The sequence below is a fragment of the Rhinolophus hipposideros genome (assembly GCF_964194185.1).
Source record: "Rhinolophus hipposideros genome assembly, chromosome: 15".
NCBI lineage: Eukaryota > Metazoa > Chordata > Mammalia > Chiroptera > Rhinolophidae > Rhinolophus > Rhinolophus hipposideros.
Window position 1 is genome coordinate 62,842,263 of NC_138061.1, and position 121,896 is coordinate 62,964,158.

Below are 121,896 nucleotides of genomic sequence, written 5' to 3' on the forward strand. Positions count from 1 at the left end.
CACCACATGGAACTGGCCCTTGCCTCTTACCCTTACTCTTATTTCAGGTCACTGGCCCCAGGTCCACATGCCCCCACTAGGACAAGTGACCAGTAGCTCAGCAAAGTGCTCTGCCTCTGTGCTTTCCTGCATCCACCCGGCAGACAGACCACCCCACATGCCACATGGTTCCACTGCCTGCTCACAAACCTTGAGAAACGCCAGACGTGTCCCAGTGGCAGTCAAAGCCTTGGGTGCTAAGACCAACCTGAGGACAGGCTTACTACACACGCTCACACATCCGCCCTCCGAGCCGATCACAGCACCACGACACTGTCCTGCAAACACCTTTCACCCCCAGCCTCACAGCTCACCGGCACAGAGGCACCCCGCTTCACATCCTCACACACAGCCCTTGCCCCTTATGCCCATGGACAGACTCGCACCCCGTTTCTCTTCCCCACACCTCTGCCACATGTACCCACCCACTAGTCTCTTCACAAAAGACCCCCACCTGGAAGCGCCCACTCCCCTGACACACTATCATGCCCAGTGTGGTCCCTGAACTCAGGGCTCTGCGGGGAAAGGAGCTCACAGGCCCCAGTGACCATTTTCCCAGGAGGAGCCTTTGAAAGGCATTGAATTCACAGGGAGCTCTGGTCCTCCAGGAGGGCAACGGCAGGCTGCCAGGGCCACACTCCTGGGGGCAAGACAGGGCAGCCAGCAGGACCATTATTCACGCCTCCCAGCTGGAGCCAGGCAGGCCCTACTCCAGAGCCCCATCTCCATTTGAGGAGGCAGCGGGAAAACAAGGCCCAATGGCCCATTTGAGTAGCTCCCCTCAAGCAGAAGTTTCCCACATCATCTTCCAGCCAGGGGCACTGCACCCATGCTTTCTGCCTCCACAGCAACGGCAGCCTTGCTTGGCACTGTGTCTGGGCCCAGAGCACAGGGGAAGGCCAGAAGGGGAGGGGAGGGAGGCGAGAGGCAGTGCAGGCTGGCCAGAATCCTGGCTGATGGTGGCCTTTTCTGTGAGGATCTTTCCAGCCCTCAGACCATCTTTTTTCACCACCTTGAGACACCACGGCCTACTTGGGGCTTAGGGGCCCATCAAGGTAAGTTGCCATTACTGGGCCCCCTCCAAGTAGCTATGTGAGCCCAGGCCAGTGACCTTTTCCTTTTCCTGCCTTGTTTCCTCACTAAAATAAGCTTGGAGGGCCCACTTGGAGATTACGAGAGAAAATGTATGTATACTGTCCCAAGCGCAGTCCCTGGTACTGGTGAGGCCCTTCCAACATATTCTCCTGCACTGCCTTCCACAAAGAGTCTGTTTGCCCCCAATTTAAGCTTCCGCAGGACTCAGAGACTCCCCCAAAAAGAGTGAGCTGATCTCTCCCCTCCCATGGAAGCCCCATTTTGGCTGTTGGGCACAGTGGGGTGTATTCTCCGCTCAGCCTAATGCCCACTTTCTTCTTGGCCTGAAGGGCCGGGTGCTGGTACTGCATCTCCTGAAACCAGTGTCCCCAGCCTCTGGATCCCACATCTCTGTTCCACTCCCGCCTCCTTCCAGGCCACCCAGGCCACCCAGCCCTCTCTGTTCCTCTCACAAATTCTGCTGAGAGTCCCAGGGTGTCACGTCCTCACGCCCAGCCCTTTGGCAGGACCAAGGTGCCTCAGCAGGGCCCTGGTGGAGGGCAGAAGGGGGTGCTGAACGTGCAGTGTTCTCAGTGATGTTCTTCGGGGGAGCACACAGAGACTTCGCTGGCAGTCTGGCTTCTTGCCCTGCAGCCCCTTTGGAGACACCCCATATCCAGCTGTCTGTGACTTCCCCGTGCCTGCTCCTTACTCAGGTTATAACCGGGCCACCTCACTGGCTCCTCGTGCTCCCTGAGCCTGTGGTCAGAAGAGTACCCTGCCACTTGCAGATCATGCCTGTAGTGGTCCTTGGAGCCTCCGAACAGGTGCCAAGAACTTGGTGTCTCCTGCTGAAGTCCCATGTAAAGGGGGCCCTCCTGTCAGTCCTGGACATGCATGTGGATCTGCATGTGCATACATTGGGGCAAAGCCATTTCCAAGGACCTCTGAGCCCACGCACGCCCACTGACCAATGAAAGTGGGGCCCGTCAGTCAATCATCAGTCCCCTCCTCGCTCTGGGCCCACTCTGCTAAGAACTATCTCCATTTCTTTGAACTTTGATTCTTCTTCCTTCCTCAAGCCAGCTCCCCCACTATATTCAGTCCTGGGATTTGGAGATATGGTCTTGACCTTCAACTCAGCCCAGTACTGTGCCTTGGACTTGGCCCTTTGCCCTCTTCTGCCCAGTATATGCTCAAGTGGGCTGCCCAGACTCAATCCGAGCCCCTCAGGACCCATTTCCTTTGGTGGTCAATGCTCTGGACAGTGAAACATTCTAGAGGAGAAGGGGAGGACCTGGGCTGGATTATGGCCTCATGTAGCCCCTCAGGGCTCCCAGTTCCCATCCCCCACAGTTGCAGGGAGATCCTGTGGACAGAGCTAGAGCTCCCATCCCCCACACGGTCACAGTGCATGTTCTCTGAAGGATCCAGCCTGTGTTATTCTCAGCCATCCTGGAAGCTTATCACTGGGAGGACCCACCGTCCTCCTGATAAGTAGAAGGTAATGCAACAGACTGCTGGGGAGGGTAGAGGAAGGGGCAGAAAAGCCCTGGGCAGAAACGTGGGGATGGGAAGCTACTTTAATAGACACAGAAAAGCATCACTGGGAATAAGAGGAAAAAGAGGGCAAGCATGACATGAAGGATTGACTGGGTTCTCAAAAGAGTACTGTACCATGCTGTGGCCGTGTCTAGTGGCTGCTTCTCCCAGAAAGTGGAGCAAAAATCCACAGGCCAGCATAACCAGAGTGATCAAGCAGGACCTGGAAAGGCAGCGAGAAGTGGCTCCCAGCACCATGCAATGGGGTTCCTGTTGTCTTAGGGATGCTCTGGGACTTCCTAGGGAAGGCTGGGCAGCTGAACCCAGGAGCATGTTCCTTGTGAAGGGCAAGGCTTCCTGCCTGAGGGGAGACATGACTAGTCAGTGCTGGGGTGCTGAGAATGCGGTGTGAAGCCCCTGTGCCACTTACAGCCACTCTACCTCACCAGTCAGTCCACGTTACCCCTCATCCTCCCAATCGCCCAAACCTCCTCACTCAGCATCCCCACGCTCCTTCTGTGGACCCGCAGTGCGCCTGTGAAGCCCCTGCAGGGGTCTGAGCGCCTTCAAAACTGTGGGGCCAAAAAGCATTTACCACGCCCACGCCCCCTTTGGACCATTTTTCCACAGGCACATTGCTCTGTAGCTCAGTGAGGAGCTCAGGTGAGGAGGGGTGCTGGCGGCCCCCATGGTTCTGCTTAGCCCTGTTCATTGGATGGCCCCTCCTGGATCTGCAGCGTTTGTTTGCACCCACGATGTGGGGTTCAAGGCCCTGACAGCCCTCTCCTTTCTGAACACAGCTAGAGGGAGCTCATCTGGAGACACGTTTTCATCAGAGGGAATGCTTGGGGCAGCTACTGCTACTGGGGTGTCCAGGGCTCCCCCAGGATTGTGAGAAGTACAGACTTGGGCCTGGGGTTCTGCCCTCTGCAGCAGGACCCCCAGAATCCACACCCATCACTGCCCAGCACCTCAGGCTGCTCTGTCTCCTTCACCTTCTGGGTTTGCTCTCCTCCAGGCAGGCTGTGAGCTCAGAGCCTCACTCCCACTGAGCCCCATGGTCAGGTCAAGGGGCAAAAGCCAGGTCTGCCAGTGACCACTGAATGGGAAGCAGCCTGCTGGAGGCTAGCGGCCCCACCCACCCCAGACTCACCTCTTCCATACGTAACACAGGAAACCCCAGACAGTGGAAATGGAGCCTGCAATATCTATTCCAGTTTTCTCAGGAATATAAAAAGTATTGAACATGACAGTTCAATTTTTAACAACCAAGGTGGGGCATTTCTCTGATACCAAACATCTGAGTCCAAAAATAAAAATGCCTCCAGTTGTTTGGACGGTCCCTAATATCCAGATGTTGGTCACTAGGGAACTCAAACTTTCACATGAGGACTTTAGATTCTGAAATGAGAAGCGTACTCGAGGTCATCAGAGTGATGACCACCATTGACAGGCGAGTGTGTACATGGGGACCCATTTCCATGATGTAGGATTGACCGGGCAGAATCAGGGAGGCCTAGGAGGGACTGAGAACCTGGAAGCCTGCTGTGCTCCTCCAGGGTCTCCTGTCATCACAAAACATGCCACCTGTGAGTGCCCAGCAGACAAGGGTGCTCAGAAAATTCTGGAAAATGTCCACTGACTTGAGGTCAAATAGGGGAGTGCAGCCTCCTTGGCAGGCTAGACTCCCATCAGCACTTCGCCCACATGTGCGCCTGCCTCATCTGAGCCGAGGGAATTGCAGCAGGACAACTGGAAGCTTCTCCCAGGTCCTCTGCCAAGTGGGCCTGATGCCAGAGCTGTGATCCAGGGCATCCCTGCCAAGTTTCCAGGCTCTTGTCAGGCTTCGCTCCTACCCAGGGGGAAAACCCCTGCACTTCCTCACTTCTTTTGAGACAGATCAAATCGAAGAGAGTTGGCTTGCATCTAAGACTAGGCCTATTTTCTCTACAAACATTTTTTGGGAGAGAGAACAAATTGTTTTCCTCCTTTTTCTTGCTGCTGGGGATGGGCTTTGGGGGAAACTGCTCAAAGGCACCTGTTGCAAACTCCCAGGGCTGTGCGGAGACAGTGCAAACTGCCCACTGCCGCCAGCTTTGGGATTAAAAAGAGAAAACGCCACTTGGGTTCTTTAAAGTCCAGTGACAGTGTCTTCTAGGAAATACTGTGGCATCAATAGTGCCTTGAATTTCACAGGAAGTGAAGGGCACAGTGCATGTGGCCGTGACAAGGCAGGAAGGGCTGATCTCAACCCCGCAAGGAGGACGCCTCTCTCCAAAGGTCCCACAGTCCTGCATTCCTGGGAATTCAAGGCAAGGAGGAGAGGGCAGTCCCCACTGGGCAGACGCACAGTGGCTGAGCCTCTGAGAACAGCCTGGCCTGGCTGCCAGTGTCAGGGAGAGGGCAAAGCTGAACTGTGGTCCCCTGGCAAGCCTGTTTCCACAGCCTGAAGGATTGGTGCTCATTTAGGTGAATCACTTGTTCACAGGCTCAGCAAGCATCCTCCAAAGACCTCGGTGGGGAAAATGCCACCATGCAAGGTGTCTTTCAGGGGAAAATCACACAAACGCCACCCTGAGGGTCTCCTTCATGCACTGGAGAGCAAAGCAAGGATCACACCTGGGCCTGCTCTCAATGGGCTTCGTGTCCATGCCACCCCTGGGGGAGCCCTGGACCCAGACTGAAACAGGCAGAGCCCCCAGGAAGAGGCTGCTCCTCCGCAGAGGCTCACGGGGTGAATGCAAGCAGGGCAGGACCATTCCTTTCACACAGAGTTCTCCCTGGAGGGGGCGTAGAACAATTGTGGGGTAAAGGACAGATGTGTGAGCTTCTATTATTTTTCAATCTAAAAAGAAAAAGAAAAGTATACAAGGATACGGCTGAGCTTTACAGGATCAGGCTGGCAGAGGCTGAGTGAATGTGTGCACCCTGCTGCCATTTCTAGGAACACTCTCATCCCTCCCCTCCCTCAGGTCTGAGGCCCACCCCCTCCACACACACTCTTCACTCCCCTCCCCTGCTCCACCATTTCCTCCTTGGTCCTCTCACCGCCAACAGCCTGTATTTGACTTCTTTGTGCGGCTTATTGTTGGTCCTCCCCCACCCCTTCGCACTGGCTACACACTGCTTCTTTGGGTTCAGGCTCTGCTCCGTGCTTCCCACATATCAATTCATTTGGTTCATTCAGCATGTCCTGTGAGGCAGATCCCCATTGTACAGATGGGGAAACATAGTCCCAGAGATGCCAAGCAGCTTGCTGTAAGGGATCAGTTGGTAGACGGTGGAGCAAAGAGTCGATCTGGCTCTGTCTGGCCCCAGGGTCTGTGGGGTTGACCCCTGGGCCATAGTGTCTCCAAAATGTAAGTTATCTGAGGGCTGGGGCTCTTGTCTGTTGTCTATGCAGCTGTACTCCCAGACCTAAGACAGCATATGGGCTTTATAAATATTTGTCAAATGAATGAAATGCATTACCTCCTGGTCCCGACATTGGTTTTACAACCCCCCCACACACACACACACACACCCAGGAAGCACTGAACACATGCTGGGGTCCACCTGTGGGGTTGCTTCAGAAGGCCCTGGGGCCTCTAAAAGCTGAGCACCCCCACCCCAGAGTGAGGGTCGGGCTGCGAAAGCAGGAGGCGGTGTCCACGTTGGGAGCAAGGCCTTTGGGCCGAGCAGCAAGGTGGAGAGACAGGCTGGAGGCACTTTGCCGCTCCTTCCAACCTCTTCCACTTCCTTGCACACCCTAGAGGTCTCAGGCCTCACTGAGAAGACAATAGCTTGTTACTGGAAACTTCAGGGCGGTGGAGGAAGTAAAAATAGTTAGAACTGAGGTGGGATCCCACTTCCTCACTTAGAAGCTGTGTGATCTTGGGCGAATGTCCCAAACTCTGAGCTGGATATCTCTGGATATAGAGTGTCAGGCTCCTGACCTGTCTGCTGTTCAAGGTTTCTGCCTGGGAAGTGACTTTCTAACCATGGCAGGTATATAGGCCATCTTAGTTTCTGGGCCTGTGGTCTGGCCAGTTTGGGCCCGAGTCTCCCTGTGCGATCCCTACATCCAAAGCTCCCTTGCCACCGTCCTGCAGTGCTTGTCTGCCCTTCCCAACAGGCCTCAGTGCTCTTTTAGTCAAGCCCAAGGCTGCTACTGAGAGTCTTTGTAGAGTCTGACTTTCTAAAATCTTACTAGACTTCTTAAAGTAAGGGACATTCGACATCTTTATCAGTAGTTTCCTTAAATCAAGCTGTTGCGTAGATAGCTCCAAATCTGAGGATGTTTTTCAACATAAAAATTCATTTCAATTTTGAAAAGGCTGTTCTGTTGTGAATCCCTTTTGAAAATTCACCAGCCCAGAAGACTTTTGGATTTGACCAGCAGGGAGGAATTTCCTCTTGATAAAGGATTTCAGGGCTAGATGTTGTTTCACTGGAAAAACAGAATTTCTTCCAACATTGGTTTTATAAGGAAGGTGGTGCCTGGGACATGATGTGTACTTCACTTCAGGAAACCAAAGTGTCTTGATAAGTGGAAATATTTTTCAGTACTTAACCTGCTATTGCAAATCTACTTTTTAAGAAATAAACACAGTGCCATCATCTGTTTCAATTTCTGTGGTAAATTTATGCGAAAATAACTTAAAATCATGTGTCATCTGGGTAGCAGAGAACTCAACACAAACGAGTATTGGTTTCACAAGTAAGCTCAGATTTTTAAATATACTTTTAACTTGTTTGTTAACAAGAAGTAAGCTAACATCTTAAAAGCCAAACAAAATGCAAAATGTAAGATGTAGGAAAGATTGGCATAAATAACAATTTCTGTGCATGGGAAGTCTACAGCTATTGACAAGGTGGGTCTGTCATCTTGTGGAAACCACCTGACAACCTTCGTTTCTTGCTCTGCAAGGTGGGAATGACAACATCTACCTCTAACTGTTGTTTGTTTGTTTATTCAATAAACATTTATCAGGGTCTCTATACTCTGGATGAGCCCCCCGACAGCAAGTACCCAGGTCCCCAGGTCAGGATGTCAACCCAGGTCTGTGAGCCTTACTTCACACTCTAAATGACAACTTGTTGGCTCTCCACTTTTGAGGACATTATTTCCTCCTCCCATCACTCAACAACTGTGTTGAGCACCTAGTGTGCATTCGGCTAGAACACTACTCTAAGATCTGGTGATGTCGCAGGAAGAAGAATCCCTGTTCTTACAGGCTTATGATCTGAAGTGAGAAGAAAAATATTAAATAAATAAATAAATAAATAAATAAATAAATAAATAAATAAAAAGTTTAATGAAGAAATAAAAGCAGGGTCAGGTAATAGAGAGTTGAGTCTTAAGTCTTTTCTGTCTTTCATCTTAAAAGAATGCCCTCTGTTCTGTGCATGATTCTCTCCTTTTCCCCTAGCCCCACTGAGTCCCAGTAATGGGGCTGACCACACCCACTTGCCTTCCTCCCTTCCCATCAACCGAGGCAGGACACTCAGAAATCCCACAGAAGGGCTGACCCAGCAGGCCTCCAGCCTCACAGACTCAGCCGAGGGAGTTCTCTGGACCCAGGGAGAGAGGTCATGGTCCTTGTCCAGTGTCCAAGCAGGCCAAGTGGGCTCATGTGAGGAGCACTGTCCCCTGGGGAGGGCAGAGTGGCAGGAAAGGGTGGGTAGAGGGCGGGTTAGGATGTTTCCATCCATGCTTCTCTGTGGGTGGAGGCAGGTGCCCAGTGTGCCTATTGGACAGAACTGAGGGCATGGACCCAGCTTCAAGGAAGAGCGTGTGGCAGTCTCAAATGGCCTAAGAAAGGCTCATGTTGCAGGCAACAGGCAGTGTGACCACTCCAGTGACATATCACATGCCCGGTCAAGGAGATTGGGTCTATGGGGGACTGAGACAGGGCAATGTTCGGGAGCAGCAAAGCAAACAGGAACCATGAGGACCCAAGGTTGGTCCAGCCAGTCGGGTCCATCAACTAAGGTGAACCCAGCTAATCAAAGTGGTCCTTAAGTGCGTTTTTAGAACCAGATTACCTAGGTCCACATCCCACTGTGCCCCATCAGCTGTGTGACCTTTGGCATATTTTTTACAGGCCTAAGAGAAGGCTTCCTAATCTGTCACATGGAAGCAGTGACAGGTGCCTTACAAAACTGTCTTAAGAGTTAATGAAATTGTGAAATTTCAACATCTAACCCTAGCAAGTGGTCATACTACTAGCAGGGGCTGGTGCCCAGCTGGGTCCTCCCAGCCCCCACCCAGAAGGCATAGGTGAAGCCCTGTGCTGGGCAGCACACTCTCATCCTGCCCACCTACCACGGACTGTTTATGTTAATGTCACAGCTCTAAAATATTACCACTGGAGGCCATGAGAGTTAAAATGAGCTTCCTTTCCAGAGCCACGTTCCTCTGCCTATAATTAGCACAAGTTTCCAAGAGTGTCACACAGACGTGGGAGGAGCTGCCTGGTGGGCTAGGTTTGTTAGTGTAAGGCATTCCTGGGGCTTCTGTGCAGCCCTGATGCTGCTCCTCCACCCTTTGGTTCCCTGGCCCCTGCCCTCAGCAGCCACCAGGCCCTCATTAAGGGATTAGAAATGTCGGCTGTGCAAGGTCTCGACCATGTATGCAGAACTGCTGGGCTCTCTGTGTTGCTCCCTCTGCCCCTTATCAGTGGTGCTCAACTGATGTTTGTGCTGGGAAAATCAAAGCAGGGCTCAGGCGGAAATTATGGACCACTGGTATCATGCACTAATTAAAGACTCAGGGGTCAAACATCAGGGAGGGGACCAGACTTCCTCCATTCTCAGTTCCTCTGCTAATGGAATGTCAGAAAGCACTGCCTGGGCTGCAGTCTGAGGAAGCTCACGTTGCCAAGGCCCATGAGAGCATGATAAAAGAGTGACATAGTCTGTTATGCCTCAGGGAAGATGACAGGTCTTACTTAATCAAGTGCAGAGGGGGGCGCTCTTATGGGGGCCTAGTGCCCAGGTCCCAGAAGGTGTGGCTGCCAGAGCCTGGCCACATGCTGTGAACACCCCAGCAGTCATCCATCTTTAATGGTCATCTACTTTCAGTGCAGGAGGGAAGGAAGGGGCCTGGGGGGTGTTCTCATGTTGATCACAGCACATTTATAATCTAGTAGGATGTTTAGGACAGTTCGGAGCATCTATATTGGTGTCATTAAAAAAACAGATTAAAATTCAAGGACAATTCTGAATAATGAAAAACAGCCAAACATACAAAGTCCGACAACTAAGTTCGTGAACTTATTGCAATGATGTTGTTAACCTTTTTCCGATATCAGAGGGATTATTCATTATGAATTTGTACCAACTGGACAAACAGTTAACCAAGTTTACTGTTTGGAAGTGCTGAAAAGGCTGCATAAAAAAGTTAGACGACCTGAACTTTTTACCAACAATTCATGGCTCTTACATCACAACAATGCACCAGCTCACACAGCACCGTCTGTGAGGGAGTTTCTAGCCAGTAAACAAATAACTGTACAGGAACACTCTCTCTATTCACTTGATCTGGCCCCAAATGATTTCTTTCTTTACCTGAAGATAAAGAAATATTGAAAAGAAGACATTTTGATGACATTCAGGACATCAAGGATAATATGATGACAGTTTTGATGGCCATTCCAGAAAAAGAGTTCCAAAGTTGCTTTCAAGGGTGAACTAGATGCTGGTGTCAGCACGTAACTTTCCAAGAGGAGGACTGCGAAGATGACTGTAGTTATATTCAGCAATGAGATATGTAGCACTTTTTCTAGGATGAGTTCACGAACTTGATTGTTTGACATCATATGTTTTGCGGTGCAACCCAATTATTTTGTGGGAAGAACTTCTGAGCCCCTCTCTTCCTTTTGCCTGTTCTTAAGTCTCAATTTTGTTGAACATGCTCCTCAATTCAGCTTCCTCTGACAGAAAGGGCCTCAGTTTTATTCAGCACATACTATTTTCTAGGACATGCTTTGCCAACTAAGGCTTGCAGGCCAAATCCAGCCAGCTCTCTATTTGCAACAGTTTTATTGAAACACAACCGTGTCCATCCGTTTATGTATTATCTATGGCTGCTTGCAGGCTACAACAGCAGAGTTGAGCACTTGCAAAAGAGACCTTATGACCCATAGAGCCTAAAATATTTATTATGTGGTCCTTTACAGAGAAATTCCACCAACTCTTATTCCAGGAGGTTTGCAAAAATTGTTCTGTTGTATCCTCATAATGTTCCTGGGCAATATTCCCTGGTTTCCATTTGAAGAGAAACCACTGAGGCTGAGCAAAGTCAAACAGAACCCACAGCTGGAAATGGGGAGAGGTGAACCTTGCACCCACATCTATCTGGCTCTGAAGATCATACTCTTAGCACTTGTTTTTTTCACATCTTTGGTAGAACAAGCTGAGGGTGAACCTTGATCATGTTGCTAGGGCATCTAGAACTATGGGTCCTGAATCAGCAGAGTCCAACTTCTAGTAACAGAGTCCAACTTCTCTTTGTGTAAATTCTTGTTCAATTGAAAGGTCAATGACCTTCTCCTTATTATCTCCCAAGATCCCCAACATTAATCACACAAGCAACTAACTCCCTTGAGTTATCACATATAAGGCAATCAATCAGCCTTTTTCTCCTCCCTCTGATCCAGGCATTAAGCATTTGGCATGCAAGCCATGTGTGAGGCTAGAGCACATGCCCACAGGGTCTTTTATGGGACCATAAGAAACCTCCTCACTGGGCAGTAAGATTCAGAATGAGGAAGTTGATTGTGGTAACGGAGAAGCTGCTGGAGGCAGTGTCGTGTCCAGTGCAACACAGGCAGTGAGAGAACGAGAAGGGGTGGTGAAGGGTTAAGAAAGAAACAGGAGTCAAGAGATTTATGCACTAGGGGGCAAGGGTCTCACAGCCTCAAAGGACTGAGAGCCCCAAATCGGGTCACCTTGTGGCTTTTATTGATGTACATACAAGGAAGTAACATTGTTTTCTCTATGGTCTGTGAATTTCATACATTATACTAGGAAACTGATTCAAACTAACCATCCTTGCCTGAAAGCAGTGGAACCATAAGTCTCAGGATATACCTCCTCAAGGGACAAAAGTTTTATGCTGAAACTTACTGATATGAATAGATGGAGAACTGATATTATCACATTATTGAATTGCTTCCCAAGCTGGTTGTGGGAAGGAATATAGCCACAGAGGCAGAAGCTCTCCTTAGCCAGGGGAAGGTGGGGGTCTATGCCCACCTCTACCCCATGGGTTCTCCAGATGGTCCCCACACAGCTGTGCCTGGCTTAGGTTGTTCCCCCCGTGGGGAATTTTACCCATCATTGGCTAACCAGCCATCCTTTGGAGCCAAACAGGGAAACATAAGGTGTAAGCACAAAGGTGAAGCAAAGTCCCTGAAAGGATTAGTCTCACAGAGTCTCCTTTCTTTAGGGGCAGGTACAAGGAGACAAACAGGTAGGCTGCTGCATGACAACAAGGCAGGACCTGTGATTTCTCAGCTGCTGGCCTTCTGGGAGTCAAGAACTCAACAAACCTGATCATTAATCCCTAGGATTCCCCTGAAAGCAAATGTATCGGCATTGGGATGCTTCTGTCATCTGTGTTGACTGGTAGGCCTCTGAATGTGCATCTATACTTAGAGAACTGGCCTCAAGGTGAATCTTGGGGGACCCAGGTCCCAGTCCCCAGTCTAGGAACTGAGCAGGGTAGGTGAGGCTCATTCATCTCCTGCCAACCGCTCCCACTTGGCCATGTCCCCTAAACTCTTTCATCCAGCAATGAGTTCCACCAGCATTCAAGGGCAAAGGAGGCAGCCCAGAGCAGTGGTGCCAGAGTGGCAGCAGCAGTGGCTTGGGCCCCATCCTCCCAGCTGACCTCGCCTGCCCTGATTTCTGCCTGTTCTCTAAGCATGTGCACCAGTCTTCTTTGTCAGTAGCCTGATCTCTTCCAATAAGTTCTATTTCTACTGATGCTGACCCAGATCTGTGCAGAAACGGAGCTTGGAGATATTAGGTGGCTCATGCAAAGTGACATAAATGGGCAATTTCCAGTCAAGATGGTGGAGTAGGTAAATGCTGTGCTTACCTTCTCTCATGACCACATCAAAACTACAACTAAACTAAAGAACAACCATTATTGAGAATCTTCTGAAGTCTAGCTGCACCAAAGGCCTATCACTAAGGAAGAATCAACCTTAAGACTAGTAGGCATGGCAGAGACATGGAACAGGCTGGACCTACACTCATGAGTAGCCATTAAAAACCAGGAGGGATATCTCAGCTATGGAGTTCCCCCCAGAGGAGCAAGGGGTTCCAGCCCAGGGTTCCAGTGCCAGGGAGAGAAGTCTCCATAACTTTTGACTGTGAAAACCAATGGTGATTGTGACTGTGTGAGATCAGGGAGGCTGCAGTCCCAGGCGCTCTTCTTAAAGGACCCACACTTGAACTTATTCACTGATGAACTCACTGTCTCTGAGCTCCAGTACTTGGGCAGAGGCTCAAACAGTTCCAGGGATGCACAGGAAGGAACTGAATTGTCTGGCTTCAGGACAAAGGGTGGATGGACAGCTTTCTCAGATAGGGAGGAGCTAGTGGAAGCCATTGTTTTTTGTTGTAGTTGTTGAGCCCTCCCCACTCCTGGCATGCAGACACAGGTGGCCACTATATCTGAGTTTCCACCAACCTAGATAATATTGTTTGGTTTCCCCACCCTGGTGATTCCCTGAGAACCTACCCCACCCAACTTTGGGGCACAGCTAAGTTGCTTCCAATGGCTTTTCCATACAAATGGCCAGTCTTGGCTCATGCTGCAGATTTTCCTAAAAATTTCTCAAAGGCTCCCAAAACCCAAACAAGCAGTATCTGGCTTCAGCATGTCCCATACCACTTGCTGAGCAGCCCTAAGCCCAGCACTAGCAACAGCCAGCTTCAGTTTACAGCTTGGCCTCTTGAGGCACCTTCAAGCCAAGCATGAGCAGTGCCAATCTTCAGATTGGTTTGTGGCTCCTGCCAGGTGTTCCCTGGAAGGGCAAAGCTGCAGGTAAACTTTACCTGCAGCTAGTCCTCACCCAGGAGGTCCCAGGACTGGAATGCCCTGCAGCCAGCTTTGGACCCAGAGCATCACCCAGCCACCTCCACGGATGACACAACCAAAGGGTACACTGGGCAGGCACCAGAGACATACTATGTAGGATTAGCCCCTACAAAGCAGCTCCTCCACTGTAGTCATGGCCAGTCCTCACAATCAATAAGCCTGAGGGTAAATCCCTCTCATTGATGTGCAAACAGCCACCAAGGCTCAACTACAACAGAAAGGCACACACAACCCACACAAGGGACACACCTGGAGCACCCAGCTCTGGTGACCAAGGAGACTGTGCCACTGGGGTCCACAGCACACCTACTGCATAAGGCCTCTCTACTAAACCAGGAGATATAGCAGCCCTAACTAATACATAGAAACAAATATAGAAAGACAACCAAAATGAGGAGACAAAGAATCATGTCTCAAATAAAAGAACAGAATAAAGCTCCAGAAAAAGAACTAAACAAAATGGAGACAAGCAATCGACCAGACACAGAATTCAAAACACTGGTTATAAGGATGTTCAGTGATCTCAGGGAAAACTTCAACAAAGAGGTAAGAAACATAAACATGGAGATAGAAAACATAAAAAAGAACCAGTCAGAAATAAAGAATACAATAACTGAAATGAGAATCCATTAGAGAAAATTAATAGTAGATTAGATGAAGCAGGGTTTCGAATCCGTGATTTGGAAGATAAGGTAGCAGAAAACATTGCGTCAGAACAGCAATAAGGGGAATGTATATATATACAAGAAAGGAGGGTTTTTTAAGGGACCTCCAGGACATCAAGTGTACCAACATTCACATTACAAGGGTACCAGAAGGAGAAGAGAGAACAAGGAATTGAAAACTTATTATAAGAAATAATGATGGAAAAGTTCTTTAACCTGAAGAAGGATATAGACATACAAGCTTAGGATGTACAGGAAGACCCAAACAAGATGAACCCAACAGGCCCACCCCAAGACACACGGTAATTAAAATGGCAAAGCTTAAAGACAAAGAAAGTACCTCAAAAGCAGCAAGACAAAAGCAGTTAGTTACCTACAAGGGAGCTCCTGTAAGACTATCAGCTGATTTCTCAACAGAAACTGCAGGCCAGAAGGGATTGGCAGGAAATATTCAAAGTGACAAAAAGAAAGTATCTACAACCAAGATTATTCTACCCAGCAAAGCTATCTTTCAGAATCAAAGGACAGGTAAAAAGCTTCCCAGACAAGAACAAGCTAACGGGGTTTATCACTACCAAACAAGGAACCTTAGAGGGACTTCTTTAAGATTGAAAAAAATATATATATATCAAGAGTATGAATAATAAAATGGCAATAACCACATATCTATCAATAATTACTTTAAATGTAAGTGGACTATGCTCCAATCAAAACATAGGATGGCTGAATGGATAAGAAAGCAAGACCCTCATATACAAGGTCAGACAACTAAGTTTGTGAACTCATCCTAGAAAAAGTGCTACATACCTCACTGCTAAATATCACTACAGTCACTTTCGAAGTACACCCCTTGGGAAGCTATGCACTAATGCCAGCATCTAGTCCACCCTTCAATGCAATTTTGGAACTCTTTTTCTGGAATGGCCATCAGAGCTATCATCATATTACTCTTGGTGTCTTGAATGTCATCAAAATGTCTTCCTTTCAATATTTCCTTTATCTTCAGGTAAAGAAAGAAGTCACTGGGGGCCAGATCAGGTGAGTAGAGAGGGTGTTCCAATAAAGTTATTTGTTTACTGGCCAAAAATTCCCTCATAGACAGTGCTGTGTGAGCTGGTGCATTGTCATGATGCAAGAGCCACGAATTGTCCGTGAAAAGTTCAGGTCATCTAACTTTTTACGCAGCCTTTCCAGCACTTCCAAATAGGAAACTTGGTTAACTGTTTGTCCATTGGTGCAAAGTTATAATGAACAATCCCTCTGCTATATATATATATATATATATATATATATATATATATATATATATATATATATATATAAAAAGGCTAGCAACATCATTGCAACGAGTTCGTGAACTTAGTTGTCAGACCTCGTATGCTGCCTACAAGAGACCCACTTCAGGTCAAAAGACACACAGAGACTGAAAGTAAAGAAACAGGAAGAAGATATTTCATGAAAATGGAAACGAAAACATAAAAAGCTTGGGTAGTAATAATACTTATACCAGACAAAATAGACTTTAAAACAAAGCCTATAAGAAGAGACAAGGAAGGATCCAGTAACCTCACTTCAGGGGATTTATCTGAAGAAACCCAAAACGCTCCTTTAAGGGGACATGTATATCCATGTGTTCCTTGCAGCATTGTTTACAGTGGCCAAGATGTAGAAGCTGCCTGGGTTTCCACTGATGGATGAATGGATAAAGAGAATTGGTACATATATACAATGGAATATAGGTTCTTGCCATCTGCAAGGGCATGGATGGACGGGCAGGGTATTGTGCTGAGTGGAGAATGTCAGACAACGAAAGACAGATGCAATATAATTTCACTTATCTGTGGAATCTAAAGCACAAAATAAACAAACAAAACAGGAAAAAACATATATACAGAGAAAATTTTGATGATTGCCAGATGGGAGGGGTGTTGGAGGGATGGATGAAAAAAGGGGAAGGGATTAAGAAGTATAAATTGGTTGTTACACAGTAATCATGGGGATGTAAGATACAGCATAAAGAATATAGTCAATAATATTGTAATAACTATGTATGGTGTCAGAGGAATACTAGATTTCTCGGGGTGTTAGATATCTGAGGGGGGCATGGGGGACAGGGTACAAAAGGTGAAGGGATTAAGAAGCACAAATTGTAACAAAATAGTCATGGGGATATAAAGTAGAGCATAGGGAATATAGTCAGGAACATGGTAATAAATATGTATAGGCCAAGTGGGTACTAGACTAGTCAGAGGGTTACTTCTTTAGTTATATAAATGTCTAACCACTATGCTGTACACGTGAAACTAATACAAAATAATCTTGAATGTCAACTGTAATTGAAAAATTAAAAAGGGGAGAAAAGGTGAAGGGGAATAGGTTCAAATGTTCAGATATAAAACAAATAAGTCATGGGGATGTAATGTGCAGCATAGGGAATACAGTCAATAATATTGTGATAGCGTGGTACAGTGTCAGACGGTTACTGGACTTGTCATGGTGATCACTTCTTTAGGTATATAAAAGTTGAATAACTATGGTGTATACTTGAAACTAATATGATATTGTATAATAGCTATATTTTAATAAAGATCTTAAAAAAATGACACAAATAATATAAGGCAAGTCTGAAACTCCATCCAGCTCCTCTGGACCTAGTGGGCACATGCCTTTCCCACTCATCCACACTGCCTCTCAAGGATTGATACCACTTGTTCTAGAACCTCAGAAATTGGCCACCACACAGATGCACCATCAAACTGTCCTGACTCTCACTCTCACTCAGCTCCCCAGCGAGGGCTCCTCTAATGAATTTTCTCAGGACCCAGGACAGCCTCTTGAACTAACTCCTGCCTTTTTCAGAAACGCATTCAAACCCCTGAAATATTAAGTAGGTTCCAGAAATGAAAGTTGAATTTTTTATCATGGTGGAACAGTAAGGAAGGAAGAGGTGTGCTTGGAAGGTGCCAGTCAGTTTGTACATGAGCAGCCTTACCCACAGACATCAATTGGGAGAATGCAGAGGGCCCCAGGCACTGGAGGACCTGCGGCCAGGTCAAGGAATGGAGAAAGTGAGCCTGTGGTGACTTATCTTTGTCCCAGAGCAGGACGAGCAGGGTGTGGCCACCAGATTGGGGTCATGCAAATGGAGGGCTGAGAGCAGCCTAGGCAGCGGGATGCTGTGCGGGGCAGTGCCCAGAGCAGGCACTCCAGCAGGGCTCCGGCACCCCTTCTTGTCTGACAGGGGTCTTGGGGTCTGAGAGATTTTTTTTTTTTTTTAATGCCTGAAGCATAACTCTAGAGCCTAAGGATACATGGGCAAGACAAATCTGGATCTTATTCCCTCCTCTTATTCCTGTGTCACCTCCTCCAGACATGGGCTGGATGATGGGCTGGGCACTAGTGGAGAAGGTTGGGTCCCTCAACTCGGGACCCATGGGTCAAGGACAGGCGTCCATGTATGTCCCTTAGCTTTTGTCTATGTTCATTCTGGGTGCTCCCACAGGAGGTGAGCTGCTCTCACCTGCTCCGTGGAAGAATTGGGCATAGGGACGAGATCTGCTTCTGAGGTGTTCACGCCTGCACCACAAAGCCCATGCTGAGCACTTCACTTCTTAAAGTGACAAGGACTTCAGACCATCTCATTTTCAGTCACAAAAGTAAAAATAAATAGCTTTAAAAAGAATAAATTTTACTTTTTTTGAAGAGAAACTTAAGAAATTAAGTCACACACTTTCTCAGGCCTCAAAGTTGCCTTCGAATTCCTGTTGAAAACTTGGACAGGGACTTGTAACATCCTTGTGGACCGTCCTTATTAACTCAACATTTTATTTAAATTGCACTTAGCACCTGCCTCCAATTACTCAGCTCTGGCAGAGAGCTGAGTCTTGATTCAATGCTCGGCTCCACTTTCGCACAGCGTTACCTCAGGCGAAGGCCCAACTCAAGCAGGCCATCATCTGTCTTCATCAAGGCCATCCTCCAGTGGCCTGACAGCAGCTGCTCAGGAGGTAATAGGACAGCGAGGGCCCAGCGGCTGAGATGCTAACGACAGCCGCTGCGGCGCCCGGGGAGTGATTTGTATTCATTACTGTTCTCCCCAATCATTGTCCCAGGTTATATGGGCTGCTGGCAGGCAGGCATGGACAGCCTGGTCAGGCTGTAAAACCAAGGAGGCAGGTAGGTTAATGACAGCGATGATGCCGATGACAGTGACGATGAGATAAGGTGGCGGCTGCCGCTGCTGATGCTAATGAACCCTGCCACTTTGGGAGCACCCTCCATGGCCGGTAAATCTTCCCCTTGTCACCCCCCCAACAGCAACTCTATGAGATTGGCATTCTCAGGTTCTTCTTCCATTTTGTAACTGAGGAAATTGAGATTGCCCCCGATCACCCAGAAAAACTCAACCAGGTCCTTTTGCCTTAAAGCCCACTTACAGTCTACTCAAATGCTTGGGGAAACGACCCACCCTTCACCTTTCACTGCCAGGAGATACTCCCTGGCCCAGCGGGGCTGGCTTCCTGTGGCCACAGGGAGGGCAGGTCTGAGCTGGGTGACTATCATCATGAGCTACCACCTCAACCCAGTTTATCACTGATGAGTCTCTTGATTAAAACAGAATTGATTATTAAATGTAGCCGTGTGTATGTGTGTGTGTGTGTGTGTGTGTGTGTGTGTGTGTGTGTAGCTGAATGTTAGAACTGAACATGGGAAGGACTGTGGAATAGTGGGTAACATCACGATTCATGGGGTCAGCAAGAGCTAGGCTGGAGTCACAGCTCCACTCTCAACATCGTGATCCTGGGCAAGTCATTCATTGATTAAAGCCAGCCTCAGAGCCACAACCTTGGGATGGAGCCCCAGGGCTCCCCTTTTACCACTGAGGAAATGAATCCCCCTCATCTTCCAGGCGAGTTCATTCATATGAGGAGGCACTTTCCCCATTCAGCTCCAGAGTTCTGCTGGTCCTCCCTCCTAACTATCTCTCTGGCTGTGCTTTTCTCTCCCAACCCACTCCCACTGGCCTAGGTATACCCACTCACACATTATTCAGGCTACTGCTACGGGAATAGTCTTGCTAAATGCACATAACACCACTCCCCTGAACAAAGTTGTTTAAGGACTCTTGTCTCCTTCCTGGTAGAGTGAAGCCCCTCAGAGCTCCATGCAGGTCCCCTTGGTTTGGCCCTTGCATAGCTGCAGCTTTGTCTCCCACCACTGGGGGCCTCCCCTTTGCTAGTCCAGTCACAATGAACCACCGGAAATCCTTGAGCCTGCCCAAGGGCCCTGCCTTCTCCACTTCTTAACATCATCTCCTCCCCAGCCTGCAAGGGTCTTCTCTCCTCTCTATACCCATCAATTATCAGAGAGCTGTCCTGAGCCCTGCACCTACTTTCTATGCCCACCTAAACCTGTCCACCATACCAACCCCAATACCATGCTTTCTACCTGCAGCTGAAAGTGTCCACTTGTCCCTCATCACCACCAGACTACAGGTGCCAAGTCAGGAACTGTAACACATGCATGTCTATGTGTTTGTACAGCACCTGTCCTTGCAGGTCCTTGAGATGCATTTGGCTTTTCCTGGGCCTCCCTTGGCACATTTACTTCAAAGTTGTATGAGTGACTTTGGCATTGTCTGTGCCCACCCCTCTTCATCCTCAAAATAGTCATAGGATATTCGGCCTCCGAGCTTGTGATTTCCTTTTAATAAGACCCCCTCCCAAGAAGCAGAACCATAACAAAAGGCAAATGAATGAAAGGAAAATTGAATCAAGTCTGAAACCTCCACCACCCACTGCCTAGGGAAAGCTGTCTCAAGGTGCTCTCTCAGTGACGTGACATCTGGTAAGGACAGGCCATGACCATCCACCTTGCTGACTAATACCCAGTAGAGTCGTCTGGAGAATGAGTCACAGAATCACCCCATCACAGTGCTAAGGGACTTTCGAGCTCCACCGGACCCAGGTCCAGTGGGAGGAGCCACTTCTGTACTATCCCAAAGTGGAATCCCCCAAGACACCCTCCCGGTGGGGGGGGGCCTTCTGGGATAAGTAACAGCTCTGAAGTTAGAAAGCCCCTTCTAAGTCTTGGCAAACACCTCCTCTGTCTCTGTCAGAGAGCTACAGAGCCACCAAGATGAAGTGCCGCTGGGAAACAATTTGCCTGCTCCCTTTACCTTCCTCTGCAGGCAGAACGGTTCTTTCAGCCACTACCACTGGCTGTGGTCCAGGCCCCTCTCTTTCCCTCTCAGACTCTTCTAGAGACACTACCTTCATGGGGTCTGAGCAGCCTTGAGGAGACCTCATGCCCTCATTCAGGAGGGTCCACCTCTACCGATAAAAGGAGCATGGCAGTGAGCTCTGGCAGCCATGCCTCCAGCCCTGACTCACACTGAGCCACTGCCTTCCCCTCATCCCCACCCAACTGGAGTAACAGAACTTTGCTCCCCCACCTCAGCACGCTATGTCCCTGATTCTTTTACATCATTGTACCTAAGCCAGAGTTGATTCAGTGAAACGCAGTGATCTCAGGAGCTGTGCTTATATAAGGCCCAGCAGAAGCCTCCAGTCTGCCTCTCCTGATGCTCCCTGGGGAGCCCTTCCCACCTCCCTCTGCATCTCTAGCCCCATCTCCTCTGGCACCAGACCTGTATTTCAGTCTGAAAGTTCTACGGGCAACTCAAACTCACCATGTCCCAAACTGAACTCATTAATGATTCCTCCAAATTCACTGCTCCTATTCCCTGCTCCAAAGAATGACATCACCACACCCCAATCCCCATGCCAGAAACCTGGGAGTCATTGACATGTCTACCACACCAATTAGTTAGCATTATGGTCTGCATTTGCCTAGTATGGCTCAAATCCAGCCACCCCCTGCCTTTCCACCATCCTTTCCCTAATTCAGACTCTCATTATCTTTTGTCTGGACTATTATTGCAGTGGGCACCTAACTGATCCTTCTAATTCTGACCTCGATCCCTTCTAATCCACCCTCAACACGGTTCTCATGTCGCTCCTTCTAAATGTCCAACATGATTCTGGCTTTAAATACATCAGGGATTCCCCTCCCCATAAGCTTCAAGGAAAACGAACTTCCTAACGTGGCTCACGTCTGCTTCTCATGTCCTTGCCTTTCCCTGCTGTACTCACAACACTCTTCTGATGTCCATGTGATCTCTTCTATGGGGGCTCCTTTGTCCTCCATCCACCACTGTGAGCGTACTGTTAGGTAGTGGCATCTTAACTTGAGGTACAACAGAATTGCCTCTAGGAACTTGTCAAAGCACAGAATAAATACTGAGGGCTTCACCCCGAGAGTTGGGGTGGGGGCCGAGAACTTGCATTTCCAACTTCCGGTTCTCAGCGATGCTGATGCTGCTGGTCTGCGGCCACACTTTGAGAGCCGCAGCTACAGGGCTTCAGGAAGCACTCAGAAAGGACTCAGTAAATGTCAGCTGAATGAATGAATGAATGAATGAATGAGTGGCACACAGACTGACCAACCAAAATTTTGCAGCCACTCATGAGGACGCTCTTGACTCATATGTGTAAATAATCTTGGGCGAAATTTTTGAATAAGTGAAAAGAAACAAAGCTATAATGTGTCTTTATTATGGTCCAATTACACATCTGAGTTTCACTCCATGATGGAGGTCTCACTACCTGCTTGGAAGAATTAGGATCTTGTTCAGGTGCAGAGGTGATAATTGGACGGCCTGGACCTGGGATCTCAGACTGCATTCCTGTTACATCATTTGGATTTCTTTATAGACTGGAGAGCTTAAAACATCACCAAAAGACATATTTCTGTGATTTTCCAATAGCTCTGATTCCTGTTACCATGTCCTGTTCCCAGGCCACTGCCAAGCTCAGTGGACAAAATCCAGCAAGCATGGGAGCTCTGAAATGCACACTCTGAAATGCACATATCCTTTCTCAGGGAGGGAGTGTAGAGAATGGAAAACAGGATGTGAAAGACCCAGAAAACACTAGAGAAGGTGTTACCCCGGGGCCAGCTCATACTGGCCATAATTGTGGAGACTCCACACGTTCCACAGTCGTGGTCAGGATAAAGAAGACCCCAGTGCCTGGCCCAGCCGTGCTGGCCACCATTGTCCCCTGCTTCAGCCATCATAAGGCCTGAGCCCAGGCTGGTCTCCTCGGGTCTTTGAAATAGAACTAACTGGAGTGGCATCCATTCTCCTATTCCTTAGTTTATTTTAACTATAGCCCCTCCGTGGTGATCAGGACCTCACCCAGGGGACAGCCGGTAGTTGCCTTCTTTCAGAGTCATCAGGCCGAGAGGAGGAATTCCAGCCCTTCTTTAAAGAGAGAATGCTTCCCGAATCCCTGAGATCCATTTCTCTTGGGATGCTGTTACACGCTGAAATTGTATCATCCCCCAAATTCATATGTTGGCGTTCTAAATCCCAGTATTTCAGAATGTGACCATACTTAGAAATAAGATCTTTAAAGAGGTAACTACATTAAAACAAGGTTTTTAGGGTATGCCCTAATCCAATATGACTGATGTCCTTATGATAAGAGGAAATTTGGGCACAGACATGTGAATGCATGAAGGGAAGACCACGTGGGAGAAGACAAGCCAAGGAGAGAGGCCTCAGAAGAAACCAACCCTGCCAGCACCTTCATCTTGGTCTTCCAGTACCAGACTGTGGACAAGTAAGTGTCTGTTGTTGAAGTCTCCCAGTCAGGGGTACTTTGTTAGGGTAGCTCTAGGGAATGAATGCAGGTGCTCAGGAGCTTACCAATGGGTAAAGAGTTCAGGTGAGGATGCTCTGGGCAAGAAGTCCAGGGGCGTCGGGTCCCTGAGGCCTGTGCCAATGCCTGCATAGTTCTCCCACTGGGGAGGACCTCCCAACTCTGGTCCCTCTGGGCATCTCCAAACATCATTCAGCCCAGCCTGGTTCCCCAGAGCTGGTGAGCTTTTTGAAATATTGTTCATTAACACAATTAAAAACAGTTGAGTTTGAGCCAGATCTTCTGGGCAACACTCTTGTACTGAGTCCCAGATGTTCGTGTTTCAGCCCTATCCCCCCATCCCAGGCACTGCCAGCTCTCCTGGGACTTCACAGAAGATGTGTGAGAAATGGCTGCTGTACCCACAGCTACAGGAACCCTGGGGCACTACTCGAAATCACTGAGAGCTCTTCTCTTGGTGGGCACTAGTGCCAAACCCTCAGGCAAGGCAAGCTCCCCCAAGGGGACTGTGTGAGGCCACCCTGCCCCTCCGTGATTCTGAGCCCCTCACAGCCCTCAGACTCCCAGAGGGATGTGCTGCCCTCACGCTTCTTGCCCCTTGTGTAGGGTTCAGGAGTTCACCTTGCCTAAGGCTGGCATCTGTGGGATCACATAGCAGTGTGTCTGGAACATGGTCGTGGAAGGAAGACTGTAGGAGGTGAGGTTGGAGAAGGAGGCTGCAGGCTTATGCTGTTCCAACACTGCTCCCCAAGGCCACCTCGTGTCCTATACTTCAATTCGATCCTGATACTAACTGCCCAGAGTTAGAGCAGAATCCACAGGTTAAGGGCCTGGTCCCCCAGGACGGCTTCCATTTCAGACTCTGGCCTCAAGTCTCAGCCAGGTGTCCTCAGGCCACCCACACCTCTGTTCAGCTGACTACTCACTCGGGGTTCCCACCAACCACCCCCCGCCCCCAAGGTTTGACAATTTGCTGGAACAGCTCAGAACTCAGGAAAGACTACACTTACTAATTCAGTTTATTATAAAGGACACAAAGGAACAACCAGAGGATGAGGGGAATGCGTGACAAGGTCTGGGAGTGGGTGCAGAGCTCCCATGGCCCCCATGCAACACATTCATGTGTTCACCGACCCAGAAACTCCTCAAGCTGCCATGTGTCAGGGTTTTTCTTGGGGTCTCATTGCATAGGTACTATTGATTAAATCACTGGCCACATGATTGAACTCAGTTTCCAGCCCCCTTCCTATCCCAGAGTTCAGGAATGGGTGGGGCTGGAAGTTCCAACCTTCTAATCTCCAGCTTGGCCTCTCTGGTGACCACCCCTCCCTTGAACCTCTCTGAAGGTGCACCGTGGTAGACATGTGTTTTGAGACAACTCTGAACATCATTCAGTCCAGCCCTGATTCCATTTGGGGCTCAGGGCAAGTATAAACTCAGGTATGGTCAAAGGGGCTCCATATGAATAACAAAAGACACTCCTATGGCTCAGGAAATTCCACGGGTTTTAGGAGCTTTGTGCTAAGCACCAAATATATGTTTTATTTTATGCCAAAGCCCCCAAGGAAAATGTGGGGGCCTTCCTTCCTTTCCAATGAGACCTTCCAGGACTCCGGGGGAGAGTCTTACCCTCAGCCCACAGGTTCCCACCTCTCTTTCCCTGCCAAGAACTGTGGATACACGGAGCGAGGATGTGGGGTAGGGGGGTGGGGGGGCCTTCACTGTCCTGCCTGCTCAGACACAGGCAGCCTGGAATGCTGGGCTGGGGGTGGGCTATAGAGGCAGGCCAAAGGGCCAGGACTTTGGGGCCAGGTGAGTCCTGCTAAGGTGCCGCCACTCTTCTAAGTGGTAGGAGCCCTGGAAACAGGGATGGCACCAGTGGAGAAAGGCCATTTTGCTGTCCATGTGGGAATTCCAGTGCACATCTTTGGGAAAGTTTCTCACTAAATATTTCTGGAGTGGCATTGAGCTGTTGGAACCTGAGGCAGGTGACCCTGGAGGCAGGAGACTGTGGGGGAAACTTCACCCAGTTCAAGCAGAGCAATGGGGAGGGGAGGGGGTCCCCATGTTTCAAACATAAACCAAGCATAGCTGTGTGATCAGCTCGCTGGGGTGGGTGGAGGAGGGCACTCCACGCATCCTGTCTGGGATTGTGTGCAGCCTTCGGAATGCGGAGGGCAATAGAGAGGGTGGCAGTGGCAACTGCATTGCGGACAGGCTGAGTATGAAGAGATGGGAGACCGACTAGATTTGTCAGGGGCAGGCCTGGATGGTGGACCCTCCCACAGACCCCTGAGCCATTGCCCTGCTCTCTTTTCCTGTGCCTGGGCACGACACCTCAGCTGGGAGCTCTGTCACATGCCAGCCCAATGGGCCTGGATGGCACCTTCCCTGCTCTGCCTGGGCTGTTCTTCCTTAGGGCAAAGATGGCTCCATCAGAAGGTTTCTCAAAGGATTTAGCCAGGCCATCTGCCTGAAGCACCTGGCTCAGAGGTAGGTGTTCCCTTCCCTCCCAGTCCCGTGCCTCCCTCTGGCTGTCACCAGGCCACCTTTGCTTACCTCAGGGAACACAAAGAGAGCTAGATTTCCTGACTGGGGGAATCTGGGGGTAGCCAGTGTGGGAGAACCAGGAAGTTGTGGGATCAGGCTTGGGAGCCCCAGACAAGCCCCATGAGTGCTTGTAGCCACAGATCCCTTTTTCTTAAAGAAAGAGGTGGCTACTGCTCACCTCCATGGGTTGGGTGACAATTACAGGAGATGGGGTTTTGTTTGCCTGGTGCCTAGCCCCACGTCTGACGTGATTCTGGTGATAAAGGCCACAAAGGCCCTAAAAGCAGAAGTAGGTCTGAGGGCCTGGAGCAAGCAGCCACCAGCCTTCCCAGCAGACAGGGAAGGAGCAAAGCGCCTCCCCCCCATACACCATGGCAGAAGCCCCCCCAGCAGCACAAGAAGAGAGTGGGCTCTCGGGGCAGGCCTGGCTTCCTCCACCTTCAGGCTTTGTGACCCTGAGCAGTTGCTAAATCCCTCTGAACCTCTGTTTCCTCACTGAACAGGTGTTTGTGAAGCTCCAAAGCAGTAAAGTGTGTAAAGTGCTCTGCATGGGGCAAAGGAAGACTCCCCTTCCTCCCTGAAATGAAGAAATGCAGCACTGCGAAGTGTAATATGAAGCCCATGATCAAATGGGATTCAGGTTTGATGGCAGTGGTTTCCAGCTGAGGCTCATCTGTTGGCCCATCTGTTGGCTTCTGACCCAGACAGAGCAGGGGACACAGTTTCAGCAGTTGACAGTGGGTCAGTGTGAGTCCCAGGACCCTCTCCATGATACTAATGAGACACCTGCACGGGCAGGCACTGCCACCTAGTGGATGCGGTTAGCACCGTAAATCAGGAGGCCCGCTGATGAATGGGGTGGGGGTCCTCTTTCGCGCTCTCTCTCTCTCTCTCACACACACACACACACACACACACACACACACACACACACACACACACATCACCATGAACGTATACCACAGGCCTCTACCCAGACCTGCACCCACACACAAACATTTCCCAGCTTCCTCCCCTCTGGGTCTCCTCTTGGAGCTGGACATCAGCAGCCATAAAGCAATGTTTCCTTTCTTTTTCCAAAAACTAATGTGGTGACTGTATGAGGACAGCCAAATTGTCTGAAAAGAAATGGGGTGAGGTCACATTTGCCAAGGGCCTAGTATATGCCAGGCTTCAGTCATGAGGTAGGTGTCACCGGCACACACGAAGGTTAACTTACCCTAGCCCACCCAGCCAGCATGCGACTCTAAACCCCAGGCTGCACAGCTGAAGCCTTCATTCCTCCGAGCTCCAGAAATTATGCAATTTTTTTAAATGGTTGCTATGGATCCTGTAACTTCCTTCTGGAACTAGGACTTAATTTGAAACACAATCAACTTGGCCCATAATTCTATGTTTGTTCTTAAGATGATTTTCTAAGTGACACCAGGACACAACTTCCCAATAGTCATTGTTGTACCTACCCTGTCCTCAGCCTCCACCCAGCCATGGAGTGTGTGTGTGCATATGTGTCTGAGTGTGTGGTTTATATGTCTGTATGTGTGCATGTGTGTGGTGTTGTGATAGGAGTATAAGTGTGCATGTCTGTGGTGGGTGGGGTTTGTGGCATAAATGTTTCAGTCAGAGTGAGATGGGGTCAAATCCCAGTTCTGGCAACCGATATCCTGGGTGTGCCCCCTCTTCCCAGTTTTCACACTCTTGTGTAATCCCACATCTTGAATATGGACTGCCCCTAGCAACTTCTAATGAACAAAACGTGGCAAAAGTATGTGATGTCACTTCCAAAGTTAGGTGACAAGAAAAGACTCTGGGTTCTGTCCCATGTGCCTTCTCTTGCTTTCTCACTCACTTGTTTTGATGGAAGCCCGCTGCCGTGCTGTGAGCTGCCCTGTGGAGAGGCCCATGTGGTGAGGAACCTCATGAGACAGGCTTCAGTCAACATGTGCCCTGTTTCCCCAAAAGTAAGAACAACCTGGACAATCAGCCCTGATGCATCTTTTGGAGCAAAAATTAATATAAGACCCAGTATTATATTATTATATTATATTATATTATATTATATTATATTATATTATATTATATTATATTATATTATATTATATTATATTATATTATATTATTACATTACATTATATTATACTTGGTCTTATATTAATTTTTGCTCCAAAAGACGCAGTTGAGCTGATTGTCCAGTTAGGTCTTATTTTCGGGGAAACAGTAGCAAGTAACAGAATGGCACCAACTATCACTGTGCCGGGAAGCACCCCGTCTTCATTTGGGCTTGGGGATGAGACTGCAGCCCTAGCCAAACCTGGAAGCGGCCTGTGAGCGACCCTGAGCCAGGGGGCCCAGCTAAGACGGGCCTGGATTCCTGACCCACAGAAACTGTAAGGTGACAAATGTATTCAGACAGTAAATTTGGAGTAATTTGTTTCACAGCCCTAGTAACTAATACACTGGGCCTTTTCTTTGCTCTCTGAGCCCCAGTTTCCCTGCTATAAAATAGGGATTGGATCATATCACATGCTTAACACAGCACCTGGCCCAAAGAGAAAGCCAGTGGAAGTTTCCTTTCTCATTGCCACATTGCAATGTACTGGCATGTTGCTCTCCCAAACAGCAAGGTGTGATGGGAAACCCTAAGCCAGGCTCTGTTTTTGAGGCTGAAGGAAGGCCCACCCCTTCCCAGCCTGTGACTGGAGCACAGCCTTCTGCCTCTGAGAATCAGAACTCAGCAGCTGCCTGGAGAACAGATCCGGCAATGTCAGCTTGGGCCACATTCCATTGTGGGGGACGAGGAGTAGGGTGGTGGTGGGTGTTACCCCCAGCCAGATGCTGCTTGACCTCTACCTTTATCGAAGGGCACAGGACCCTCTCCAGGACCAGAATGGGCCAGCACTCCAGCACTTGGAGTCTGTTGGGTGCTCGGGACCAGGTGCTGACAGCCTCAAGGGCATTCTTAGCCTGTCTTTGTCACGATGAGCCCAGCTGCCACCCGCAGCTCTGGGGAAGTGCACCTGCCCAACTCCTGTTGCACCAGCCACACCCAGGCACCACGATGCCCTTCTGTCTGTCTCCCTGTAAGAGCAGGGCCTCCCTCCCTGCTGCCACCCAGGCCAGCCCACCTGCCTGCCAATCTAGTCTCAGAGGGAAGATCCCTGGACCTGACTCTCCAAGGTGAGCCCTGGGAGCAGCATTCAAGGTGGGCTGTTGGGTCTCCCCCTGGGTGAGGCTGGCTGATCCCCTCTTCTTCTGCTGTCCCTCAGATCATGTGCACTGATCCCCACCCCTGCAAAGTGCAAAGAACTCACTCTGAGACCTATGTGTGGTTCAGGCTCCGAGACTGGGTTTCTACCTGCTTTATGCCCCCTCAAAGCAACTGGGGAGAAAAGTATTATGTGTCCTACTTTCTAGATGAGGAAAGTAAAACCCCAGGGATTAGAGTCTTTGGTAAGTTCACAGGGCAAAGTGGCAGCTCTTAAACATTCTTTGATCCCAATTCTCTGACCATCTTTCCACTGAGAGGTGGGATTTATGCCCTCTCTCTTTGAATCTAGGCCTGGGGCTGCTTGGCTAAGAAAACACAACTGAAGTGATGCTGTGCATTTGGGGCAGGCTGTAGGAAACAGGCAGTTTCTGTGTCCTGTCTCTGGGGACAGAAAGCTGCTCTTGGATCTCCACCACCATCCTATCAGGAAGCGCACAGAGGGGCTCATGTGGGGAGGAGCCAAGACCCTGGCTCTGGCCAAGCTCCATGCCCTCAGCCAGCACAGCTCACCTGCCAAGAGGTGAGACACTCAGAGTGGACCCTCAGCCCCCGTCGGGCTGTCCCTGCTGGCCAGGTGGAGCAGATGAGCCTGCCCTGCCGAGTCCTACCCCAGTCCACATTGCAGTTTCCTGAGCTAAGTAAGTGTTGTTTATTAAGTCAGTAGGTGTGGGGTGACTTTAAGAAATTAACACAGCAGGAAGTGGTGAGCACGGTTCAGTGACATCAAAGTCCGGGCTCTTCTTGATTCCTAGCATGGAGGCTTCCTGATTCTATCATTGCTGTGAGCTCACAGGTGCCAGCCTTGAAGACACCCTCAAACCTAACCCTCCATGTCACCAGGGCCAGGAAATTCTTTCCAGGTACTTCCTTATTGCATTCCACCTTCTGCCCCTGTGGTGGGGGAGAATGCCGAGACGACCCCTCATGACCCTTTCCCTTATACGATTACCTTCCCTTGAGTGTGGGGGAGACTTGAATATCATAAGCTTCACTCCCATGATGAGGCCATTTATATGGCAAAGGGACTGGGCAGGTGGCATTAAGTCTACTAATCCAACCAGGTGACATTCAGATAGGGAGATTTTCTGGTGGGCCTGACCTAATCACATGAGATCTTCAAAACGCAGATGTTTTCTCCGGCTGGTGGGGGATAAAGTAGTCAGAGAGATTTGAAGTGTGAGGGGTTTCAGGCAGGAGGGAGGGTCTCCTTTGCTGAGATGGAGCAGGGGGCCAGGACCTGAGGCTGGTCGCTAGGAGCTAAGAGCTGTTCCCAGATATCAGCCACCAAGAAAACGGAGACCGCAGTCCCGAACCACAGGGCCCTGAATTCTGCCAACAACTTGAGGGAGCTTGGTAGCAGATTTTCCCCAGAGCCCCTAGCTAAGATCCCAGCCCAGTGATTTCAATCTTGTGGGACCCTGGGCAGATGACACAGTGGAGCCCACCTAGACCTTTAACCTACAGAATGATGATATGATAATTGGGTGGTGTTTTTACCCACTAAGTTTGTAACTTGTTACAAAGCAATGAAAAACAAATACGACTCAATTTATTTTGCTTTCAGATACTTCCTTTCTTGGAAGTATCCTTCCTGTTTTCGTTGCAAATGGGGTGACATATCAGCTTTCCAGCCATGGCTGGGATGAGTCTACAGCTGGGGCTGGGGCCCCTGTGGCCTGGCAGAGCCATCAAGGGCAGGCTGAGCCTCCAGGGCTCAGGGTCCAGGAGATGGTAGCATGAAGCCTGCTGCATCCCGTTGTCAGACTCCCAGACTTGCCAGTGAGGTACCTAAGTCCAGCCTTAGTTAGCTAGACTCTGATGCCCGGGACACTCCCAGTCCCTTCATTTCCAGGAGAATACTAGCTCCCTGTTCAGACCAGACTTTCTTCCCAAAGGTTCAGTCCCAAACTCTTTATACAGCTGACTTAATCTGCTCCTTGTCTAAGCCCAGCCTCCACATGTCTCTTACCTTCTCTAAACCTAGCTGCACTCTGGTCTGAATTCACAAGGACACTGTCGGCATAGCAAACCCTCCTGCTGATGTATAGGTGATGTTTAATGTGCTCAGAGCCCCTTTACCTCCTCCCCTTTCCACACCTGGCCACTCTCCTGGGAAGCAGACAACACAGCACCTCCCATGCCCGTTTTCCAGATGGTCATCCTGAGGCTTAGTACAGCAAATGCAGAATACAGCCCTGAGGACACCACCTCACAGACCTTTCTAGTCACTTTATATCATTGCAACTACTTGTTAGGTTTCCAAGGACAATCGTTTTTGTCTTATACTATTACCACTGAAGCTATCTGCATCTGAAAGAAGTCTCAGCCTGGACGTGCAGTACGTTAGTAAGAACACTGCTCTGATGATTGCAAAAGTCTATTAACTTATCCGATCAAGCAGGGGATAGTTTGGATTCTCCATTTCTTTACTTATTGTCTTGTTTCTGTGTGTTTTCAGTTTATATAGAAGTAAATTAAAATCTAACATCATGATTACAGTTTTCAGTTTCTTGTAATTCTGTCCAGTTTTGCTTTACACACGTTGAGGCAATATATTCCAGGGCCACGATGTTAAGTGCACACAGCTCCTAACAACAGATTGCCCTTTTTAGAATAATGTATCATCCTCCATTATTTCCAAAATGTCATTTGTCTTAAATTCTATTCTATCTGTTATTCATATTGCTTCACCATCGTTATTTAGCTTTGTGTATGCCCGGTATATGTAGCTTTGCTATCCCTTGATTTTTCTGCATCATTTTTATTTAGTTGTGTCACTCGTAAGCAACACATGCATGGATTTTTTTTAATTTTTAATATGATGATATCTATCTTTTCATAAGTTAATCTGTTTACTTTTTGTGATTATTGATATATTGGGACTCACCTCAGCTATTTTATTTTATAATTTCTGTTTTCCATTGCTTCTCTTTTTATTTTCATTTTTCCTGCACAGTCAGTTTTTGCTTCTTTTATGGTTTTGAAGTAATTATTACTTTTCTGTTCTTGTAGTTGTTACCCTTACCTTTGCGACCTACACACAGAACTTGACTGTTTTCTCTGAGCTAATCCACATTATGCATTATCTCTGTCCCTCCTCCTAATCACGACACGCCCTCACCAGACTTCCCTGCCCACCCATTGAGCCCTTGTCCTCAGCTTGTCATTTCCATCTGAAATCAGTCTTGCCTCTATTCTTTATACATAAAATATTACTTTTCATTTTTATAATCAAATGTTAATCATACTTTCTGGCATGTTACCGATTCCATGCTCACCTGAATTTCCTGCATTTCAGAGTCCCTCTCAGGTCAGCTTTGTTCTGTGAATTTGCAGGCAACCCTCACCTTGCACAGTTCTGATATGCATGAGTTTTTGTTACCCTGCTATCCAGATTTTTCCTTTGTCTTTAGTTTTCAGATTTTTTACTATGATGTATCTTTCTGTGGATTTCTTGGGAGTGAAATAACGTCAATGTCCCAACAACATGGTTCAAACTTAATTACATAATAGTAGTAATTAGCTTAGTAATTGGTAATATTAATTAACATTAATCCTATTAATCACTGTGAGTAATTGCAAATATACATATACATATATGCAAATATATATGTGTATATATGTGTATATATATATATATATATATATATATATATATACACACACAAACTTTGCTGCCCACACTTTAGTCCACAAATCATGATCAGTGACCAACTACGTGACATTTCAAGGTCTGTCACAAATGGTCACTGCGCTTCCATTATTCAGTTCACACCCAGACAACAAAACATACAGTGGTACAGTCTCCTTTTCTCCCAGTGACATTTTATAAAAATGAATTTAAGAAAAGGAATTAAAGTAACTGATTATAAAAATAACTGATCTGATAATGACAAGGCTGTACATTGGCCAAAAAAAAAAAAAAAATCCACAAAAAAAAACCTGAAAATGAAACAAAAGAACAAAAGGTGATATGCAATAAACAGACTTTGAACAGGCAAGCACTGTTCAAACTACTCTTTATACATGTAAGTTTCCTACAAGGAAATAAAACCACGTGAATCCCCCATGTTTCTAACATTTTAAATTACAGTATACTAAATATGTATTAGTTCTACCATAATCCTCATTTTCCTATATATTTATGACATGCAGTAAGAGAGTATTACTTAATGGCTTGACAAAAGTTTTTAAAGGTCACTGAAAACTTACAGTTTGTTCCGTTGATCCGTAAGCAGTTGTCATGATTTCAGCTTGCAGGGTTATCTTTCTAGTCCCACACAACTGAGAGTCTGATGGATGTAACTTCTTGGTATATCTTTGTATGCTTACTTCATATTTCAGTTTAGCATGACATGAAAATCAAGTAATAATTATTTTCCAGCAGGATTTTAAAATTGTTACTCCATTTGATCCTGGCATCTCTTGCTGCCAGTGGGAAGTTTATTTTCACGCTGTCATTCCTTTAAAGGTCATCTTTTCTCTCTTGTACTTTTCTCTTATTTGATTGAGGGACTGAGTGATTTTGCTTTTTATTTTGAAATAGCTATACATTTGCAGACAGTTGCAAATAGTGTAATGAGGTACTATATCGCCTTCTCCTGGTCTCTCAGTGGTTTCACCATACCTAATGCTAGTACAATATCAAAATTAGGAATTTGGTATTGAGACGATGAGTGTGCAATGGCTGTGTGCCATGTAACACGTGTAGGTTTGCATACTCACCACAGGACCCCAGATACAGAGCTGGTCCACCGCCACAAAGATACCCCTCACTACATCATTTTATAGTCACACCAGCACACTCCATCACTAACTCCCAGCAACCATGAATCTGTTCTCTAAAATATAATCAGTTAAAGACTGCTTTATGAATGTTTTTTTAAATTATGACTGTTTTTTAAATTAAAATTATTGGAGTGACATTGGTTAATAAAATTATGCAGATTTCAAGTCTACAATTCTGCAATACATCATCTATATAGTGCATTGTGTGTTCACCACCCAAAGTCAGATCTCCTGTCACCATATATTTGATCCCTTTTTCCTCTTCACCCACTCCCCTCCCCCTTTCCTCTCTAGTAACCACTAAACTGTTGTCTAGGTCTATGAGTTTTGTTTGTTTGTATTGTTCATTTGTTTCTTTCAATTTTATATGTCACATATGAGTGAAGTCATATGGTTCTCAACTTTTTCTGCCTGACTTATTTTACTTAGCATGATAACCTCAAATTCCATCCATGTCGCAAATGGCAGTATTTCATCTTTTCTTATGGCTGAGTAGTATTCCACTCTATGTATATATATACATATACATATATATACACAAAGACACATTTTCTTTATCTAATCAGCTATCAAAGGACACTTCATTGTTTCCATGTCTTGGCCACCATGAATAATTCTGCAATGAACATAAGGGTGTATATATATATATATATATATATATATATATATATATACATATATATATATATATATACATATATAATCTTTACAGATAAACATTTTCAAATTTGGGGAGGCAGATATCCAGAAGAGGGATTGCTGGATCATAAGGTAATTCTATTCATAGTTTTTTGAGGAACCTCCATACAGTTTTCCATAGTGGCTGTACCAATCTACATTCCCACCAACAGTCTATGAGGGTTGCTTTTTCTTCGCAGCCTCTCCAACACTTGTTCTTACTTTTCTTGTTGATGATAGCCATTCTAACAGGTGAGAGGTGGTATCTCATTGTGGTTTGGATTTGCATTTCCCTAATAGCTAATGAAGTTGAGCATATTTTTTGTATGTCTGTTGGCTGTTTGTCTTCTTGGGAGAAGAAGACGTACAAGGTTCTTTGCCCATTTTTTAATTGGATTGTTTGCTTTTTGGTGTTGACTTGTATGAGTTCTTTATATATTTTGGATATTAGCCCCTTATCAGAGTCATGGTTTGCAAAAATCTTCTCCCATTCAGTTGGTTGCCTCTTTGTTTTGTTGATAGTTTCTTTTGATGTGCAGAAGCTTTTTAGTTTGATATATTCCCATTCATTTATTTTTGCTTTTACTTCCCTTGCCTTTGAGATCAAATTCATAAAATCCTCGCTAAGCTCAAGGTCCATAAGTTTAGTACCTATCTATGTTTTATTCTAAGCAGTTTATTATTTCAGTTCTTATGTCTAGCTGTAGATCCATTTTGAGTTAATGTTGGTATGTGGTGACAGACAGCAGTCTAGTTTCATTCTTTTGCACGTGGCTTTCCAATTTTCCCAGCACCATTTATTGAACAGGGTTTCTTTTCTCCATTGTATGTTTGTGGCTCCCTTGTCAAAAATTATTTGACCGTATGTATGTGGGTTTATTTCTGGGTTCTCAATTGGAGATCAACTGCAAAAATAAAGCAGTAAAAGCCACAAATACGTGGAGATTAAACAACATGCTACTAAAGAATGACTGTGTCAAAGAAGAAATAAAAGGAGAGATCAAAAGATACACAGAAATAAATGAGAATGAAAATAAACATATCAAAACTTTTGGGATGCAGCCAAAGCAGTAATAGGAAGATAGTTTATATCATTACAGGTGTCATGCAGGGCGGCCTGCGGGGCCTCTGGTCCCGCTCCCCACATAATAACGCAGGATATGGCTAGGCCAAAAAGGAACACCCACGGAGCCATAGATAGGGGAGTCATACCACTGTATTCTCTCTGGCGACTGGGCAAGACACACACAGTAGTAGTCACACGATCCACAGTCCGCCATTCACTTCTCTGTCTGCCAACCAACCAACCAATCAACGCAGCCCCGCAGTTACATCAGTAGCCAATTGGCTAACCAGTTACAGCTGATGGCCAAACAGTCACAGTAGATGGTCATTCACGACCCAAGCCAAAACCTCCCCACGCAAGGTCAAGAGCCTGGAAACTGCTCTCTGGGACTCTGTCTCCACAACAGGTCTATCTCAAGAAACAAGAAAAATCCTAAATAAACAACCTAACATGGTTGAAGTGGTGACTTCAATATCCACTCTGAATTCTCAACACCTTTTTCCCATCATATTGGAACTTAACATTCTCAAATCCCACCATCTTTCATTTACCCATCTCAAGAACACCGTTCTTAAAGAACTGGAAAAAGAAGAACAAATGAAGCCCAAAGGCAGCAGAAGGAAGGACATAATAAAAATCAGAGCAGAATTAAATGGACTAGAGAACAAAAAGACAATATAAAAAACTAATGCAACAAAGAGCTGGTTCTTTGAAAAGATTAATAAAATTGACAAACCTCTGGTAAGACTCACTAAGGGAAAAAAGAGAAAAGACACAAATAAACAAAATCAGAAATAAAGAGGAGACCATTACAATGGATACCACAGAAATACAGAGGATCATGTAAGAACCATGAAAGAGTATATGTCACTAAATTCAATAACCTGGGAGAAATGGACAAATTTTTAGAAATATATAACCTTCCTAGACTGAATCACGAAGAACTGCAAAATTTAAATAGACAGATCAACAGTAAGGAAATTAAAACAATCATCAAAAACCTCCCCAAAAGCAAAAGTCCAGGATCAGATGGCTTCACTAGTAAATTCTACCAAACATTCAATTATTTAATATCTGTTCTTCTCAAACTCTTCCAAAAAATTGTAGAACAGGCAATGTTTCCTAATTCATTTTATGAGGCTAACATTACCCTGATACCAAAATTTGGTAAGGACAACACAAAAAAAGAAAACTGCAGACCTATATCTCTGATGAATACAGATGCAAAAATCCTAAGCAAAATACTAGCAAATCAAATACAATAATGCATTTAAGAGATTATACATCACAATAAAGTGGGATTCATTCCAGGGGTGCAAGGAGGGTTCAACACATGCAAATTGATCAATGTGATACATCACAGAAACAAAATAAAGAATAAAAATCATATGATCATATCAGTAGATGTAACCTTTTGATATTTGTTTTTTGCACTCATTGTAATACTTACTGGGGTCTTAATTTGTCCTTCTTTAGTGGCTGGTGATGTTGAACATCTTTTCAGTGCTTATTTGCCATGCATATATCCTCTTCAGTGAAATATCTCTTCATGTCTTTTGCCCATTTTCTGACTAGTGTATTTTTACAGTGGATTTTGAAAGTTCTTTGTATATTCTAGATAAATGAGTCCTCAGTCAGAAATGTGATTTGCAAATTTTGATTTTCCCTTCATTTCTGAAGGATACTTTCAGTGGACATAGGATTCTGGGTTCTTTTCTTTCAGCACTTAAAATGCATTTTTCCACTTCTGGCTTCTATAGTTTCAGATAAGAAATCCACCTCCATCCTAATTGTTTTTCCCTACATGCAATTTGTCATTTCTCACTGCTTTCAAGTGTTTTTTTGTTGTTGTTGTTGTTGTGTTTTAGTCTTCAGTTTTCAGATTTTTTACTGTAATGTATCTTCTCATGGATTTCTTTGGGTTTATCCTGTTTGGGGTTTGCTTAGCTTCTTAATTTGTATATTTATGTCATTATTCACATTTGAGAAATTTTAAGCCATTATTTCTTGGAATACTTTCTCAGCCCCACCTTCTTTTGCTTCTTCTTTTGGGATTTGATGGCATAAATGTTAGACCATCTAGGTGGACCTTCAGTGTCCTGAGGTTGGTTTTTTGTTTTTTTTTTAATCTGTTTTCTAGTCCAGTGGTTAGTTTCTGCTCTTCACCTCCCTCTACTTGTCAGAAGCATCTGATATCATTGTCCTGAGGTACTTTCCCCTGATGACATTTCTCCTGGTTTTCCTGCCACATTGGGCAGCTCTGCCTTTGTCTTCTTTCATGGAACTTTCTCATCTTTCCAACTGTTATTATACATCATAAGTTTGTGATTTTTAACTCTTCTTTTTTTCAATCTACATTGTCCCAGTTATAGTCTCATGACTTTGTATAGAAAAAACCTAAACAATGTCTAAATTTAGATTTCCAATCCTGGTCTCTCTCTAAACTCCAGACTCATCTGGTACCTCTCAGCATCTGCATTTAGATGACAATAGACCCAACAACTCATTTTTCCACCTCCTGTCTTAAAACTATAACCCGTGATTCACTATTCTCCTTTCCATCTGTACTCCAGTCACAACACATGGTGACTTCAATATCCACTCTGAACTCTCGACATCTTCTCCCCATCACATTGGAACTTAACATTCTTAAATTCCACCACCTTTCATTTCCTCCATCTCAAGAATACCAATTACTTTCTCAATAACTATGACTCATATTTACCTTATCCAATCACACACATTATGTTCTAAATTGGCATCAACACCTGGAGCACTCATAAAGAAAACAGTTTACCTCCCACTTGAAAAACCCTATCCCTTGCTACAGCCCCACCATGTTATCTATGTCAGCATGGTGGTGTCACCAGGTCATTGGAAAATAATGCCACCCCCTGTCAGCACCATTTCCTTACCTGTGTTCCTGTCATCTACTTACCTCCCCAAAGCTCTCTGTCTTCTCAGAGGATGGGAGCCCCAGATTCCCAACACTTCTCTTGACCCTGTCCCCTGCCTTTAATTTCTAGGCTAGGGTGAGGATAGGACATCAATCTCCATGCTGGTGACTCTTCTGGAACTCTAATTCCCTGGCCCACTGTTGGCCTCTGATGTCACTCTTTTCAGTTACACACATAGACACTTTTTGCCTCGGGTCTCTGTATCACTCAAGAATCAATCCAGTTCTGAGGTCATGTCTTCTGATGTTTCCCTTGTTGACTACAATCTGCCTGCCCATCCACCTCTCCCCAGTTCTCCTTTTCTTCTTTTTTTTTTGGGGGGGGGGCTTTTATTTATGTTTATTTATGCATACTTTTATCATTACAAATAGAACTTGTTCTAATCACATAATACCATTGAACCACATATGAAATTTAAAAAGCAGTATTAAGTAAAACTAAAGATTAAATATTAAAATAAAACAGATTTTAAACCCTGAAAATGAGAGAAAGAATCCTATACAAATATAAACTTCATTTAAATTTTGACTACAATCTTTTTTTTTATATAGTTGGCATTCATTATTGTTCAGTTTCAGGTGTACAGTGCAGTGATCAGGCATCTACATCTTCCCTGAGATGGTCTCCCAAATGGGACACGTGTCCATCAGATACCCTACAAAATCTTTACAACATTATTGATTACATTTCCAAAATTATTTTCTAAAAACCCTGAGGCCATTTTGTGGTTACAGTCGGTAGCCCAGTTCTTCTTCACTTGCTTTCTGTCCCTGTAAAGATCACCCAGTTTTTCATCCTACAAGTCCCTCCTGAAATCATTTTGATCTCTATACTCATATACAGCTCCAAATCCCTGGCCTTCCTGACATTTTTCCATTCCTGCCTGTCAGGCACCAGCACTGGATAAGCCGTCACCGGGTTTCCTCTCAGCCCCTCCTGGTACATACATCATGGAGGTGGGAAGCTGTGTAACTGTGTGCCTTGGATCCTTGACAAATCAGTCCTTACTAACTTCCCCTGGCCCCTCAAGGCTGCTGCACAACCCACTTTTTCATCCTTCACTGGCGTTCCAACAGATTCCCCCAGCAGCTGTTCCCAACCTTCCTCCTCTCCCCAAGTTCACATAGCCACCCCCATTTCCTGAACTCACAACAGATGAATGCACTTCATAATTTATGGAGAATTTTATCCGATAATGACATTCTCACCTTCTCTCCCCTTTTCCTCAGAATGTCTCTATCTTCCCCCATGGGTCTTTATTGAGAAGTATTCTTCCTCTTTTCAAGACAAACTTTTCCCCCTGTACTCTGGATCCCTCCCTTTCCTGATTCCTTTTTGACCTCTTTCCATTTTCCTGTCTTATAACTTCTTTTCATTTTTTTTCACTTTATTGAGGTATAATTGATATAAAAATGCACACATTTAATTTATACATTTTGATGAGATTGGACATATGCATACACTTGTGATACCATCACCACAACTAAGGTACCAAGGCACAAAAAATATACATCACTTCCAAGAATATTTCCTTAGCTTCTTTTTTTCCCTTTTCTTTCTTTCTTTCTTTCTTTCTTTCTTTCTTTCTTTCTTTCTTTCTTTCTTTCTTTCTTTCTTTCTTTCTTTCTTTCTTTCTTTCTTTCTTTCTTTCTTTCTTTCTTTCTTTCTTTCTTTCTCTTTCTTTCTTTCTTTCTTTCTTTCTTTTCTCTCTCTCTCTCTCTCTCTCTCTCTCTCTCTCTCTCTCTCTCTCTCTCTCTCTCTCTCTCTCTCCTTTTAGAACACTTAACATGGGATCTGTCCTCTTAACATATTTTAAAGAATACAATATCATATGTTAACTATAGGTACTGTTGTATAACAAATCTCTAGGACTTATTCATTTTGGACTCTATACCCATTGAAAACCAATTCCCCATTTCACCCTCCCCCAGTCCCTGGCAATCACCATTCTATTCTCTGCTTCCAAGAGTTTGACTATTTTAAATAGCTCATATATATGAGATGATGCAGTATTTGTCCTTCTGTGACAGGCTTATTTTATTTAGTATGATGTTCTAGGTTCATCTATGTTGTTGCAACATCAGGATTGTTTTTCTTTTTTAAGGCTGAATTACATATATACCATGTTTCTTTGTCCATTCATCTGTTTTGTACTTTAGGTTGTTTCCAAACCTTGGCTATTGTGAATAACGCTATAATGGATGTGGGGTTGCAGATATCTCTTCAACGTCCTGATTTCAACCCCTTTGGGTATATGTCTAGAAGTGGACTTGCTGGGTCCTATGGCAGTTCTATATTTAATTTTTTGAGTAACCTCCATACTGTTTTCCACAGTGGCTGCACCATTGTATGTTCCCACCAACAGTGTATAAGAAACCCAATTTCTCCACATCCTTACCAACACTTGTTGTTGTTGGTTATTTGTTTTGTTTTGTTTTTCTTTTTTTTTTTATAATAATCGTCCTAACAGGTATGAGGTACTATCTCATGTGGTTTTGACCTTCATTTCCCTGATGATTAGTAACATTGAGCACCTTTTCATGGACCTGGTGGTCATGTGTATGTCTTCTTTGGAGAAGTGTCTGTTTAAATCCTTTGCCAATTTTGTAATTGGGTTATTTGACTTTTCACTATTGATTTGTAGGAAATTGTTATGTATTTTGGATATTAGCCCCTTATCAGATAGATGGTTTGTAAATATTTTCTCTCATTTCATAGGTTACCTTTTCACTCTGTTGATTGCTTGCTCCTTCTTTCCCTTTTTAGTGTAATATAATCCCACTTGTCTAGTTCTGTTTATATTGCCTTTGCTTTGGGTGTCCAACCCAAGAAGTCATTATCAAGACCAATGTCAAGAAGTTTCCCCCCATGTTTTCTTTGCAGAGTTTTGTGGTTTCAGTTCTTATATCCAAGTCTTTAATCCTTTTTGAGTTGATTTTTGTGTGTAGTGTAAGATAAGTGTCCAATTTCATTCATTTGCATGTGGTTGTCCAGTTTTCCTCAAACCATTTGTGGAAGAGACTATCCTTTCCCATAATATGTTCTACCTTGTAACATCTCATCTTCCACAACACTCACAATAACTGAGTTTATTCACTTAAGTTAGAACATTTCTTCAGCCTTATTGCCTTTCAGATTCCAACCCCATCTCCTTCCCTTCTTCCCTCATGATTGCAAAGCTGAATAGTGAATTGTGCCATCACCACGTCCCACCTTGCCCTGCATTCGCCCTGGGCCCACGGCATTGTACCCCGGCTCCACACCCACTGAGGAGGAGGTACAGTGGCCCCTTCATGGGTCCCTTTCTCTTTGCCTCCTCCACAGTGTTACACGGTGATTTCCCAAGTCTCAGTTCCCCTGACATTTCCAGTACAGGCTCTCCTCCCTTCTCACACCAAACCTTGGTTTTCTCTCTGGAGATCTCTAGAATTCTGCTCTTGACTTCCTCTCTTGCTACATGTCAGCTGTGATTCTCAATGGGGGAGGCACAACCTTTTAAAACACTTCTGAGGGAAAGAAGTGCCACTAATAACTATGTAGGACAATAGATGTCAAGCAGGACCACGCTGGTCGCCCTACCTGTACGGGTTGCTGCCAGTACCTGGGGTTTGTTTAATCCGATTTGATAAGACACAGAAATGATTGTCATGAAGGAAGAAGGTTGTCATACTCACAGATCCCTAGAAACAGGAGGTGCAGCTTGCCCTGCAGAGTCATATGGGAAGCCCCAGGGTCGGTCGGGAGGCCCAGGGAGAAGGGAAACTGTGGGCAAGAGTCTGTATTGTGGTTTCCACGGGAAAGAGTGGGCAAGGCAGGGTGAGCAGATTGGCCAGTTTGAATGATTTCAGCAGCTTCTGGGGCACAGGGGTGTCCCTAGTTGTCTGGTACTTGGCCCTGGAGTGATTAGGGCAGGTGAATAGTGACCCAAAGTGTGAAGCCAATAAAGGAGATGGTTGAGGTGCAGTGGTTAGCCTGCACTTGAAAAGCACAACTTGGGTGAGTTGTTTACAATCTTCAGGAATTGGCTAGTCCTGGGAGGGGCAAGTCCCCAAGATGTCAAAGCATCAAAACACAGAAGATAGGGACATGATTGATCCAGGGATCTCTCAGAGTCACTGAAGAGACGTTTCTAAAAAGTACGTGCTGCACACTCGCACGTCCCTCACACCTCGCAGAGTAAGAATGACTGCCTTAGTGAGCCAGAGTTGCTTATGTGTGTGCCATATCCCTCACGTGTGTGAGAAGAGGAGACGTGAGAACCTCTGCTGTGCACACTGTCACCCTGACCCCGCCACTTATGCTGACTTGACTCACCTAATACCTCAATTCCAAATCTGTACCTTAACCTCAGGAGCCCCTGTAGTCCCGAATTGGAGTTCACCTTTCTGCCTGTTACTGCATATTCTCCCCTTTGTTCCTTCGCCTGGAACTCTTTCTACCCCACTTCCACCTATCAAAGACCCAGTTTTTGTTCAAGGTTGCATTAAAATGCTGTTTCCTGGGAGCTTATCTCAGTCACCCTATGTCAGGCTGGGCCCAGCAGTAGTTAACAGCCCCTCCTAGGACGTCCTTAGCCTGCCTCCTGCCATATGCATCTCTCCTGTCATGTGTGAGCTTCCTTTCTGCTCATGGGGGAGGGGTGGGGCTGGCAGGTGGGATGGGGGCAGCCACACTGCTGAATACAGATGCTCTCAGATTGAATTCTGATGCATTCCCCAGGGTAATGTATGTGTGTTGATGTGCCAATGTGTTGCTCTTAGGCAACAATATTTAAGTAACAGAAACCTTTGGGAAACATGATGTCTTAGCTAGTGTTTCCCATGACATATTACAGGGAAAACGGGCTTCCAGAGATGATAATGGGCAGTATTCAGTACACACAAATGTGACTCTGGATTAAACAAAGCTACAGTTTCTCTGAGCTGCAACACTTCTCACAGCTTTAGATACCAAGGAATCTTTACTAAAGACAATCCTCTCAAGGGCAGGCAAAGGAAGTTCAAGGGTTTTTTTGTTTTGCTGTTTTGTTTGTTTTGTTTTTGCAACTTACTTGGTCTTTTGTTCTTAGCTTCTTGTGTCTGCTGGTTTTGAAAAACGCCTCTTTAGTCTAAGAGAAATGCTGTCAGGAGGCTGAGTGGCCATACATAAGCAGGTGGGTCCTCCATCATCCTGCCTGTCACATCAGCTGGACCATCACCTATTTCACTGGCGTGCAATCATCCCCAGCCTCCAATTAAGGTGACCTTTGTCCGGAGAAATTAATATGTCCCATCTGCTCCTTCTCTTTGGTCACCCCCAGGGACATAAACTAAGCCAGCCCTGTCCCGTCACCTTCACTCCAGTCAAGCTAATCAGCTTGCAGTTCCCTGAACGCAACATGGTGTTTCTTGCCTCTACCCCTTTTCTCACACTACTTGCTTCAACTGGAAAACACACGAGGTCTGACAATTAAGTTCGCGAACTCATCCTAGAAAAAGTGTTACATGCCTCATTGCTAAATATCACTATGGTCACCTTTGAGGTAATCCCCTTGGGAAGCTATGCACTGACGCCAGCGCCTAGTCCACCCTTCAAAGCAATTTTGGAACTCTTTCTGGAATGGCCATCAGAGCTGTTATCGTATTACACTTGATGTCCTGAATGTCATCAAAATGTCTTCTTTTCAATATTGCTTTTATTTTTGGGTAAAGAAAGAAGTAATTGGGGGCCAGATCAGGTGAGTAGGGAGGGTGTCCAATACAGTTATTTGTTTCCTGGCTAAAAACTCCCTCACAGACAGTGCCCTGTGAGCTGGTGCATTGTCGTGATGCAAGACCATGAATTGTTGGTGAAAAGGTCAGGTCGTCTAACTTCTTCATGCAGCTTTTTCAGCACTTTCAGATAGTAAACTTGGTTAACTGTTTGTCCAGTTGGTACGAATTCATAATGAATAATCCCTCTGGTATCAAAAAATGTTAGCAACATCGTTGCAACAAGTTCACGAACTTAATTGTCTGACCTCATACACAGAGGGTGCCAAAACAAAGTATACACATTTTAAGAAAGGAAAAAACTATATCAATATTATGCTGACTGTAACCATTTTAAGCACCTCTTGTAATTGCAGAAGTCAAAGGTGACTTGTATTCATCTTTTGTTATTGATACATGTTGAGTATTACAATTTTAATACAGTTTTTCCCTTTCTTAAAATGTGTACACATTTTTGGGCACCCTCTGTATATAAAACCTGATATATATAACCACATATACACATGTAACCATACATATGAAGTTTGAAATGCACATGTATTAGGACATATATAAGAAAGAGAGACAAAGTGGACAAAGTAGACACAACAGGGCACATTAATTCCACTATGGATCCATGTTATCAACATCTCAAATGTCCTACATTTCATACCTATCATGTTTTCTCTTGTCAACTTGCTCTCCTGCCCTCCAAAATGACTATTTCTAACCTCCATTCTCTTATAATCTCCCATTGCCCACGCTCCCCCTCACTCCAAGCAGACGACCCTGTTCCTACTTTCCAGAAGGAGCTCTCATGGTGATATAAAGTCCTCTTTGGAGTTTGTGAGTGCAGCCCGGCTCGCCCTCAGCTCTTGCCCTCCACCCTCACCCATCCAGCCACCTAGTCTTCTTTCAGGTCCTCTGACACAGCCCTCTCCCCCACACCCGCACCAGACGCCTCAGGATGCTGGGTCTCTTCTGTTTGGTAGCCCAATTTTACCCTCAGCAAAGTTTCTCTCACTCATCCTGCAGATGTCAGCTCAAACCTCGCTGCTCTCATGGCACTTGTCCCGAACCCTGAGAATAGGTCTGGTTTCTCTGCCATATGTTGTGCTGGCACCTTCTTCTTTTCATACCTCTCATCTGTTCAAATTTAAGTATATACATTTTAATCTTCCTGATGAGTTTGAAAACACCATGTGAATAGGCACCATACCTACTTTTGCTTATTAGGTTGCCCTTGACACTTAGGAAATGCTCAATAATATTTACTAAATGAAAGAAAGGAAGGGGGAAGAAAGAGTAAGGGAATGAATGAATGAAAGTTTAAAATGCCCATATTGGAGAATCTTAATCTGATAAGAAATAGTTGTGGCTTGGCAAAGACTTCCTCCTTGGTCACACTCGGTGAAGCTCCTGTGAGCCCTCTTCTTGACGAGGCCTATCTTTGGCCTGCTGAGCCCAGTTTATAGAGACCACCCCCTACACCTTGAAATCTAGTCAAGTTCCTCATTCCTGCACCCTGGGGCCCCAATATCTAATCAAGTTAGTTCCTCTCACTAATTTTCTGTCCACTGATCCTTCACTCTGCCCTTTGGCTATAAATCCCCTGCTATCTTTGCTTGGTTGGAAGTTGAGCTCAGTTCTACAGGGTAGTCTCTTTTTCCTACTGCAATAGTTCAAATACAATCTGGCTTGCTGTTTTTAACAAATGTCGGTGGCATTTGTCTTTGACAGGCTTCCAGTGTGCACACATAGACCTCTTGCCTTTCCCACTACTACCTTGGGAAAGTCTTAAGCATTCCAGGTTGTCATCTTTACATTAGTAAAATGGACATGCTGCCCACTCAAATATCCAAGCAAGGGCTTTTGTGAAGGGTCCGAAGGCCTGTCACAATGTGGTGTGTACCAGCCAAGCCACCTTGATTGGAGGTGATGTGTCAGTACTTCTGTCTGAATGAACACATGTCCTCCTCCATCTCGCCAGAATTGAGGCTGGGCCCACACAGCGGCAGCAGCAAAGTGTTACCAGTCTAAGTTTATCCTCTTGGCCCTGGGGCTGCCAGAATCAAAGGTGACTTCTCTAAAATAGGACCGATCCTACCGGGCACTGGGGAGAAGAAAGGGAGTGACCACTGGCCCAGGAGCTACAGGCCAGGAGCTCCAGCACAGCTGGAGGCTCTATGCTAAGCCCTCTATCCATACTCATTCAATCCTGACAGAATCTCCTTAAGTAGATGTTATCACTGCTCCATAGCTGAGTGCTCAGCCACGTGGCCTCTCTCTTCACGTGGCCTCTCAGTACTAACTAGTCTAGCCCAAGTTTCTTAATAGCATGGCACTGGTTCCCCAGAAGAAAGAAAAGCTGCCAATCTTTTTAGGGGCAAACCCAGGACTGGCTTAGAATTGTCACTTTATCCACATTTTATTGATCAAGGCAAATCAAAAATCCACCTGAGTCAAGGCTCTGGGGATAGATAATACTCGGATAGCAGAGCAGTGTATAGGGAGGGAAGGAATTGAGGGTTGCCATCTTCAGAGACGACTTACTGTTCACCCAGAACCTGGAAGTTCTGCCTGGGGAAGGAACTCCTGATAAATGTTCTGCTCACCAAGGCTAGGAAGTAGCCTTGATCCCATCTGTGGGATCATGGATAGAAAGTGCATTGTACTGCATATCTGGGCTCAGTGCAGAGGCTGACAGACTCAGATAAGGATGAGAAGATTCAGTACTGAAGTCCAGGACAAATCTACACTTGCTTACAGTAAGCCTGCATGCCACAAATCCAAGATGGCCCTGGCGAAGGAACGATGGCTTTTTAATGCCCTCGGTCTACCTAGCATTGGGCCACCGGAGGAGGATTGGGACCTGCAGAAACGGCTGTGCTTGCTGGTGAGGCTGACCGGGTGTGGGGGACTTATCAGACTCCAAACCTCACCTTCCAAGCTCCCAGAACAGAGCCTCGGAGGAAAAAACACCTCCTGGTTGTTCTCATTCCCCAGACGGCTGTGTTTTTATGATGTGTTAAGTTTGGGGGGAAAAAGAAAATTCCTCCAGCTGTGGAGTTATCCCAGCTGACAGCACTGCGGGCGGTGATTTATGATCTGCTGAGTGCCAGCAGCGTGCTCAGCTCCAGAAGGGCCTGTGAGGGGGAGGCCTGCTCAGGGCGCTGCACTCCTGGTCGCAGGTAAGACCTCCATTGAGACCCTCCAGGTTGAGGTTTCTCTCTGTGGGTTCATGCTCTCCATGTGCTGCATGTGTCTTCAGGCCCATGAGCTATTGGCCTGCTGCCCCTGTGACTGTGAGAGGTTAATGATCCGTTAGAATGTCTCGGAGGATGGTCTTGGTTCCTGGAGATTCACTGGCTTCAGCATTGGCCTCCCAAGCTGCAAACCCTGTGGGCAGCTATTCCTGGACTCAGACCCCTACCTCCTTCCCCTTCTCAGTGCCTGCGCCGAGGGTGAGAAGGGCCTGTTTGTCCCAGAGGCTGACCTGGTGACTTCAGAGGAGACTTTGTTTGCCAGCTCCCCCATTTCCACCGGTTTGTTTTCCACAGGAGGCAGAAGGCTGTGCTAGCAGAGAAGACTTCGCTGGAACTGACTGGGTGGTTTGAACTACTTGGTTATGGGGTGAGGAGCCATGCCAGGCTTCTGAGCACAGTTACCTCTGTGCCCTATAGAGAGAGGCCATGCAGGAAGGGCATGCCCAATGACCACTGCCTGTACACATGGGGGTGGGATGCAGTGGGAGGGCGACGGGGTAAGGCGGGGCTTAGAGGAAGGAAACCACGTAGACGTGGTTATAAAGGACCTCAGCAAGGCCTGATCCGAGGGCCTCCCACTGGCCCTCCTCGATAGCACATGGTCCACCCTTGGTAGCTCACAAGCAGATCCCTCGCACCTCGGAAGTTTTCTGTGACTGTGGGTCAGTTTTGACTGAGACAGGTAAGCAGCCGGAAGTGGTGAGAACTGGGGCTTCTGGTCCTGCTGCCTGTGTCAGGGACATAGAAGTCACCTGAGCCAAACCATAGGTGCTGGGCTCAGAGCAGCTCTGCAGCGTGAGTGCTGCTAGCACGGAAACAACAGGTGCACACAGGAAGTGCCAGGACAGCGTGTTTCTACTCAATGCGAGGCTCATCTTCAGCTCCAGATCCAGGCAGAAAATGACTCCAGCAAGAGAACTTGAATTCCCATACACACTACACACACATCGCCCTCACATTTTCTCATCCCTGTCCACAGGGGGACCCTGAGCACCACCAGGGGAGCTGAGGGTTGAGGTGAAGGGAAGACAACCACAGTGCTGGCTCTGATGGTAATTGCATATGACAGAGCTTTCATCTCCAGACAAGGGCCAGTAAGCCTCTCTCTCGGGGTTACTGTGAGCTTCAAAAGAGGTGATTGGCGGAAGTTTCTGTGATCTGCTGTGATCTTGTTCTGCTGGGAAGCATGGACCTCATACCCACGTGGCTGGCACCACTCTCCCTGACAAGTCACACAAAGTACATGCATTCAAGTAATATTTAGAGTTAGGGTGAACCCTTTCTGCTGCCCATTCTGATAACATTTATTTATTCACTCATTTAACCAATGTTTCTGGGTCCCAGAAAATACAGTAAGCGCTGATAATACAAAATGAATATGGCAAAATTGGAACTATGTTTGACCAAGGTTATTCCAGGGGTAAATACAGGAAGACCTCAGAGATATTGCAGGTTCCTTTCAAGACCACCACAATAAAGCGAATATCTCAATAAAGCAAGTCACATGAATATTTTGGTTTCCAGTGCATATAAAAGATATGTTTACACATACTAGAGTCTGTTAAGTGTACAACAATTTCATTATATAAAAAAAACAATGTACATACCTTAATTTAAAAAATACTTTATTGCTAAAATAAAAATGCTAACCATTGTCTGAGCCTGCTGGAAAAATGGCACTGATGGACTGTGTAAAAAGTGCAATAAACTGAACTGCAATAAAATGAGGTATACCTGTGGTGAAGTTATCACCCCAACAATAAACTTTTAAAATTGTGGTTTGTTTTTTTCAGGTGAGGGGGTGGATTTTTGTTAAGAAGAAATTCAGCTGGACAATAAGAGAATAAGTTTTGAGAGGAGATGTGCCCTGCCTGGTGCTGACCTCCTTTTGTCTGAAGGGAACGTAGATTAGAAGAAGTTAGTATATAACCGAGAAAGAGATGTTTGAAAGCTGAACCCAGTGGGTAGGTCCCAACCTAGTGGCCAACGGCCAGCAACACAGGGATGGCATGTGTTCAAGAAGCATCAAAATGTCTTTGGCCCAGGGAAATCTTTACGCTGAGGGGAACTCAGATTCTTACTAATGTCTGTGAAAGGATGAACAGCTGCTTCTCCTGAAAAGAATGTCGGGATCCTACTTTCTATTTTAGGAGGAGCACACATACAAGCCACACCCACAGAAGAGGACCGTGTGCATAGGGCCAGTGCGAGGTCAGAATAAACAAGCCCAGCCCATGTGAGCAGTGGGTCACCCCAGCAGCAGTATTATGAAGGGGGCCTGGTGAGTCCCTATTTTGACTCAAGGATCATCACTTTCTCTCTTTGTTCTAGTCCCATTGGTTTCTTTCTTTCTTTCTTTCTTTCTTTCTTTCTTTCTTTCTTTCTTTCTTTCTTTCTTTCTTTCTTTCTTTCTTTCTTTCTTTCTTTCTTTCTTTCCTTCCTTCCTTCCTTCCTTCCTTCCTTCCTTCCTTCCTTCCTTCCTTCCTTCCTTCCTTCCTTCCTTCCTTCCTTCCTTCCTTCCTTCCTTCCTTCCTTCCTTCCTTCCTTCCTTCCTTCCTTCCTTCCTTCCTTCCTTCCTTCTTTCTTTCTTTCTTTCTTTCTTTCTGTCTTCCTTCCTTCCTTTCTCTCTCTCTCTCTCTCTCTCTCTCTCTCTCTCTCTCTCTCTCTCCCTCCCTCCCTCCCTCCCTCCCTCCCTTCTTTCTTTCTTTTCTCTCTCTCTCTCTCTCTCTCTCTCTCTCTCTCTCCCTCCCTCCCTCCCTCCCTCCCTCCCTTCTTTCTTTCTTTTCTCTCTCTCTCTCTCTCTCTCTCTCTCTCTCTCTCTCTCTCTCTCTCCTCTCTCTCTCTCTCTCTCTCTCTTCCATCATTTTTTATTGGTTTCAGGTGTACAAAGCAACATACTAGACACTTATACCCCTCACAGAGTGATAATCCCCTCCACCCCCCTTCCCCAAGCTACTGCCCCTCTAACATCTTACATGCCTATCTTCCTTATGCTGTACTCCACCTCCCGGGACGATGTACACACACCTATAGTTGACACACACTATCATTCTCCTTCAGCTCCAGGCGTGTACCATGTCGGTCATGCCTCTGCACCGTCCATGAAGTGGCCCCCTTGATAAGTCCATCATTGGTTTCTTATTTCACATCGCTCTCAGTGAGTGAGTTGTTCCTGGTCAGGTTCCAGGGTGAACAGCCTCTGAATCACATGCTCACCTTTATCATCAGCACCTTCTCCAGCTCCCTGAGACCCACGGGATAGGGGGCTTTAAAGTATTTAGGCAACTGCACACATGGAGAGCAGAGTCCTGCAGCTGACATGCACTGTGACTGATTTTATTTTTAACCAGTAATCTTTGGTTTATCTGCTATTGGCAGAAGCTGCTTAGCCAAACAGAAATTCCAAACTTCAGAAAGTTTAGCTTAACAGAAATTTCCCAAAATGCCTTACATAAACAGTAACAGGAGTCAAAATGGTGATTGTGCATTCATTATTGCTAGTTAGCTTCTCTTGAAAAATGGCCTGTTGAGTGAATGGGCCAAAGGTGCCATTCCATCTGTCGAGTATTATCTACTTAACAACTGTCAGCAGCACTGCATAATGAAAATTCAGCATGTCTCTTCACATTGAGTGGACACTTCCTGAGGACCCTCTGTGACAATATTTAAGCTTGGCCCTGTGGTGGAACTCAGTTTCTCTAAAAGCAAGAATATTTGTGATTGTGGCGGGCTGCTTCACCAAAACACTAGGAAAATGCATCATGAAAATAAGATTTTGCATTCATTCATGCATTCAGACATATAAAATAATTGAAAATGAGGAGCAGGGACATGCACAGAGCACAGTGTTGAGAACATGTTTAGAAACAACAAAACTAAGTCCAAGCTACTAGTTGACCCAGTACCAACACTAGCATTTAGCCTTAGCTGGGAGACAGGGGGCTTCCTTTGAAAGGGGAATGACCATGGAAGCCATTCAAAGATCCTACAGGGGAGGAAACAAACACTAGGCAGCCAAAGAATACTCAGTAGGTTAAAATTATGGTTCCACAAAACAGGGACTAAAGGAGAAAGAAGCCCTCAAACAACACCAACAACAACAACAACAACAACAAACAAGCAGGCAATAGGAGAACAAAAGGATGTTAAAAGTGAGTTGACAATGCTTGGGGGAAAATTCCTCTTCCTTAATCCAACCCAGCCCTCTTCTCCTTCTCAATGGTTGCACCATTAATCAGTTAAGTGAAACAATGAAATGTGCCCACTACATTTCTATGAGAATTTTGTTTTCAACACATAATACATTCTCCCATTACAACATTCAGTGCTAAGAGAAATTAAATGCCTACAGAACCCTCCAAGTGAGGAAAAAATGTCACATGAATTTTATACAGAGCCAATACGTCATGCATGTATAAAGGCATTTTCAGATGTGACAGAAATCCAGGAATATAGGACCCATGAGCTCATCTTGAAAAAACTATTTCAGAAGATGAACTCTAATCAACCTAATGGAATTTCTATGTACCCTTTAAAGAGACAAAAAAAGAATTATGTTGTAACATTCAGATGTTTAATTCACTTATTTTTCTTCCTACATTCACAACTTCAAACCAGAGGTTGTGATGACATTTTGTACATGCAAATTCTCCTTCAGGTCCTTCAGATGCTCATATGCTAACGTGCATGATGGAACTCAAAGAGGGGCATGTGAAATGAATTTGGGAAGTATTTCCCAAACTTCTTTGCTCAAGGAACCCTTCTCTTATTGACTCTCTCATGGGACTAGTTTCTGTGGAAATGCCTTAGTATTTCAGGATAATGAGTTCACGTCAGAAACCAATGCCTATGGTACAAATAATACTCCAAAATATTGGTATTATGTGATATGGAAGTCATCACAATTTCTCTGTTCCAGTCATTCTCCATTCTTCTTTCACTGAGGACATACTCTATATAGGCATCCTGCTAGGTAACTGACTCAACGAGAATTAAGCACGGGTGGGCCTTCAAAGAGCTTATAGGAAAGTCATCAATAATTATATGTTATGTTTGTTGTAGTAGTGGTACACTTACTGTAAGCATCTAGGGGCAAAAGTGATAAAAAAGAAATGTGCAATGTGCTTCACAAATCTGCACCTATTTAAACTTTACTGACTTGGTAGAAGAGGGCCATGCATGGGATATGACACTTCCCTCCTGCCTTACTCGGAAGGTGGGCAGTGGGGAAAGTGGAGGATTGTGGGAGAGGCATACCTGCACAAATGTCCACATATCTGGGTGTGGGCAACTGGGGAGCGTGTGCATCAGAGTAAAAGGAAAGAGTGCATCTGTGTGACTTACCAGGAGTCGGAGTCACAATAAAGCCAGATAAGAGCAACACCAGCCTCCTGAGCCCGGGGACGCCCCTCTGCCCACAGAGCTGTTTAGGGTCTCCCCACTGTCTCCCATCACTACTCAGTCTTCTGGAGTTCTTCCCTGCTCCTCAGCACAGCTACTCCCTTACCCTGTCTGGGGTCCTCACATTCGCCCCCCCCCATAGGAAATCCCCCCTGGCCATAGGCACAGACCCAGTCCTGGTGTTTAGTGATGAGCTGAAGACTCTCTTCTTCTAAAACCACTGACGAACCCCAACAATAGGGTATTCTCAGATTATTTGTCCTTATCACACTATTTTATTTGACTTGCTTTCACAGTTTATCATTCCTTCTACCCACCCTCAACTTGACATAATTTCTCTGAAGGTCTAGAGCCCTGGGAAATATGGGCCTCCCTTACAAATCCCTTACTCACGGTCCTTGGCTCTGTTAGGAGACTTGGCTGTCTCTTTATCCCCTGGATGACTCTTCCACACAATTTGGCCTGAGAAGTTAGGGGTGGCCATTGAGCCCAAATGCTGTGGCAAATAGAATGCCATTTAGCTCTGAAGGCAGCAGTCAGTGCCAGCAGGCAGAGGTATTATGTCCCCGGAGAGGTCATTACAACTTCCATAAAAAGAAGCGGCTCCCACAAGTATGCCAGCCCAGGGCATCCTGGCAGGCCCCAGTAGGCCCTCACTTCTCAGTGGCAATCCAGCTGGGACAGTCACTCAGAGACCCGCACACCATTTTGTTTTGTACGGGCGGTAATGCTCACACTCTGCCTCTTCGGTGCAGCCCTTTCTTGCAAATAGCTTTAATTGTTCCACTTGGTTTTCTGCTTCGTACAGGCAGAATGGCTGCAATAAGCACCTTAGCACTTGAATACTGTGCTGTTCAAGAGATGTATTTTCCTGGAGAGGAAAATATTGCTCACGCATGCATTTCTGTTTGGCTTGTGAAGTACCTTTCATGTACATTGGGTTTCTAAGAGGATTGGTTCTGGATTGCTAACATCTCAGTGGTGACGCTAAGCAGAAAGGATACTGGCAGATAAATTCTAAAGTGCTCTATGGAGTATAATTAACCAAATCTCCTCCTTCCATATCTGAGAAAGAACTTAAAAATCATCACCAGTGAGGAAGACGTGATCTCTTGCATTAAGGGACACTTAAGTTGTTTCTTTGAGGCTATTATCCAAGCCTGGCTGTGGGATGGACTCTGTTTCTCCAGATCCACTCCCAGTCATTTGTCAGAAGAACAAATGGACAGTACTTGATTTGTAGGAGGGTGATAGTGTTTTATTATTAAATGAATGTCTGCTGTAAGTTTGTTGTATCTATCCGGTGACAGATTTAGACAATTCCATTCTAGTCCTAGTTTGCTAAGAATTTTCTTTTCTTTTTCAAAATCAAGAGTGGGTATTAAATTTTATCAGAAAATTATTTTCTGTATATATTAAGCTATCCATAGGATTGTCTCTTTAATCCATTAGGAGAAAATGTAATGAATTGCATTCATTGATTTTATAATGTCAAACTGACTTGACATACCTAGAATAAACCCAACTTGGTCATGATATATTATACTTTTTAAATTAACAGGAAAATTTGTGAAAAGCTTGGAAATGGACAAAAAGATTACTTGGTATTCTTAATGAAAAACAAGGAATTTTCTAATTTTAAGTTTTCTGATTTTACAGAAACTGTGCCTTTCATAGTCTTTGAGCTATTTTACAACTCTGTAAATTGTAGATAATTGGTAGCAATGCAAATGATTCTCATCTGTAGACATGCAAATTAATTCTGCTTAGGGGAGGGACAATTAATTCTTTTTCCTACCCTCTATGATAAAAGCCAGGTTTTCATCTATTTGTAAATGTCAGCATTAATGTGCGGTTTTAAATTCTTTCCTGTGAACTAGTTTATGAGTTCTCTCAATCAACTGATAAAGTATTTGATGTGTGTGTTTAATATTATGAGTCATAATTGTATTTTCTTTAAAAATTATCTTCTAGCAGTTTATTTCTAGAGTCTATCTGCTATACTCTGTTAAGGATATAAGTATACACGATCATGAGTGAAACTGACCTGTCATGTTCTCATAGTTTCCTTAATGGGTTTTGGTATCTATGTTATGCTAACCTTTTTCATTTCTTTCAAAGAATTGTATAAAATTGAAGTAATATATATATTATACATATTAATATATTAATTATATATGTAATTTATATATATGTAATTATATATGTAATTTATATATATAATTATATATGTAATTTATATGTAATATATATGTAATTATATATGTAATTTATTTATATATAGATGTGTGTATATATATATATATATATGTATGTATGTATATGTAAAGTTTCAGGTGAAATGAAACTAGTTAGACATTTACACCCCTCACAAAGTGATAACCTCCCTCCCCCAATATATGACCCCTCTGTTAAAATTCCATTGACTCTATTCCCTATGCTGCAGGGGATGCGGGAGAAGGTGAGGGGATTTGAAAGTATAAATTGGTAACCACAATATTGCCAAGGGGAATATGAAAAACAGTTTGGCGTACTTTCTAATTAATTATTTTGGAGAACTTGTCAGTGAAGTCCCCTGGTCTTAAAATTTTTATTGTGGAATGATTTAATTATGAATTAGTTTTTTTTTTTGAAATTTTAAAACTGTGATAGTTTCGTATTTTTATTGTGCTCATTTTGGTATTTTTCTAGGAATCTGTCCATTTCAAATTTACTGGTATAAACAAATTCATAATATTCTCCCATTTCCCTTTTTTAAAAAGTCTCCAGATTATGTAATAAGCTTTTTTCCATTCTGTTATTTATTTGTGACTTCTCTTTCATCTGGGTCACTGTTATTAGTTTTGATCAAGCTATATTGATACTCCCTATTATATATTTGATATCTATTTCATTAATTTCTAATCTGAACTCTATTCCTTCCTTCTGCTTTAATTTTGCTGTTCTTTAACTTCTTGACTGATGCTTATTTAGCTTACTAATTTTGTCCTTTCTTTTCTGTGTATTTATTAATATAAATTCCTCTCTAAATACTACTATATTGTCTCAAAAACTGTTTAAATGTACTCTCATTATCAATTTAGAACTTATTTCAATGTTGATTATAATTTTTCTTTGTCCTATTTATTTAGAAATATATTTTTAAAATTCAAATATATGGGGCTTTCCCAATTATCATTGGTACTAATTTCTAGCATAAGTGCATTTGATTCAGGAAACACACTACATATGATTTCAATCTTTTGGAATACATTGAAATTTGCTTTCTGGCCCAGAATATGGTCATTTTTGATGTGTATGGTTGTATTATATGTGTCAAGAGAGCTTGTAAAACATTACAATCTGCAGTAGTTGGGTGCAGTGTTCTATATATGTTCTTCGGTCAATTGGGTACGTGATGTTCTCCCATAGTCTGATTGTTGTGAGTTTTTTTCTTTTTTGGCTTAAACAACAAACATTTACTTTCTCATATTTGTGAAGGTCAAAAGCCCAAGAACAAGGAGAGGTAGGATTGGCCTCTCCTTGGCTTGTGGATAGATGTCCTCTCCCTGTAGTCTCACAGATTTTTGTCTGCCTTTTCTGTTAATTACTAAGATAGGTTAAATTCCCCAACTATTATTTTGTACTTGTCTATCTCTTTATAATTTTCAATTTTTATATAATGTTTCATTTGTTTTGTGAATATGATTTATATATTTTAAGGCACTATTAGCTGCACACAAATTTATAATGGTCATGTATTTCCAGGGAACCCCTCTAGTAATGATTTTAGTCTGAATTCTATTTTGTTTAAAAGTGATATACTACACCAGCTTTCTTTTGGCTAGTGTTTGTATCCTTTATTAGACACTTTCATTTTCAACTTTTTTGTATCCTTATGTTTCAATATTCTTTATCATTTACTTTGAGTATTTGATCCACTTATCACATTTTGTAATTACTGATATCTTTGGGCTTCAATCTTCTCTATTATGTGCTTTTTATTTGTACCACTTCCTTGTGTATTATTTTATTCTTTCCTGCCTTACCCATGTTACCTTCTCTTAGTGTGGAAATTATATTCTTTTCCTATTTTTTTAGTAGCCACAATAGAAATTATAAGAAGCATGTTAAAATTATAAAAATCTAGTATTAATTGATAAATTTATCCTTTTCTTAAATAATGCAAAGAACTTAGAACATTTTAAACCTATTTATATCCATCCTGACCAATATGCTAGTGTCATATGTATTTTAATTCAATACATGTATTTTAAACCCAACAAAATATTTAACCTATTCTCTGCTCTTAACTCATCTGGGATCATTTTCTGTCATTTTTGCTGTTACAATTTCCTTTAGGTACTCTGCTGGAGACAAACTCTCTCAGTTTTGTTGTGTCTGAAAATGTCTTTATGTCACTTTCATTCTTGCAAGATTTAGAAACCAAATTATGGGTACTAGAGATGCTCAATTTTACTGAGTTGGTTACTATTTCTAGGCTAAGTTGACAAAATATCTAGCTAGCTATCATCTCTCATCATCTATCCATCTATCATCTAAATACTTCCGAGTTCAAAATGCAATTTCCAATTGAGGATAACGGAGTTTTTACTTAACTTCTATATTACACTTGTATCTTTTTTTTTTCCACATGGAGAGTGTTTACATTCAAAAGGACACAATATATGACTGAATTAAAATATCCAGTAATTACTCACTTGCTTTACCCAACAACAGTATCAAAATAATAATTCAGTATTATTCTACCAATTATTATCAAAATTATCAAAAACACTTAAACATTTTTTTCCTAGACTATATTCATTCTCCCCTATTTTAAAATGATGATATCTAACTTGTTAGGTCATACAGTCATTTGCATACTACAGTTTTTCCCTTTTAACTCTTTCATATTTCAAATATATATATATATATATATATATATGCATATATTTACAAGTATTAAATACAAAATATATATTTTATATATTATATATATATGTTATATATATATATGTGTTTAATGCTTAGCATGTTAATGATTCTATAAGCATATTGATATTTGAGATATGTTCTTTAGTAGATTCCCTTGTGCTAACACGAGGTATTGTTTTCTTAATGGGAAGACTATATTTTTTCACCTCCAAATATGACATTGTTGAGTTTCTAAAAAAATGTTCTTTATCACATTCATGTTTTAGATATTATGGCTGCATTAGATATATTTTAAGATCCCTTCTAATTCCAATTGTTTCATTATGAGGTCATTACTGCTTTTTGATTATGGCTTTAGAAAAACTGAGTACTCCCTTAAGCAATCCATCACCTCCACTGAATACCAGTGACCTGTTTTTACTTAATGGATACCTTCCAAATATTCTGATTCAATTACTTTAACCTCAAGACAACACAGAAGAAAATTAATTCTTCCCAGGGATTAAGAAAAATAAAGTGGAAAAACAAACTTTTTGTTTTAGAATTAAGTGTTTTCCTTTGAGGTTTTTCACTAAAAAATAAGTAAAATCAGCTTTTAAAAGTAAATGTAAAGTTAATTAAAAATTCAATAATATTCTAGACAGATTGGGGGGTTAAAGGTCCAAAGAAAAATAAACTACTAAGACTTATTATATGAGGGATGATCCAAGATGGCAGAGTAGGACACTGTACCTGTGTCCTTCCATAAACAGATTAAAATTACAACTAAATTATAGAACAAACAACCTGGAGAACCATCTGAAGTCTAGCTGAAGAGAAATCCTATAACTAAAAAATATAAAGAAGAAGCCAGGTTGAGACTGGTAGGAAAGGTGGATATGTGGAATGGGCCCCAAACCTCCCTGTGGCAGTTGAGAATCAGGAGGGATATCTCAGCCATGGAGATTCCCCCCAGAGGAGCAAGGGATCCCAGCCCCACACCAGGCTCCCCAACCCGGAGTACTGGGGCTGGGAAAAGGAGCTGCCATACACCTGGCTGTGAAAAACAGTGGGGATTCCGACCATCCAGCTGGGAAGGAAGGCTGCAGGACTTCCTCTTAAACAGCCAATGCATAGACCCACTCACTTGTAGGCACTCACCTTGGGCTCCAGTAGAGGGACAGTAACTCTAGGGGCCTTAAAGACATACAGCGGGCAGACTGAAGTGTGTGGCTTTGGGAGGAGGACTGCATGACATTTCCCAGTGAGGGGTGCTACTTCTGTGCATCCAGCAGGCAGGTGCCATTTTTCCTATGTAGAGCCTGGCCCCACAGGCCAAATCTGAATCTGATTGGCCTGGTGAGCTCTGTTGCTGTGCCCTGCTGACTCACTGTGACCACATCCCACCTAACTTGTGCACTGCTAGATGCACTTTGTCTGCAAGCAGCCAGCCCCACTGCATTGCACTTTTTCTTGAAAACTATCAGAATCCATGGGCCCCAGGCAGGCAGTGACCGGCCTCGGTGTGCTCTGATACTTTTGCTAAGTCACTCCAGGCTCAGCACTGGCACCAAACCAGAGTCTACATTAACCTGGTGACAACTCTTCCCATTCAACTGACTCCCTGAGACCTTGCCTCACCCAACTTGCATACCACACAAGGTTTTATCAGTGGCTGAAACTTTAGGGAACTGGCAGGTGGCAGCAGGCCTCAGGGTGTCCTGGCATTTTGAGGAGCTACCACAGGCCAAGTAGTGGAAACACCCTTGGTTCACAGTGTGGCCTCTCCCACCAGCCTTCAGGTTTAGCACAGGCAGCAAACAACTGAAGATTGCTTTGTAGCACTTACCAGGTACTCCCTGGCTGGTCACAGGCAGCGGGTGACTTGGGCCTGCACTAGAGCCTCTCATAAGAGGCCCCAGAATCAATATACCTGGAGGTCAGCTTCAGACCATAGAAGAGCACTACCCAATTAGCCCCACAAGTGACATATTCAAAAGGTGGTCTCAACAGGCAGCAGAGTCCACTGGGGTAAATCCCACCCAGTGAGGTAAGCCCCTCTGCACAGCAGCCCATGAGCTGTGGACGTGGCCAAACCCTGTAGCCAGTCAGCCTGAGGGTCAATCCTACCCACTAACATACCAATAGCAATCAAGGCTCAATTATAACAGAAGAGCACACACAAGTCACACAAGGGACACTCCTGAAGCATCTAGCTCAGGTGACCAGGAGACTTCAACTGTGCCCCACAGAATACTTGCTACATAAGGCCACCCAGCCAAGACTGGGAGACATAGCAAATCTACCTAATACATAGAAACAAACACAGAGAGGCAGCCAAAATGAGAAAAGAAATGCATCATAATTAAAATAGCAAGAGAAAATTTCAGGAAAAGAATTATATGAAATGGAGGCAAGCAACCTACCAGAAACAGAGTTCAAAACAATGGTTATAACGATGCTCAAGGAACTTAGTGAGAACTTCAACAAAGAGATGCAAGCATAAAAAAGGACGTAAAAACCATAAGAACCAGTCAGAAGTGAAGAATACAATAACTGAAATGAAGAATGCACTAGAAGGAATTACCAGCAAACTAGATGAAGCAGAGGACTGAATCAGCGATTTGGAAGACAGGATTTCTTTTGCTACAAAAAAAAAAAATAAATTTAAAAACGAGGATTGTTTAAGAGACTTCTGGGACAACATCAACATTTGTTGTAGCAACATTTGAATCTTTTACCAGTAGTAAAAGAGAGAAAACAACAAATGGAGAATCTATTTGAAGAAATAATGACTAAAAACTTTCTTTACCTGGTGAAGGAAACAGACATACAAGTCCAGGAAGTGCAGAGAGTCCCAAACAGGATGAACCCAAATAGGCCCACACCTAGACACATAATTAAAATGGCAAAGGTTAAAGACAAAGAGAGAATACTAAAACCAACAAGAGGAAGGCAACTAGTAATTTATAAGGGAGCTCCCATAAGACTGTCAGCTGATTTCTCAACAGAAACTTAGCAGGCTAGAAGGGTTTGGCAGGAAATATCAACATGATAAAAAGCAAGGTACAACCAAGATTACTCTACCCAACAAGGCTATCATTTAAAACCAAAGGACACATAAAGAGCTTCCTAGACAGGAAAAAAAAAAAAAGTTAAAGAAGTTTATCACCACCAAACCAATCTTACAAGAAATGATAGAGGGATTTCTTCAAGATGGAAGAAAAAAATAAAAATTATGAATAATAAAATGGCAATTGCTACATATCTATTAACAATTACTTTCAATGTAAATGGACTGACTACATGCTCCAATTAAAAGACATAGGCGGGCTGAATGAATAAGAAAACAAAACCCTTACACATGCTGCCTACAAGACACTCACTTCCGATTGAAAGACACACAGAGACAGAAAGTAAAGGGATGGAAAAAAGGTATTTCATAAAACTGAAATGAAATAATTTAAAAAAAAAGCTGCGGTGGCAATACGTATACCAGACAAAATTAAAACAAAGGCTATAACAAGACACACAGAAGGACCCAGTAATCCCACTTCTGGGTAATTATTAAGAAACCCAAAATGCTTCTTTGAGGGGTATGTGCATCCATATGTTCATTGCAGCATTGTTTACAATGGCCAAGATCTGGAGGCAGCCTGGGTGTGCATCGATGGAGAGGAGGTGGTATATATACAATGGAATAGTGCTTGGCCATGGAAGGGAATGTGTTCTTACCATCTGTGGCAGCAGGGATGGACCTGGAGGGTATTGTGCTGAGTAGAGTGTCAGACAGAAAGAAAGATGCAATGTGATTTCACTTATATGTGGAATCTAAAGAATAAAATAAGCAAGCAAAACACAAACACACTCATAGAATCAGAGAACATTTTGATGGTTGCCAGACGGGAGGGAGGTTAGGAGTAGGTGAAAAGGGGAAGGGATTAAGAAGTACAATTTGTTGTTTAAAGTAGTTATGGGGATGTAGGTTATAGCATAAGGAATACAGTCAATATTATTGTAGTAACTATGTATGGTGTCAGATGGGTACTAGATTTGTTGGGGTGATAGATGGAAGGGGGTTGAAAGGAAGGGTGAAAATGGTGAAGGGATTAAGAAGTACAAACTGCTGGTTACCAAACAATCATGGGGATGTAAAGTACAGGGAATATAGTCAATAATATGGTAATAACTACGTATACTGCCAGGTGAGTACTAGACTAATCAGGAGATCACTTCTTAAATTCTATAAATGCCTAACCACTATGCTGTACACCTGACATTAATATAAAATAATACTGAGTGTCAAATGTAATTGAAAAATTATATAAAAGTGGGGAAAAGTGAAAGGGAATAACAGGTCCAAATTTCCAGCTATAAAATAAATAAGTCATGGGGATTTAATATACATCATAGGGAAAATAATCAATAATATTGTGATAACATAGTACGGTGTCAGATGGTTGCTGGACTTATCATAGTAATCACTTCCTCAGGTACATAAATGTTGAATAACTATGGTGTACCCCGGAAACTAATATAATATTGTATGTTGACTGTATTTTTAATAAAAACCTTTTTAAGAAACTTACATGAGAAACAAACCTACAATATTTATTTCTGAAAAGTTTTGGTCCAACACATAAGTCCATCAAGCACACACAACTTTAAAATACGTATTTAAAGTTGGAAGATAATAAATACATAGATGGTTATATTTAAATATTTTTGAGTCTCCTCTAAATAAGCATTCATATACTCACAAAGGTGTCAATAGAAGTTTCATATTCATGTCATAGACAAAAATTTGTTTATTGTTGGTATGAAACTTAGTATTTCAATTTTCAAAAGTTTTCAATTTGAAATTCAATTCCCAAAAATTAAATAAGAACACATGCAATCAGTATTTCCATGTTTACCTATTTAATTTCCCTGAAAAACTAAAAAATTAGTCCAGCTATACAAATATGAGGCACACATTAAAGAAGAGACATGTTTACCATCAAGAACTGTGGAATTTTTCTTTATAAGAACATTTCAAGGCCCAGATAATAAAAAGACTTCAGGCAATACACAGCAAATATTTTCATTTAATAGCATTGAAACTTTCTCTGGAATTGTTGTACATTATACCTATTACTTTGTAATAACAGAGAGAAAATACAATTAGTAATACAAATATTAAAGGTCAATCATCAAAATTAATGCTTAGCATAGACTATTATTTATATGCACAATGTAAATAGGTAAAATCATCAATTTGATTTAATATAAAATACATTTCTAGCATATAATATTTTAAAAATGAGAATTATCAATTTTATCTCAACCAATCCACGTATTCATTCACCAAGGGAACAACATAAACTTAAAAATTCAGGATTTACAGCTTAATATTAGAAGTTTTCTCAATATAATACATAAAATATTCTGATCTGTACTGAACTGCACTGTACAAAGATATGTATCAATTGTTTTATAGCTTATAACCAAGTCTAACTGGTCACTAAAATTCCTTGACCAAAATATCACTAATTTTATGAGGGAAAGTCCTATAATAAGATGGATGTAATAATGGCCCCAATCTTTTCAAAAGCAGAACATGGAAGTTTTTGTTTTCAAAACTATGAATTGGTTTTCCAAAATTTGGTTCCCAAAGCCAACTTCTAAATGTTACAGCAGAGGTGGGACAGTAATGGAAATAAATGACTTAATGGAACTCTGAAGAAAAAAATAATTATCACAGATCTTAGTTTGAAAAACATATCTGGTGTAAGAGATATTCAGAATTACATAATAATGCTTATATCAAAGTTTATTGATTAGCTAAAGGGCAAAGAGTTAAGAAACAAGTAGAATGTAATATTTGCTTTCAACAAAGCAGACCAAGTAATATGTTATGTGTTAGGGTGGAATAGGAAAGAACTCAAGCCAGGCAAAAATTTCCTTTTGGACTTTCTATATAAACATCTATTTTGGTTTTGGACTGTTCAGCAGTGTGCTCATTGATGGAGAGGAGGAACTCTGCCCACCCATAAAATGCTTCCCAGGCCAACAGGTCCTTGTCCATGGCTCCAGAAAGGCAGCTCGGCCTCTCAGGTCCCTGGGGCCCCGTGGGAGCGTGGACGTACATGGAGATGGAATCCAATTTGCGTAGAGAGCTAAGCCATCCTAACAGGACTCTTCAGTGAACTGAGTTATTCAAATACCAGCTAAAAGGACAGACTCTAGATAAAAAACATGGGTAAGTATCGGTCTTAAAAATGCCCGTAAGAAGGCACGATGTGACTTTGCTGTTCACTGGCCCTATGTTCTCCCAGAATCAGGGCTTTATAAAGTCCTGGAAATCCTCAGCTCCCTTTAGCTGTCTTGCCAAATAAAATCTTAATGAACATAGTTTAAGTCCTTTATGGGCTCTGGAATCCCTTCAACCCAATAGGCTACAGCTGTTTTAAGTAACTTTTGTTCCATTGGAAAATGTGGGAGGGTATTTTGATCTTATCTAAGTAAGATCAGTGGGTAAACACTGTTCACCCCAAACCAAATAATGCTGCCTTCAGGGAGATGTCAGATAAAAAAATCAAGTGATACGCCAAGAAAGCACATTGTACCCATGAGCAAAGCCCTTTAGTGCAGCTCAGACACGTTCTTTATGAGGAAGCTCCAAGCCACTTGGTCATTTCATCTGTTAGGCAACAGAAGTCTCTCTTATTTGAAAGTCACAAGCTTCCGAAGAACTTCAAGAACTATTTTATAACAAAAGTAATACTGCTCCTATACACATATATATGAAAAACAAAAGAATGTTAAGTAATTAAATACCAATATCCACTGTTAGAGAATACATTTGTAATTTTCAATCACAAATAAAAGTTCCTAAAAGTAAACATTTAACTAAGAACTTCTTTACATAAATGTAGTTTGTTGTTTTGTTTTTTTTTAATATCAGGAAGATAAATGACCACAATATAATTCTTGGTCCAGAACAAGTTAACTGAAGGCTTAATTAAACAGATGGGAAAGTGACTCAATCTCAGTCTCCTTATATCTTCCCTGGATAAATTAAATTTTAAACTTTTTTTTTAGATACAGCCTATGTCTCTCAGATAAGATAGTCCAAATAAAATGCTTTCATATCATTCAACATTGGCCTTAAAACAGGTCAACCTAAAGATTTAGGGGTACCTATTTGTTTTCATTATCCATACTCTCTTGACACCCCCCCCTAGTGATTAATAACTAATCTGTGACATAAATGATATCATTTTATGACATGCCAATGACTTTAATACTTTAATGACAAGTAAATATCTCAAAATTGCTGCCCAGAGATTTATGAAAAATAACTTTAGGTATGTTACTTAAATAACACAGGATTATGGACAAATCTTATGTTTGGGCATCAGGAGACTTCAGTTTCAGTCTTGGCTCCTCTATTTGCCATCTGATTGACCTTATGGAACCGACTGCATTGCTCTGAACTTGAAGTTCTACATCAGTAATATCAGAACAAAATTAATGATTACCTCAAACAGTGAAAAATGCAGTGAAATCATGGAGGTAAAAGAGCTTTGTAAATTGTAATGTGTTATATACAGTGTTAATTTTTGTATTTATTATTCTTCAAATTAGAATTTATGAGGTGAGAGCTTACCTTTGTTTGAACCATGCCATGACGTTGTTCTCTCATTTGGGCCACTATATTCCTGATGTTGAACTGCAACAGGATGATAGTAATTTTATATTATCCATATAGGGGGAAAACATAAAACCACAGATTGCCAAATAAGTACTCTATACTGCTTTCCAGGAAAAGAGATGTCAAGATTTAACCAGAAAGGTTTCATTTTCAGTCATAAGAAAATGCACTATTTTTAACCTAATCTAATGGATAAGGAAGACTTGTTTAAGTGGGTTTCCAGGTAAAAGCAGGAAACAATAATTTATAACAAGAAATGCTCTCCAAAAGAAATAACAACAAATTTTCCCCTGTGTATACCTTTTTGTTCTCCACAGGGAGAACTTTAAGCAGTATTATAATTCTGGAAAAGTCTGAAGCATGGAAGAACTTTTCTGGCCATGATAGTAGCACAGCTGTTTCTCATAAAAAGAGCTCTCTCCATTCCCATGGAGACCCTGAGGGACAGCTGGCCCCACACCAGATTCTGCACGTGTGCACGGAGACCCTCACTACCCCGAGGAGCTGTGAGGTCTGCAAAGGGCCATTGCTGGTCCACATGAGATGAGACCAGAAACTAGCAGCAAGCTTTAAAAACTATTATGACAGTCTGACACTGGCACAGCATCAAGAAGCATCACCAGTGGAACAGGATATAGACCAACTGGGGTGTTGCTGAATCTGCCTGGAGTGTCACGTGTGGTACCAACTGAGGATCAGTCATGTACAGTAAGACCATGGTGACACATGAAAAATTTAAGGTTTGGCAACCATGACCCAAAAGTATATAAAAATCAGAGAAAATGTAAGCATTCTTTTATTTTTATAACTTGCCATTTTAATAATTATTTAAAAATTTAATTTAGCCTTTATATTTTTATATTGAAATAATTATAGATCCACAGTAAGTTGTAAAAAAAAAATGTACAGAGAAATCCCGCATATCCTTCACCCAGTTTCCCCAAATTATACCATCCTAGATAGCTATAGTATAATATCCAAACCAGAAAATTGGTCAAATTTTGAAATTGACTTTTTTCTATTCAGCATAATTGCCTTGTGATCCATCCAAATTGTTGTGTATATTATAATAGTAGTTCATTCCTTCTTATTGCTCAATAGTATTCCCTGGTATGGAAATGTACCAGTTCTTTTTTTTAACCATCAACTTGCTGAAGGACATCTAGGCTGTTACTAGGTTTTGGCTATTATGAATAGATCTGCTGTGAGCATTTGTTTGAACATAAATTTTCATTTCTCTGGGATAAATACCCAAGAGTGGTATTGGTGGGGTTATATGGTACGCTTAGTTTAGTTTTTGGTTTGTTTTTTTAAAGAATTTTTTATTTTTAAGAAACAGTGAAAACACTATTTTCCAGAATAGGTATACCATTTTACACTTCCACAAGTAATGTATGATTAATCCAGTTTCTTCAAATCTTCACCAGCATTTGGGGGTATTACTATTTTTTATATTAGCCTATAATTACTATTTATTATATTAGCCTTTCTGATAGATGTCTAGTGATATTTCATCATTGTTTTAATTCCATTTTCCTAAAGGCTAATGAAGCTGAGCACCTTTTCATGTGCTTATTTGTCATCTCTATATCCTCTTCAGTGAAATGTCTGTTCATGTCTTTTACCCATTTTATAACTGGATTGATTTGGGGACATTTTATATGCCCCCAAATCATTTATATATGATTTATATATGATTTAGGGGCATATATACATTTTATATTGATTTGGGGGCATTTTAAATGCCCCCAGGTTTATACGAACCCTGCGTTTTAAGGGTTCTTAATATATGCTAGATGTAAGACCTTTGTTGGACATGTGACTCACAAATAGTTTCTCCAAGACTGTAGCATGTCTTGTCCTGTCACAGAACAAATTATTTTAATTTGCTTTCGCCCTAACATCAGTGATGGCAAGATGCCTTCTCTCACTTGTATTTAACACAGCACTTGAAGTTCTAGGTAGCATGATAAGGCCAGAAAAAGAAATGAAGCATACAGATGGGAAAGCCAGGGATACATATGTCCCTATTTGTGGATGGAACGATTGTCTGTGTAGAAAATCTCAAGGAATCTAAAAACAAAACAGAACAAAACAATCCTTAGAACTAAGGAGTTCAACAAGATCACAGGATAGTTAAAAGATCAATATACAAAAATCAATCACACTTCTACATAGTAACAATGAATGTGTGGACACTGAGAGTAAAAACACAATACCATTTATAATCACTCCAAAGAAAAAGAAATAAGGTAAGTCAGTCTAACAAAAAAGGCTCAGGAACTGTTATGATATAAATGACAAAATACTGATGAAAGAAATCAAAGACCAAACTAAATGGAGAGACATATAATGTTCATGTATTGAAAGATTCAACATGAAGACATCATCAAAATGGCGGCGTGAGGTGAGCCTCTGTAAAGCTTCCCTGGAATTTACAACTAATCAAACAACACTAACTCCACAAAGGACTCCCTGCGCAGCAGACAGGCAGGATGAAGAGGCCCACTACTGAATTCACCTAAAGGTGGGCGAATCACGCGAGCAGGGGTGGAGGGAAGGGAGAAGTGTGGGGACAGAGCCGTGCGGACGCAGGACGCAGACCTAGCTCAGTGCTCCGAGCTCCCTGCATCCCGGAACTACCGCAGCTGCGGGAGAGGGAAGGACTCGGACTGCTAGGGCTCCGCTTATGGCCCCCAGGGCTGAGGGGGAAGCAAGTAAGACGACTGAACCCAACGCTCACGGCAGAGACCTCGGAGCAAAGACTGAGGGAAGAAGGTTGAAAATGGTGGTTTAAGCCCACACTGCCGAGCAGAGAACGGGAGCCTTAGGCACTGAGACTAGCCGGCCCTCCCTACCCTCCCAGAGCTCGCCCCACCCCAACCTGCCCGGTGCTAGAAGTGGAACAGTAGCAGTGTCAGATCAAAAGAACAGAATATTTGCTGTTCTGAGAACTGGACTGCAGACAAAGATTCGCAGCCCAACTAGTTCAGGCAAAGGGGAGGGAGCTGTGGAAGCAGGACTGGCTGTGGTGGTGGTCGCCGCCATTGCTCTGGGCCACCTCTCACAACTCACCCCAGCCCTGGCCCCACCTATCTGGGCAGATCCCTGCAGGAGTAAACAGAACTGCTGAAACATATGAGTTCTGAATCTGGTGCAGAAAGAGCTTTGGAACTTCAAAAGTTCTCCACATCCCCACAGGGATGTGGTGCCCTATGACCCAGATGAACTGACAAAAGAGAAGCCCATCTCCCAGGGAATCCCCCCATTGTGTGAGAAGCAGGAACAGTGCAGAGAAAACATAGCACTACTGTGTGAGAGAGGAAAAAAAAGGCTGAGGTGGGAGAGAAAATGAAACATTCTACCAACAAGTACTGGAAAACAAAAGAAAGACTTCTTCCTATCAACCTGTTGCAGAAGCCACTCCTGTAAATATCTAGGAGAAAAATAATAAATCAGTAATTGCCATGAATAACCAAGGCAACAAGACAGCTCAGAAAGAAAGTGAAAAGTCTCCAGAATACGAACTTAAACAAATGGAAATATGTGACTTAAATGACAGAGAATTCAAGATTGCAGTTCTGAAAAAAATCTCAACGAGATGCAAGAAAATTCAGAAAGGCAACTTAATGAACTCAGAAACACAATAAAAAACAACAAGAGCATTTTACGAAAGAGATTCAAATTTTAAAAAAGAACCAAATAGAATTTCTGGAGATTAAGAACTCAATAGAAGAAATTAAGAATGAAATAACCAGCTTAGGTAGTAAAGTTGACCAGATGGAGGAAAGAATCAGTGACATCAAAGATAGAAACCTGGAAATTAAACAGATGGAAGAAGAAAGAGACTTGAGATTTAAAAGAAATGAAAGAACTCTACAAGAACTTTCTGACTCTATCAGAAAGAGCAATATAAGAATAATGGGCATACCAGAAGGAGAAAAAAGAGACAAGGGAACAGAGAATATATTCAAACAAATTGTCAATGAGAACCTCCCAAACTTGTGGACAGAACTGGATCCTTGAATCCAAGAAGCAAACAGATCACCTAATTACCTCAATCCCAACAGGCCTTCTCCAAGGCACATTGTATGGAAGCTGTCTAAAATCAACGACAAAGAAAGAATCCTCAAGGCAGCCAGGGAAAAGAAGACGGTAACCTACAAAGGAAAGCCCATTAGATTATCATCAGATTTTTCAGCAGAAACTCTACAAGCCAGGAGGGAGTAGAACCAAATATTCACACTATTGAAAGAGAGAAATTATGAGCCAAGAATAATATATCCAGCAAAGATATCCTTTAGATATGAAGGAGGAATAAAGACCTTTCCAGACATACAGAAGCTGAGGGAATTTTCTAGTAGACGACCTGCACTACAAGAAATACTAAAGGAGGCTATTTGACCACCATCAACAGGGACAATTTGTGGCAACCAAAACATAAAAACGGGGAGAGTAAAGGCCTGAACTGGAATATGGGAATGGAGAAAGTAAGCGTGCTGAAGAAAATGGAATACTCTAAATATCAAACTTTCTTTTACATAAACTTATGGGTAACCATTCAAAAAAAATCCAGAACAGAGTGACGTCATAGGAATGGCAGCAGTGGGATGCACTTTCTGAGTTCTCCTCCGGATCTTATTACAAAAGGGACATATAACCCATCAAAGAACTTTTTGCTCATCATGCAGAACAGCTAAGAGATTTGTGGAAGGATTACTTGAAGGTGTGCAAATTGGGCAAGCAGGGGAAGAAGGAAGGGAGCGGAGTGGAAACGCGCGGTCCTGTGGTGGAGTCACAGCTGGCGGCAGCGGTGGCAGTAACACGGCAGGCAAGAAGCACAGGACCCCAGGGCGGAACAGAGAACACAAAAGTCAGGAGGTGGGCTCTTTTCCTGCGTCCCACAGCTGATCGACCCCCGGGGCGGGGCAGCTTGGTGGGCCATAGGACAGACAAAGAACACAGACTGCATACCTGGGCCCCTCCCCCCGCTCTTCCAATCCTACCCCAGTCCTTCCTGAGACTTAAACTGGCCCCTGAACTGAGGAGTAGTGTCAGATTACTGAGGGGCCGTAGTGCTAAGGCTCTGGGAAGACTGACAAGCAGCTCTAACCCAGGGAAGAGGCTGGGGAGAGTCTGATTTTGGCTGGGCTAGGAGAGAAGAAACTTCTCCACAGCCAGTCACCACCCTTTCTGGCCTGCCTAGGGTGGGGCAAGTGCAACTGCGGAGGCACTACCAGAGATCACCAGTAGGAGGCAGACGCAGCTCCCGGCTTTCAGAAACTTAGATATCTCCCGCCTGTGCGCGCACACACACGGAAGAAGTGCCCTAAGACTCAGGAGTACTGGACACAGTGCTTGTGTTGCTATTCTCAGTGTGTATATGTGCAGGCAAGGGCAGAAACTGCACTAACTTTGTAAAAACTATCATCCAGAACCGCCCAGCCCCACGCATTTAAATCTACAGTCACAAAGTCACCCTGGGCACTAGGTGACCGGTTCTGCCTGCATAAGAGGCAGAGGACTCTTTGGTACAGCAGAGGACAACCTGGAGATTACTTGGTGGACTTAAGCCAAGACTGGCGCTGCTTTTTGTTTTCCTATGTTTTGTTTTGTTTTGTCTTTATAGCTTTGATATCTTTGCCTCTGTTGAGTGGGGTTTATCAGGTGTTTTTACATGTGAATATATTTGATATTTTTTCTTTGTTGTTGTTGTGGTTGTTGTTGTTGTTGTGCTTGGTGATTTGCTTTGTTTGAAATTGCCCTACCAGGGCCCAGCTTAAGAGGCACAAGATTCAACATATCCAGAGGCCAAGTCCAGACCAAACCAGAGTACTACAGGGTGTGACCTACAAGTCACACACCCAGAGGGAATTCTCAGCAGGCACAAGAGCCCATAGAGGCCAAACCACATTTAAGTGGTCAATTCTCACGCAGCAGAACCACCTCTGGTGGGCAGAGCTGAGTCTCACAACTAGTCAGCCTGGGAGTTAACCCCACCTACTCACAAGCAAAAAGCAATTAAAGATCTTCTTTAACAGGACAATATCTACAACACAAGAGTCACCTTTGGAGCACACGCAGAGGAGAAGAAGGAAGTGGTGCAAGTCAAACGTAAAGGACACATACTACATAAGATAACCCAGCAAGAACTAAGAACTCTAGGGGATCTACCTAATACATGAAAGCAAACACAGAGAGTCAGCCAGAATGGGGAAACAAAGAAACATGTCCCAAAAAAGAAAAGAAGAAACCTCCACAACTGGAACCAAATGAAGCAGAGGTAACCAACCTATCAGAGACAGAGTTCAGAACACTGGTGATAAGAATGTTTAAGTGGCTTAGAGACAACATAGAGAAGGATGTAGAAATAATAACGAACAACCAGTTAGAACTAAAGAACACATTTACCGAAATTAAGAACTCTCTTGAAGGAATTACCAGCAGGTTAGATGAAGCAAAGGATCGAATCAGCGACTTAGAAGACAAGTTAGCAGAGATCAGCCAAACAGAACAACAGAAAGAAAAAAGAATAAAAAACAATGAAGATGGTTTAAGAAACCTCTGGGATAACATCAAGCGCAACAACATGCGCGTCACAGGAATACCAGAAGGTGAAGAGAAGAAGCAAGGGATTGAGAACATATTTGAAGTAATAATGTCTGAAAACTTCCCTAACCTGATGAAGGAAACCAACATACAAGCCCAGGAAGAGCAGAGAGTTCCAACAACGATAAACCCAAACAGGTCCACACCAAGACACATTACAGATAAAATGGCAAAGGTTAAAGACAAAGAGAAAATCCTAAAAGCAGCAAGAGAAAGACAGAGGGTTACATACAAGGGAACTCCCATAAGACTATCAAATGACTTTTCTACAGAAACATTGAAGGCCGGGAGCGAGTGGCAGGAGATACTCAAAGTGATGGAAAACAAAGGCCTATAACCTAGATTGCTTTACCCAGCAAGGCTATCATTTAAAGTTGATGGAGAGATAAAGAGCTTCCCAGAAAAGAATATGCTAAATGAATTTATTACCACGAAGCCAGCATTGCAAGAAATACTAAAAGGACTTCTGTAAATAGAAGAAAGATTATAATAATCTAACTACAAATTTAAAAATGCCAATAACTATGTACCTATCAATAATCACTTTAAATGTAAACGGATTAAATGCTCCAATCAAGAGACATAGGGTGGCTGAGTGGATAAGAAAGCAAGACCCTTGTATATGCTGTATACAAGAGACTCACCTCAGATCAAAAGACACACACAGGCTGAAAGTGAAGGGCTAGAGTAAGATATTTCATGCAAATGGAAATGAGAAAAAAGCTGGAGTTCCAATACTTACATCTGACAAAACAGACTTTAAAATGAAGAACATGTTAAAAGCTAAAGATGGGCATTATATAATAATAAAGGGATCGATTCAACAATAAGACATAACCCTAGTAAACATCTATGCACCCAACATAGGAGCACCTAAATATATAAAACAGGTACTGACTGACATAAAGACAGAGATCAACAGTAACACTATCATGGTAGGGGACTTCAACACACCTCTGACAACAAGGGACAGGTCTTCCAGACAGAAAATTAATATGGAAACAACAGCTTTAAATGATACATTGGACCACTTGGATTTAATCTGTATTTTCAGAGCATTTCACCCCATGCTGCAAAATACACGTTTTTCTCAAGCGCACATGGAACATTTTCCAAGATAGACCATATGTTAGGACACAAAACAAGTCTTGATAAATTTAAGAAAATTGAAATCATACCAGTTGTCTTCTCTGATCACAGTGCTATGAAATTAGAGATGAACTACAGGAAAAACACTGGAAGACACACCAATTCATGGAGGCTGAATAACTTATTATTAAATAATGAATGGGTCAAGCAGGAGATCAAGGAAGAAATGAAAAGATATCTTGAGACAAACGAAAATGAAAGCACGACAACCCAAAATCTATGGGATGCCATGAAACCAGTCCTAAGAGGGAAATTCATAGGCATTATGTAGGCATTGCAGGCCTACATAAAGAAACAAGAAACATCACTAATTGACAGTTTATGTTCACACTTAAGGGACCTGGAAAAAGAACAGCAAAATAAGCCCAAAGGGAGCACAAGGAAGGAGATAATAAAGATCAGAGCGGAAATAAATGAAATAGAAACCAGAAAAACAATACAAAAGATCAAAGAATCCAAGAGTTGGCTCTTAGGAAGATAAACAAAATTGACAAACCTTTAGCCAGACTCATTTAAAAAAAGAGAGAGAGGACCCAAATTAGTAAAATCAGAAATGAAAGAGAAGTAGTGACAACAGACACCGCAGAAATACAAAAAATTTGAAGAAATTACTATGAGCAACTATATGCCAACAAATTTGACAACCTGGAAGAAATGCACAATTTTCTAGAGGTGTACAACATTCCAAGGCTAACTCAAGAAGAAACAGAGAACCTGAATAGACTGATTACCATCAGGGAAATTGAATCAGTAATCAACAATCTCCCAACAAACAAAAGCCCTGGACCAGATGGCTTTACAGGTGAATTTCACAAAACGTTCAAGAAAGAATTATCACCTATTCTCCTCAAGCTATTCCAAAAAATCCAGGAGGGAAGACTCCCAAACACTTTTTAGGAAGCAACTATCACCCTGATCCCAAAATAAGACAAAGACACCACAAAAACAAACAAACAAACAAAAAAAACTACAGGCCGATAACTCTAATGAACATAGATGCAAAAATCCTCAACAAAATATTAGCGAACAGAATTCAGCAATACATTAAAAAGATCATACACCATGATCAAGTGAGATTCATCCCTGGTATGCAAGGGTGGTTCAACATCCGCAAATCAATTAATGTCATACACCACATTAACAAAAGGAAAAATAAAAATCACATCATCACATCAATAGATGAAGAAAAAGCATTTGATAAAATCAAGCAGCCATTTATGATAAAAACACTTAACAAAGTGGGAATAGAGGGATCATATCTCAACGTAATAAAGTCCATATATGACAAACCCACAGCTAACATCATACTCAATGGGGAAAAGCTAAAACCATTTCCCCTAATATCAGGAACAAGGCAAGGTTGCCCACTATCTCCACTTCTATTCAACATAGTGCTGGAAGTTCTAGCCACAGCAATCAGACAAGAAAAAGAAACAAAAGGCATCCAAATTGGTAAGGAGGAAGTAAAATTATCAGTATATGCAGATGATATGATACTATATAGAGAACCCTAAAGACTCCACCAAGAAACTATTACATCTGATAGATGAATTTAATAAAGTAGCAGGATACAAAATTAATATTCAGAAATCAGTTGCATTTGTATATACCAATAACAAAACATCAGAAGGAGAAATTAAAAAAAAAATCCCATTTACAATTGCTCCAAAGGCTATAAAGTACCTGGGAATAAATTTAACCAAAGAAGTAAAAGATCTGTACTCAGAAAATTATAAGACACTGAAGAAAGAAATGAAAGAAGATATAAATAGATGGAAACACATATCATGTTCATGGATAGGAAGAATTAATATAGTTAAAATGTCCATACTGCCTAAGGCAATACACATATTCAACGCAATTCCTATCAAACTACCAACGACATTTTTCACAGAAATAGAACATAGAGTCCTATGATTTATATGGGACCATAAAAGACCCCGGATACCGTCAGCAATCTTGAGAAATAAGAAAAAAGTGGGAGGTATAACAATACCTGACTTCAATTATACTACAAGGCTACAGTAATCAAAACAGCATGGTACTGGCATAGAAACAGACACACAGATCAATGGAACAGAATAGAGAGTCCAGAAATAAATCCATGCCTCTATGCCCATTTAATCTACGACAATGGAAGCAAGAATGTACGATGGGGTAAAGACAGTCTATTCAATAAATGGTGCTGGGAAACCTGGACAGACACATGCAAAAAAATGAAGCTGGACCACCTCCTTAAACCATATACAAAAATAAATTCAAAATGGCTTAAAGACTTAAATGTAAGATCTGAAACCATAAAATACCAAAAGAAAATATAGGAGGAAACTTCACAGACATTACCCAGAGTAGGATTTTTACTGATATATCCCCTCGAGCGAGGGAAGTAAGAGAAAAAATAAACACATGGGGTTACATCAAACTAAAAAGTTTTTTTCACAGCAAAGGAAACCATCAATAAAAAAAAGGGGATCCTACTGAATGGGAAAAGGTATTTGCCAATGATATGTCTGATAAGGGGTTAATATCACAAATCTATAAAAAACTCACTCAACTCAACTCCAAAAAAACAAACAATCCAATTAAAAAATGGGCAGAGGACTTGAAGAGACATTTTTCTAAAAAGGACATACAGATGGCAAACAGACATATGAAGAAATGTTCAACCTCACTAACCATCAGAGAAATGCAAATAAAAACCACAATGAGATACCATCTCACCCCAGTCAAAATGGCTATCATCAATAAATCAACAAACAACAAGTGCTGGCGCGAATGTGGAGAAAAGGGAACGCTTGTACACTGTTGGTGGGATTGCAGATTGGTGCAGCCACTATGGAAAACAGTATGGAGGTATCTCAAAAATCTAAAAATGGAACTACCCTATGATCCAGTAATTCCACTCCACCTATCTATTCGGAGAAATCCAAAACTCCAATTCAAAAATCTTTATGCACTCCTATGTTTATTGCAAAATTATACACAATAGCCAAGACATGGAAACAACCGAAATGCCCATTGGTAGATGACTGGATTAAGAAACTGTGGTACATTTATACAACGGAGTATTACGCAGCCATAAAGAAGAAAGAAATCTTACCATTTGCAACAACATGGATGGACCTAGAGAACATTAAGTGAAATAAGTCAGACAGAGAAATACAAGTACCATATTATCTCTTATATGAGGAATCTAAAGGAGAAAATAACTGAATGAACTAATCAGAAACAGTTTTGGAGACAAAGAGGAAAAACTGAGGGTTGTTAGATGGGTGAGGGGTGGGGATAATGGGGAATATGAGGGGATTAGAAAACAGTTGGTAACCACAAGATGGCCACGGGGTTTCCAACTATAATTTTATATATATATATATATATATATATATATAAAGTAGTTATGGGGATGTTGGGTATACCATAAAGAATATAATCAATAATATTGTAATAAATATGTATGGTGTCAGAGGGATACTAGATTTGTTGGGGTAAAAGATGGGAGAGGGTCTAGGGGCAGTGTGAAAAGGTGAAGGGATTAAGAAGTGCAAATTGGTAGTTACAAAATAGTCATGGGGATGAACGGTATAGCATAAGGAATATAGTCAGTAATATTATAATAACTACATGTGGTACCAGATGGGTACTAGATTTATTGGGGTGATCACTTCATAAGTTATACAAATGTCTAATCACTGTTATACACCTGGAACTAATATACTATTGTATATCAACTGTAATTAAAAAATAAAACAATTATTAAAAAACAATAAAAAAATGATAAAAAAAGAAGAAACAGAGGGAAACATCATAGAATACCACCACAAAAAATAACAGAAAACAACAAAAAGGCAAAGAAACAATGGAGACACTGCCTTACCAGAAAACTACAGATAGAATGACAGGAAATCCTCACATATCAATAATCACCCTAAATGTAAATGGACTGAACTCACCAATAAAAAGTCGCAGAGTAGCAGATTGGATCAAAAACCTAAACCCAACCATATGCTGTCTCCAAGAGACACATCTCAGCTACCAGGACAAGCATAGACTCAAAGTGAAAGGGTGGAAATTGACACTCCATGCAAATGGTACCCAGAGAAAATCAGGTGTAGCCATAATGATATCAGATGAAACAGACTTCAGGGTGAAAAAGATAACAAGAGACAAAGATGGACATTTCATACTTGTAAAGGGGACTATACAACAAGAAGACATAACAGTCATCAATATTTATACCCCCAATCAGGGAGCACTGAAATATACCAAGCAATTACTAACAGAACTAAAGAGAGAAATCGACCAAAACACAATTATACTAGGGACTTAAATACATCATTGACAGCTATGGATAGATCATCCAAACAGAAAATAAATAACGAAATAGCAGCCCTAAATGACACATTAGATGAAATGGACATAATTGACATATATAGAGCACTTCAGCCTAAACATCAGACTATACATTCTTTTCGAGTGTACATGGAACATTCTCAAGTATAGACCATATATTGGGACATAAAATCAGCCTCAGCAAATTTAAGAAGATTGAAATCATACTGAGCATATTCTCTGATCACAAAGCTTTGAAATTGGATATCAACTGCAAAAAGAAAGCAGGAAAAAACACATACACATGAAGATTAAACAACATACTTTTAAAGAATGACTGGGTCAAAGAAGAAATTAGAGGAGAGATCAAAAGATACATAGAAACAAATGACAATGAAAACACATCCTACCAAAATTTTGGGGATGCAACAAAAGCAGTTTTAAGAGGGAAATTTATATCATTGCAGGCCTATCTCCAGAAACAAGAAAAATCCCATATAAATAACCTCATGTTACATCTTAAAGAACTAGAAAAAGAAGAACAAGTGAAACCCAAGGTCAGCAGAAGAAAGGAAATAACAAAAATCAGAGCAGAGCTCAATGAAATAGAGAACAAAGAGACAATAGAAAAAATTAATGTGACAAAAAGCTGGTTCTTTTTAAAGATTAACAAAATCGACAAACCCTTGGCTAGACTCACTAAGATAAAAAGAGAGAAGACACTAATTAACAAAATCAGAAATGAAAAAGGGGAAGTTATCACAGACACCACAGAAATACAAAGGATCATCTAAGAATACTGTGAAGGACTATATTCTACCAAATTCAATAATCTAGAAGAAATGGACAAGTTCTTAGAAACATATAGCCTTCCAAGGCTGAACCATGAAGAACTGGAAAATCTAAACAGACCGATCACCAGTAAAGAAATTGAATCAGTCATCCAAAACCTTCCCAAAAGCGAAAGTCCTGGACCAGATAGCTTCACTAGTGAATTCTACCAAACCTTCAAACAGGATCTAATATCAATCCTGCTCAAACTCTTCCAAAAAACTGAAGAAGGGACAGTACTCCCTAACTCATTTTATAAGGTCAACATTACCCTAATACCAAAACCTGGCAAGGACAACAGAAAAAAAGAAAACTACAGACCTGTATCTCTGATGAATACTGATGCAAAAAATCCTAAACAAAATTCTAGCAAATCGAATACAACAATGCATTAAAAAGATTATTCACCACAACCAAGTGGGGTTCATCTCCGGGGCACAAGGATGGTTCAACATCTGCAAATCCATCAATGTGATATAGCACATAAACAAAATAAAGGACAAAAATCATATGATTCTATCAATTGATGCAGAAAAATCATTTGACAAGATACAACATCCATTTATGATTAAAACATTTAACAAAATAGGTATACAAGGAAAATACCTTAACATAATAAAGGCCATATATGACAAGCCCTCAGCTAATCTCACAATTAATGGTGAAAAACTGAAGCCCTTTGCTCTACGTTCAGGAACCCGACAGGGTTGTCCCCTATCACCTCTGCTTTTCAACATAGTGTTGGAAGTGCATGCCAGAGCAATCAGGCAAGAGAAAGAAATAAAAGGCATTCAAATTGGGATTGAAGAAGTTAAATTATCACTCTTTGCAGATGACATGATGCTATATATAGAAAACCCTAAAGACTCCACCAAAAAGCTATTAGAAATAATCAACGAATACAGTAAAGTTGCTGGCTACAAAATCAACGTACAAAAGTCCATTGCATTCCTATATGCTAACAATGAAATCTCAGAAAAAGAAATACAAAAAACAATTCTTTTTGCAATTGCCGCGAAAAGAATAAAATACCTAGGAATAAATCTAACCAAGGATGTGAAAGACCTATATGCTGAACTGTAAGACATTTTTTAAAGAAATTGAAGAAGACACAAAGAAATTGAAAGATGCTTTCTGTTGGTGGACGCCACCGAGCAAGCATCGTTAAAGTCACCAGCCCCGCGGTCGTCATGTCTAAGTCAGAGTCTCCCAAAGAGCCTGAACAGCTGCGGAAGCTCTTCTTCGGAGGTCTGAGCTTTGAAACAACCGATGAGAGTCTGAGGAGCCATTTTGAGCAATGGGGAACGCTCACAGACTGTGTGGTGACGAAACCCAAACACCAAGTGCTCCAAGGCTTTGGGTTTGTCACCTATGCCACCGTGGAGGTCGGTGCAGCCATGAAGGCAAGGCCACACAAGGTGGATGAAGAGCTGTGGAACCAAAAAGGGCGGTCTCAAGAGAAGATTCTTAAAGACCTGATGCCCACTTAACTGTGAAAAAGATGTTTATCGGTGGTATTAAAGAAGACATTGAAGAACATCACCTAAGAGATTATTTTGAACAGTGTGGGGAAAACTGAAGTGATTGAAATCATGACTGACTGAGGCAGTGGCGAGAAGAGAGGCTTTGCTTTTGTCACCTTTGATGACCATGACTCTGTAGACAAGATTGTCATTCAGAAAAACCATACTGGGAATGGCCACAACTGTGAAGTAAGGAACGCCCTATCTAAGCAAGAGGTGGCTAGTGCTTCATCCAGTCAAAGAGGTCGAAGTAGTTCTGGAAACTTCAGTGGTGGTCGAGGAGGTGGCTTTGGTGGGAATGAAAACTTTGGTCATGGAGGAAACTTCAGTGGTCGAGGTGGCTTTGGAGGCAGTCATGGTGGAGGAGGAGACGGTGGCAGTGGGGATGGCTGTCATGGATTTGGTTATGATGGAAGCAATTTTAGAGGTCATAGAAGCTACAACAATTTTGGCAATTACAACAATCAATCTTCAAATTTTGGACCCATGAAAGGAGGGAACTTTGGAGACAAAAGTTCTGGCCCCTGTGGTGGTGGAGGTCAATACTTTGCCAAACCACGAAACCAAGGTGGCTATGGTGGTTCCAGCAGCAGCAGTAGCTATGGCAGTGGCAGAAGGTTTTAATTACTGCCAGGAAACAAAGCTTAGCAGGAGAGGAGAGCCAGAGAAGTGACAGGGGAGCTACAGGTTACAACAGATTTGTGAACTCAGCCAAGCACAGTGGTGGCAGGGCCTAGTTGCTACAAAGAAGACATGTTTTAGAAAATACTCATGTGTATGGGCAAAAAACTCAAGGACTGTATTTGTGACCAACTGTATAACAGGTTATTTTAGTTTCTGTTCTGTGGAAAGTGTAAAGCATTCCAACAAAGGGTTTTAATGTAGATTTGTTTTTGCACCCATGCTGTTGATTTCTAAATGTAATAGTCTGATCATGATGCTGAATAAATGTGTCTTAAAAAAAAAAAAGGAAGAAATGGAAAGACATTCCATGCTCATGGATTGGAAGAATCAACATAGTTAAAATGGCCATATTACCCAAAGCAATATACAGATTTAATGCAATCCCCATCAAAATCCCAATGGCATTTTTTAAAGACATAGAACAAAAAATCATCAGATTTGTTTGGAACCACAAAAGACCCCCAATAGCCAAAGCAATCTTAAGAAAAAAGAACAATACTGGAGGTATCGCACTCCCTGACTTTAGCTTGTACTACAGGGCTACAATAATCAAAACAGCATGGTATTGGCAGAAAAACAGACACGTAGACCAATGGAATAGAATTGAGAACCCAGAAATAAACCCCCATAAATGTAAACAGATAATTTTTGACAAAGAAGCAAAAAGCATACAATGGAGAAAAGACAGCATCTTCAATCAATGGTGCTGGGAGAATTGGAAAGCCACGTGCAAAAGAATGAACTGGATTGCTATCTGTTACCATGTACCAAAATTAATTCAAAATGGATCAAAGACTTAAGCATAAGACCTGAAACAATAAACTGCATAGAAGGAAACATAGGTACTAAACTTATGGACCTTGGGTTCAAAGAACATTTTGTGAATTGGACTCCAAAGGCAAGGGAAGTAAAAGCTAAAATAAATGAATGGGACTTAAAAGCTTCTGCACAGCAAAAGAAACCATCAACAAAATAAAGAGGCAAACAAGTGAATGGGAGAAGATTTTTGCAAACAGTGCCTCCGATAAGAGGCTAATATCCAAAATATACAAGGAACGCACATGCAACTCAACAACAAATAAACAACCCAATTGAAAAATGGGCAGAAGACCTGAAGAGAGATTTCTCCAAAGAGGACATACAAATGGCAAATAGACATATGAAAAAATGCTCAACATCACTAATCATCAGAGAAATGCAAATAAAAACCACAATCAGATATCACCTCACCCCAGTCAGAATGGCTTTCATCAACAAGACAAATAGTAGCAAGTGTTGGAGAGGCTGTGGAGAAAAAAACCCTCATACACTGTTGGTTGGAATGCAGACTGGTGCAGCCACTATGGAAGGCAGTGTGGAGGTTCCTCAAAAAATTACAAATAGAATTACTGTATGACCCAGCAATCCCACTCCTAGGTATCTACCCAAAAAATCTGAAAACATTTATCCATAAAGACACGTGTGCTCCAATGTTCATTGCAGCTTTATTTACGGTCGCCAAGACATGAAAACAACCAAAATGTCCTTCGATAGATGAATGGATAAAGAAGTTGTGGTATATATACACAATGGAATACTATTCGGCGGTAAGAAAAGATGAAATAGGACTGTTGTGCAGGGCGGCCTGCAGGGTCTCAGCTCCCGCTCCCCACATAAGAACGCAGGATGTGGTTAGGTCAAAAAGAAACACCCACGGAGCCATTGATATGGGAATCATACAACTATAGTCTTGTTGGTGGCTGGGTTGGAGACACAGGAAGCAGGACCAACGCGATCTGCAACCCGCCATGCTAAGTGCAATCTGTGCTTGCTACCTCAGCCACTATCTTCTTGCTAGCCCCAATTTTCTGCTAGTGTAGCCACGGCTGTCATATTAGTGGCCAATGGCTCACTGGTTACAGCTGACGGGCAACTAGCCACAGCTGATGGCCATCAAATCACAGTTGATACCCATTTACTACCTGAACCAGCACCTTTCCACATGAGGCCAAGAGCCTGGAAACTGCACTCCTGGCTCTGTCCACACAAGGACCATTTGTGACAGCATGGATGGATCTTGAGAATATAATACTAAGCGAAATAAGTCAGACAGAAAAAGCAGAGAACCCTATGATTTCACTGATATGTGGTATATAAGCCAAAAACAACAAAAGAACAAGACAAATGAGAAACAAAAACTCATAGCCACAGACAACAGTTTAGTGGTTACCAGAAAGTAAGGGGGAGGGGGTTGCAGATGAGGGTAAAGGGGATCAAACATATGGTGATGGAAGGAGAACTGACTCTGGGTGGTGAACACACAATGGGATTTATAGATGACGTAATACAGAATTGTACACCTGAAATCTATGTAGCTTTACTAACAATTGTCACCCCAATAAACTTTATTTTTTTAAAAAAGAAATAGGTGGCTACATATGCTCAGATTTTCATATCTTTGAGAGTCATAATTGATAAATTAATCTTAGAATGTCACAGGTCATAACCTGCCCAGCCACACACGCTGACATGCAGCTTGCAGCATGGAGGGCTCCCCACGTGAGTTCCACAACACGCTCACTCATCTACACCCTGTTCCACACCGCCAACCTGCCACTCATCCTCTAAGATGTCACAGCAATACATCACACTGCCCTGAAAGTTTCTAAATGCTTACTCTTGGTTTCTATAAATTTATCTTGCTGCAGATAACAAACATCCCCAGATTGATGCTGGTCCAAGAACGCATTTTGAGGAGCTCTGGGGGATAAAATTTCTGAGAAAAGCAGAGAGGAGCATCAGTAAGAATGTTTGACAGTTCAAGGCTCTAAGGAAAGTGTATAAGGAAACAATGGATGTATTTCCTGGTTTTGAACTACTGTATTTCATCAAATCTAAGCATCCTTAATTGTAAAACACATCACTATTTTATGTACCACTGAGAAAAACACTGTTTTTTAACTGACAGAAAACACTGTTTTTTAACTGTAATTAAACTGACAGAGGACTTAATCTAACACACGGTTTGAGTTTAAAGAAAGTATAATACAGTTAAAAAAAGAAAAAAAAAAGCAGTGGTCCTTAGGATCATGAAACATAATATTTAAAGTTTTTACAACTTCTATAAGGAATATACAATAAAGACAAATGTAAATATATTACTTAAGAAATCATGATGGAAAACAGATAAAAGAAAAATTGCACTAATGCATTTTCTGCTAAAAGGACAAAACAACATTAGTTATGGTATGGGGACGGAGTCCCAGAGAGCAGTTTCCAGGCTCTCAGGCTCACGTGGGGAGGTGCTGGCTCGGGTCGTGAATGACCATCAACTGTGACTGCTTGGCCATCAGCTGTAACCGGTTAGCCAATTGGCTACTGATGTAACTGCGGGGCTGCGTTGATTGGTTGGTTGGTTGGAAGGCAGAGAAGTGAATGGCGGACTGTGGATTGTGTGGCTACTACTATGTGTGTCTCGAACGGCCGCCAGAGAAAATATAGTAGTATGATTCCCCTATCTATGGCTCCGTGGGTGTTCCTTTTTGGCCTCACCATGTCCTGCATTCTTACGTGGGGAGCGGGACCAGAGGCCCTGCAGGCCGCCCCGCATGACATATGGGAATAGAAACATTAGATTTAAATTTTCATCATTTATGAGAACACTGCTTTTTTTTTTTTTTGGCCACCCAGTTTATATTCATTCTTTGTAATAAAGCCCTGAGTCTAATCTGGAAAACCATTGCTCTCTCATCCTCAACCTTATGGTCTAGAGTAGCCCCCACTGGCCTAAATTGACCAGCATCTCCCACAGTAACTAGTGAACTAGGAAGGGGCTGTAACTCAATTGCAAATAATGAAATTCTAGGAGATACTGGGCTGAAGCATCTGAAAAACAGAAACTTTCTTTGTCCTCCAGGAGTTACTGGGAGAGGATTTTCCACCCTCCCACATGATATGGCCTGAAGATGGCGAATTCCAGAACCCATGCAGCCATCTGCTGTCACAGGGGAGAGGTGTCACTGTTGGAAAGTAACTACGTACAATCTGAGAAAGCCGAGTCTGACATGTGTTCCGACAACAATATCCCTGCAGAATGTGCCTACTGGGCCAATGCCTCAGAGCCCCATTTTCTCAGGACTGGGGTGTGGACTTTCATACTCCTTGTGGTTATGGTAGGAGCCACTTTCCCCCAGGGCCTGCTAAGTAAATACTCGTCTTCTCATTCTCACTTCTGTGGCGCAGGAAAAGCGTTCAGTAAGTGAGCTTTGTTGGCCAAAAATCTAAAGTCGCATTCCCTAATCAGTTTAATCAATAATGAAGATAAAATTATAATCACCATATGTCTCATTACTGTGTCTATCCCTTAGCTGGTTCTAAACATAGGAGAAAAGTAAAGAATTGCTAATGATTTACTCAAACACAACATTATTATTATCCTTATTTTATATATGAGAAAACTGGGTGTCAGAGAGGATGAGCAATTTGCGCAAGGTCACTAAAAATCTACAGTATGTGGCAGAACTGGCACTCAAACTCAGGGACCTCTCATTAACTCTGAAGTCTTCATTTTTTCCAATGTGCTCACGTGCATGTATTTCTGCTTATTAAAAACAGGCACACTCATCTCCAGTCTCTATCAAGATTCTGGAAACTATCTGTGGGGTGGAGGGAAGAAAAAGGGAAATGAACTCACATTTACTGCGAATTCTGTCTAACCCAGACACTGTCTAAGCCACTCATTTGCATCACATACCCCAGCCTCACAACCACCTCCAGGAACCTGCAGTAGGTAAATAAGAAGCAGGCACTCAAAGCTCGCATGCGGTCCATTTGCTAAGTCCGTCTTGAAGGCCAAATATTGGTCTTCAGCTATCAGAAGGCTGTGACAAGTAGAGTGCTCACTAACAGCGCATTCACTAACAGCGCATTCACTATCTGCTTCATTCACACACTTACTGAAAAGTTCTTCTCAATGGCACAGAACACAACATCCACACAGAGGAACACCCCCGTGCGGCCCACACCAGCGCTGCAGTGAACAACGATGGGTCCGGTGAGGTGGCTCCTCCTCACGTAACGAACATACTTTATGAAGCCATCTACTGGGGTAGGGGTGCCATGATCTGGCCAGTTAGTGAACTGCAACTGTTTTACAATGTGGCTAGTTCCTGTCTGTTGAGAGAAAGGGAAAGCGAGGGAAGGGAGTGGGGCGGGGGGGTGGGGGGGGAAGAGAAAAGAAAGATTTATCAACTTTTTTATATTAGAGATCTCATTTCAATTTCTAATATACCAGTAATAATAACAATGGCTATATGGTACTATAATGATACAAATAAGAATACTGCAGGTGACAGGAATTGAGCACTTAGTGTGCGCCAGGTACTGTGCTAGGTACTTCATATGCATGATCTCATTTAATCCTCACAGCAACCCTGGGAGGCAGGCACTATTTTATCCTCATTTACAAATGAGAAAGTAAGAATTAGGGTAACACAGATGTACGCTAGGTCACATGTTTACCGCTGGGACTGTCATGTAAGCCTCCTGAATCCAGATCTAACATCTTTCTTCTGCACCATGAGGCTGCAGAGAAAACAAGAATCCAAAAGATGGCCTAACACGTTACGAATAAGACAGAATAGCAATCTACCTTAGCTTAAATAGCATGACACTAAATTCAATTAACACAAGTAGGTGCTATCATGCTGCCTGGTGATGAGGACAGGGTGGCTAACGGCCACGTGAGTGGACTATGGCCCCACTCTCGTGCGGAGCCCCCTGCAGCTGGGGTCATGAACCCCTCCTTAGGGTTAACAGATAAAGCATTTTGAATTCACCCATCATCCCTTCCAAAGGATTTTATAACTCCACCCTGTCACCAATGTGAAGCCCTCATTTTACTTCACTGGGGACCCTCATGGGAAAACTCAGGATGGGTTTCTCACTTCCTCTTCTGCTTCCTCCTAATGCATCTCTTTTTCCTAAGTTCTAAATAGAAAAGTCAAGTTTGAATCATTTGTACGTGAAATTGAATGATGAAACCAATACTTGAAAATCCTGCGAAGGAAGGCACCACGTTTTGGCACTCTCACCCTACCACACATTTTGGGGGTTAAGGCTCTCCTGCACTACTGACCATAAGAACCTGCACACAGGTGGGCCTCAGGGCCGTCCTGACACTGTGCCATGAAGACAGAGCCCTCATGCAGATTCCCCAAACATGAACCCCATGGTTGTGAGGTTTGCAGGTGGACCCCAGCATCTGAGCCCACAGACAGATCATTCCTCTGTGCCTCCCACCTGGCCTGTACTCTCCAAGCATGCTGTCCTTCTGCCATAGCACACGTCACACATCATTTGGGACTGATATGTTTGGTATCATCCTTCCCCACTAGAATGTTTACTCAAAGAGTTATGTGTCTGCTTTCTATCGCCAGCACCTGGTACAATACCTGGTTAACAGGAGGGAATCAACAAGTACTAGGGGGGTGAGGGATCAGGTGAAGCCCCAGGTGTACAGCACCTAGCACAAAGCCAGCGAGCTCTGCAGCGGTGTCAACCAGTGTTATTATTCTGGGCCCCCTGCTTCCCTCTCAGGGTGCTGACCCTCCTAATATTCTTTAGGTCTATCTTTCCCCATCCCTTCCTTCTCCTCTATCTCTTCAAGTTTTCCATTTGCACTCAGGTGCCCCACCCCACAGCAAACTCTTGGAAGCCCTCATCACTTCCTTAAATGTTTCCTCCACTTCCTTGCCTTGCCCTAGTTGATCATGACACCTTCTTACTAAAAGTCTTCAATGTCTCCCAATTATCTTCATAATAAAGTTTCGTTCCTTAGCTACAATCCAAGATATTTCATGTTCTGGCTTGTCCTTGTTTGACTTCTATAGCTTTATCTTATCTCTCATTACTTCCTGGCACTGAAATTTTGTTCCAGAAACACATAACTACTTCCATTTCTTTATACATACTCCATACTATCTTGTCATCTCAGTCATCTATTTGATCTTCCCACCTTTCTCATTTGGGTAATTCTCAATCCAGATGTCACTTCCCCCAGAAAACCTTCCCTCAAACCCCAAGTAAAGCTAATATTTCCTTTCTGAGCCCCCAAACCCCATACAATCTCAATGTTACCACTGAGCAGTAATTGGAAGTATCAGTGAGCATGCCAAACTGCCCACTACTCAGTAGGTAGAGGCAGTGCCTGGCACAGTGATTAGCACACCTTACGGACTCAATACACACCTGTCACACTTGGCAGAAACAGCCAAAGTACATCCCAGGATTAGGCAACTTCCAAAACTCACTCTCCCCGTCCCACCTCCCCTTTTCAATGTTTTCATCTCTCTAGCCAGAGTTTAGTAAAGCACAAGGAGAAATGGTGGTGTCTTAGTTTCTGGTACCAGAAAGAAGTAAAAATAAGTTATTTAAAAAGTATACTCAGTTTATATCCCATCCTACTCCTAACTTCTTATCCTGACACATGTGCTTATATAATGAAATATATATATATGTATATATATCTGATACCGATTTTTAAAAAACTTACAGACTTCCTCACAACTTGAAATATTCGAATGATGAAACACTGAAGTATCTGGTAGTTCTCCAGGATGATACAACAGTTTTTCAATTCCAAAGGCTTCTTCATAGAAATGGGCCAGTAATGGTGGCATTTGACAATTCTATCTTCTATCTCTCTGGTTATCATGACAATAACATTAGAGTTATTTTCCAAAACCATTTGCCAAAAGTCATCTGTGGTACCTGGCAGTGGTCCTTGGGTAGCGATATAAAAATACTCTTCTCCAGCATTGGTTATTCTAATATAACTAGCATTAATGTAGTCCTTGTTTTCTCCAAGAGGAACACGTGTTGAATCATCTATTACAAAAACAGAAACATCTGGCAGATAAAGGAAAAGTGGGAGACGCAATATACCCAGACTTCATGAAAGCATTTCACACAGGCAAATCCATTTACCTCTTTGACCAACAGAGGAGATGACATAGGAGTTTCTTTTTAAAAGTGTTATTTGAGTCCATGATTTGAAATCTTCCCTCCCTAAAACCTATCAACATGATGTAAGAAATATACAATTAGGGAAGTTTTGTTGTTGTTTTTGTTTTAAATTAGTTTCTACTAAACAGAGAAGGATGCCATCAGTATTCAGACACTTCAAGAGATTTCTGTTAGATGTGATACAGGATTAGGGAGGTACCACTAGTCTGCAACTCAACGCAGCAAAGGAGATGTCTGAGGAAGCAAGCAAACGACACTCTCCTACAAGTCTGAAGAACCTGCAAGCTCAATAGTGGCTTAAAATTACAACTCAGACAACTACAACTCAGCAAGGGATCCCCTGCTCGAAACACAAAAATGCCTGAAAGATCCACATATCAGAATATGTGAAGGTGAGCAGATTTAAAAGAGCAGGGGAGGCAGGACAGGAAGAAGGACAGGGACAGCTGCTGCAGATGCAGTTCAGCACCCACAGCAGCTCCAGTGAGAGGCCACAGGGGACGGAGGAATGGATCTGCAATGCTCACACTGGAGCCTGGAGCTTACGAATGAGCAGAAGCAGTGGTCCCCCGAGAAAAGTCATCTCCCTTCCCTTCTCCACATTGCAGCAAACCTCCAGTAGAGGTGGCTGGGAAGCTTAACACAATACAACAAATCTGACAGTCATTACTGGAAGCAGGGCAGAGCCAGGGTCCAAACTTGCCTCCATAGCCTCATCCATCCTGACAAAGCCTAGTAAAGAAAGCTGAGAAGCACTAGACAGGGTTGCAGTGCCCATGACCACTGCTGAAAGAGTTGTGGGAGTTTGAGCTAAGTTCCCTAGCAATACCAATCCACTCAGAGAAAGGTAGAGAAAACTGAGATGGCTTAAACAGTACATCAGGGCTGCAAAATCATGAACTCACCCCCTTCCCAGAGCCAGAGACCATTACTAAAAAGGAGGTAGTGCTGGGAGTTCATAAAACTGGTTCTCCACCACCCACCACATACCGCCACCACAGTGATAATGTCCTGTAATCAAGGTGAGCTGATCACACAAGGGATATCTACCATCCTAGAGGATAAAGAACATATTTCCTTTAATCAAAGTGACACAGCTCCACCTCAACCCCAGAGGCACAAATAGTGCAGGTAGAAGAAAACAAAACTTGTGCTATAACACCATCTACTGGAAAAAAAAAGAAAGTGTTTTACATATCAAATCTGCTAAATTGTTGAGAGCAAAAGAGTAAAGAAGAAAAGAGGTCACTACCTCAAACACCCAGGCAAAGAAAACAATCCATCAAATACCGTGAACAACCAAGGTGACATGGGAGCACAGAAAAAAAAACTGAAGTCTCCAGAAATCAAACTTAAAGTTATGAAAGACTGTGATTTAAATCACAAGAGAATTTAAGATGGCAGTTATGAAGAAGCTAAATGAGATATAAGAGAACACAGAAAATAAGTTCAATGAGCTCTGGAAGAAAATTAATGAACAAAGGAGTACTTTACCAAAGAGATTGTAACTATAAAAAGAGCCAAACAAAAATTTTGGAGCTGAAGAATTCAATAAATGAGATGAGGAATGCATTGGAGAGCATTTGAAACAGCAAACCAGATGGAAGAGAAAAGTAGTGAGCTCAAAAATAGAAACCTAGAAATGACCCAGAAGGGAAAAGAGAGAGAACTAAGAGTAAAAAAAAAAAAAAAGAACTCTGTGAGATCTATCCGACTGCATTACAAAGAGTTACCTAAGGACAATACCTAAGAGTTACCTGGAGAAGAAAGGGAGTAGGGAACAGTGAGCCTATTCAAACAAATGAGCAATGACAGATTCCTAAACCTATGGAAAGAGCTGTACCTTCAAATCCAAGAAGCTAACAGAACACCCAATTATCTCAATGCAAAAAGACCTTTTCCAACACACGTTATATTTAAACTATCAAAAGTTAGTGACAAAAAAAGAATTCTCTAGGAAGCCAGGGGTGGGGAAGACTGTAACCTACAAAGGAAACCCCATTAGATTATCATCAGATTTTTCAACAGAAACCTTACAAATCAGGAGAGAATGGAATTAAATATTCAGAATATTGAAAGAGATAAACCACTGGCCAAGAATAATATATCCAGCAAAGATATCCTTTAGGAATGAAGGAGAAATAAAGACTTTCACATACAAAGGCTGAGGAATTTTACCACCACAAGACCTATATTATACGAAATGTTTAAAGGAGCTCTTCTACCTGAAACAAAAATACAAAAGTATATAAACTGAGTAAGATGACAAACAGACAGAAGCAGGAAAATACAACTTTATTTCAGAATAGAGTATTAAACACTTAACTATAACATAAAGGTTAAGAAAAAATAATTTTAAAAAAAGACTATAACTTTTGCAATTTAGAAAAAATGCACAGCATAAATAGAGATAATTTGTGGCAACAAAAATATAAAAGCAAAGGAGAAAAAGGGCTGAACTTGCACAGGTGAATGAAGATGAAATGCAATCAGAAGAAAAAGGATGTATGAGACATTTTCACATAAACCTAATGGCAACCACAAAACAAAAACCTGAGACAACTAACATAAAAAAAAAATGAAACAGAAGAATCATAAAAAAAATGTAACTAAAATAGCAGACAAATATATTGCGCTGAGTGGAACATGTCAGACAGAGAAAAACAGATGCAATGTGATTTCACTTATATGTGGAATCTAAAGAACAAGATAAACAAACAAAACAGAAACAAACTTACAGACACAGAGAACGTTTTGATGGTTGCCAGATGGGAAGGGGGTTGGGGGTGAGTGAAAAATGGAAAGGGATTAAGAAGTACAAATTGACTGTTACAAAGTATTCATGAGGATGTAGGATAGAACACAAGGAATATAGTCACTATTATTGTAATAACTATGTATGATGTCAGACAGGTCCTAGATTTATTGGGGTGATAGATAGGAGGGAGGTTGGAGCAGGGTGAAAAAAGTGAAGAGATTAAGAAGTACAAATTGGTACTTACAAAATAGTCATGGGGATGTAAAGTAAAGCACAGAGATTATAGTCAATAATATGGTAATAACTATGTATGGTGCCAGGTGGGTACTAGACTAGTCAGGGGGAATCACTTCTTTAATTATATAAATGTCTAACCACTATGCTGTACACCTGAAATTAATATAAAATAATATTGAACATCAAAATAAATAAGTGTAGGAAAAAGAAACAATGGTAATACAGAATAACCAAAAAACAAAAGATAACATAACTGTAGTAAATCCTCATCTATTGATAATTACCCCAATGGAAATGAACTGAACTCAGCAATCAAGAGACACAGAATAGTGGGGTGGATTGAAAAACAAAACCCAATTATATGTTGCCTACAGGAGATCCATCTCAGCTCCAAAGACAAATATAGGTTCAAAGTGAAAGGGTGGAAGATGATACTCCAAGCAAACGACATCCAGAGAAAATCAGGTGCAGTCATACTTAGATCAGACAAAATAGATTTCAAGATATAAAAGCTAATAAGAGATAAAAATGAACATTTTATTATAAGAATAAAGGGGACAGTTCACCAAAAAGACATAACACTTATCTATCTATCTATCTATCTATCTATCTATCTATCTATCTATCTATCTATCTATCTATACACCCAACTTGGGAACGTCAAAATATACAAAGCTATCACATCTAAAGGGAGAAATTCACAAAAATACAATTATTATAGGGGACCTAAATACATCATTGACAGCAATGAATAGATCATCCAAACAGAAAGTCAATAAGGAACTATTGTCCTTACTTGACACAATAGACCATATAAACATAATTGATATTTATAGAACTTTTCATCCCATAATGACAGAATATACATTCTTCTCAAGTGCACACAAAACCATCTCAAGGATATACCATATGTTGGGACACAAAACTGATCTCAATAAATTTTAAAAGACTGAAAACATACCGAATATATTTTTTGAGCATAATGGTATGAATCTGGAAATTAACTACAAGAAGGTAGAAAATCTATAAATAGGTGAAGATTAAACAGCATACTACTGAACAACTACTGGATCAAAGACACAATAAGAGATCAAAAGATACATCAAGACAAATGACAATACGACATACCAAAATTTTGGGGATGCAGCAAAAGTGGTAGTAAGAGGGAAGTTTGTAGCATTATAGGCATAACTCAAGAAAGATCCCAAGTAAATAATTTAACATTATTCCCTAAAGAGCTAGAAAAAGAAGAACAAAGCCCCACACAAGTTGAAAAAAGGAACTAATACAAATTAGAGTAAAAATAAATGAAATGGAGAACAAAAATACAATAAAAAAATTAATGAATAGCTCGTCCTTTCAAAAGATTATCAAAATTGACAAACCTCTGGCTAGATTCACTAAGGAGAAAAGAGAGGAAACTCACTCAAAAAAAATCAGAAGTGAAAGAGAAGTTACAGCATTGACCACAGAGATACAAAGTTTTATACAAGAATACTATAAAAGGCTACACACCACCAATTTTGAGAAACTAGAAGAAATGGACAAATTCTTAGAAATATATGACCTTCCTAAATTGAGCCACGAAGAATTGGAAAACCTGGAAAAACTGAAGAATTGAAAAAATGATAAAGGAACTAAAACAGTAACCAAAAATCTCCCAAAAAATAAAAGTCCAAGACCAGAGGGCTTCACTGATAAATCCTACCAAACATTCAAAGATTTAATATCTATTTATCTCAAACTCTTTCCAAAAAATTGAAGAGGAAGGAATAATCCCTAACTCATTTTATGAGGTCAACATTACATTGATACCAAAACCAGGCAAGGAAAACAAAAGAAAGTTATAGGCAAATATCTCTAATAAACATAGATGCAAAAATCATATACATAGTACTAGCAAATACAAAAATACATTAAAAGGATAATACATCACAATTAAGTGGGGTTCATTCCAGGATGCAAGGATGATTCAACATCTGTAAATCAATCAATGTGATACACCACATTAACAAAATGAAACATAAAAATCATATGATCATATCAATAGACGCAGAAAAAGCATTTGACAAGATACTACATCCATTTATGATTAAAACATTCAATAAGATGGGTATAGAAGGAAAGCACCTCAACATAATAAAGGCCACATATGACAAACCCTGAGCTAAATATCATATTCAATGGTAAAAAAAAAAAAAAAAAAACTGAAAGCTTTTCTTCTGACATCAGGAACTGGACAAGGATGTCCACTCTCACCAGTATTATTTAACATAGTACTGGAAGTTCTAGCCAGCGTAATAAGACAAGAAAAAGAAATGTCATCTGATTGGAGAGGAAGAGGTGAAAGTGTCTCTATTTATAGGTGACACACTATATATAGAGAACCCTAAAGATTCCACAAAAAAACTATTAGAACTGATAAATAAATTCAGTAAAATAACACGATACAAAATTAATATTCAGAAATTGGTTGCAATTTTATACACCAATAACGAACCATCAGAAACAGAAATTTAAAAAAAAGAAAAAGAAAGAGAAATTAAGAAAACAATCCCATTTACAACTGCATCAAAAGAATAAAATACCTAGGAATAAATTTAAAGAAAGAGGTAAAAGATGTAATTAAAAAACTACAAGACGTTGAACATTTAACAGACTTGAGGTATAACTGTCCTACATAAACACCCCTGAAACCATCACTACTATAAAGATAATTTAACATCTCCATCACTGCTAAAATGTTCTCATGCCCCTTTGTAATCTATTCTTGCTGCATCCTCAAATGACCTTACATTTCCTTGGTGCCCTAGCATCCCTGGTGTCTTTTGAGTGTCCTAATCTCTTCTTATGAGGATACCAGTCATGTTGAATTAGAGTCCACCCTAATGGCCTCATTTTAACTTAATTACTTCTTTAAAGGCCCTATCTCCAAATACAGTAATATTCTGAGGTCCTGGGGGGCATAGGACTATAAAATATGAATTTTGGAGAAACAAAATTCAGTCTATAATGTATCATTAGTTTGGCATTTTTTTATTGCTGAGTAGTAATTCCATTGTGTAGGCATATCACGTTTGTTTATCCATTCACCTACCATTGAACATTGATTTGTTTTCAGTTTTTGGCTATTGCAAATAAAACTGATATGGGCATTCCTATGAAAGTCTTTATGCAGACATATGTTTCTAGTTCTCCTTTTTTTCCACATTAGTATTCTGCTTTATTTAAAATTTTAAAAAATCTTTATTAAATTTATTGGGGTGACATTAGTAAAATTATATAGGTTTCAAGTGTACAATTCTATAATACATAATCTATATATTGCATTGTGTGTTCACCACCCAGAGTCAGTTCTCCTTCCATCACCATATATTTGCCCCCTTTTTTGCTCTTCTACCACCCTCCTTCCAACTCTTACTCTAATTCTCTTAAGTAAATACATAGGAGTAGAACTGCTGATTCATATGGTAGGTATATGCCTAACTTTATAAGGAACTGTTTAACTCTCTTCCACGGTAGTAGGTGGGAAAAGATATAGTGTTATAGTTTTAACTCACGTTTTCAAATGATTAATGATGTTGAGCATCTTTTCAATATTTGTCACTTGTACACCTTCTTTGGTGAAGTGATGCCCAAGTCTTTGCTCACTTATTTTTGGGTTATTTGTCCTCTTATCAAGTTGTAGGAATTCTTTATATATTCTAAATGCAAGTCCTTTGACAAATAAATGTTTTGAATGTATTTTTCTCTCAGTCTGTTGCTTGTTTTTCATTTTTATAATAGTGTGCTTTGAAGAGCAATTTTTTTTTTGATTTGATGAAGTCCAATTTGTTGTTTTTTTTTTTTTCTTTTATAGTTTGGGGGTTTTCTGTCCTATTTAGAAAAACTTTGCCAAACCCAAGGACACTAAATTTTTCTGTTAGGTTTTCTTCAGAAATTTGATGGTTTTAAATCTTACATTTAGGCCTATGATCTATTTTGAATTAATTTTTATAGAAGGTGAGGGTCGGGGTTCATTTTGTGGTGTAAGAATATGCAATTGTCCAGGACCGTTTACTGAAAGGTTATCCTTATTGACTTGCATCCTTAAATTCAGATGTTATCATCTGCTCTTCCTCCTGATGTGACTGAAGATAGCATTTGATATGTGTTAAATGTGGTCTGACAAGTGGAAAACTAATAGAAATCTAAGTAACTATCATTATTAGTTAGTTCTGAGTAGATCTTGACCCAGAGACAAGTAACAGAAAAAGTTTTACTAGGCCAGGAGTCAGAGAACCTGACATGTGCTATGGCTCCACTCCTTTTTTAAGCCTTTGAAATATCTTTTAACCTCAGAACTTATTCCCTCATCTATAAGACAAGAAAAACAATACCTGACCGGTATATTTCAGAGGCATTTTATGAAGATTATCCATTTTTAAATGCTTCATAAATTATAAAGTGCTATAGAAATGTCTTTACACTTGAAAATTCCTGGACTACATAATGCAGTCCATTGTTGCTTTACATGATAGTACAGGGCCATAAATTTAACTGTGCATGCTGAAGTTGTTAATAATCTTAATTAACAACTTAAAGATCTTAATAACCAAGGGGGGAAATTATGATTGTTCCATAACCCTTAAAAATGTTTGCCAAAACATTAGAAACCCTTTTACTGTTGGTTATAAATGTACAGGGAAGTGGAAAAATAGCAAAAATAATATTTATAACACTGGAATTTAAAACATTAGAAACATTGAGAATTAGAGCAATTACTTTGTTAAAAAAGAACACTTATCAAGAGTAGTTTGAATAGTGTTTGCCTCTTCTTTTCATCACATAACTCATAATACACACTGAACATTTTTTCTATGCCTTGGTGAACTATCATACTCCCTAGTTTGGATAAGTTTCCACCATTTTATCCTTTGCACTCACAATGTTGTGGAGTAGCACCAATATTTTATTTAATGTGAAGTTTTTTTGCCACTATCATTTCCTCTAGGACACCGTCATGCTTTCTGTCACAAACACTTTCCTCATTCATGTCAATGAATTCCCCTTCAACAAGTTCTTCTGGCTTCATATCTGGAGTGTCTCAATTGGTAGGAGCATCAGCATTTCCCTGGTCAGCTATTTCTTCTATAATTCTATGTTCTGTTAGAATTTCATTTCCATTTTTCCCTTTTTTTGCTTCAATTTCATCTTTGTTGGTCAATTCCCTCTTTTGATTATCCATATCCAGTAAAATGTTATATGGGTTTATCATTGAAAGATAAGACGGCAACACAACATACTTTGCTGTCTGTCGTGAGCTGAATAACCAGCACACAGTGATGAACTGCTGATATTTTAAAAGAATTGACATGGTTTATCACTGATGAAGATGTGCATTTATTATATATATATAGTAATTTGTGGACAGAAGAGTTAGCGGTGAAGTTTGTACTTTATGCAATTACTCATAGCTAATGTATGGTGATTACTTCTATCTGAATCATGTTGCTGAGGGGCTGGTGTTATTTAACTAAACACAATAACTGAAATTTGTGCATATGGGAGCCATGCAAAGTAAGGACTGCCTGAACTTACAGTGTCCCAGGATGTGGGAATCCCCCATTTAGTGCTCTCAGCGTTTGAAGAGGAGGGAAAATTAGTTATTTCTTTGGCTTCCTTGTTGTGATTCTTCAGGAACTTCCTCTATGAATTCCAGAAATGTGTGGTGAAGAAATCAAAAAAACTTTCCAGGGTTGTCACTTAAGTAGGCTAATTTTAAATTAAATTACACTGCAGCATCAGGTACATAAATCAGCGGACTTCAAACCAGAACTGGGTCAAATAACAGTTGATTTTCTTTTAAGAGAAAGTCAAAAAGGTTTACATGATTTTCCTTAGTTTTAATCATTTAACTTTAGCTTTCATATCTTTGCACCTGTTTAGTTGTTACTCTTCTTGTACCCAGAATAAAGAGTTCAAGTCAGATCAAACGTTAAATATACCCATATCCTAAGATGAATTTCTTATACTCCAAGAGGCTCATTTTAAAGGTCTGCTAGCATTCAGTCTCATTGAGGGCTAATTGCACGTGTACGGGTAGGAATTATATAATCGGAACCTCTAATCTCTCGGAGTAGAACCAATTTGTGCGCATTCTCTCTTAAAATAATGGTTCTCTTTTAAAAAGTCTAATAATGATTCATCACCCGATGTTAGAAATATTCATTAATGCACTTCTTTACACTCTCCTTATAGAAGAGAGAATAAATGATTTTAACTATCTTGTAAAAGTACTTATTGCTTTTATAATCATAGTTATTTCAGAACTAAATGAACCAACTAAACATGAAGGTATTTATTCAATGATGGCTGTCACCATATTCTACTCTGATTTTTATAACCACCTGACGTCTAGTGGGAAAAACAAGAACATAAATAGATAATTCAAATATAGTTTGGTAATTTGGGGAGAGCAGTCACAAGATGGTAGAGACTATTAGAGAAATACCCAATCTAGCTTTGAAGAAAGCAAGAAAGGTGTGGCTGAGCTAGCTCTGAAAGAATTACCTCCACAACGAAGAGAGGATGGATGGTTCTTGTAAGACCCACAGGTTCAAAGGTTTGGAGACAACAGAAAGAGAATGATGAATTCCAGAAAGCAAAAGAAGTTCTGTGAGAGAGCTGAGGCTAAAGAGGTAAAATTCATGCCTTGCTAAAGAACTTTACCATGATAGAAACAGAGAGGCAAAAAGCTTAAAAAAAAAAAAAGAGTAACATGTTCTGATTTGCATTTTAGGAAAATCATTTCAGTAGCTGCTGCGAGTAGATGGGAGTGGAGACAGGCCAGCGGAGAGATGAAACAGGCTCAATCTAAGTACTCCTAAGCAGCAGGGGGAATTGAGAGGTGGGAGAGGATTCCAGAGGACCAAGGAGGGAGAATCAAAAGAGCTTTGTGACTACTTTTGGATACTGCAGATGACTCAAAGTTTTCTGGTTCGGACGGTTGGGTAGTTGCATTAAATAAGTGGTATAATAAAGGAGGAAGGTCAAGTTGGAGGGGAAAGAAAATGTTCTTTAACTTGGAAAAATTTTGACTCTGAAAGGAATGTAAGGCCTAGAATGAGATTTCCGGCCTAAGATGAAAAATGTGCTGTGTTTTGTTTCTGCTCTTTGAATGGCCTGGGACAGATAAATCCTATGAGTAACTAACTGGGTGGGAAGGGAAGTGGCACTAGCTTGAATCAGCACAGGGAGGTAAAGTGCAGGGCCCTTTGGAGACACTCAGAGGGCAGCCTTCTGCTGGTAGACTGATAGCTTCATTGTCCAGAACAAAGAACATCAATAGCCCCACTGTATCTGCATGTCTAAACAAAATGGCCCGGGAAGGTATCCGGGCTTGGGCTACCTAAAGTGACAGACATATCAGACTATTAGACTTTGTTTTAGATGATCCATAGTTGAGAAGTAGCAGAGCATAATAACAAGGTTGAAGGACTTCTGCAAATAAACCTGTGACAGTGGCTGGAAGATATACCTGGAATAGAAGACTTGACCTTTACCATGTTCTAGCATATCCAAAAATATGCCCAGGCCCCCCACTGCTACAGCTCCTCAGAAAGGTCACAGGTCAAAAGGCCTACCACTAAAAGCCATACAACCCACTTTTCATCTTTTCCCAAATACAAACAGAAAAATAAAATCATTTTCAGCTTACATGGAAGAATATCTCGATATCTGTTTTTGTCTCTGTTGCATGGTTCATTCCCAGAGTTGAACTCACCAGGCAGATTCTTACTTTGTAAATTCTTTAAAAGGTAAGAAATGTAAGTCATGTATTTACTATAACAAAACATAAATAAAAATAAAAATAATCTGACTTTGTTTAGTGTTCATGATCCTTAACACAACATGACATGAACTTATGTTAGATGTGTTGCACAGTAAGTGGAGAAATCAGAATAACATCTAAAAAGTACTATAGAAAATATCTCAGATTTCAGATGTAAATCAACAAGTTACTTGATAAGAAAATGTTAAACTCTTGGAGATCATTTTTACCTTGAACTTCAATATTTTTCAACTTTCCTTAAAAAAATTCAATACAGAATATTCACTTCTTTGGACCTACCCATAAATCTATCATTTTATAGACAAAAATAATAAAATAACAGCAACAAAATTATATAAACATATGAACAAAAAATATATAAACAGTCTCACAATTATTCCTTGTCCCATGAAGAAATTATAGCTAGGACACCAATTAAAGAATTCTTCCCTTCAAAAAAATTTCTTTACCAAGCGCAAATTCAACATTTACTGAACATTTAGCATACATTTGGCACTGTTCTAGATATTAGCATACAAAGATGAATCAGAATCTGAAAATGGCTTCATCCTAAAGGAGTTACCAGAGTGGTTGGAGAGTCAGACACATGAACCATGTCCAGGGACACCATTATAGATGACAGCTCTAGGTAGTACTTGAAGAGACCGGAAGGAAATCTCCCAGAAAGGAAGTAGCATTTGAACTAGGCCTTCCTGAGTCATCAGAAGTTACTCACATGAAAGTCTGCATGTGTGGAAGGAAAGAGGAGCAGAGGTGAATGGCTACCATTCAAGGCAGGAGGACAGGAATAAGGGCATGGAGGCATGTACATCCTCTCGGGAAACAGAGAACAGTATGGTACAAGAGCACACGATGTCGCCCAAAGGGTAAAACTACCTGGAAGGCCTTGTTTCACACACAAGAGAAATTGAGATGTATCTAGTCGTACTCTATTTGTGGAGAAAGCTTTAGAGCCTGTACATTTTAAAGCGCTTCGGTAACTATTGGGTAGCCAACTTGGCACCACAGTCTTCAAAAAAAGGTTGGCAACTCGTGCCATGGGGAATGAGGAGCCAGTGATGGTTTTAAGTAGTGGAATAATATAATCAGATTACCTTTTTAATCTTTCTGCAAACCAATTCTAAAGTTAACCTGGAAAAAAAAATCTGTAGGAAGAACCAGCACAATTTTGTAAAAAAAATTAATGAGGAAAACCTAGTCTTAACAGATGGTAAAAATAATATAAAGCTATGCTAATTAAAAGAGTTTGGTACCAGTATGTGAATAAACAAATCAATGGAAAAAGTCCAAGAATAAATTTAAATGTATGTGGGACTTCAGTATATTGTAAAAGCAGCATTTAACGTCACTGAAGAGAAGTTTCCAGAGAACCTTGGGACAACTGGATGGCTATATAATGCCGGGTCCCTATCAAATACCTTAAACAAGTTAAATTCTAGCCAGATCAAAGACTTACACATTACAAAAATCATCAAAGTATTAGAAAAAACGTGAAAGAATTATTATGATCCTAGAATGAAAGGGGAATTCCTAAAAAACATAGAAAACTCTGAAGCTCAAAAAGAAAAGCTTGCCATACTTGACCACTACAAATTAGCTATTTCTCTTTAGCAAATCTACACAGGCACACATGTGTACAAGTATGTAACACAAACAACAAAGTGGAAAACGTTACCACATATAACATATAAAAGGGATAATGTCTTCATTATATAGTTATTAATAGAACATTGGGCAAAAAACCTGGAACAGAAGTTCACTGAAAATAAATATGAAAGTCTTAAAAACATAAGGAAAGCTATTCTTTTGTTCTCAGATAAACAAATGTCTTTTAGATCATCAATGAGAAATCATTTGTCACTTAAGAAATAAGCAAAGATCCAAAAGTTTGATAGCACAAAATAGCGGCTGTCTTTGTAGGACTCTGTTCTGAAGAACATGCATATACAGAGGGTGACTGCTGGTCACAACAGCATCTGCTAATCTAAAGATCCATCACTGGGGACTATTTAAAGGCAAGAAAGTCTTTATCCATATAATTAACTACCGTGCAACACTTAATGAGATAGAGCTGCATGTGCTGATAATATATTTGGAAATTATTTCTTACACAGGAAATTTGTTTAAAAGGAAATAAAAGGTAGCATAGTGTGTAAAGTACATGTCAACAATTTTTCTGGAAGTCTATATGACAAACTTAATAGTGGAAAGGGAGCCTAGGAAGGCAAGGGAGAAAAAGAGGGAGACTTGATTCATTTTATAACTTTTCATGCTATTTAACTTTTTTACTGCGTACACCTATTACTTCAAAAATTTAATATTTAAAAATAAGAACAATGTACTCAATCTAAAAAAAAAAAAAAAAAAAGAAACCCCCTGGTAGTGACGTGGGAAAAGAAATCACATAGATATTTGTTAAGACCAAAATATTTACCATAAATTCCTGAATGATTTCATATCCTACTTTTTTCTGAAGTGTTATAAAACAATTCTTGATGGCTGACTGCTCATGAAAATTGAATATTAATGGTCGAACCTGAGCCAACTGAGTTAGCTCCCTTTCAGAAACAATTTGCATACCTAAGAAAGAGAAAAATTCACAATTGTAACTTACTTGTATGTATGTGCAGAGAGATTTTATTGTTGTTCTTGTTTTCTTTTAAGTAAAGTCACAGCCACTTAAAAGATTAATGGACGTTTATTTTTTCAGAGGTGAAGAGTCTGTTACTTTGAAAAAAAGTATCGTTGTTTTGGAAAAATCATGACTATTTACCTTGAAATTACACTAAACCCACTGTTCTTGGAGGAAACTGTAAGTGCTATAAATATAACAGATGGAGTAAAATGAAAAGTGTTCTGTTTTATAATGTGAATTGGGTTGATGTATTGACAATTATGCCAAGGCAAGCATGTGCAAGACTTTTCTCCTCCCTGAGACCAGTATTTGGAAGCCCCTGGAGTCTGAGATGAGAGGATGTGGAGAATCTAACACACTTCTTACTGTAAAACAGATTAAGTACATATGCACACACACATGCAGACATTCACACACATTACACACACACAGAGACACACACACACAAATTCCCAAGGAGAGACAGGATCTATATGATGTAATCAATAGAAATATATTTATATTTGTATTTATATTTATAACCAGTAACAACAGAAGAAAATACATTCTATTTAATACCACACATGAAATCATGTTTGTTTGTTTTTTTTAATGATGATCTTTTAGGTCAGGTTGACAGTCTAGATTCCACACATCTGAAATTTTACACATCACGTCCACTGGCCAAAATGTAATAAATCTAGAAGTAAATATTAAAAGAATATTAAAATTTCAGAATTTTGAAGTAAAATGATCAAGTGAAACCATTCTCAAAATCTCTGTCTGAAGCCAAATAATATGAACTAAAATCAAGTTAATAGCAGCAAAAAATATACAAGAAGCCATTTAGCAGAAGAATGGACATAAAAAAAGAGATGGAAGTTTATAAAGGTCTACACAACCCTGGGCACCTTCTCTGGTCTTGGAACACTAGTATACTTGAAAGCTTTTTTTGTAGAGGTGGAAGTGAGGGATTGTTGGTTGGGAGAGACTGTCACAGAAATCCTAAAAAAATTTCACAGATAGCTCTGAACGTAGTATGAGAAGAAAACTTGGAAGTGCAAAAGGGGAGATAATTCTCACAAGAGTAGAAGCCATTTTGATCATCTTTGATCCCCAACAGAAAAACCCTTAGAGCTTCCTTCCACTGTGTTCCAGCCTTGCTGGAAAAAGAAGCTGAGAGAAGGCAGAGAGGAAAGGTATAAGCCTGCGATGGACAGTGGGTGACTCCCCAACACTGACTCTACCCTCATCGTTAGTTAGAGCCATTTGTGATCATTTCACAATAATCCCCTTGCCAGTGAATAATTCAGCAGTAGGTAGGTGATCTGAGCCAATGGGAAGCATGGGGAAGTTTATTTAGGGCTTATGGGCAAGATAATTGAGCCTCTGTCCCATCTTTATCCCTTGCTCAGAAGCATAGGCCCTGACTACCACAAGCAGCCCTATTGTGACCATAAAAGGAATGAGCTGAGTATAGCAAATATGGGGGGGGGGGAATAAAAAACATATGTTCTTGATGACAGCACTGAGCAACTAATGATATTGAACCTGGAATACTTCCTACCTCTGCGCTTCCATTATAGGAGAAAATAGATTTCTTTATTGTTAACGTCATTTTGAATTTGGTTTCTTTCTATTGTAGCCTGGTCCAAGAATTCCAACAAGGTGTGCAGATCAGGCTTCAGCTATAGATAATGGCAATCATTACAGAAAGAGATGTCATTTAGCTACTTGGTGCTGACAACATCACCGGGCAGATTTGAAGAGAAGGTGCTTCCCCATTATGATCCAAAAATAACACAACAGAATGGTCTGCCAAGAAAAGTGCTACTTTTGCCACGATGAGGAATCTGAGGGAACTGGACACAACTGCTCTAACCACTGGCTCCTGGATGACACTACCTTAGCAACCATGAGGAATTAGAAAGTCACCGCCACAACTGCTGGCTCTAGTAATGTCCCACCACAGATATAATGAAGCGCACCAGGGATGTCTGCTGTGCCGTAGTGTATATCAGCAACATGGGTACTTCTCTACACATGTCAGTCTTTGCTAAGTGCATATGATTTGTCAAACCTACACTAGCTTCGAGGCTACCTGGGAAATATAATTTTCAGTTTTCTTTCTGGGGCCATACAGGAAGGTGCACGAGGAGGAGAGTATAGTCAAAGTTGAGTAAGCTGATTTACAATACACGCCACATGACAATTCAACAACACCCTTTCAGCATTCTGCTTCTTCCCCCCCCAAGCCTTCTACATACTTGTCATTGTATGCAGGCAAAACCCAGCCCTCAATGTACAGTTTATAATGAAGGATAACTAGATGCAAATAAAATGGAACGAGAGTCAAGAAGAATTCATTCATGCTCAATGAGCAAAATCAAAGAGATACACAGCTATACATGTTAGTGAACAAGATGGAAATAAGACACGAGATGTGGGGGAAATGAGAAATACAATATGGGACGCAAAATGTTTTAATCCTTTCTGAATGGAACATAACGGAACTTGTAGATCTACCATCTGCAGGAAGAAGTAAAAAGAATATTAATTATTTTCAATCATAGTACAAAAATAAGACAAACCAACAAAATGAAGTGAAAAATCAGTTTACAGACATAATAAAATAAAAGCCAAAAGTACATGATTACAGAACTGATAATTAAACACTGCAAGAAACAAAGCAGACAGGTGAAAATGAACTTATTTATAGGACGAAGACATATTTATGTAAATTAATGAAAAGAATAAAAGGAAAAAACAAACAAAAGATAATGCATATAAGGACTTCATCAGAAGCTCAGGAGAAATAGTGGGGACAAGGTGAGCAACTAAAGAAATCCTCCTTTATGGTACAAGTTTGGAGAGGGGAGAAGCACCTCTGCGGGAAAGGCATGAAGCCCCACCCAGTTTCTTTTTCCCTATCTCCCCTAAGGACCAAAAGCATAAGAAGTTGAGAAGAGGGCAGCAAACCCTAATACCCTCAAAGCACAGGTTAAGCCCCACTAACATTGGGGATGGAGAAAGAAGACAATCATCTGGGCTCAGGCCACAGCATACCACCTACCCCTGAAGAAAGGGCGGGGTAACTGGGAAAGCACCATCCCAGGGATATGCACCTTAACCAGGTTGGACAGGGACAACAGAGAATGCCACTCCCTCCCTCAACCAGGTTAGGAAGCACTCTGTTGCTAAGCAATGGACCAGATCATGGACAGGAACCTTCTCTGAGGTGTAGGTATAATAGAGAGACCTAAAGTAGAGAGCATAGTACACATTGAGGTAAACCCTCTGGCATGCCATTTTCCATCCCGACCACAAGTTAACAATACAGGAATTTGAAACTGGTGGCACACTGAGAGTAACCACAGCAACATCAAAACCCAAAATCTGGTGAATTCCTAACTAAATTATCTCAACTCCTCACACTGAACACCTACCTACCAAAGCAAGAGGCATGTCTATTCCTATTTACCTCAGTCTCTAGAAGACAAAATATCCAGATTTCAACAACAAAATAATTATATGACACACAAAGAAGCTAGAAAAAGAAAAAAATAATAATAAAATAAAACTGCCAGGAGACAAAGCCATGAACAGAACCAAAGATAAGAAATACATGTTAAAGCTATCAGACAATAAATTTAAAATAACTAAGATCGATGCTAAAGGCTGTAGTGGGAATAGTGGACGACATGCATGAACAAATGGGGAATTGCATCAGACAGATGTAAAGCATAAGAATTAAGCAGAAATGCTAAAAATGGAAAACACCATATTATAGAAATAAAGAATGCCATGAATTCTTTATTCATGAATACGCTTGATACCAGCAAGAAAAGAATTAGTGAACTTAAAAATAGGTCAACAGGCATTACTCAAACTGAAAGAGAAAGAAGAGTAAGGAGGGCACAGAAGAGACCATCCAAGAGTTACAAGCCAATATCATACAGACTAATCTTCCTGTAACTGGAATCTCAAAATAGAAGAGAAAGAAAGAGAGAGAGAGGGAGAGAGAGAGAGAGAGAGAGAGAGAGAGAGAGAGAGAGAGAGAGAGAGAGAGAGAGAGAGAGAGAATGGGAATCAATAAATATTTGAAACAATAATGGTTGGGGATTTATTTTCCAAAATAAATGAGACACCAAGATTCAGATCCAAAAAAGCTCACCATAAACAATGTTGAGAGAAAACAATCCAAAATTTTATAACCAACAAAAATATCTTTCTGAAAAAATAAAGAAGAAATTAACACTTTTACAAGCAAACAAAAACTGAGGCAGATCATTAGTAGCAAAGTTGCACTATAAGAAATGTTCAAAGAGAGGTAAGCTCCAAGATGGCAGAGTAGATAAACAGTGTGCTTGCCTTCTTCTGTGACCACATTAAAATTACAACTAAATTATAGAAAAATCAACCTGGAGAACCATATGAAATCTGGCTGAAGAGAAGAAGTCCTATAACTGGGGATATAGAGAAGAAATCATATCAAGACTGGTAGGAGGGACAAAGATGCAAAACGCCCCATACCTGCGTGTGGCGATTGAGAATCACGAGGAATATCTCAGCTATAGAGGTCCTTCCCAAGGAGTGAGGGACTCCTGCCCCACACCAGCCTCTGCAGGACAGAGTACCAATGCCAGAAACAGGAGCTTCCACAATATCTGGTTGTGGGGATTCTGACCAACTGGGTGGGAACCCAGATATCCTCAAAGTGCCCATGCACAGAATCACTCACCCACAGGCACTCACCCTAAGCTCTGCCAGAGGGACAGTGACTCGGGAGGCATCAAAGACATACAGGGAGATACTGAGTTGTGTGGCTTCGGGACAAAGACTGGAGGGACAGTCACCATTTTCCCTGTGTAGTATCTTCCTTTCATATAGCTGTGGCAGATGGGTACCATCTTTCCTCTGTTGAGCCCTTCCCTATGCAGCCAAATCTGAATCTGCATTGGCCTGGTGAACTCTGCTCGCTCCACCGTGGTGACACCTTGGGATACTGCCCCATCCAACTTGCACAGTGCAGGAGGCTCTTTTTCAACCAGCAGCCAGTCCCACACATGTTGCACTCTTTCTTGGACAATTCTTGGGGATCTGTGGGCCCCAGGGGGGTGGTAGCTGGCTTCGATATGTTCTAAGACTTTGCTCAGTAGCTACAGCCTCAGCGTTGGTATCAAACAAGAATCTATATTAACCTGGTGAACACCACTCATTGCACCCTACTGACTCCCTGAGACCCCTCCTAACCAAATCATGTACTGCTCAAAGCTGTATCAGTAAATGAGCCTTATGGGAGCTGCAGGCAGCCGCAGACCTTGTCCTGGGCTTTTGCACAGCTACCCCGGGCCCAGTACTTGTGGCAGCCATCCTTGGTTCCCAGTGTGACCTCTCCCACATGTCTCCAGGTCCAGCACAAAGAGAGACCAACTGTGGATGGTGTTGTAACTCCTACCAGGTAGGTGCTAGCTGGTCACAGGCAGTGGCTGACCTGGGCCTGCACCAGAGCCCCTGCCAAGAGAACCTAGAACCAACATACCTAGAGACTGGCTTCAGACCACAGCAGAGCACCACCCAATCAGCCCCACAAGTGGCACATGCAAAGGGCTCTGCAGGCGCCAGAGACCCCTGAAGTGAATCCCACTCCACTGTGTAAGCCCCCTTGCACAGCAGCCCATAAGCTGTAGATGTAGTCAAAACCCACAGCCAGTCAGCCTGAGGGTTAACTTCAATCACTGACATGCCAATAGCAATAAAGACTTAACTGTAACAGGAGGGCACACACAATCCACAAGGTCCACTCCTGGAGCACCCAGTGCAAGTGACCAGGGAGATTGTGTGTGTCCCTACAGGGCACATCCTACATAAGGCCACTCAGCCAAGACTTGGAGATGTAGCACATCTACCTAATAATATATAGGAACAAACACAGTAAAGTAGCTAAAATGGGAGGTGGGGGTTGGGGGAGAATATGTTCCAAATGAAAGAACAAGAGAAAACTCCAGAAAAAGAACTAGATAAAATGGAGGAAAGCATCCTACCAGATACAAAGTTCAAAACAATGGTTGTAAGGATGCTCAATGACCTTAAGGGAAGAATAGTTGAATTCAGTGAGAAGTTCAACAAAGAAATAATAAGCATGGATAAAACATAGAAACCATAAAAAAGAATCAGTGAGAAATGAAAAATACAATAACTGAAATGAAGAATGTACTAGAAGGAATCATGAGCAGACTAGATGAAGCACAGGATTCAGAGATTTGGAAGGCAAGGTAGCACCAAACACCCAATTGGAACAACGAAAAGAAAAAAAGACTTTTTAAAAATGAGGATATTCTAAGAGACCTCTGGGACAACATCAAGCAACAATTTTTACATCATAGGGGTAACAGAATAAGAATGAAAGCAAGGGATTGAGAAGTCATCTGAAAAAGTAATGACTGAAAACTTCCCTACCTGGTGAAGGAAACAAACGTACAAGTCCAGGAAGAGCAGTGTCCTAAACAAAATGAACCCAAAGAGGCTCTCACCAAGACACATCATAATTAAAATGACAAAAGTTAAAGACAAAGAGAATACTCAAAGCAACAAGACAAAGGCAACTGGTTAATTCCAAGGAATATCCCATAAGATGTAAACTGATTTCTCAACAGAAATTTTGCAGGCAAAATGGGACTGGCATGAAATATTCAAAGGGATGTAAGACAAGGACCTACCACCAAGACTACTCTATCCAGCAAGGCTATTATTTAAACTTGAAGAAGAGATAAAGAGCTTCCCAGACAAGAAAAAGCTAAACCAGTGTTACAAGAAATGTTGTAGGGACTACATTAAAAGGAAGGAGGGGAACATAAATATGAATAACAAAATAGCAATAACCATATATCTATCAATAATCACTTTAAATTTAAATAGATTAAAAGCTCTAATCAAAAGACATAGCATTGCTGAAAGGAAAAGAAAACAAGACCCATACATATACCATCTATAAGAGACCCACTTCAGATCAAAAGACACACACAGACTGAAAGTAAAGGGACGGAATAAGATATTTCATGAGACTGAAATGAAAAATAAAGCTGAGTTAGGTAGTAATACTTACGAGGTCTGACAATTCAGTTCATGAACTTGCCACCGTGTGCTTACATTGGCAGCTCTGTACAAACAGCTCGGTAAGGTTTTATAACCTTGGTCTATCAGCATCTCACAGCTGTGTTTGTGTCGACATGCGGCAGTGTCTTGCTGAGTAGTGTTCGTTCTTGTTGTTGCATGTTTTTGTGTGCTGTTGCAAGAATGTCAGAGCTTGAGTTAGAGCAATGAACAAACATTAAATTTCTTGTTAAACTTGGCAAAAGTGGAAGTGAAATCAGGGGCATGTTAGTCCAAGTTTATGGGAATAATGCCATGAAGAAAACGGCAGTGTACAAATAGATTAAACGTTTTTCTGAGGGGAGAGAATGCGTCACTGATGAAGAGAGGTCAGGGTAGCCAGTAATGAGCAGAACTGATGAAAACATTGCAAAAATTCATTGAATTGTGCATCAAAGTCATAGGCTGACTGTGAGAAGCATAGCAGACCAAGTAAACATTGATAGAGAAACAGCTAGGAAAATCTTAACTGAAAATCTTGGCATGAGAAAGATGTGTGCAAAACTGGTCCTGGAGGGGGCCAGCCTGGTGCCTCAAGCGGTTAGAGCTCCATGCTCCTAACTCTGAAGGCTGCCAGTTCAATTCCCACATGGGCCAGTGGGCTCTGAAACACAAGGTTGCCAGTTCAATTTCTCGAGTCCCGCAAGGGATGGTGGGCAGCGCCCCCGCAACTAAGATTGAACATGGCACCTTGAGCTGAGCTGCCGCTGAGCTCCTGGATGGCTCAGTTGGTTGGAGCGCATCCTCTCAACCACAAGGTTGCCAGTTCGATTCCTCGACTCCTGCAAGGGTTGGTGGGCTGCGCACCCTGCAACTAGTAACCGCAACTGGACCAGGAGCTGAGCTGTGCCCTCCACAACTAAGACTGAAAGGACAACAACTTGAAGCTGAACAGCACCCTCCACAGCTAAGATCGAAAGGACAACAACTTGACTTGGAAAAAAGTCCTGGAGTACACACTGTTCCCCAATAAAGTCCTGTTCCCCTTCCCCAATAAAATCTAAAAAATAAATAAATAACTGGTCCTGGAAGAGCTCACCGATGAACAAAAGCAAAGAAGAGTTGACATTTGCCAAGAGCTTTTGGAGAGGCAAGACGATGTTTTGGGCAGTGCTATCACAGGTGTACCAATGATGAAACATGGGTGTACCAATCGACACTGAAACAAAGTGTCAAAGTGCACAATAGACGTCAGCCAATTTCCACTACCAAAAAAGTTCCGTCAGTCCAAATCAAGAGTCAAAACAATGTTGCTAACCTTTTTTCATATCAGAGGGATTATTCATTATGAATTTGTACCAACTGGACAAATAGTTAACCAAGTTTACTATTTGGAAGTGCTGAAAAGGCTGCATTAAAAAGTTAGATGAAAACGACCTGAACTTTTTGCCAACTTATGGCTCTTGCATCACGACAATGCACCAGCTCTGCACACAACACTGTCTGTGAGGGAGTTTTTAGCCAGTAAACAAATAACTGTATTGGAACACCCTCCCTACTCACCTGAACTGGCCCCAGTGACTTCTTTCTTTACCTGAAGATAAAGGAAATATTGAAAGAAAGGTATTTTGATGACATGCAGGACCTCAAGGGTAAGACAATGACAGCTCTGATGGCCATTCCAGAAAAAGAGTTCCAAAATTGCTTTGAAGGATGGACTAGGTGCTAGCATCAGTGCATAGGCTTCCCAAGGGGAGTACTTTGAAGGTGACCATAGTGATATTCAGCAATGAGGTATGTAGCACTTTTTCTAGGATGAGTTCTCGATAGACATTAAAACAAAGGCTATAATAAGAGACAAAGAGGAACATTACATAATGATAAAGGTGTCAATACAAAAAGAGGATATAACCCTTGTAATGCATGCAACATACAAGCATCTATGAGGTATATAAAGCAAATACTGACCTACATAAAGGGAGAGTATGATAGTAATACAATCATAGTAGGAGACCTAACCACCCTGTTCACACCAATGGATAGATCTTCCAGACACAAAATCAACAAGGAAACAAGCCTTTAAATGACACACTAGAACAGATGGATTGAAATTAAATTTTTAGAGCATTTCATCCAAAGCAGCAGCATACACAATCAAGTGCACAGAGAACGTTTTCTAGATAGACCACATGATAGGCCACAAAATAAGTCTCAGTAAATTTAAGAAAACTGAAATCATATCAAGTGTCTTCTCAGACCACAATGGCATGAAACTAGAAATCAATTACAAGAAAAAATATTTCAAAACACACAAACACATGGAGGCTAAATGACATGCAACTAAACAATGAATGGGTCAACAACAAGATCAAGGAAAAAAATCAAAAGATACTTTGAGACAAATGAAAATTAAAACACAATGACTCAAAACCTGTGGGACACAGCAAAAACAGTCCTAAGAGGGAAATTCACAGCAATGCAGGCTTACCTCAAGAAACAAGAAAAATATCAAATAAACAATAAAACCTTACATGTAAAGGAACTAGAAAACGAACAGCAAACAAAGCCCAAAGTGATAAAAGAAAGGAAATAATAAAAATCAGAGTGGAAAAAAATGAAACAAAGTCCAAAAAAAATAAATAAATAAGATCAATGAAAACAGCAGCTAGTTCTTTGAAAAGATAAACAAAATTGATAAAACTTTAACCAATCTCATCAAGTAAAAAAGAGAGAGGATCAAAAGAAATAAAATCAAAAATAGAAGAGGAGAAGTAACAATGGACACCACAGAAATACAAGTGATTATAAGAAAATGTTACCAACAAATTGGACTATCTATAAAAAAATGGATAAATTCCTGGAAACATACAATTTTCCAAACCTGAATCAACTGGAAACACAAAATGTAAACAGACTGATTATTACTAATGAAATCAAATCGATAATCAGAAAGCTACCAACAAACAAAAGTCCTGGACTTGATGCCTTCACAGGTGAATTTTACCAGACATTCAAAGAAAAATTAAAACCAATCCTTCTCAAAGTATTCCAAAAAGTTCAAGAGAAAGGAACGCTCCCAAAGTCATTTGATCAGGCCAGCATTACCCTAATTCCAAAACCAAACAAGACATTACCAAAAAAAAAAAAAAAAAGTTATAGGTCAATACCCTTGATTAATACAGACACAAAAATCCTCAACAAAATATTATTAAACCAAATTCAGCAATATATTAAAAAAATTATACACCATAATCAAGGGGGATTTATTCCTGGGATGCAAGGTTGGTTTAATATCTACAAATCAATTAACATGATACAGCACATAAACAAAATGAAAGATAAAAATCATATGATCACATCAATAGATGCGGAAAAAGTGCCTGACAAAATTCAGCATCCATCTATGCTAAAAACTCTCAACAAAGTGGGAATACAGGGAACACACCTCAACATAATAAAAGCCATATACAACAAACCCACAGCTAAGATCATACTCAACCGGGGGAAAAACTAAAATGTCTCCTTAAACATCAGGAACAAAACAAGGATGGCCACTTTCACCACTTATATTCAACATAGTACTGGAAGTCCTAGCCACAGCAATCAGTCAAGGAAAGGAAATAAAAGACATCCAAATGGAAAAAGAAGTAAAACTGTCATTATTTGCAGATGACATGATACTATAGAGACAGAAACCCAAAAACTCCACCAGAAAACTATTAAAACTGACAAATGAATCTAGTAAAGTAGCAGAATAAAAAATAATATTCAGAAATCAGTTGCATTTCTATATATCAATAATGAATTGTCAGAAACAGAAATTAAGAAAGCAATCCCATTTACAATTGCATCAAAGAAAAAACCTAGGAATAAATTTAACTAAAGAGATAAAACTTGCACTCGGAAAACTATAAGACACTGAAGAAAGAAACTGAAGAAGACACAAATTAATTGAAGCATATACTGTGCTCATGGAGAGGAAGAATTAACATCATTAAAATGACTGTATGACACAATGTAATCTATAGCTTCAATACAATCCCTATCAAAATATCAATGGCATTTTTCTCAGAACTAGAACAAACAATCTTAAAATTTATATGGAACCACAAAAGACCCTGAATAGCCACAGCAATCTTGAGAAACAAGAACAAAATTGGAGGTATAATGTTACCTGATATCAAACTATACTACAAGGCTATAGTAATCAAAATAGCATGCAACTGGAATAAAAACCGACATATAGATCAATGGACCAGAGCAGAGAGTCCCAAAATAATCCCATGCCTATAATGGTCATTTAACCTATGACAAAGAAGGCAAGAATATATATTGGGGTATATTAAATAGACTGTCTTTAGACAGTCTATTTAATGAACAGTGTTCAGAACCCAAGTGGACAAATACATGCAAAAAATGAATTTGGACCACCTCCTTACACCATATACTAAAACTCAAAATGGATAAACACTTAAATGTAAGACCTGGAACCATAAAACTCCTAGAAGAAAATATAGGCAATAAATTCTCTTGACATTGCTCTTAGTGATATTTTTTTCTGCTATATCTCCTCAATATATCAGAAACAAAAGAAACAAACAAATGGGACTACATAAAACTAAAAAGTTTTTGCACAGCAAAGAAAAGCACCAACAAATGAAAAGACAGCTTACTGAATGGAAAAAGATATTTGCCAATGATACACTAATAAAGGCTTAATATCCAAAATTTATAAAGACCTCGTACAACTCAACACCAAAAAACCAAACAATCCAATTAAAAAACGGACAGAGGACATGAAGAGACATTTCTCCAGAGAGGACATACAAATGGCCAACAGACACATGAAAAGATGCTCTAGGTCACTAATCTTCAGAGAAATGCAAATTAAAACCACAATGAGATATCACCTCACATGGCTGTCATCAATAAATCAACAAACAACAAGTGTTGGCAAGAATGTGGAGAAAAGACAACCCTGTTGCACTGTTGGTGGGATTGCAAATTGGTGTAGCCCTTGTGCAAAACACTATGGAGGTTCTTTAAAAAATTAAAAATGGAACTTCCTTATGACTCATCAATTCCACTCTTGGGTATGTAAATGAAGAAATCCAAAACACTAATTCAAAAAGATGTATGCACCCCTATGTTCACGGCAGCACTATTTATAATGGCCAAGATATGGAAGCAACCCAAGTGCCCATCAATAAAGGATTGGATAAAGAATATGTGGTACATATATACAAGGGGTATTATTCGCCATAAAAAAGAATGAAATCTTACCATTTGCGACACCATAGATGGAACTAAAGGGTATTATCGTAAGTGAAATAAGTCTGACTGAAAAAGACAAACATCATATCTCATTTATATGTGGAATCTAAAGAACAAAATAAATAAAACAGATAGATACAGAGAATAAACTGATAGCTGCCAGAGGGAAGGGATGTTGGTGAGCTGGGTGAAAAAGGTGAAGGGATTAAGAAATACAAATTGGTGGTTACAAAATAGTCACAGAAATGTGAAGTACAGCATAGAGAATGTAGTCAATAATGTTACTTCAACTATGTATAGGGCCAGGTGGGTACTAGACTAACAGGTGGGATCACTGCATAAATTATATAAATGCCTAACCACTATGTTGCACACCTAAAACTAATAAAAAATAATACTGAATGTCAACTGTAATTGAAAAACAGTAATTTCAAATTCCATATGTAGCAGTAAGTTGCCCAAATAAGCTATAATTTTTTTTTAATTAAGGAGAGGATATATCTTTCTAGATATTACTTAGAACTATAATAATCAAAACAGAATAATATGTCAACAGGAACAAATAAGTCAATCAGTGAAAAATTTTGGAGAACAGGAAAGTATCTAAATATTTTGGGAGCTTAACGTATCATAAAAATGTATTTAAATATAGTTTGTTACGGTGGTTTATTTCATGAATGATGCTGGCATAACTGTCTAGTCAGTTTTCTAAACCTCTACCATAGTTAGCAATTAACTGCAGACAGATTAGTGACCTAAGCAGAAGGAATGGAGAGAAGGAAAGGAGGGAGGGAGGGAGGAAGAGAGGGAGGGAGGGAGAGAGGAAGGAAGAGAGGAAGGAGGAAAGGAAGGAAGGAAGAAAGGAAGTCCTGGGGAAGTTTTAGGAGAGTGTTTGTATGTTCTTGCAGTAAAGATGACCTTTTTAAACATTCTAGAAACCCGGAATGTTTATGGGGTCTCCATATGAAGGTCTTCCTTATTAAGGTATGAGGTAGGAGGGGAATTTATAATATATTTGTTAGACAGACAAGGTGTTAAGACTTCCAACATGTGAGGAGTTCCTACAAATTAATAAGGGGAAAAAATGGGCAAAGGATATAAATATGCAAATGAAAGAAGAGGCTAATAAACATACAATTGTTCTCACTAGCAATCAGCATAATGTGAATTAGAGTAATAAGGAAGAGCTATTTTTCATCCATCAGATTGGCAAAAATTAGAAAAAGGATTATCTGGTGATGATAAGAATATGAGAAATTGGACCCTTCTAAATAGCTAGAGCAAGAATAAATTGCTCTAACCTTTTGGTAAGGAATCTGGTATTATCTACCAAAATACCAAATGACCATATACTTTGAGTTAGCAATCCTACTTTATGGACTCTAACAAAATTAAAGCATTAGGAAATATGAAATATTTTTAAAATATATATTGCATAGGAACATATATTTTCCTATATATATTTTATATATGAACATATATTTTCATATATAAAAGTACATAGGACATATGTTTTAAAATATACGTTGCTGATTAATAAAAGAAAAAATAAATTGAGAATGGGTGAATTTCTTATAGCATTTCTATAAAATGGAATGTTAGGCAGCTATTAACATGTTAGAATATGCAGTAACCTATACACATAGTTTAAATTTACAAAATAAGGTAACAGAGTAATATATAGTACAGTTTTTATTTAAACTTTAAACAGAAAAATCTATATTTTTTATGTTCATAGAGAAGCTTAATATTTGTTACCTGAGTCAAGATTTTGAATGAAGAAATTACTTTTTCTTTATATCTCTTTGTATTGACTTTTATTAATATAAGCATATGTTAAGTTTGTAATTTATTTTTTTTGAATTTGGACTTTTAAAATATTTTGTCAAACACTGAGTAGGTACAAAATAATAGTTAAAAATATCTTTGAAGTGTAAAATGACAACAATATCCTACTCAATTTGAAAAAGAACATTACATTGCCCTCATGTCCCCATGTGCCCTTCCCCTACTCAGGAAAAGCCACCATTCAGGATTGTGCTGTCATTCCTTTGATTTTGTTGGTTTGTTGTGCTTACCACATATGCAAAACCACGTTTTGCATATTCTGCAAATTTATATAGATAGAATCCTTTTTTCTTTTAAATCTTGACTTTTATGCTGAGACTCCATCTAGATGAGTTTGTTCAGTTTCAGAGCATACAAATACACCACAACTATTCATCTATTCTAGTATTGAAGGGCATATAGTTTGGAGAGCTTTTTGCTTGTTTTACAGTTTACAGCTATTACAAATAAGGACGGTATGAATATTTTACATATGTCTTCTGGAGCAGAAGGTAAAGACTTTAAGATAAATAATTAGGAAAGGAACTGCTAGGGTTACGAGTATATGTGAACATTAAAAAAAGCAAAGTTGTCTTCTGTTGTGCCCCATATAAACCAATATTGACTACTGGCACAATATTTAATTTTTAACTATCAAGTATAAATTGTTATTTCACTGTCATTTAATTTTCATTTCCCTGATTCAAGATTAGGTTGAACGCCTTTCCATACTTCCTCCTCTGTGAAGTGCTCGGTGGTGTCTGTTCTGTCTTGGTCAGCTTGGGCTGCCATAACAAATTACCATACACTGGGCAGCTTAAACAACAAACATTTATTTCCCACAGTGCTGGAGGCTGGAAGTGTAAGATCAGGGTGCCAGTATGCTTGGGTTCTTGGTGGACGCCCTCTTCCTGGTTTACAGACGGCTGCTTTCTTCCTGCATCCTTATCAGTCCCTTTACCCCTATACAAGGACACCAGTCCCATCATGAGGGCTCCACCTTAAGACCCCATTCAAACTCAATTACCTTCTAAAGGCCCCACCTCTAAATGCCATCACATCGAGGATTATAGCTTCATCATACAAATTTGGGAGAACGCAAACATTCAGTCCATAGCATTCCTCCTGCCCTGGTCCCCACAGTTCATGTCTTTCCACATGCAAATTACATTCATTCCATCCCAACAACCCCAGTCTTAATTTGCCCAGCATCAACTCTCAAGTCTGAAATCCAAAGTCTCATCTAAGTATCATCTAAATCTGATATGGGTGAGACTGGAGGGAAGAATCCTCGTAAGGCAATAATTTGAGGGGTGGAAGAAATGTCCTACACACCTCGATGGCGGTGGGAGACCTTGGTCTAAACTGGCAGAACTGTATGCCAAAGGAGGGATTTTACCACATGAAAATTATACCTCAATACTTTAAAAGGGTTTCTTGTTAAGACTTGTATTTTAATAACTGCAGAGTATGATACTGCATTAATTAGATTTGACATTTTTTAAATTAAAAAACTGTTATTAGAGAAGATGATTCTGGCACTTGATGGGAGGTTGAAATGGGTGATCTCTAAAGATCCTCTAATGCCAAAGTTTTTGAGATATGTATGTGATCGGCTAACCTCACAAACAAAAGTTTTATATATATATATATGAACATATTAATTCATGCTTATATTTATGTTTATATTATATTTAAATGTAAATATATATACATAGAAAAAATTTGGAATATTCTTCAGTATTATGATTTATTTTATCATACATCATTCTATTTCCTTTTTTCCCAAAACATGTGATTATGTATAATCCAAACAAAGTTACAAAGTATACACTGTGCAACAAATTAAAATTTAGGAAATGAGAATGTCATATTCAAGTCTGTACAAATCTATAATCCCTAGTTTAAGAAAATGTAAATAGCTCATTTTATTAAAATGACACATTTAATATATTAAAATAAAGAAAGGATAGAAATTTGTCCTTATGAATGTGGGCTGTGGGGCACTTTCTTCATTTTTAGAAGAAAATCCTAGAAAACCATGTTGTCCCCATTTTAAAAGTTTTCCTGGCTCTTTCCTGCATTTACATGAGAAATATCTTTGTGCATGCCTTTGAAATACAGCCTCTTCAGAAATGTGCTAGGAGAAACAGGACAAAGTCGTACCGGGAAGCTGAGCAGAAACACTCTGGGATGGCCCTGCTAGCCCTTCACGCTCACTGCTCCACTTGTCTCTGATGAAGGAGCCACCAGCTGTCTGCATGCTGTGCTCATTCTTACTAGAAGATAAATTTATGTATTTGTTCATGGTGTCAAAGAATGCATACCTTTAAGAACCTCTGATAATCGACAGTAATTACTAAATTGATATTCACCTCCCTTTCAGTGCAGCCTCCCATTTCCTTTGTCAACCTGGAACTGGCCCACTTCCAAAGAGATAACCCCAAAATCCCAATGTCGGATCACAAACTCCATTTTCTCCCAGTTTTACCTGGCTTGCAAACTAGCCACGTTGGATCTATCCACCTTCTTTCCTCCTTTACCTACGCTGTAGGACAACAGTATTGGGGTCACCAGGTCTAACATCAGCAGAGAGCCATTTGGAAAATACTGGTATATTACTGATTGGTTTCCTCTACCATTCCTCCACTGCAGCTAATTCTGAACTACCACTCTCATAAAAAAAAAAGGAGCCCCTTCTAGAAAATGCAAGCCAGAAACAAGAATTCTTTCAACGTACTCTCCTTCAAAATGTATACTTAGATGCATCAACATTCTTCATTATTCCTTACTTTCTACCCGTTCAGAATTAATCCTTCCATGTTCTAACTCCATGCCTTCTGTCTCCTCTCAAACATTTTCTATAATTATCTTTATGTATATAAGCAATTTCTCCCTATCTCCAAATTCTTGCATATTATAAGGATACTTGGTTCTCTCTCATCAAAAGCATAGAAAACGCTTTAAACTTTCTATTTCCATCTAACTACTGCTCTACTTTTAATAGATTTTTCAAATACTAGCCCATACTTGATTTCTGCTTTCTTTCCAACGTCTCACTACTCAATGTATTTACTTATGCTATCTGCTTGGCTCTTGTTGCATTTTTATTTGCAACACCGCTTAACAAAAGCCTTTTAATTTCACTTCTGAGTCTAATCTCCAGTGTCTAGAGAAAATTCTCCCTAAAATCCAAATTTAATTTTACCTGCTTACTGACTTCAAGATAAACCAAGGCTCCTTACTGGACACATAAATTTAAGATGCTAGCAATCTGGTCCCTGCCTACTTTTTCATCATCTCTACTAATTTCCTTCATGCACTTCATGTTTGTTTTTTTTTCTTTTTTTGCTTCTGTGGGTAATTTCAGGTTTCTCTCTCTTTCTCCTTCTCATGTTTTCTTGGATTACCGTAAACACCTAATTATTCTCTATTTCCTGCCAGCTGTCTTCCACCTTGCTACCAGAAATCCTCCTTATCGATTAGATAGGAAATGGATGGATAGATAGACACTCCATCTGTGCTTTCATTTCATCCTAATAGACAGAATAACATGTATAGTCCTTGACTTCACATATATCGATTTCTTCACACTCTGGCTCACATTATATTTTTGGCTTTACCTCTCATCTTCTCAAGCTTTCTGGCATTCCAATACATACATATCCTACAACTCTTAATGCATAACACTTCTCACCCTTAAAAGAGATTTTCACAACTCCTTATCTTTGCTTAAAAATTTTCCCCCAGCTTGAAATTTTCTTCCCTCTCTTTTCACCTGCTAGATTTCTATTTATTGAAGATCCTAAACACAACCAAAATATCTTTTCTTCAGAGAGCTGGTGAGAAACTACCCCCCTTGCATATTTTTCTGCCTTCTGTACTCACAGTCCTTGGACTTGATAATAATTTTACCACATTGTATTTACATTTGTCTTTTACATGTCTGTTTCCCGAATAAAACTGTAAGCCAAAGAGCGAGAACTATGTAATATTTTGCATTTGTACCCAGTGCTCAGCAATATAATTAGTAACTACTAATTAGTATATACTATTAGCATTTAATAGTATCTGAAAATGCTTTTTGAATTACTATTATTTATTTGTTCATTTAATGCATTTCTGAAAGTTGTACTTACAAGGTTTATACTATGCACATTTTTATGCAGTGCTATTCCAGTGACTATAGCTAATGTTACTTAGAAATCTCTAAGGGAAAATAATAAAATACTTCCTTATTTGATGTTTTTGCATATAAATTTGAGCATTTTATAAACATGAAAGATGTCATTTCTTTTGTTTTTCTAATGGAAATTTACTTTTCTCCTGGTTCTTTTTTTTTTTTTCCATACAAAGTACCAAGAATTCCCCATGCTAAGAGTCCAGTTGTTTCTAGCAGCACATTGTTTTCTTTCTGGAAACAGATATAATTTCTAATAAAATGTCACTGTGTACTGAGCTTTACCTTACATCAAGTAAGCATGGGATTGCTGAGATGATAGAGAAATTGAATTCTGTAGGAATATCTTTTTCTTGTATTAGTATCATCAATACATGCTATTTCTAGCCAAGTCAAGTTGTACTTACTAGGAAGAGCTATATCTTGAAAAAGATATATCAAACTTTTGAGGGCCATTATTCACTGTCTCCACTCAGAGGACTAGCTATGAATATGAATAAATAGAAAACTAAATAAGCATATTAGTTATACCCTTCTGTAGTCTCTTTAAAAAGATCCTCATAATCACTATGTTGGAAATCCTGAAAAGCGGATTTTACCTCCTCTGAGTTAACTTCATTGGCAAAAACCTACAAGCATAAAAAAGAATACAAAATTAAGGCTAAGATTTCAGAAATATAAAGTTTAAAATATAATTTATATACCTTAAGAAAAACAGTAAGTTAAGAAATTCAAATTGGAAATTATAAAAATAGTCAAGGGGTTATAAAGTACAGCAAAGAGAATGTATTCAATAATATTGCAATAACTATGTATGATGACTGATGGGTACTAGACTAATGGGGGTGATCATTTACTAAGTTATATAGATATCTGATCATGATGCTGTACACCTGAAACTAATATAATATTGTATGTCAACTGTAATTGAAATTTTTTTTTAATTATAAAAAAAGAAAAACATTAAGGTCTTCAATAATAAAATTAAAACCATAATCACAGTGTGATTTCTTACTCCTAGAAAATCACTTGAAATATGTATCTTCTTATTAAATATTTTCTAATCTGTCAAACAGAATACAGAGTACTATACATATACAAGTGATTTTTATTGAATCACTCAAGTTATTTTCCCAATGTTGATAAAAATAAGCTTCATTTTTCTTACAAACAAACAAAAAACTTTAGCCCAGAGGGGATTCTTATAAGGAGTGCTTATCACATTTAGTTTGCTGAAAATATAAAATTCCCAACACTATGCTTTATTTGAGTACTTGCATAATCGAATCTAGTAATTCTAAGTATGCCTCAGCCATGGGATTTAGTCCTGTCCAATGGACGTTAGTACTTTGTTGCATTTGCAGCCTCCTGTACAGTACGTGACCCACTGCTAAACAAAACTGAATATAATCAGAGGGGGGGAAAACACATTAAAATTAAAGATTCAGTAATCAATATTTTAGTCCTCAATTTTTCAACTAATCCATCCATTTGACACTTTTTTCTGAAGGTCTAG

General features: G+C 41.1%; 1 protein-coding gene and 1 pseudogene across 2 annotated transcripts; one reads left to right on the top strand and one right to left on the bottom strand.

Moving 5' to 3' along the window:
• Positions 1 to 64,444: 64,444 nt before the first annotated feature.
• On the bottom strand, positions 64,445 to 118,463 carry PTPN20 (protein tyrosine phosphatase non-receptor type 20; the record flags this gene model as incomplete). The annotated part of the gene is made up of 7 exons (XM_081075434.1): positions 64,445 to 64,510; positions 65,391 to 65,453; positions 85,496 to 85,711; positions 88,092 to 88,426; positions 99,259 to 99,349; positions 101,828 to 101,973; positions 118,367 to 118,463. The coding sequence occupies 7 exons, from the start codon at positions 118,461 to 118,463 to the stop codon at positions 64,445 to 64,447; spliced, it is 1,014 nt and encodes a 337-aa protein (XP_080931560.1).
• LOC308508405 (heterogeneous nuclear ribonucleoprotein A1-like) lies at positions 79,544 to 80,545 on the top strand (annotated as a pseudogene). Its single transcript has one exon. The product of its transcript is annotated as a heterogeneous nuclear ribonucleoprotein A1-like (transcript).
• Positions 118,464 to 121,896: the final 3,433 nt, after the last annotated feature.